This window comes from Balaenoptera musculus, chromosome 6 (genome assembly GCF_009873245.2).
Source record: "Balaenoptera musculus isolate JJ_BM4_2016_0621 chromosome 6, mBalMus1.pri.v3, whole genome shotgun sequence".
Lineage (NCBI taxonomy): Eukaryota > Metazoa > Chordata > Mammalia > Artiodactyla > Balaenopteridae > Balaenoptera > Balaenoptera musculus.
The window spans coordinates 11738421-11860316 of record NC_045790.1 but is presented as its reverse complement, the minus strand read 5'-3'; the positions used below and the strand labels follow the sequence as shown (position 1 = coordinate 11860316).

General features: G+C 40.3%; 1 protein-coding gene across 5 annotated transcripts; it reads right to left on the bottom strand.

Annotated features, from left to right (window-relative positions):
• Nucleotides 1-838: 838 nt before the first annotated feature.
• Nucleotides 839-95752, bottom strand: ADRA1A (adrenoceptor alpha 1A). 5 transcript variants are annotated; one of them, XM_036856806.1, is made up of 4 exons: nt 95284-95752; nt 92461-94002; nt 7770-8155; nt 839-3581 (listed from the first exon to the last, which is right to left on the bottom strand). In XM_036856806.1, the coding sequence occupies exons 2-4, from the start codon at nt 93341-93343 to the stop codon at nt 3573-3575; spliced, it is 1278 nt and encodes a 425-aa protein (XP_036712701.1). In that variant the 5' UTR covers nt 93344-94002; nt 95284-95752; the 3' UTR covers nt 839-3572. The 5 variants fall into 5 exon arrangements, with proteins under 5 accessions (XP_036712701.1, XP_036712696.1, XP_036712698.1 ...); XM_036856801.1 differs by lacking the exon at nt 839-3581 and having other exon boundaries at nt 5064-8155; XM_036856803.1 differs by lacking the exon at nt 839-3581 and having other exon boundaries at nt 5064-8155; nt 95208-95294.
• Between the last annotated feature and the right edge of the window lie 26144 nt (nt 95753-121896).

Here is a 121896-nt window from a genome sequence, read left to right as displayed (position 1 = left end):
GGGAATAATCATTGCTTCATGCTAACATGAAACCAAGTTTACAAGATTAATCAAGGCCTCAGAGGCCCTAAGGCACACATGAGAGGGAAGTGAAAGGAAAAATAACAACAACAAAGGCAAGAGACAAAAGTTGAAGAAGAGAAAGAGAAGGGGACTTTGCAGGATCCGTAAAGACTTCCGAACTGTCTGAGAGTGAGAGGTGGCAGCTGGTAAAAGGAGAAACGCACATCTTGGGGGAAGGAATAGATACCACTCCTGACTCTTCTGAGATGTGACTGCACATGGTGTTTGTAGCCTTCATTTGGAACTAAAAGTATAAGAAGACAAAGACAGCAATCTGGGCAGAGGGTAAGGGTCCTTGGGGAGGCCTCGCTTGTGCTCTCAACCGGCGGGGGGGTGGTGGAGGGGTGTCTCTTGCCCTGGACTCACTGGAAGGCACGGACCTGCCGTGGGAGGGGACAGAGCAGCTAAGGGAAGCCCCAAGTTGTCAGCACTGTACCCCGTGGGAACTGGTCCCCTCTGGAGAAAGGGCACCTACCCCAGCATCACCACAGCTTGTAAGCTTGGGAAGAGAGGGAGGGCGGAAGGATGGAGAGAGAGGAAGGGATGAGAAAGGAGACGGGAAGGAAGGGAAGGAGATGGTGAAGACAGACAGGGCCGGGAGGAGGGAAGGGAAGCTGCCACACAGCGCCTGCCCCAAAGCCTTCCCTTCTGTGCCCACCACGGGCAGTGGTGTTATTACTGACTGGTCTCGATGCTCCCAGGTCCTTCCCGTTCAGGTCTGCCCCTCCACCCGTCCCATGCCCCACCCCAGCTGAGTCTCATCTCTCAGCCCCGTGCACACCGGGTCCTGGGCCAAGGGAACTGGCACACATTGTTCCCAGCTGGGACAGCCTTCCTCGCTTGACTGCCCATCAGATCTGGGAGGGGACGGGAAGGAAGCCCCGCCCACAAAGCGCCCAGCTCAGAGAAATATGGCTCCGTCATCCCAGGGGAGGTCTAAATATGTTCCCCATAGTAACGCCATTTCGAGGCTAGTTAGGTCATTTCAGACCTAAACAAAAAGGAAGAGAAGAACAAGAGAAGGAGGTAGAGGAGAGCGCTGCTGGTAACTAGCACTGGTCTTCCGGCTGCTGTCCTCCCGTCCGGCACCTCCTCTGGACCCCAGGTCCCCACGAGCTCCAGGGCAGACCCTCAGATGCCCGGGTGCCTGCGCTGTGGTGAAGAGGCCTTCCCAAGGAGCCAAGTGTGGCCCCTAAAGCCTCGGGGGACCTCCCTTCAGCAGGCTCCAGGGGGCTAGGAGCGATTTCACATCGACCTTGTCAAATGGCTCTGATCGGCTGTTGCTTCTCTCAGAGTTGGCCAGATGGTGCTGGGGCATTTTGCCAGTGAGGGGAAGGGCTGAAAGACCCCCGTGGATGCCCCTGGGCTTCTGCTGACTTGCTTGTTCTGCAGAATACAGCAGTGGGAGGGGGGATTGAAAATCACAATGACATACTAAAGTTATCTTTTCGGTGGGCAGGTCATATGGGGCAGGAGCCAGCCCTGAATATGAACTTGTCACTTTACCTAACAACTCATACCGTTTGGGAATGTTAATGTAGTCAAGTGTAGATGTGGCAATGGAATATTAAAAAAAAAAAAAAAAAAAAGAAGCTTGTATGTTGAACACCTAAATCCACTGCTTAGCATTATTTGTACTACACTGTAAACTAGTAATAGAAGAGATCAAGGATGGTAAATTGTGGCCCATGGGCTCAATCTGGCCCATGGCCTATTTTCTGGTATAGCCTGTGAACTAAGAATGGTTTCTACATTTTTAGAGGTTGTCCAAAAAAATAAAAAAATTCAAACAAAGAAGAGTGTGTAATAGACCGTATGGCCCACAATGCCTAAAATATCTACTGTCTAGCCATTTGCAGAAAAAGTTTGCCAATCCCTGGTGTACGTTAAATAGATTTTTATTTTTTGGTTCATCTGGGAACATCCTTCCCCGTCCCCGTTTAAAACAATGCCTCTTGGAAAAATGCAACAGATGAGCTTGGAACACACCCAGATCACAAGCTGGGGACTGTCTGTGCCTTTCTGTATTTTTTTGTGCCAAGTGCAGTGCCTGGTGCAAGAGAAGAAGTGAACAGCTTGCTGATGGTGATGATTGGGGTGTATACAGTTCTCACTGGAAAACAAACATTCCCGAAACTCTCTCTCTGGGACCTTTCCTGAAGCCCTTAAGGTGTCAATCACTGCTGGCTTTGCCTTACACGTCACCCCGTTGAGCAACCCAAGAGCCCCCCGCCTTGCTTATTTCCTTAGCTCTTGCTGCCTATGTAAGGAGAAAGAACGGAATTACATCTGCTTGTCTTTTAGCCAGTGAGAGAACCCTAGACAAATATACACTCAGCCCCTAGAACAATCTTGATCGGCCCAGCCGCTGGCAGAGATACAGCAGGAGAGAAGGTACAAATAGAGCTGAAAATACGGTTCAAGAGGTGAGTGAGTGAAATGTAAATGTCAGAGTCTCGAGAAAAGCAGTGGACCTTGGGGATATTGAAAGCATCATGGAAAAAGAAGTCAGAGGCTGGATTTGAAGATATTCAAAGAAATCCTTAAACCTCACGTCACCTTTCCCCTTGTTTTTTCATATGCTAGGTAAATATAATAATTCCTTCCTTCTCTTTCTGCCTCACAGGGATAACTCGAGATAGACAAAAGTACTTTGGACCCGTATGAAATATTATATAAATAGAAGAAAATACTAAACTCATGTTGGGATTTTCTGTAGCTTCTTTTCTATCACATCGGAATGAAACTACTATATTCAGGTTTTTTAATAGGTCAGTGCCTTCATTATTTTCTTCCCTGCCAAATATAGTATTAATTTGCTCTTAGATTTTTTTTTTTTACCTAATTAAGTATGTATTTCTTATAGTTTCGCAATAATCATTTCCAGCTCATAACGTGCAACGTTGACTGTGATACGGAGGGAAAGTACTGTAGTAACTCCTGAGCCACAAGTGTAAGAAAGACAACTATGTTGTCTTTGGAAATGAATAAGCATCAGCTTTAGGGAAGTTCCTTGTTTATCAGTTGCTGCAACGCATTACCGAACAGCTCTGAGCAATGTCCACAGTCTTCTTCCTCCTCAACAGCCCCCTTCCAACATCATGACCTTCCTTTTAGGTGGGAGACTCAGTAGTCCGTGTTGCAGTAGCAAAGAAGTGACATTTTCCTATACAGAACAGACACGGTCCATCCTCAGCCCCCATGACATTTGGGTCTGGGGAAGTATGAAAGAGGTAATGCTGATGGGATCACTGGCCAGGGCTGGTGTCCTCTGCTCAAATCCCAGCTGGCTTTTGCCAGCCCAAACCCACAACAGTCATCTTCACTCACTCATCCTGCAGGGACTTTGGAGGACCAGAGGCCATTGCTGCCATTGCTTTTTGAAGATGGCGGACCCCACAGCAGCCTGGGCTCAGCCCTGCTCCTCAGCACAGTTTGTAGACAAGGAGCATGGGGCCAACAGTGTTCCAAGCGGGCTCGACCGGAGCTGTGTGCAGGTAGTTTCATGGTTAAAAGTCCTAGTAGTGTAAAAAGAAATCAGAGTGACAAGTGAGCATACCTCGGATGTCTCCATATTTACCACCGCTGTCTTCTTTTTAGTCTCCCTGGTTTTGCTTGAAGAATTTACTTTCCTTGTGCTTGGGCTCCCTTCTCCCTTTGCTGACAGGCAGAGCTCTTAATTAAGTCAACAAGTTCTCAGACACAGAGGCAGTGTCTCTTTTGGCAAGAGGATCTGAGCAGAAACAGCCCCAGAAGCAAGTGAGAATGTTTGTCAAGCTGTGATTAAGCAGCTGTGATTAAAGAGAGAATAATCCCCTGCCCAAGCAAATAGTTCCTAACAAGTTATCACTCCCAGGCCATAACCGTGAAACCTATTGGGCCAGAAGGTCTGTGTGATGGTTCACTTTGAGGGATGGGAGTAGCTGAGACACTCAGGACTTAAAGCTTTCATTTGTGAAATCCAGGAACAAGAGGATGTCATCTAAGAAGCAGCCATAGCTGCCAACTGATTCTTCATTTTCAAAGATTGCCAAGGTCTCTGGCTACTTGAAGACCAGCATTCTGAACCATTTCCTCATGGTGACAGATAATGAAATTCACATATTTGACACACTCTCTGGGCTTTGTGTAATTCCTGGTGAAATATCTATAATTCCTTCTCTCTCTCCAACTCAAAAAAACACTTTTTTTGGAGTACAGGTGAATGTAAGTGATACTGTATTTGCTTTTTATTTATTTTAAATAGGGATATACTTCGTGAAAGTGTGCTGATGACCTGTGGCTGCTCGTCAGTAACTTCAACACACTGCACAATGCGTTTTGCATCCACAACTGTGTTTGCTGTTCTAAGCCAAGCCAGCCTCTTCTGCATTCTCTTATATGTCCGTCTTCACCCAGTTTGATATAATTTGTCCTTCATGTAAAGCCTGAAGAACATTCCAGGCCATTCTCCCCTACAAAAGTGGTGCCATCTGATAGTTAGAATTATAGGCGCCAAACCCTTCCCATTACGACCTGCTCTTGGGTTTGGCTGGGATGGAGATTTGGCAGCATGTTTACTGAGATTGACTGGAAGCAAATCCCAAAGAAACAAAACATTAAAAAGTGTGGGTATGGTTTCGTATCCTCAGCATATCCAATCCCAACTGGGGGAGCTTTGCAATCCAAGTAGGTGGCAAGAGCGTTAGAAGCCTTAATATCTTGGGGAGCGTTAGCAGATCCCAAGTGATTACAGGCAGAAGCGGTCTTTAAATGAGACACAAGGGAGGTAAAAGGAAGAAAACTTGACACGTAAAATGCTTTTCTGAAATCCTTGCCAAAGGTCTGGGGAAATTCTTGAGTAAAGAGCTTCAAGTTCTCTCTTAAGGCGTGCAATTTGAATTGCAGGAGAAACTCAAATTTCACCTATCCCATAATGTCAAGTTGATTTTTGGTGATGTTTAGACAATCCCAAAGCAACTGCTTTTTATAATACATTAGAGAAGATATTTTGACCACTGTTACTCTGGGTATGTTCTTCAAACTCCAAATAGAAGCAGTAAACATGTGAGTATAAATATGACGATCATTTATTTAACTGTGACAATTTTAGAGAGCTTTTGGCATGCTCAAAGGTACAGAGATTTTTGTGGATGAGTAAAAAAATAACTCGTACATTGTTTATCCCGCTTTGACTAAGTCTTGGGTGACATTATCAATTTCTTGTAAAATTGGCATGTTTATACCTAATATCATGTCATGGGAAAGGAAAAAAATGTTAAAGTTTGCCTCCCTGGAGGGAGTGGGGATGGAAAAGGGTGTAGCAGACAATTATTTATGGATAGTTTTACATGAATACAATTGTCATGGCTTTTATCTGATGACCGAAAGATTTCCGAGTTGTTTATTTTGATTAGAAGTGGCATTAAGGCTAGCTTTCCGGTGATCCTAAGCTTTCTAGTATCTAAAATTTAAATTTGTCTGTAGAGGTGTTCAAAGTACATCTCAAACATGGAGCCGTGTTCTGCTGAAGAAAAGCTATTACCCTTCTTTTCATGGGGACACACTTCCTGTAAGGGGGAGCCTGGTAAGATTTAAAAATTCAGATCCTAAAAGAAGTTCTTCTCAACAATGAAACTGAAGTGAGGTTTGCACAGTCAAGTCCTTCCCTGATGGCCTACAGGCATAATATAGGACACCTACATCTGGAAGAGCTGTCAGGAGACACACAAACAGACCAGAAGAGTCTAAAAATCCAGCCAACATCTACTGCCAGAATCCAATTACGAGCACAAGACACAGTGTCTATCTGGTCAACAACGAGACACTTTCCAGAAAGGGCTGAGAAAGCAGTAACATTCTAGGTCAAAACACAACCAACAACCAAACTCAAATCCACATGCAAGCATACCTTCCAGCGCAGTATGCGAAGAAATTAGCCTTTTAGAAAGATTTCAGGAAATTATCATTTTGCTGCAAGAAAAGAAGGAAAGGATGCTGGGGACGCTACCTTTGCTGTGAAGGTTAAATAATGGCTACAATCTGCCTTGAAATTCTTAGAGGGAATTACCCCAAATAGGGGGAAGGAGGCCACAGAAATGGTCAGGAGTTTAAGAACAGTGATTCTAGTCAAGAATTATTTCCAAAACATAAATCTTCTTTTAAATTCTTACTGTGGAATGCGAAAATATTTTAATTTTTACATATAGTCACCATCTGTATCTTTGTAATATACGGAATTATTAAGGTTGACCAAAATTTGGTATACAGAAAGCAAAAAATAGTGTGTTCCCCAAGTTCTTGTAAAAAGTGGGGATAGATTAAATAAACGGACTATTGGATCTTTTATCAGCATAAACAGGCTTCTGTCAAAAACCGTTTGCAAACTCCTGTTTCTGATGGGTTTTTGGTGACCAGAAAGCATCCTCCCACGCTAAGCGTGTGTATCTTTCAAAGTTCTGGATCATCAGGCTCATTTCAACATGTCCCATTTGCCCCGGGGACTGTGGACTTCACTCATTATGCAATAGTGAAGCAGCTGAGAAAAAATGGGAGTCGTGCTGTGCCTTTCAAAATATTATAAGCTCTGGTTTTTTCATAATGGAATTCTGGAAAAGGTAAGTGATTTGCCAAGAAAAGCCTTTCTAGGCCATGTTGAAAAGCCTGTGGAGTAATTTTGCCACCTCTATCTTAGCATGAAATTAGCATCCACCCCAACCCAACCTCTTGATCTTTAAATATGTTACACAAGAAGCCTTCTTCCAACTGATCTTTGAGCCACTTAATGGAATTCTGTCCGTAGAAGTTAAGTTGAAAAACTGACCCTCATCTTTACTGTCTTCCATTAGGAAAAGCCATCTTTCCCCGACTGGTTCTTTCAACTCTTTCTAGACCCAAGTGCAGATGATGTGCCTCCATTATATCAGAGACATAATGAGTGTCCCTCCCTCTCATCCTTAGGGAATCAGAAGCAGTCACATTATAGCCAAAGGTAAATCTCACTGTCAAGTTTCCCCCAAGCCGAGAAACTGGATGTGTCAGAAATGGTGGAGTTTAAAACTTGCTCTAAAAATAACGTGTCTGGATACCGGCCACCATCTTAAGGCTCTTCCCCTCCAGGCCTTCTCCCCGTAAAAATCCAAAGTGGTTCTCAGTAAGTTTAGCCTGGAAATAAAATCCCCTCACTCCATCAAGAAATAGCTCCAAACTTAGAGTGCATGCTCAAAATATTCATGATGAAATCATAATCCTATATTTATAGTCTTTTGGATTGTGTATGAAATTCTGTTTCCCATGGTGTTTTTCGTTGAAAGGGCCAGACATGGAAAGCGGGCTCAGAGGATGACCCAGAGAGCATCAGCCTCAAGGAAATGCTGTTTACCATCATTGTGAACGGGACGGTTGTGTGACATCCTCCCTCTTCCCTAAGCCCTACCCACTGCCCAAGAGTCGGGTCTCCTCCCCAGCCCGTTCCCAGATGGTCCCTGGTTTAATGGTCCTGTCTCATCATCCACAAAATGTGAACTGGCCTTCCCAGTAGGAAGTGGAGTGGGTGCCTAAGATCATGCCCCTGCCCTTCTGACCTTCCCTGTCCTCTAGACTTCCTCCCCATTCTCACTGAGGGAGATGGTATGGCTCTTAACGGTTGGAATTTGATGATTCTCTCCATGGCTGGGTGTCGAGGGCCCCGTGCAGCAGCAGACCTGCAAAAAGCTTTTACTTCTCACCCGGGCAGTGGGGCAGGCTGATTGGTCTTTGGGCACTGTAATCCTGGCAGATCCACGGGGCAGGGAAGAGAAAAATTTCCATTCACAGACCCCATCCGTCTTGGAGATCTTATAGAAGGTCTCTCCGGATCCCACTGGAATGCGCACCAGGTCCTTGTGCTGTCCCTCCAGGGCATGGCTGGGTGGGTGCAGAGTATAGCCCAGGGCATGTTTGGAAGAGTGCTTTCGGCTCAGACACCGGATTCTCAAGACATTCTGAAAGGCCTTTTTAAACTCTTGACTGGAGCATGGGTATATAATGGGGTTGATGCAGCTGTTTAGGTATCCGAGCCAAAATGCTATTTTAAAAACTGTTTCTGAGGGCCTGAAATCAGGAAAGAAAGACCCTGGAAGAAAACACACAGATTCATACATGTTATTTGCAAGCCAACGGGCCAACTGGTTAGGAAAATAAAGCAAACCAACCAACAAACACCTTATTATATCTTTAAAAAGTTTCAAGTGATTCCCAATGCATTTGAGTTTTCACATTTGACCGATTGTTCCCTAGGAATGTACCCCTTGGTAATATCCTCAAAGGGCATTCTCACTTGGTCCACATGTGTAATATTATTTAAGGGAAAAGACACAAAGGGTAGGGCTGTGCTGGTTCTTAGTGATAAAACATTACTTGGTGTCCGCTATAAAGCTTTAAAAGATGAAAACATGAAATTTAGGCTGAGTCTACATAGGCAAATTGTTTTCCTGAATTTAAAAATAAGTTGCAATCCCATAAGTTGCAGTCATTCAAATATTCATAATAAAATAGGGTTACCTGAATGTTCCCTTTGTTCTTTGATGCAGTATTATACAGGCACAGCCTAAATAATTATGAATTCTTTCTCTCCTGAATATTGGAGTTGTATATTTTAATGAGAATCCCAATTTATAAAATATTGACTTGGCCAACTTTGGCCAGTGATTTTTGATTATTTTCCTTTGATGATGCCTTTTGACAGTTTTCCTTTGATGATGCCTTTTGACATTACAGTATACTTGTCTGCTCAAAATACTCCAGTAGCAACCAAATGCTTGTCAATAGCTTGACATGCAGGGTCCTCCACAGTGCTAAACCTACTCTAGATTTCTAACATTAATACTTCCACTCTAACCAGACTCACTACAAACTTTTCTCCAGATCATTGCTCATCTTTTTTGTTCTCTTAAGTTGGGTCCAGATGTCTAAAACTCTCTTTCCTGTCCTCTTCACCTATTTAAGACATCCGCTAATTTACACGGCAGGGATCAAGTTTCAGGCGTCTTTACATCTTATGTGGTCACTATCTAATAGCTCTTGGAAGCAGAATGGCAAAAGCATGGAACCCTAAAGCAGGAACTGTCTTAGAGGTTATTTTCTTCAATTATTCAATTTCCAAATTAAAAAAAAATGATATTAAAGTGGCTGCCACAAACTTAATAGCTACAGTACTAACATAGTGATGGATAAAGAGATATAGAACTCCAAGCCCAGTGTTCTTTATTCTCTGCACAACTTTTTTCTTTTGCCTCAGCCGAATAAAGGTCTTGATTTTATGTCTTTCTTTTTGTCTCTGCTCTAGAGACCCATCAGAGTCATGACAAACTGATGGGTAGGCTTAAAAATCTACTCTGGCAAGCAATGCCCTGAAATTTTGCAGAGAATCTCATAAATATAAACAAAGAGTAAAGTTAAATATTGCAGAGCCAGAGAAGGCAAAATGGTACAGTGATTAATGAGAGCATTTATTTTTTTTTATCTCTGAAACACACTCCCTGATAAATTCAGTGTGTCTCAAAGAAATTAAAACACACACACACACACACACACACACACAACCACACACGCAGATGATGATGATGTTAAGTGAGAAAGTATTATTCTTTAGCTCCAAAGCTTTTAACATTTTCCTATAATTATAAGTTACTCATATGGAATGCCTGGTTTGGAACAGGCTGTGAGCTAAATACTTTACATACAATTTAATCATCATTAGTAACATCAAGAGTTACATGATTCCTATTGTAGAGCACAGGGAACTCTACTCAATACTCTGTAATGACCTATATAGGAAAAGAATCTAAAAAAAAGAGTGGATATATGTATATGTATAACTGATGCACTTTGCTGTACAGCAGAAACTAAGACAACATTGTAAATCAACTAGACTCCAATAAAAATTTTTAAAAAGTTATATGATTCGTATCAACATCCCCATTTTACAAATGAAGAAACTGGTTTAATGAGATTGAATAATTCAACTAAAGTCACTCAGCAGATGGTTACTGGTAGAGCTGGGATGTGAAATTGGGAAGTCTGACTTTGGGGCCTATGTTCCTTTATCGAGTCTCAAAATATATTAGAATAATACATCTCTAGGGAATGAGGATGGTGGGTGGAGAATGATGAGGTGTACAGTTGGGGGTGTTAAATTGGAAAGATGGTTTTTCAAACTTAAGCAGAGAGGTGAAGAAAGCAGCCAATAGCAACATGAATGGTGGTTTTGTGTGAATGTAGTCAGTTCCAGAAAAAATTCATCTTAATTATGATGCCTATATGTTGTCCAATATTTCTTCCTGATAGTAACAGTGACAGGATTAAGGGAACCTACTTCACAAGGCAGGCCTTGGCTCAGGCTTAATGAAAATATATGAGCAGGGCATGCCCCAAATTACCTTGTCTTGGAATTTCACTATTCTGTAAATCAGCTAGAGAGGGAAGTGTATTTCCTTTATTTGAAGAGCTTAAATTAAAAGAAAAAGAAAAAAAAAACCCACATGAATTCTGAATGTGAATGCTAGCGAGGTGATTTGGGATCCTTGGAATTTCCCATAATTCCTTCAGGGACACTCTTTGTGCTCACAGACCCCCGTTCTGCATTCAGACATCTCAACAGTTCCTTTTAGTCCCTTTCCTCCCATTCCTCTTCTCTCTTTCGAGGCCCCCTTAATGCCAGGTCTGGCCGACCCGGCGCCAAGTCACTCTGGCCTTCCTGTTGTGTCCACAGCTTCGGAGGTAAATACTGGTCCTTTCCCTCATGTGCCCTGCTCAAAACACCCATTTCCTCACTGCAGCTGAGGTATAGGGTGAGAAAGGAGATGGTTAAAATGAATTTACACTAAGATTTGAAAAGTCAGAGAGTCCAGCTTTAACCCTGCAGGAATACTGTGTTGCTAATCCAAGCAAGTCTCTAGATTTTTGGCTTTTCAGACAGTGAATGGGAGAGTCTTCCGGCCAGAGGCTTTCCCATAAAGGAAACCACTTGCTTTATCCCATCAGGTGTGTGACAGCACCTAGGTGTGTCTAAACCTAGCATGATCTGTCCACTCCCAATCTGATGATCCCACAGGGGCGGATCATGGGACCCATTTCTCCTGCCCGCTGTGTCCATCCTCCCTTGGGGGTGATTCTCTCTCGTCAGCTCCCGGCTGGGGTTAAGAGAGAGACTCACAACTGTGCTTCCTTCAGATGCTTTCCAAAATTTAAGAAAAGACAGCACAAGGCTGTTTCCATCCTTATTAATATTATTCACATCTTTAGATATCTTCCTTCCCTTCATTTTTCCTCTCCTAGGAAGAGAAGGTTGAGCTGGGATCAGGCTTGGAAAAGAGTTGTTGCTTCCTGGGATCGATCAGGGTGTGCTCCTCTCGGTACCCACTTCCCTGCCCAAATCTTTCCACTCAGGTGCCATCTTCTCTGAACTCCCCACGATTTCTATTCCCAACCTCACTTTCTTCTCAGATCCCTCTCTTCCTGATGACGATGGTGTTTTTTAGACTAGGAAGGCAGCTGGACCATGCTTCTCTCTGTCGTCCCCCCATCATGGCGTGGAGCACCAGGGTTGAACCTGCCTGGCTTAGGGATGGGCACCTCAGACCCAGTCACTAGGTTGTAAACTCCCTCTGAGCCGGTACCATGTCAGTTTTGCTTGCTCATGGAGCTCCAGAACCCAGCACACTGCTGGCATGTCAAAGGCATCCTTCTAATTTTTGCTGAATGAATAGCCGATTCCTTGAATGACCTACTGAATGAATGAATGATCATCTCCATGACTCTGCTTCACAGTGCGTCCTCGTTTCTGCTCTTCCTGGGTCATAGCTCTTATTTCTCTTCCTGGCCCTGCCTTCCTTCTGTTGTCTCTTTCTTTTTTCTTCGGCCCAGTTTCTGCTCAAACCTCTGCTTTTCTCTGGGCTGTTTACACTATTTTATTTTTCCGTGCTGCATCACCTGGTGCCTAACACTCTAGTTTTTCTCACCATGCTTCATAGGAAGAGCCAGACTTTTGAATTATACACAGAAGCATAAGGTCTCCTATTTTTCTTGTCACTGTAGGTATGTTGTGCTCTTCAACAACTTCTGTCCAGACTCTGCTTCAAGAGGAGCAAATAGCTTCTGGCTTAATTCCCGGGAACCCCTCGCCCTGCGGGTCATCCTTTGCATATAATTTGCCTCATTTAATTCTTGAGCTTTGGAAAATCCCCAAGGCCCTGGGGACTCTTCCCTTCACTGAGTTTTCCTCCACGATTTGATCCTGCTGCAGAATTTCTGACTCTTCTTTTCAGGACCCTCCAAACTCCCTGATCGACTAAAACTTGGCCAGACTGAGATGGGCAGAGCATGAATTTATCCATGAACACCATCAACATCTTCACCCTTGGAGAGTCAAAATCTTGGTTTCCATTGTCAAGGTCCCTAGATTCCAATGAGAAAGTGAAACTGATGTGTTCGAAGGATGCCATTTAAGTCTCATCACTTGATGTCCCCTCCACTGGAAGCATTTGACTTTTTGTTTCTGATCTGGGGCTTATCTGTAGGCTTATGATGGTGGACACTGGGGACCACCTTAGTGAAGGCTGTGCCACTAAGTTACAGCAAAATTTGCTCTCAATGCCCCCAATACAAAGAAAACCATTTTCCGGCCAATGTTGGTCTCCTAAGTGAGTTTTCTCCACCAGTGTTCCAGTTCACTCTAAAACACAGTGAGGATAAAAATGGAGTCCTCAAATTCCAACCCAGCACTGGTAATAGAAGGTTCCTCTTCAGTTCAGCTCTTGCAGAATCAGGGGACTTGGTATAGAAGCAGAAAATCATGAGTCAGTCTTCTGGGTTCTAACCTCCCAACTTCTAAGCTTCATTTCACCTACCTGAAAACTTGACATCTTAATGATAACCTTGAGAGACATTGGGTTATGACAAACCCTAATTAGCTGAAGTCACAGAATGCTAGGGTGTGAAGAGTGGCAGAAACCTAGCAGGCACTGTCAACCTGTCCTATGCAGATGAAGAGAGTATGGATGAGAAGGGAAAGTGGTTTCCACAAAATCATCTGCTCATCTGTGGTCCAGTCAGAACGAGACCCAGACTCTGCTCTGCTTCCCCCATTTCTGCTCCTGATCTCGTGCACCATGTGGCAACCCCAGAATGGCTGGGAAGTGTTAGTGGCAATATGTCCAGCTGTTGTCATAGGATGACAACAGGTTCTGCAGAGATAATGAGAAAGAAGGGGGAGGAGAGTAGTGTCATCAATAACTACATCATTTTAAAAAGTTGTACTGTTCAAACACTGGAAACAAAAAACAGTGGGTGATGATCTTGGAAGGGCTTATCTGAAGGGTATCACATTCTGAAGACTGGAGTTTAAATGATTCCAATTAAAAAAAAAAAAAGCACTCCAAAGCAGAAGCTAATGCTATGTGACCATAGGAGACAATAACCCTTAATCGTTTCTCTTTGTCCAACCAGTAGTCTCTCCATATGTCTGGTACCAGTCCAATGTGGCCGGTATACATCTAATGAACAGGGGACAGACACAAGCTGTCACACAAATAGGTGGCCAGTTCCCCAGGCCAAGGAGCTCCAGTGCCAAGCAATATTCAGGCCAGATCAGTTGGCATCTGATGGCCAGGAAAAAAGTTCTGTCCCATTGATGTAATCCCAGAGAAAAGCTGTTGGAATCAGAGTGTGAGCACAGACAGACCCAAGTTTATTGTCATCCTGGAGTCTACCAGACGCCTCCATGTTTGGCTGCTGGCTTCCCTGTGTCACGGTGACTTGCCTGAGCCCTCCTGAGGTTTATCCAGGGGCCACCCTTGGGCAGTTCTCAGCCAGACAAGAATATTTAGGTTAGCTACCTGGAATGGTGGTCAGAAATCTCTAAGAATGCTGACCGGATTAACCGCAGACTAGAACCCTAGGCTCTCAACCCAAGATTCATGGATAGACTTCCCACGAAATGAAATACAGTCTGTGTATGAACAGGAGTTCAGCTTTTGTCAGCTGTGCACAGCGGTCTTGGAGACGCGAAAGGTGGCTGAGCCTGCCTCCCAGCTACTGAGCAAAGGCTGAACCTCTGGCTGGTGCACGTCACTTAGCCCATATGTCCTGATAAGAGCATCCAGCTTACAAACATGACACGAGGATGCCAGTTTACACCTCTTTAGAAGGACCTGCTCTTTTCTTCTCCTAGTTAACTGGGACTTGAAATAGCACAGCTCTCATCTTGTGCCTCTGAGGGCAGGCATCTGATTGCTCCCTGGAGAGAGTTAATATGTTGGGTCTTTTCTGAACTTTCTGGAGGGAAACTTGAATAGTCGTCAAGGTGAGGAAGGATGGTGTGGGAGGGTGTAGTGAGCAGGGGGAAGAGAGGCACATTGTTTGCTGGGTATGTAGCGGTGAACAGAACAAATCTGGAGCGCTGTGGGGACCCAGTGGAGGATGGAGGCGCTGCCCCTTTTCTCTTTTTCTGGGGACTGAGGTATATCAGCCTGTGGTTACTGTTGTCAAAAACCACTGCTTCTTCCAACCATGGTGGGGAAAAAGGTCGGTTGGTGACACATTTTCTCATACCTCATACTTCTGCAAGTGGGAGACATTCTTCATGGGATCTTTCTGGCTGGTCAAGTGTAATTCTGCAGAATCAAGGATTTTATCCTGGAGGAGTCCAAGCTGCTCGAAGTAAAGCTCTTCAAAGAGTTCCTCTCTCCAGTTACCGAAGCCCCAAACAGTATTTCTCCTTTTAGCAAAGAGGACTGTGCCTCCCAGAACATGCATGTGAGGCCCCCAAACCCACGATGACTCGGGAGAGAACGACTCTGACCCAGGTGCACTCGACTCACCATGTACATTTCCCTAGAAGAGCTCCTTGCGTTGCCTGTTTCCTTTTGAAATGAATACATAATTCAAACGATTTCAACAGATTGCAAGATTTTTTTCTCCTTTACTTAACAAAATATATTTTGATTCAGGAAAACGATAGTAACTAAGTCACGTGTTCTTTTGTAGGTTGTTTCCTCAAAAGCAATCTCCTTTCATAAACCAACTTATTTTCCAAACTTTGCCTTTTTTCATTAAGGTCACCATTGTTTCATGAGTCTCACATTAGAAGCATCTTCTTTTTTTAAAAAATTTATTTATTTATTTATTTATGGCTGTGTTGGGTCCTCGTTTCTGTGCGAGGGCTTCCTCTAGTTGCGGCAAGCGGGGGCCACTCTTCATCGCGGTGCGCGGGCCTCTCACCATCGCGGCCTCTCACGTTGCGGAGCACAGGCTCCAGATGCACAGGCTCAGTAATTGTGGCTCACGGGCCTAGTTGCTCCGCGGCATGTGGGATCCTCCCAGACCAGGGCTCGAACCCGTGTCCCCTGCATTGGCAGGCAGACTCCCAACCACTGCGCCACCAGAGAAGCCCTAGAAGCATCTTCTTATCATCTCTACAAAAGCTTTCTCCTACCACCCAGTGTAAAGCAGAGGCATCCTCGAGCGTACACCTGTGAGCGTGGTTTATTTCTTTCATGGCGTGTACGATTTCTTTTTTTTTTCTTTCAAAAAGTTTTCTTTTTCCTTTTTCTTGTGATGAGGATGTTTAAGATCTACCCTCTTAGCAAATTGCAAATATGCTACTGTATTATTAACTATAGTTACCATGCTGTACATTATATTCCCAGGACTTATTTGTTTTATAACTGGAAGTTTGTATCTTTTGATCCATTCACCCATTTCATATCCTGTAAGTCGTCTTGTTTACTTGTTTTCTTTGACAGTCTCATTCTCCAGAGTGTCTAATAAGCGCTACAGTGGTTTTCTTTTGGAAAACCAAAACTGTCAAAAATGATACCCGTCTGTGCCAGGAGGGATGATTAAAGAAACTTGTGGGGAGATGGCCAGAAGGGAAGAGGGCAGATTGAAAGGGGGGAACTCGAGGTCCTAGGTTAAGTTTTAGGGAAAACATCCTGATATCCATCCTGGTGATTTGTATCTTCTGGAGGGAAAGAAGGACTGGGAGGAGAAATCCAAGGGCTGTTGTCATGAGACACACCTGTGTAGAGGCATGTGTGACACTCTGAGGCCCAATGACAGTGACTCACACGGAGTGGGAATGGCATTTGCTCTTCTGTGGTCCAGGCTGCTGGCGGCTCCAGGGCACCCGTGCTCCTTGGCAACGTGGGGGCTTCACACACGCACGTCTAGGGCCTAAGGTGCTATGGCAGACGTCATCTGGTCACATCCAAGGGGATGGGACAGAAAGTGGTGGAAGCCATGAGGGAAAATTCCCAGGGACAACCAAAGGAAGGGGAGGTTTTTCAAGGGGATAAGGGAACCTCATAATAGTGAGACCGGCCAAGATATGTGTTGTACATGATCTTTTTGTTGCTGATAAGATCAAGTTCAAGCTCATCACCTTGTCATTCAAGGCCCTTCATCATTTGGTTTCACCAGCCTTACACGACTTTCTCTCCCGTTATTCATTCACTTAGCAAGTAATTTGCTTAGTGCTTTCTACGAGACAGGCACTGTTGTAGACATTGGAGATAGAATGATCAGGAAAATGCACAAGGTTCCTGCCCTTGGAGTTTACATTTTATAAGTATTTCCAATAAATGCCTGTTGAATTGAATTGTGAATTTCCAACAGCAAGGCTATCTTCTTGCCATGGTTGACTTTTCACTGTAACTCTGTTAATCCACCAAGGTGACTATGGCCTCAGCTCACATGGTTGTCACCTTCATTCTCCTGCTCCTCTCTCAGTGACCTGCCCCTCTCCCCTAGTCAAACTTGGATTCATTCAAAATCTGTCTTCAAAATTGTGTTCAAAATCCAGCTCATCCATGAACCCTTCCTTCTTGATAGTGTAACTTGTTTTCTCACCTCCCCTAAGCATTCAACCTTAATTCCTTTTCTCTATATAGCACTCATCACCATCTTCTATGCTTATTTCTTCTTTGTCCCTTTCCTTGCATATGAACTCCTTGAAGGCAGAGGTTTTTGTCTTTTCATTTCACTGCTTCGTCCGCAATGCCAACAACAGTTTATAACATATAGTAGGCTCACAGCAAATACTGTTGGACGAATAACACAATCCTTATTTTTAATGTCTCTCTAAAGACACATACTACTCCTTATCCTTCATTTAAATTTCCTTCAGTGATGAACAAGATTCTCAATAAATGTGTATCAAATCAATGGATGACATTTGCTGATGGAAGAAAATGACATTTTGTATAAAACTCCTGCTTCAACTACTTAAAGTGGGAAATACACTCTTAAATGGAGAAAGAGAGCCTGTCTTAACTCCCATTCCAACACTTTATCTTCCCGATCTTCAAGACACTCATATTTACACAAAAATAAAACCATTCTACAAATAATTTTATACAGCTAAGTTGTAGGCACTTCATAAAATGATTACTTCCAGTACTTATAAAGACATTTTATAGGGTCCTGTAGGAAAGGTCAGAGCCTGTAATTAAGATGCAGCAGCCTTTCATATTTGTGGGATGTGAAGCCAAGGCCAAACACCACAAATCCGAAGCAGTGACAGAAACAACCAAAATCGGTTACCCAGGGAGGAAGCGTGGGAGGTCTTCACGATGCTGTGCCTTCATGTTCAGCTTAAAGGCTACTGCAGGCTCTGTTCCAGAGTCCGGCCACCAGGGACAAGGGTGAGTTGGCTGGTGCTTATGTAGTAAGAGGTGAACGGGGGAGCCAGCAGGGACTGTTGACTCTGGACTGATGGTAAAGATATGGAATCTGAGTTCTCTGGACAAGTCCCTACTTGGAAATGACATCCCAGGTCCTCTCACTGGTCACTGGGTCACCCAGAGGCATGTCCCCTGATGCTGTAGCCATCCTCCAGGAATATCATCTAGTTCAGTTCAAGGTAGAATACGAAAACACTTTGCTCTCCACTGGGAGCTCCTGCACATCCCCTTCCCCTGCCTGGGTTACGCCAGGGATGGAGGTTGTCTTTGGCCCCTGCAACTTCTCCCCAGCCCTAGACTCAAGCTGGACCAGACCAGCAGAATGCCTGACCTCCATCAAATCAGATGGTGTTCAAACTGACATAACATACACGCATAGGCATTTTACTAGCTTATTTTTCAAAATAAAAGGTGCTTTTGGGGAAGCTGTAATCTGACTTCTAAATATAGCTGGGCAAACTAATTTTAAAATGCAGAAAAGGGTTGGGAAAATTTACTTTTTAATTTTAAAAGGCAATAGAGTATGGCCCTGTTTTGATTATAGACACCTTTGAAAAAAAAGAAATGACTATGCCTCCATGTTTCATAATAAATGCAATGCCGAGACATCTCAGTTTTGCTTGCAGGAGACATTCTCATTCTTTTCAAACTTAACCAAGCCTTTTGCAGTCTCAACTGAGAACTGTCTGACACTCTAAAGGGGGAAGATAGAGGTCAGGGAAGCTCATCCATTTCCATGGTTTCGATTTCTTTTTTTGCTTTGATGAATTCTCCGATCTCTATCCTGAGACCATATCTGGCTCCTAAGCTCCAGTTCTGTATACACAACTATTACCAGACATCTTTCCTGATGTTCCCAAACCATCTCATCCTTAACATAACCAAACTGAGTTCACTGTCTCTCACAAAACCTACTCTTTCCTCTCTGGTCCATCCTCAGTAGATGGCACCCCTTCCCCTAAGCTGTCCCAGCCAGAAACCCACTGTCATCCTCAGCCCTTCCCTCTCCCAACTCTTCCACTCTCTCCAGCCACCCAGTGCAGACCACAGAACCTTCATTCTTCTTGTCACCATCCATCCTAGCTCAGGCCACCATCACTTCTAGCTAGGATCCCGCATCAGCTTACTCACTAAGCTTCCTGATTCTCATCTCACTGCTTTCCAACCTACTTTCACATTGTAGCCAGAGAGAGTCTGAGAAAACAAAGCTGATTTTATCTTCCTTGATTAAATCATTTCAGTGACTCCTCACTGAATTCAAGATCTAGCACAAATTCTGTACTAGGACTTATTAGGTTCATGGGTCTGGGAGAGTGAAAATCCACTTTGCTAGATAACTAGTTAGTAGACTATGGTGATCCCAGTGCCCCTTCAAAGACTCTAGTTAGTATTATAGAAAAGTAGAAAATTATAACCAACAAGAGTAATGGTGTGTAACTGTTACCTCAAGTGAGTGATAGAGCATTTTTGTTCGCTAGGATATGGTTTAGGGTTTCAGTGGTTGATGTATCATTAAGGAGTCCTTAATCCTAAGGAACAAATATTTGGCTTCCAGACAGAATCATGCCCACTAAAAAGTCTTCTCAAGGTCAAGGAACTTAAACCACTTATGAATTTCCAGCCGTTCCAGTGGTAGTGATGACAATGGTTCAGAGAGTTTTGCAACATCTGGAAGGTCTGAGTTGGGAATAAAGATGCCTGGAGGATAAACATGGAAAATGGTGAAAAAAAGCAAAGACACAGACAAATGCCTTCGAGGCTTCCTGAAAAGAACGAATCCCTGGTGCATGGTGTGATTTTCTGTTACCAAAAACAGTCATGTTTCTAAGGAAAGGTTGTTCCCCACTGTGGTGGTTCCCCTCTGAAATGCCCACCCGATATCTGCTCGTCAGGTGATTAATTCAGAACACGCTAGATAATCACAAACAATATTTTTTGGATGCACTGTTAGGAAAAGTAGTTTCCCTCAGCAACTCCAGCCCAGCTGGGTTCAGTCCCCAGGCAAGTGTGGAAGCAGCAGAACTTTTACCTGCATTAGTTGTCAATTTGTCTCTCTCATTCACAGAAAAATTTAAATGGGAAGAGAAGAAAGCTACAGTTTGTTAACATGAAAATAATGATACTCATTGTTGTCTCTTATTCCAAGTTGATTCTGGTGAGTTAGAAGTTAGCTCCACTTTACGTCTCGAGATGGATATCAGTGTTAGCAAGTGGCTGGCTTAGGAACATGCTAGAACCTGGGGCTCTGGCAGGTTTCCATTTTCCTAGTATTTTGTTTTTTTTTTTCAGAAAGCTTACATATCTAAGAATAACTAAAGAGGGATGCCATTAGCAGCAGGGAGACCAGCTAGGAGACTAGTACATTCATCTGTCTTAGATTTCTGACCAATGGCTAAAAGCTGTAGGAAATCAGATTTGGGCTGCCCTGAAAATAAGTCTTAGCATCAGTGAAAGTATCCTAAGATAGGATGGATAACCCCTCACTGAAGCATCATACTGGGGACCCAAGCATCATGAAGCATCCTATTAAAATACTCTTAAGGGGGCCTTCTAACCCAGAAGTTTAAGAACTCCCTAGGAAAGCAGACAGTACTGGGGGACAAAACACTGGTGGTTGTGAATGTCTTGCTTCCTTTTTAATACTGCAATAAAGAAATTGTGCATTGGAAGGATTTTAAGAGGCACATACATATAAGAATACGGACATGTTATTGGATCTGACAATTTATTCAGCTGATTTAACTTTTTCTAGGAGTGGGACTAGTCTGCATGTACTTCAATAGTTTGTAAATTTTCTTCGTAGTCTATTTGGGATCCAGCATACATATTTTGATCTAAATTGTTGTTGAAATTATTTATAACCACTTCCTATAAACTCTTGAGGCACCAAGAGCCAAGCAGACATCTGGGCTACAAATAGATAAGGATGTGAACATGCAGAAAGGGTAAGGCACGTGCTCAGGGTTACACAGCTGGTGAGAAGAAGGGCTAGATTAAAAATTCTTGTCTTCAGACTCCCGGTTCATAAACCTTTCTATTAATTAATACACTGAATTTTTCAATTGCAAGAGTGGAAATATCTCTGATTATTTGGGAGTGCTCAGAGAATCTGCTCTAAGAAATATGGATGCCATCAAGATTATTATCTGTAGCTAGCATTTAGATATTAAGTATATAGCTTGAGGCCTTGCTTATTTTTTGAGCTCATGACTCATACATGCATCTCCACTTAGATGTCTCACAGGAACCTCAATATTAATCTGTCCAAAATGACACCCTAATCTGTTTGCCTTCCAGCATTCCCCATCTCTAGAAATGATATTTAACATTCACTCATTTGTTTGTGACAAAAACATGGCAGTCAATCCTGATACCTTTTTGATATCTCCAGTAGACTATACCTCCAAACATTGCCCAGGTCTTTGCACATCCCTCTGTCTCACTGTCATGGCCTAATCCAAGCCACCACCATCTATCATCTGCAAGAGAGTCTTCTCATTGGTCTCCTGCATTCATGCGTCATTCTCCTTTTTCTCTAGGATGATCTTTATGAAATGCAACTAACTCCAATTCCGTGACATCTCTCCCTATATGTCTCAAGTGCTTTCCAGTACTCTTAGATGAAATCCACAATCACTAACACAGCTCATCAGGCCATACAATCTGGTCTTGCCTCTCTCTCCTAATCTGCCTTGCATACCTTCCATGACTCCTCCAATCATCCTCACCTTCTCTCAATTCTCTGCCCCAGGACCTTCACACCTGCTGTTCCCTTTACATGTAATGTTCTCTCCATCTCCATCCCCTTTGTGGTGCTTACTCTTCCTCATCCTTCAGGTCTAAGATTAAATTCCAGCTCTTCAGGAAAACTATCTCTGATCTCTCTCTACCCACCTACACACTCCGGATTCCACCTAGGAATTCTCTTGTTAAATGCAACCAAAACATCCTATACTCTTCATTCCTAACACTTGTCACAATTGTTCTTATATGATTACGTGTATGATGATTTGCTTAATGTCTTTCCCTATATAAATTTCATCAAGATAGGAATTGTGCCTGGAACAGCATAGGCATTTAGTAAATATTCATGAAAAATACTCACATTCACTGAGCACTCATATGCCAGACATCATGCAAGATATTTTGCAAACATTATCCCATTTAACTCCTCCCTGCAGCCCTATGTGGATATATTCTCACCCCCATTTTACAGATGAAGAAACTGAGGCTTGAGGAGTTTAATTCACAACTAAAGAAATAGCTGAGCTCAGATTCAAACCCACTCCTGTTTGGCACCAAAGCTTATGCTTTTAACCTCCAGATTACACTAAGAGTAGGTCTCTGCTTTGGGGGCTTTTTAATGAAAATAGTGTTCACTGTTACAATGCTCAAAGTTCAAAGCAAAAATAATCATCCGAGTGGCCAAGAAAATTAATCACACATCTTATGTACTATTTTTCAGAAAGCAGAGAAATGTATAATTCAAATCATTAAAACAACAATAAATTCCTCCAAGTTAATAATTTTGTTTGTTCAAGTTAGACATGATTGGCCACGTGAAAAACTGTGAACATTATATTCTGTCAAAAAACCTTTGACAAAACTCTATTAATAAAGTAGGCTCAGAAAACAATCAGGTTAGACTAGGTCAGAAGGTATGATTTTTCATTTATTAAAAAAAATTAGAGTTCAGGCCTAAAAGGAGAACTGAAGTCTGTAGTTCTTGAACATGGAGAGTAGGAAAAAGTGAAGGAGAGCAAAATGAAAATAGTTACCATCTATTGTGGTGCATAAAAATACCAATTCCTGCTACAGACTCTTCAGAGCTGCTCCTTGTTCCTGGGAAGGAAATCCTGAATGCTCACTTACTGGTCTACTGTTAAGGGCAGGTTTCCTACCTTCTCTGTGCCTCAGTTTCCTCCTACAGGTAAGCACAGTGCCTGGCTGTAAGCACTCATTACATTTGCGTGACTTCTTCTTGCATATATGTCAGTTCTGCATCTAGTTTCAGGGTATCTCCCTCATTCATTAGTGCTGATCTTGTCTATTTTTAACCTTCAGGGATACTTTCCAAGGTCAGAAACCAGACCTTCTGGTTATCCATGAGTATATCTTCCTATCGAGATGCATCTGGGATTCTTGTTCTGACGGTAGGGCTCTGGTCTCCTGTGAGCCCTCCCTGACAACATTTCTACTTGATTATCTCCTTAAACAATGATCAGCCAGGTACCTCACCTGTCATTTTCTCAAAGCAGCTGCTCTGAGAATTCCCAGGTACTTCGAGAGAACTTTGACTCTTATTCACTGTATTGGGGGGAAAAGAACATTCACACTGACGTGGGTTCCCATTTCTTGAATAGCCTGCTGCCTGATAATACCTAATTTTGGCAACAAAAAGGAAAGGTATAATTTTGTCCATTTGAGAATTTTCTTGGACTGGGTTGAATCTAATTACATAAATAGTAGGTGCTTTTCCAAGTTGTGCTGTGTCCAGACTAGGGCTAGGGCCACACGCTCATTCCATTGCATTTCTCTCTTGAATCCCCTCCTCACGAAGGGGTACCTGGCCTTTCTACCACCTGGCACTTTGTTTCTTATTTTTGTCTGTTTTAGATGAAAAGGCTCTTAGGAATGAGGCATAGTTTTGTTGGTTTTGTCTTTAAAGTTTTTAAAGTTTCACGATCCCATAAAACCTGCAAGAATTCTTCAGAGACCACGGGAGTGACAATGGCGGTTCTCGTAATAATAACAATAAAAATAGATGTTAATTATTGAGCACTTTCAAGTGTCCAGTATTGTGTTAAGTGCTTTTCATGAATCACCTCATTAACTCATCACAACCCTATAAGGTTATACTGTTTATCCCCATTTTGCAGATGAGGAAAATGGGACTTGGGGAGTTTAATAACTTACCAAAGAACAATCAGCTAGTAAGAGTGAAGCTGTGTTCAAATCCACCTCTGTTTGACTCCAGATCCTGCACTGCACCCCCTAATACTGAACTTGCCAAACAAACCAATCAAAAAATGAGAAGACCTAAATAGACATTTCTCCAAAGAAGACATACATATGGCCAACAGGCATATGAAAAGATGCTCAACATCGCTAATTATTAGAGAAATGCAAATCAAAACTACAATGAGGTATCACCTCATGCTGGTCAGAATGGCCAACATCAAAAAGTCTACAAATAATAAATGCTACAGGGGATGTGGAGAAAAGGGAACCCTCTTGCACTGTTGGTGGGAATGTAAACTAGTAGAGCCACTATGGAGAACAGTACGGAGATTCCTTAAGAAACTAAAAATAGAGTTATAATATGATCCTGCAATCTCATTCTTGGGCATAAGTCCCCAAAAGATGAAAACTGTAATTTGAAAAGATACATGCACCCCAATATTCATAGCAGCACTATTTACTAGGGCCTAGACATGGAAACAACCCATGTGCCCATCAACAGATGATTTATTTAAGAAGATGTGGTATAATATATTAAACACACACAATGCAATGTTACTCAGCCATTAAAAAACTAATGAGGGCGTCCCTGGTGGCGCAGTGGTTGAGAATCTGCCTGCCAATGCAGGGGACACGCGTTCGAGCCCTGGTCTGGGAAGATCCCACATGCCGCAGAGCAACTGGGCCCTTGAGCCACAACTACTGAGCCTGCGTGTCTGGAGCCTGTGCTCCGCAACAAGAGAGGCCGCGATAGTGAGAGGCCCGCGCACTGCGACGAAGAGTGGACCCCGCTTGCCGCAACTAGAGAAAGCCCTCGCACAGAAACGAAGACCCAACACAGCCAAAAACAAACAAAAAAAACTAATGAAATATTGCCATTTGCAGCAACATGGATGGACCTAGAGAGTATCATACTAAGTGAAGTAAGTCAGACAGAGAAAGACAAATAATATATGGAATTAACAGATGCAAACTACTTTACATAAAGTAGATAAGCAACAAGGATTTACTGCACAGCACAGGGAACTATATTCAATATCTTGAATAACTATATTCAAAATCTTGTTATATATATATAACTGAATCACTTTGCTGTACACTTGAAACTAACACAATGTTGTAAATCAACTATATTTCAATAATAAAACAAAAACAATGACCATACACCTATTAGGATGGCCAAAATCTAAAACACTGACAACACCAAATGCTAGTGAGGAGGTGGAGCAACAGGAATTCTCATTCATTACTGGTGGGAATGTGAAAATAGTACACCACTTTGGAAAAGAGTTTGGTGGTTATTTCTTTTTACAAAACTAAACATTCTCTTACCATGCAATCCAGTAACTTATGCTTCTTGATATTTACCCAAAGGAGTTGAAAACTTATCTCCACAGAAAAACCTGCACATGGATGTTTAGAGCAGCTTGATTCATAATTGCCAAAACTTGGAAGCAACCAAGGTGTCCTTCAGTAGGTGAATGGATAAATAAACTGTGATACATCCAGACAATGGAATGTTATTCAGTGATAAAAAAGAAATGAGCTAGCAAGTTGTGAAATGACATGGAGGAACCTGAAATGCATATTACTAAGTGAAAGAAGCCAATCTGAAAAGGTAAATACTGTATGATTCCAACTATATATGATATTCTGGAAAAGACAAAACTATGCAGATAGTAAAAAGATCCATGGTTGCCAGAGGTTAGAGGGGAGGGAGGGAGGGATGAATAAGTGGAGCATGGAGAATTTTTAGGGCAGTGAAACACTTATATGTTGCTCTAATGGTGGATACATGTCATTGTACATTTATTCAAACCCATGGAATGTACAACGCTAAGAGTGAACCCTAATGTAAACTATGGACTTTGGGTGATTATGACATGTCAATGTAGGTTCATCAATTGTAATGAATGTAGGACGCTGGTCGGGGATGTTGATAATGAGGGAGGCTGTGTGTATGTGGGGAGTATATGGGGAATCTCTGTACTTTCCTCTCAATTTTGCTGTAAATCAAAAACTGTTTAAAACTTTTATATAAAAAAGACAGAGCCTTTCAGAGTTAAAAAAATTAAATATGTACTGTTTGTGAAAGAACCAAAATAAAAAACAAAATATCATTATATGGCTAAAGGAAAAATGTAGTTTGGAATTACACACACACACACACACACACACACACACACACAAACCAACATGGGGTAGCAATATTAGTATCAAACAAAACAGAATTCAAAGCGCAAGGCATTTCATGGGATAAAGATGCTTATTTTATGTTGATAAAAGGCATACTTCCCAATAGAGCTATATTTGTTAAATTTTATGTACAAATGATATCAAATATACATGTATGTGTGTATATGTATAGATATTAAAGTGCTCTTAGAAAAAAATTGATAAGGCTGTACTCACAGTAGAATGACTAAAATATAAACTCAGCAAAATATCTATTGATAATTTTTCAGTTGAAGAGTAAATCAAAACTGCAATGACAGACAACTTAGAAAATACTGAAATCTGAATTTCATATAATTTTTGTGTTATAAAATATATTCTTCTTTTGATTTTTCTCAATCATTTAAAAAATGTAAAAATCATTCTTAATTCACAGGCCTTCAAAAAAAGGAAGCAGCTTGTATTTGGCCCATGGGCCATAGCTTGCTAATACCTAAAGAAGGATTTATCCCTCACTTTAAGGGGAATTTGTTTGAGATCAGAAATATTTGTTCTGTTCTTTCCTTGATTATTCAAAATGTTTTTTATGAACAAAGGTGTCTAAAAATTATAATTAATGAACAATGTTCTAGAAGGCACAGTCAATGCAATGGCAGAAGAAAAGAAACAGGGGATATAATGGAAAAGACAACTTATTATTATTTGTATACTGCATACTAATGATTTGTTGCCTGGAAAACAAATGGTGTATTTTATCCTAAGAAATCACATTTCCTAGCTTTGACTACCAAAAAGATCTAGAAACAATGAACAATGCAGTGTAATAAGTCTCCTACTAGACTGTGGCCTCAAATACTGTTTCCCACTAAAAAGAACCAAGGATTCTTGGAGAAATCAGGTCTGGGCAGGAAACAGACAAAAACAGACACGAATATGGTAGTCATGAGAAACCATGGGATCATGTCAAAAGGACTCAGGAACTAACCTGAAGAAGTTGCCACTGGCCAAAGTTGGCACAGTTTGAGGCTTGATAAGGATTTTTAAAAAGTATTAATCATCACAGTAAGGATTAATAATGTGTTTCAATCTATAAGTTTGAATCAAGCATTTATCCTGCCTCTCTTGTAAAATCTATACCTCAACTACTCAAATAGTTGATGAGTGGAAGTTGCTCCTTTTAGATGTTTTCCAGCTAGTAATAAATGAAGACAGAATGACAGAGAATAGAATAGAATATAACCATTTTGTGATCCTAATAAATAAAGCAAACTGATGAATCAAGGCAGAGGTCATCATTATCGATAGAGAGGACCAATAAACATTATGTACCTCCTGATGGAAGTACACCATCTAAGCATTGATTTTAAAATGAAATCAAACATCTGATAAAGGCTTTTGGTTCTAATGACCAATTTCCAGGAAATACAAGGAGAAAAGGAACATGACAACACAGGGATGAAGTCAGTGGAATCTAGACTACGGAAAACTGTGCATTCAAATAAAATAAAAATAAAATTTTTAAGGAAAAGGAAAATAAAGAGATGAAGGGGGAACTTGTAGGGTGAAAAAGACTTAAGACACATAAAACCAACCGTAATATATGAACCTTATTTGGATCTCAATTCAAACAAAAAGATTATAAGAGTATTATAAAAAAAACTGGAGAAATGTAAACACTGACTGGATATTTCATAATAAGTAATTATTGTTGACTTTCCTCTTAGAAATGATAATGATATTACGGTTATGCTTTTCAAAAATGAGTATTGTATAGAGGTACATAGTGAAAAATTTGCAGATGAATCAATGTGCTGTCTAGAACTTGCTTTGAAAGCATCTTCATGGAGTAGGGAATTTGAATAAAACAAACGGTCTACATCTCTATTTATAATTGTTAAAATTGGGTGATAGATAGGGCAGCCTCATTACCCTGTTCTCTCTACTTTTGTATTTGATAACTTGATAATAAAAATTTTAAAAATTAAAAAAGAATGAAAGCATATAACTATAAAAACAGTTCACTTATTACCTGAGTAGCTTCTAATATGGTAACATCAACAGATGTAATCCACATAAACAAAAGCTCCTTGAGGGTCTCAATAATTTTTACAATTGTAAAGGAGGCCTGAGACCAAAAAGTCTGAGAACTGCTGTACTCAAGTGTTTATTAAGGATACAGAGAAAAAAAAGGAAAAATGTCAAGGTAAAAGTGGTCAAGACGTAGTAATTACTTCAGTAAATAATCATTAAACACTCACTATGTCCAAAGTACTGAAATGAAGCTGGAGGGATAAAAGTTATCCTCAGGCTGTCAAGCTGGCTGTCTGTTTGATTCAAAGTCAGACACAAATTGTTATCTGCATTGACAAGTAAGTTAGCTTTCAATAATTCCTAGTGATGATCCAAATTATCTGCTCTTTTAGCTGAGAGGATGGGCAAAGCTTTGAACATCTCTCACTAAGAAAAGCATAGCTTTACTAACCCATGGAGAAAGAACGTGTTCTAAAAAGGACTCCTAATATATTCAGCAGATCCAAATACACTTATCCCTTTGCTTATACAAGTCATCAACACTAACAGTTCTCACCTACCTCCTGCTTATTCTCATTTACTTTTGTTCCAAGGACATTTTTCAGAGATAACAGTTCATTTTTCTTGACATATCATTTAATGCATGGGTAGGGAAAGCCAACTTCTTTGACTATCTGGAGTCTAATGAAAAATAGAGCTAGAAAGGTATATGCCTGCAAAAAAGACACAAAGTTGTAAAATATTCTAAACTTTACAAGAAGAGTATATTTAAGGAATTATGTAGGTTACCATTCTTCAAAACCCAAATGGAGGGTTACTTCTTTAAGAAACTTTTCCAAAACACTTCTCACCCACCACCAACCCCATGTCAAAATTAAATACTCCCTTGTGTTCCTATGAGCACTTTGATTTTCATCTTATGTCCTTTATTAATTTCTTGTATATGACAATTTATTACACTACTTTCTCCTTTGCTTCCCTGCCTAGGGAGGTCTTTTAGAGCAGGTACTTTACCTTATTCATATTTGATTCTCAACAATGTGGTACATGGTGCCAATTTTCAGTAATGGATGTTAAATTTAATTAGCTAAAAAATCCTAAGAGTTACCTATGTTGCATTTGTTTATTTAATGTGTGTAGTTCTGAACGTTACCAACCGCCTTGATCTATTGTCATTTATATAAAACATTACTTTCAAGGAGCGTGGGGTACATATTCTTTTTCAATTCATAGTGCACTCACCAAGATAGACCATAAGCTGCTTCATGAAACAAGTCTCATTTCATTTAAAAGTACTGAAATTATACAAAATCTGACCACATAAGAAATTAATAATGATAACATATGTAAGAAAACCCACACTATCTTATAATTATGCAACATATTTCTAAATAATTCATGAATTAAAGATGAAATCAGGAGGGATATTAGAAAATATTTTGAACCAATAGGTAATGAAAATAAAACACACCAAAATGAATGGGATGCAGCTAAGGCCCGCAAAGACACAGCTAAAGCTTAGCGGGAAACTTAGAGCTTTAAATGATTACATTAGAAAAGAAGAAAGATCTAAAATCGGTGACCTAAGCTTACACCGTTAGAAACTAAGGAAAAATAAAACCAGAATAGTAAATTAAAAATAAGTAGCAGGAGAAAATATAAAAAAGAGAAATCAATGGAATAGAAAACACATATGGTAGAGAAAATTAAGTCAAAAGCAGGTTCTTTGAAAAGATCAATAAAGTGGACAAATCTCTAGCTAGACTGATTCCCCTCCTCCCCTGCCAAAAAAAAAAAAAAAGAGAGAGAGAAAATAGGAGTCACCAATACCATGAATAAGAATGATGCTACCACTACATGTTATATAGACATTAAATGGATAATAAGAGAATATTAAGAGCCACTCTGTGTCAACGAATTTGACAACTTAGATGAATTGGACAAATTTCCAACAATATATGAAAAGGATATGGCCTTTCATGTTATGACCTATTATGACCAATTATAGATTATTCCAGTAATACAAGCCTGGTTTAACCTTCAAAAAATCAAATGATAAAATTCACCATATTAACAGAATGAAAGAGAATGATCATTTCAATAGATACAGAAAAATCATCTGACGAAAGTAAATAATCATGATAAAAACTCTCAGCAAACTAGGAATGGTAAAACGTGGAAAAGGTGAAGGAAAACTATCCTTATTTGCAGATGATATGATTATGTATATAGAAAATCTCAAAGGCTGAGTCTACAAAATAACTACAGAAACTAGGAAATGCATTTAGCAAACTCAGAGAATACATGGTTAATATGTAAAAATCAACTGTATTCTTATATGCTAGCGGGAAACGTTTGTAAAATATAAAGTTAATCCCATTTATAGTAGCACCTAAAACATAAAATACTTAGGAATACATTTAAAAATTTGTCAAAGACTTCTATACAGTTTTGTGTGTGATAACTGTACTTGAAATCACTCTCTTAGCAAATTTCCAGTGTTTAACACAGTATTATTAAGTTTAGTAATCATGTCTATACATTAGATCTCTAGACTTATTCATCCTACATAATTGCAGCTTTGTATCCTTTAACCAGCATCTCCTCACCCTCTCCTGCCCCATCCTTGCCCAGCCCCTGGTGACTACTCTTTTACCCTCTGCTTCTATGAGTTGGATTTTTTTTTTTTTTTTTTGTAGATTCCACGTATAAGTGAGATCACGCTGTATTTATCTTTCCCTGTCTGGCTTGTTTTACTTAGCATAATGTTCTCCAGGTTCATCCATGGAGTCACAAAAGGCAGAATTTCCTTCTTTCTCAAGAAAGAATAATATTCCATGGTGTATATATACCACATCTTTATCCACTCATCTGTTAATGGACTTGGGTTTGTTTCTGTAACTTGGCTACTGTGAATCATGCTGCGATGAACATGGGAGTGTAGTTATCTCTTCATGACCTTGCTCTTATTTCCTTTGGTTAGATACCAAGTGAGATTACTGGGTCATACAGTAGTTCTATTTTTAATTTTTTGAGGAATCTCCATACTGTTTTCCATAGTAGCTGTATCAATTTACATTCCAACCCATAGTGCACAAGCGTTCCCTTTTCTCCACATCTTTGCCAACACTTAATCTTTTTTCTTCTTGATAATAGCCCATTCTAACAGGTGATATCTTATTGTGGTTTTGATTGGCATTCCCTCATCATTAATGATATTGAGCACCTTTCCATATATCTGTTGGCCATTTGTATGTCTTCTTTTGAGAAATGACTATTCACATCCTTTACCCATTTTTAAATCAGGTTATTTGTTTTCTTGCTATTGAGTTGAGTTTCTCACATATTTTGGATATTACCTGCTTATCATGAATGGTTTGCAAATATTTTCTCCCATTCTGTAGGTTATCACTTCACTCTCGTGATTGTTTCCTTTGCCATGCAGAAACTTCTTAGCTTGATACAATCCCATTTGTCTATTTTTGCTTTTGTTGCCTGTGCTTTCGGGGTCATATCCAAAAAATCATTGCCTAGATCAATGTCAAGACACTTTTCCTCTGTTTTCTTCTAATAGTTTTATGGTTTCAGGTCTTACATTTAAGTCTTTAATCTATTTTGAGTTGATTTTTCTATATGGAGTGAGATAAGGTACAAGATTCATTCTTCTGCATGAGGAAAACCAGTTTTACCAACACCACTTTCTTTCTTTCTCTCTCTCTTTTCTTTTCTTTCTCTCTCTCTCCCTTCCTTCCTTTCTTCCTTCCTTTCTTTCCCTTTCTTTTCTTTCTTTCTTTCTTTCTTTCTTTCTTTCTTTCTTTCTTTCTTTCTTCCTCTCTTCTTCCTTCCTTCATTTCTTCCTTCCTTCCTTTCTTTTCTGTCTTTCTTCTTTTTTTTTCTTCCTAATTGTTCTGGCTTGGACTTTCAGTACTATATTGAACAGAAGTGGTGAGAATGGGCATCCCTGTTTTGCTCCTGTTCTTAGAATAAAAGCTTTCAGCTTTTCACCACTGACTATGATGTTAGCTGTGCGCTTGTCATAAATAGCCTTTATTATGTTGAGGTACATTCCTTCCATATCTAATTTGTAAAGAGATTTTATCATGAAAGAGTGCTGAATTTTGTCAGATGCTTTCCTACATCTATTGAGGTGATCATATGATTTTTATCCTTCACTCTATTAACGTGGAGCATCACAATTATTGATTTACATATGCTGAATGATTATTGTATCCAAGGATAAATCTCACTTGATCATGGTGTAGGATCCTTTTAACGTGCTTTTGAATTCAGTTTTCTGGTATTCTGTTGAGGATTTTTGCATTTATGTTCACCAAGGATATTGGTCCCTAATTTTTTTTCTTGTAGTATACTTGTGACTATGAGAATAATTTGTTATGAGATTAATTTTGGCCTTGAGATGAATGGATAAGTTCCTAGAAACATGCAACCTACCAAGAGTGAATCATGAAGAAATAGAAAATCTGAACAGACCAATAATGAGTAAGGAGATTGAATCAGGAATCAAAAATCTCCCAACAAATGAAAGCCAGGACCTGATGGCTTCACTGGTGAATTCTACCAAACATTTAAAGAAGTATAAATACCAATCTTTCTTAATTTTTTCAAAATATTTCAGAAGAAGTAACATTTCCAAACTCATGTCAACAGGCTTTTTTGTTTGTTGAAATTAACAAGTGAACCTGTAAAATTTATATGGAAATACAAAACATCTAGAGTAAACAGAGCAATTTTTAAAAGAACGAAGTTTGAAAACTCATATTACCTGATTTCAAGACCGTAGAAAGCTAGAGAACTAAGGCGGTTTGGTATTTGCAAGACATTAGGTATGTAGATCAACTACACATTATAGTCCAAACAAGAGCCTACATAAATATTGTCATTTGATTTTTGACAAGGATGCCAAGGTAACATGTAGTAGGCAGAATAACAGCCCTCTAAAGATTTCCATGTCCTACTCCCAGGAATCTGTGGAATATATTACTTTACATGGCAAAAGAAACTTTCCAGACATGATTAAGTTAAGGATGTTGAGATGGGAAGATTATCCTGAATTATCTAGGTGGATGCAATGTAATCATGAAGATCCTTATAAGTAAAAGTGGAGGCAGGAGGGCTGGGGTTAGAGTGGAAGTAGAGGTCAGAGTGATGTGAGTGCTGACTTTGTAGATGGAGAGGGCCATGAGGCACCTCATGAACCTTAAGGAACACAGTCTTGCTGATTTTGATTTGATTTTCGTGCTGTAAGATCTATTTCTGACCTCAAGAACTGTAAGACCACAAATTTGTATTGTTTCAAGCCACTAAGTTCGCAGTAATTTGTTATAGCAGCAATAGTAAACTAAAACATATCCAATGGTAAAAAAAAAGTGTTTTTCAACAATGTTTCTGAACCATCTAGTTATCCATATGGAAAAAAAATGAACATTAACCCTTATTTCATACCATACATAAAAATTAATTCAAAATGGATCATAGGCCTAAGTGTAAAACCTAAACCTATGAAATTTCTAGAAGAAAACATAGGAAGACAGCTTTGTGACCTTGGAGTAGGCAAAGGTTATTCAGATAGACTACCAGAAGTATGAAATATAATGAAAAATATTGATAAATCAGACTTTATCAAATTTTTGTTTTTGGAAGACACTATTAAAAAAACAAAAAGACAGGAAGAAACTAATCTGCAACATATATATCAGATAAAGGATATGTGTCCAGAATATACAAAGAACTCTTACAACTCAATAATAAGACAATATATGTCACATAATAACAAAAAATGTGTAAAAGATTTGAAGATATCCTTCACCAAAAAAGAAACAAATGGCCAGTAATCACATGAAAAGATAATACACGTTGTTAGTCATCAGGAAAATACAAAGTAAAATCACCATGAGATACCATTGTACACCCATTACAACAGACAAAAACTGACAATAGCACATGCTGGTGAAAAGCAATTGGAAACCTCATACACTGTTGGTGGGAATGTAAAATAGTCGAATTGTTTTGCAAAATATTTTGGGAGTTAAAAAGTTAAAACACACTGAGCACATGACCCAGTCATTTCTCTTCCATTTACCCAGGAGAAATGAAAACATATATCCACACAAAGGCTTAGATAGAAATGTTCAAAGCAGCTTTGTTTGTAATAGCCCCAAACTTCAAAGTTCAGATAGTTGAAAGTATAAACATGTTATAATATACATATTACTTAGCAACAAAAAGGAACTAACTTGATACACACAACACAGACACACCTCAAAATCATGGTGAATTAAAGAGGCAAAAAAAGAGTACATACTACATGATTCCATTCACACAAGAGTCTAGAAATTCCAAGCTAATATATAGTGACAGAAAACAGATCAGTGTTTGCCTGGGGGCACAAGTCCATGACTCCAGAGTTGTGTTCTGAATTACTCAAACATATGTCACTGTTTGTTTAATGAACAAATGCTCATATAAAGTGGAGAATATCTAAACTAAAAGTTTGGGGACTAATTCCAGAATGACCACTGACAGGTCAGGTAACCTCTGTGCAACCCATCAGAAGAATATCTAATGCCTTAGAGGTTGGTTGTATTAGAGATCAGATGAGATGACTTACGAAAAATAATAGCAATTATAAGGTCTGATAGAAATTTAATTTATTCTTACTGTTTTGTTATTAACAGCTAGAGAGAAGCCATGAAATTGGGATTTCATAGCTCATCAATGAGCATCAACCATGGGTGTACATTAAAATCAACTTTGGAGCCATAGACACACACACACACACCCACCACTTTGATTCCACAGATGTTGATTCTGGAGATTTCTCTAAAGTGTCACGGGCTGGACAGCAGATTAACATGAATTGATACTTGCTGGTTAGGATCGACAAGGTGGGTATATCATTTCCACCTTAAAGATGAGGCAAATAATTTGCTGTAATGAAGGGAGCCCAAGACCAGGTCAACCAAGACCCAACGTTTATTGCATATTCACTATGTGCCCAGAACTTTATAAATGTGTTCCATATATTATCTCACTTAATTTTCCAAAAATGCTATGAAGTAAAGTATTATTACAGACGAGGAAACAGGCATGAGAGGCTAAGGAACCTGCCTGACACCACTCAAGAAGGAAATGGAGGAAGAGGACGTGAACTCACGCAACCCAGTGATCTGGAACCTATGCTCTCAGCCTGTACCCCTTGGCCTTACCACATGCAGCCGCATCCTTTTAGTTTGAAGAATGAGCTGGCATGTTGATCCAACAGTTTTCTTCCTCAGAAGGAAGAAAGAAAACCTCTATCTATCAGGCCGCCACTTCTGCCCCACCTCTGCTCTCCCCCCAACCCCAGCATGACCCACTGTGGGGAATTATTACAGTTCTATTTTTAACTGGCTGCAATTCATTCAGCCTCCTAACTGTGTATCAAAATAATTTCCACCACAGCTTTCCTTTGGATATGGTGAAACCAGCCCCAGCATCTGAGTGTTTAGGCATAACAGTTTATTTTTTAAATTGAAACCAGGCTTCTGTTTTGCTCGTCCTTTGTAGTATAATAGTGAAGAGGGTGTAAAAAGCTCTTTATCAGTTAATACAGTGGCCCTAGGTGGAAAAAAAAGCACTATTTAAGTTTTCTGTGGCTTCTGACTCAGTTTTAACGGAATGTAAGTACAATGCCAGAGCCTGATAAAAATAGAAATTCTCTGGTGTCCAGGCTCTTCTCCAGATGGTGCATGGGAATCCAGATAGTAACTCATCACTGAGAGGGTCACTATTAATTAGTGGAAAGATGTCAAGCTTTACACAGGGCAGTAAGTGAAAATGGCTTAGAGTTTAGAGTAGAGCTGTTGCTATTGCCAGAGAATCGGGGTTGCTCCCTAAGTGTCTTTGGGAGCAAGTCTCTGGATTAATTGAGAGCTCAGTCACTATATAAAGCAGCCACATGCCTTGAAGGATGAAACAGGAAGAGACGGCGTGGTTGGCCCTGGTTAGATATGGCCTGAGGGAAAGTCCAGGAAAAGGAGAAAGAACCCACCAGGTATCCACAGAAAGGAAAGTGACATTCTAGACCCCACTTAAAAGAAGTAAAAGGACAACAGGGCAGAGCCCTCCACCTCAGGTCACCAGAGTGGATGGGAGTGGGGGCAGCAGACCTTGTGAGCACAGAGAGAGGATGGATGAGTGGGAGGAGGGCCGGGGCTCGGATACGAATGGACCATCTCCTTCTCTACTGAGGGCCTGCAGAGCTTGACCTTGGCCTTGTTCATAATGTAAAACTTATGTAGGGGAAACACTACAAAAGAAAATGTGTTCAATGAATGAGCTTAAAATTCCCAAAACCCGTGGCTCAACAAGGTCCTATAATCAGGTGCAATCAGTATAAGAAGAGAGAGCCTTATAATAGTTTTCACAACAATAATTATTTTCCTTCATAAAGATTACAAGCTTACCTGCCTCTCATTAAGCATAGCCTCCTAAGAGGCATTAGCTTCCAGCCTTGGGCAAGCCACTTACCTCTCCAAGTCTTCCTTCTTTATCTGCCTAATGAGGATGATCATAGCTATTTTCACAGGATCTCTTTTAGCAATGAAATAACACTGTACGTGCAAGAATCAGGGAGGGTGATTAAGCACATAGGTGAATAAAATATTAATTTAAGTAATGAAAGAAATATAAATGACTGGTACCATTAAGTTAGAATCAGAGCGAAATGACTCTTTCTTTCTGATTTGACTGCAGGGTATCTCTCCCCTAGGCAATTCTTACTAATTTTCACTATTAAGAGTCAGTGTCATTTACAAGCAGCTCATGCAGCTCAATATCAAGAAAACAAACAACCCAATCCAAAAATGGGCAGAAGACCTAAATAGACATTTCTCCAAAGAAGATATACAGATTGCCAACAAACACATGAAAGAATGCTCAACATCACTAATCATTAGAGAAATGCAAATCAAAACTACAATGAGGTATCACCTCACACCAGCCAGAATGGCCATCATCAAAAAATCTACAAACAATAAATGCTGGAGAGGGTGTGGAGGAAAGGGAACCCTCTTGCACTGTTGGTGGGAATGTAAATTGATACAGCCACTATGGAGAACAGTATGGAGGTTCCTCAAAAAACTAAAAATAGAGCTACCATATGACCAAGCAATCCCACTACTGGGCATATACCCTGAGAAAACCATAATTCAAAAAGAGACATGTACCACAATGTTCATTGCAGCTCTATTTACAATAGCCAGGACATGGAAGCAACCTAAGTGTCCATCAACAGATGAATGGATAAAGAAGATGTGGCACATATATACAATGGAATATTACTCAGCCATAAAAAGAAACGAAATTGAGTTATTTGTAGTGAGGTGGATGGACCTAGAGTCTGTCATACAGAGTGAAGTAAGTCAGAAAGAGAAAAACAAGTACCATATGCTAACACATATATATGGAATCTAAAAAAAAAAAAAAAAAAAAAAAGTGGTTCTGAAGAACCTAGGGGCAGGACAGGAATAAAGACCAGAAGTAGAGAATGGACTTGAGGACACGGGGAGGGGGAAGGGTAAGCTGGGACGAAGTGAGACAGTGGCATGGACATATATCCACTACCAAATGTAAAATAGATAGCTAGCGGGAAGCAGCCGCATAGCACAGGGAGATCAGCTCGGTGCTTTGTGACCACCTAGAGGGGTGGGATAGGGAGGGTGGGAGGGAGATGCAAGAGGGAAGAGATATGGGGATATATGTATATGTATAGCTGATTCACTTTCTTATAAAGCAGACACTAACACACCATTGTAAAGCAATTATATTCCAATAAAGATGTTAGAAAAAAGAAAGAGTCAGTGTCACCTATCTGAGAAGCTGTTCTGGAATGCTATGCTACATCATTAATCTCAGTGTCTGTTCTTAATAGGCAGTGAATCCCTTCAAGAGAGGGGCTGTGCCTCATTCAGGTGTGTGGTCTGCCAGCATGTCTAGTGAATGGAGGTGCTTCGATATTCATTGAATAAAGGAATGAATGAAAATGTGTGTTGGTGGGAAACATTGGGAAGAGTACCCCCTTTGGTGGGAATGTGGCATGAACAAAAGAAGGAGCATACTTATAATACTGAGGAAGAGGCAGGGGAGGGTGGCCTGGCTGGAGAACGGGTTGGGGAGTACTGAGAAATAGATCTGCCATAGAGGCCAGGACCCACCTGCCTTTGCTCCTCACCTGTAAATTCTGTTCCCTTCTTCCTTTTCACTGCCTCACAAGATGGCTAATTCTCTCCATCATCACCTCCTTTTCCTCTCTGGACACAGACCCAGTTCCCAAGCACCTTATGCTACGTCCTCTGCAATTCCTTATTTTTTTAAGTTCACACTTGAATGGCTAATACATTTACTTGGTTCAAAAATTAGAACAATATAACAAGGTATGCACAGAGATGTCATACCCCTAGGCAATTCTGATCAGCCTGGTTTGGAAACCATTGCTGGAGAACTTGATAAAGTTGCAGAGATCCAGTCCTTTCGTATGGAAATGATCCTGGCTTTTGGAGGCTCCGTTAGCTCTCCAGCTGATCCTGACACACACCAGACTTCGAAAACCACTGTTCTAAGAGAGATGTGAGGCCAAATATCAGAGCCTTCTGTGGTTGGTTTGTTTTTAATGCCAATTGTTAAAATTTTGCACAATCTTTTGAGACCTTAAAGTTCTCTTCTGTATTAGCCTTTTCAGGTAGAGTTCTTATTACAATGATTCTGAAAATAATGGTAGAGTAACAAGTTCTCTGTAAAAATTGGTTTTTATTCATTGGTTTGAACCCCTGTAAAACCACAAATCCCACAAAAATAGGAAATAAGTTGTAAAAAAAAGAAAAGACTCTATCTACGCTATTCCCCCTCAGCCCTACAGGAAACCGTTTTTATTACTTTCTTGTTTACTATTCCAAAGTTTTATTTTCTGCAAATGTAAGAAAGTGTGTCTATATAGTCTTATTTGCTTACATTTCCTCCACAAAATGTAGCATACTAAATATACTTTTACTCCTTTCTTTTTCTCACTTAATGCATCTTGGTACTCACTTCTTTATCAATGTGTAAAGATCTTTTCATCCTTTGTCCTAGCTGGATAGTACTCCACTGTGTGTATTTAGCATAGCTTATTAAACCAGTCCCCTATTGCTGAATTCTTGGCTTGATCCCTCCCTATTTTTCTCACTATACACACTGTGGAAATGGATGACCTAGTAATTTTGAAGAGTTTTTGAATTTGGTCTTTTACTTGTTATTGCCTTTGTCCCTTGGTGATCTCAGCCATTCTTAGAACTCCACAGATGACTTCCACACTGGTGACAAAGCCCTTTTGCGCATGTGTGCCCTCTCCCCTGTTTGAGCTGCTTCCAGAATATTACAATGTTGTTATCTCAGAAATATCTCAACTGCAACTCTAAAACTGACCTCATTTCTCCTCCTCCCTCCTCTGCTTAGTAGGTTTTCCTACTAAAAAGGTATATACACTGAGATGTCATGCTCGCTCTCCTACCCACTAAGATTTAAAACTTCTGTTGCCTGTGACTTCTTCCCTCCCTTTACCTCTACATCCAGTGGGGCAAAAAAACTCATTTTTTTTTTCCCTTGTACAACATTTTGGACATACGTCCTTTCTTTTGGTTCTGATTGCTGCTATCTCGTTCAGGTTCTTGTTAACTCATACCTGGAGTCATTTTAAAAACCAATATATAATTAGTTTTTCCACTATAACCATACAGAAAGCTTTGTGGGGGGCAGATCACCACAGTTTTGATGGGATTACTTCCTGTCATCACGCATCTCCCACTGCTGGTGAAGAAAGTTTATATCGCTGCTTGTAATCACACTTAGATGCGAGCTCTGTAGGAGTAGGAACCTGTCTGCCTGCTTACCATCCTACCCCTCTCATCTCTCATGAGGCAGGGCATATGGAATATGCTAAGTATACAACTGTTGAATTTGTCTCTACAAAGTAATTTCAGTGGGAGTTTCCAATCTTACCTCCCACTAATCCTCTGACTGAACTTTAAACCAAAGCCACCTTGAACACTGTGAAAGATGCCTTTTGGGCTTCCACATCTTGGGTTATGCCATTCTCTCTGCCTGGAATAGTCTTCGCTCTTCCTCATACGCCACTCTGGCCACATACTGAAAACCCATTATTCCCCAAGGAAGGTCCAGCCTCTCTGAGAAGTACTTTCTGATTACCCTAAAAATATTGAGGCTCCAAAGGAAGCAAGCTACTTAATAGAGAAAACCGAACCATAATTCTGGTGTCTCAGCTTCCATGAGCCAAGAAACAGTAAGAGACTCTGCTGGTGGAAACTACTCATTTCTATTTGAGTGTCATCTGGTCCTAGACTGATAGTTGCCTTACAATTTTTATTGAAAAATAGGGAGAATCCCATGAAATAATAGATAGTAACCATTTGTAAAAACACAAAATCGTCTACTTTAGTGATGCACAATGGACACTTAAACTCAAATAAATAAACAAACATGTATTCAGCTTTTACCTCTACTATATGCTGGGCACTGTGCTATACATGGAATGCAGGGATGGTCTGTTCCCTCCAAGAGCTGAGGGACAGTCATGGCCACTGACTTAGCCTCATAAAATGCAAAGTGATGTCACCTATTCAAAGGAAGATGAAAGAGTGACAATCCTGAACATGGCTTATCTCTGTAAAAGACTTGCTGTATAATTTTGGCAAAGTCTCTCCAGCAATTTGGTCCTCAGATTTCCTAGATGGTTAATAGAATTTCTTCCTTAGATTATTAAACTCTTTCCTGTGTCTCAGCTTGCAAATTTTATAACAGCAGTCGAACTCTCTAAGAAGGAGATCTTCCCCTGGAAACTGGCTGCCCTTCTCTTAACTATGCTCCATCGGCTTGTACACGTCTTTTTTTGTTAACCATTAATGCTTTAAACTCAGAGGTCAAGTCAATAAAAGCCAACATCTTGTAATGTGGCTATCTCAAGTACTAAAGTAACTTTTTTTTTTAAAAACAAAAGAGTAGTCATGTAGTTCTAGCAATTTAGGTAATTTCCGCTGTGGGTTAATTTCACATTGAATTTCTGAATTCCCTCTGCAGTTTCTACTGAATGTAATTGTGATTGCAGATTTTTCTACTTGCTCCATCCTAGGAGTTGGTGACAGGCAACAAGCTTAAAACAGCTGCTCCATTTCAACAGGGAGAGAGGCTGCACATGTACTCTGAATGAAACCATATGTTAGAATCTTCTAGCAGTGTGTTAAGGAAGGAAATGGTGGAGAATATTTCAAGAAGCTCAGTTAAAGGTAACTGAGTGTTTATGGTATGATCTGAAGCATCTTAAATAAGAAAGCAAGCCCTTATTAACATCTCACTCCTAAGTCACACTGGCAAGGCAGACCTGGCATATTCCAGCCTAAAGTACGCACAGTGATTTTTCCTTGCAGAAAACCAACTAGTTCATTAGAGAGATGGCATGGAGACTTTAGCAGAGACCAGAACTTATATTTCATTTCTACCTTCCAAATCCCATATACCCACTCTTGTGAATCATGTATGGACAACACATCTTTGTTCCTTGGATGGCAGGTTTTGCAATTGTTTTTAATATGTGTGTTTCCTACTTGACTGACCCCAAAGAGTTTGAAAGTAAAAAAAACAACAACAAAAAAAGAGAGTTGCCTTAATTTAAACTCTGATTAACCAATTATTTGAAAAGTTATCTGAAAATAAAAAAAATCAAGATTCACCTGGCATGGCATTTTATTCTTTCACAATTTCCTCCAAATGTGCTTCTGTGCTCAGTTAGGTTTTGGAGTTAACTAACATGAATTGAAAGGAAACGCTTTGAATCCGTGCAGGACATTCTGTATCAAACATAAGTCCATTAACAAACATAAACTCACTCTGTGCGCATTTATTTGTTCATTATCGTTTTGTGTGTGGCCCTTGAGAGAGAAATGGAGATAGAGGCTGGATCCTGCCTGAAGGGGGCTCACCTTCTAGCTGTCTAAAGATGAAAGAGAAAAACAAATAACGTATATTAATGCATGTATGTGGAATCTAGAAAAAATGGTACAGATGAATCTAGTTCCAGGGCAGGAATAGAGACATGGATGCAGAGAACGGACATGTAGACACAGCAGGGAATGGAAGGGTGGGAGGAACTGGGAGATTAGGATTGACATATATACACGACCATGTATAAAACAGACAGCTAGTGGGAACCTGTGGCATGGCACAGGGAGCTCAGCTTGGTGCTCTGTGATGACCTAGATGGGGGGAATTGGGGGGTGGGGTAGGAGGGAGGTCCAAGAGGGAGGGGATCTATGTATACATATAGCTGATTCACTTCCTTGTACAGCAGAAACTAACACAACACTGTAAAGCAACTATACTCCAATAAAAAAAAAAAAATTGGTCCTCACACCCATCTCTCTTCAGTCACTGCCACGAAACTCCAGCCCACTCACAAAACTTTTCATCAGCACACGAGAGTATATAAGTGGGGATCTACTTCAAATTTCTTGCATTAGAAAAAAATTGAGATTTAACTTAAAATTTGTAAAGTGCCCAGATCTTCAGCATCCAGCTCAATGGTCTTATATGGATGTGAATACACAGGAAATTGCTACCCAGATCTAAATACAGAACATCTCCATCACCTCAGAAGGCTCCCTCATGCCTGCTCCCAGTCAACACTCCCCCTAAAGGTAGTGGCTCTTCAAACCTCTAACACTACAGCTTATTTTACCTGTTTCTGAACTTCATATAAACAGAGTCATGCAGTTTGTTCTCTTTTATGTCTGACTTTGTTCACTCAACGTTGTCTGTGTGATTCATTCATACTGTTATATATATATCAGTAGTTCGGGTTTTTTATTGCTGTATAGTATTCCACTATATGGGTACAACACAATGCGTTTTCCTATTTAATAGGTGATAGGTATTTGTGTTGTTTCTTGTTGTTGGGCTACTCCAAATAAAACAGCTATGAACATACTTATAAATGTATTTGGGAGACAAAAGCCCTTTAAAAAAAAATGTCTGATTTGATAAATTAGATATATTTAATGTACTTTCTCTTGGAAGAAAAAGGCAACGTGACCTGCTGCAATAGGAAGCTGAGAAAACAGGACTCTGACTAGATGAATCCAGAGGTAACCTCTGCAAAATTGTGTCTTTTCTGCCTTTGATATGCCTACTCCTGTCTCTTCCTCCCCTTCTGCGTCCACTCCTAAGGATGGCAGCTCTTACTCACCCATTCTTGTTCTGGGGCATTTTCCATACCTTCTCCACATGCCTTCAACTTACATCTACTCAGAAGAAAATATAATCAAGTGACTAATGCTAAGGCTTAAATAATAATGACACCACTCTCCTGATGATACATGCATATTAACAGGAAACAAAGGAAACATAGTGTAACTACAATTTTTAAGCACTAATTACAACCATATACTTCTAGAAATTGTAAGCCGAAGGACAGGTAATGAAAGATTATACTCGCTTTAATAGTTAAACATAGTAGAGGAAGGTTTTTCAGTGAAAGCTGTTCCGTTGCTCTGAAAAAGCAAAAACTGATAAATATTGGCTTCCTCCTATTATATCCACGGTAGGCAACCTACTCCAAGCCACCAAAAGATCAGGTAAAATGATTTTCAGTAACATACCTAGTGGGAGGCTTTTAAAGGCAAGATTAGAAAGAAGGTATAATAAATATTCGGCACTCTTTTGTCTTGCCTTTCTCAGCCCTACCCCTCCCAAACTTTCTGCCTCATGGATTAATGAAGACTTAGTGAATTAATGAAGACTCTCCCTGTAAGGGAACCTGTGGCTGAAAGGGATCGTAACTACCCTTGCATCCATCCATCTACCCATCTGATGCTTAGATCCCAGACCAGTACTCCACAGTGTGGACATTCGGTCTGTGTTTCATTCTTTCCAGTGATATAGGACCCACACAAACCAAGCAGCCAGCTTATTCCTGACAAAGTAACAAGGTCAACAGGTAGCTCTGATAAGTTAGCATTCTTGTGTTCTCATTAATTTATTCTCCATTGCTATAACCATTGTTTCGGCCACTGTGCAATAGGACATTAAAAACAAAAGGCAATTTCATATGTAAAGGTCTTTTAAGACTGGATTCTAAAACCTAGACAAAATGAAGGGCAAGTCTTAGAGCTAAAGTTTTTCTATAAGATTTGGAGCAGGAGAATAATTTCTCTACAAGTGACAAGGTCCTGATTCTGTTTTGCAGTGTGGGGCTCACGCATTTGCTTTGTTTGGCCAGAACCATATTTCTAAAATAATGAATACATTGTTAAATTTTAACATTAGACTATTTCACATAAAACTTGAGTCTGGCTTATCCTAACAGAAAGAGGACGCTTAATGATTTTCATGATCCGTTTTCATAACTTTAAAAGAATATCTTTAGTGATTACTATCTGATATAGTGAAGAAACACTCCCTGGAATGAAATGAGTCCTTTAATTTGGCTTTAATGTATTTTCTTTCTGCCAAACAAATTAAATTTAATACCTTAAAATTAAAAAAAGCAAATATGTCACCATTTTATGTTTCTTTCCATCCATCCATCCATCCATCCAACAATTTTTCCATTTTTAGACTGTGTTGGCCAAGTGATAATGGCTGTTTTTTATGGATGGTAGAATTTTAGATGGTCTTTAACTTTCTTTTTGTATTTTTCTGAGTTGCTGTCATTTTTAGTATTCAACACATATTTTTACATAACAATAGTCATTGTCACTTAACAAATTTCTTTAAAATTCAAATATATTTCTTTTCTTTTATCTCTTGAACTGAACTTTTAATGGAGATGATTAGTGAAATCTAAATTAATAATAAACATCATTTTTCAGATTATAAGAAAAACTTAAAAACCAGAGTTTCTCTATTGGATAGCTTTTGCCTCTAATACCAACCCTTATTATTTAACTCATTTTAATAATTTAGAAAAACATGTATTTTATTCCTTTTATTGGTCAATATCATTTAGACATATGGGCCAAAATGTCAAAAATTTTCACTACCAAATTCTCATCAAGACATACTGGATTAACTTCTATGATAAAAGATGGTAAAATAATACTCTTAAAGAGACTTAAAGATCACATGTAGACTTCCATTTCTGGAAATAGGACAGATGAGATATACTGAAAACTTCCTGTAACAGAACACCTAGACATAATGGGTAAAATTTAATAAGACCCCTTGTACGTACATAGCTAAGTTATAAGATAGCAAAAAAGTTCTCCAAGGCCCAACAACAAGAGGTAGTTGAAAACAGAGTATCAACATAACACTGACCTAATGTTGCCTTATGGGCACTTACTGTTCTTGATTATCAAGAGATGTGAGTTTCAGGAACCACATGGGGACAGAACATGAAGGTTTGGGTCTGCATAAGAGTGGGGGGAATATAAACTAAGATCCTTGCATGAGACCTGGAATCCTCAAAGGGCTAGGCCTTCAATGAAAAGGTGGATGACTAGGAACCTTATCAGTCTCAGCCTGGATCCTGACTGTGGGAGAGAAAAGTCTTTGTTGAGAACTGAGCCATAACAAAGATTAAATATATCCAAACTTGGAGGTCGCAGCCAAAGCAGTACTTAGAGGTATATTTACAGCCTTAAGTACTTCTATTAGAAAAGAAGAAAGCTGAAAATTAATGAGCAAAGTATCTGTCTCTGTTCTCTATAAAACAGAGGTTGATGCAAGGAGTAAGTGCTAATGCTTTATTTGGAAGGTCCACCTCCAGGGCAGAAAGAATGAGGAAAAAGGGAAGTGAGGCAGGAAAGGTGGGAAGCAAAGAAAAGTGATGTGTTAGCACACTGGCCATTGATATATCAGAAGCCATGATGGGACTCAGCTGATTCCTTGACAGGTGTATCAATTTGGCCACCCTTTTGTGTCTGTGGATACAGGTGATACAGTGAAATAGTGTCTCAAAACAGAATCCTGAGAAAGTGTACCTTTTGGTGTAGGCCTGGGAGATGGTAATAGCCGCCCTTGCAGGAAAGGCATAAAATACCACCTGGATCCTTCTCTTTTATATTTCCAATGGAAACAAAAACCTTAAGCTGATGTGGGAAGGACATAAAACCCTCTCACCTTTAAAGCATTGGAGAAAATCAAGCAGGGTAAACACAGTAAAACATAACAAAATTTGCTGATAACCAAAGACAAAGAGAGAAATTTTAACACGGATAGAGGGGAAAAAAATGTACATTACATACAGGAGAATACAAATAAGAATTACAGAGTTCTTATCAGAAACAATGCAAGCCAGAAGACAAAGATGTGACATCTTTAAACTGCTGACACAAAAAAATCATTCCAGAATTCTATACCTAGAGAAAATGTCTTTCAAAAGTAAAGGAGGGCTTCCCTGGTGGTGCAGTAGTTAAGAATCCACCTGCCAATGCAGGGGACATGGGTTCGAGCCCTGGTCCAGGAAGATCCCACATGCCGCGGAGCAACTAAGCCCGTGTGCCTGCGCTCTAGAGCCTGCGAGCCACAACTACTGAAGCCCGCGTGCCTAGAGCCTGTGCTCCACAACAAGAGAAGCGACCACAATGAGAAGCCTGCGCACCACAACAAAAGAGTAGCCCCCGCTCACCGCAACTAGAGAAAGCTCGTGCACAGCAACAAAAATCCAGTGCAGCCAAAAATAAATAAATTTATTTTTTAAAAAAGTGAAGCAGAAATGAAGACTTTCTCAGACAAATAAAAATTAAGAGAATTTGTTACCAACAATCTTGCACTATAGGAAATAGGAAAGGAAATTATTCAGATAGAAAACTGAATCTACACAAAGAAAATGAAGAACACTGGAAATAGAATAAATCAAAGTCATATAAATCATTTCCCCTTATTTTTAATTGTTAACAGACACCTCCAGAAGTAATGTTTTACCAGCTGTTTCTTTTATTCTCTAAAGTTGCTTAAATTCCTTTTAAAAAATTCTTTAAATCTCCCCTTGAGGAGTAATTTCTTGATTAAATGACCTTGATCTCCTTCACCTACAGCTTCATATCCATTCTGCTGGACAGTACAAACATTCCTTTCTCTGTGAGACTTTTCACCACCTTACTAAGGCATGTACCAAGCATTCTCTGCTTCTCTGCTACCACCTGCTACCTAACCAAGCCATGCATTTGTGGTTTCATATGCATACATATGCTCACATGTGTCAATATATAAATACTGTTACAAAAGAGAACTGGCTTCATTACACTGAGACTCTGGAATGATATAGTGTCCATAAGTAATGGGTGTATAAAAATTAAAATTTCTTTTGAGATAATTGTGGATTCACATATAGTTGTAAGAATATACAGAGAGGTCTCTTACCAGGTTTTCTCCAATGGTAACATCTTGTAAAACTATAGTACCATATCACAACCAGGATATTGACATTGATACAGCCAAGATACAGAACATTTCCATCACCAGCATACCACCCCTACTTTGTTCCCAACCCCACGTCCTCCTTAACCTCTGGCTACCATTAATCTGTTCTCCATTTCTATAATTTTTTCATTTCAATAATGTTTATAAATGGAGTCATACAGTATGTAATAATTTTGGAATTGGCTTTTTTCACTCAGTATAATTCTCTGGAAATTGATCCAAAGAATGTTGCATTTATCAGTAGTTCTTTCCTTTTTATTGCTGAGTAGGAATGGATCAGTTTGTTTAACCATTCATTCACTAAAGAACATCCAGTTGTGTCTGGTTTGGGGCTACTACGAATAAAGCTGCTATAAATATTCCTGTACATGTTTTTGTGTGAGCACAAATTTTCACTTCTCTGGGATAAATGCCCAGGAATGTAATTACTGGGTTGCATGATAGTTTCATGTTTAGAATTTTAAGAAATTGTCAAACTTTTCCAGTGTCTGTACCATTTTACATTGCCACCGGCAATTTAAGAGTGATCCAATTTATCTGCATCATTGCCAGCATCTGATGTTGGCACTATTTTTTATCTTAGCCATCCTGATAGTTGTGTAATGATATCTAACTATTGTTTTCATTTGCATTTCCCTAATGGCTAATGATGCTTTTCATTATCATTCAAAAGTACATCTTTTCGTGTACTTATTGAGATGTCTGTTCATGTCTTTTGCCCATGTTCTACTTGGATTGGTTTTATTACTGTTGTTTTGAGAGTTCCTCAGATATTCTAGATAGCAGTCTTAGGATTGCTGAATATAGGATTTGAAAATATTTCCTCCCAGTATGTAACTCATCTTTTGATCTGCTCAACAGGGTCTTTTGCACAGCGAAATTTTAAAATTTTTATAAAGTCCAGTGTATTAATTTTCCCTTTTATGAATAATGCTTTTAGTGTCAAGTCTTGTCTAAACCTAGATGTCAACGATTTTCTCCTTTGTTTTTCTAAAAGTTTTATAGCTTTGTGTTTTTTACACTTACATCCATGACACATTTTGAGTTAATTTTTGTTTAGTGTGTAAGGTTTAGGTTGAGGTTCAATTTTTGCCTGTGGGTGTCTGGTTGCTCTAGCGTTATCTGTTGAACAAGCTATCTTTCCTCCATTGAATTGTTTTTGCATCTTTGTCAGAAATCAATTGGGCATATTTGTGTGGGTCTATGTTTGGGTTTTCCATTTTGTTCCATTGATCTGTGTGTCTGTCCCTCTGCTTGGTTACTGTCACTATATAATCAATTTTGAAATCTGATAGAGTGATTCCTCTCACTTTAAATTTGTTTCCAAGTGGTTTTAGCTATTCTAGTTCCTTTGCCTTTCACATAAATTTTAGAAGAGTCTTATGTATAACTATTGATACAAAAAAAATCTTGCTAGAATTTTGATAGTAATTGTGTTAAACCTCTATATTAATTTGGGGAGAATTGATATCTTTGCTATATTGAGTCCATGAACACAATATGTCTCTCCATTTATTTACATCTTCTTTGATTTCTTTCATCAGCATTTTATTGTTTTCAGCATACAGATACTGTAAAATGCACTATTAGATTTAAATCTAAGTCTTTGTATAGTATTGATATATTTAATTTTGATGTCTATGTGCTCATTACCGGTACATAAATATATATATTTTTTGTTTTGTTTAACTTGTATTCTGAGACCTTGCTGAACTCCTTACTAGTTCTAGAAGGTTTTTTAAAAAATAGATTCCTTTGAATTTTCAATGTATATATCATATCATCTACAAATAATGACAGTTTCATGTCTTTTCCTTCCTTTTCTTGCCTTACTGCATAGACTAGAACTTTCAGGAATAAGAGTAGTGAGAGGGAAGATCACTGCCTTGTTCCTGATTTTAGGGGGAAAGCAGTTACTCTTTTACGATTATGTTGAATGTGATCTGTAGGTTTGTTGTAGATAATCTTTATCAAGGTGAGAAAGTTTCACCATCTACTCCTAGTTTTCTGAGGGTTTTCATAATATCTGCATATTAGCTTTTGTCAAATGCTTTTTCTACATCAATTGATATGATCATGTGACTTTAGTGTGTTAATATGATAAATTACACTGATTGATTTTCAAATCTTAAATTAGCTTTGCGTCCTTGGAATAAATTCCACTTGGTAATGATATACAATTATTTTTATATATTGCTAAATTCTATTTGTTATTATTTTGTTAAGAATTTCTGCATATATTCATGAAAGATACTAGACTGTAGTTTTCTTTTTCTCCTTTTCCCCTTCCTTCCTCCCTCCCTCCCTCTCTTTCTCTCTCCCTTTCTTCCTTTCTCCCTTTCTTTCTTTTTCTTTCATTTTTTCCTTCCTTCCTTCCTTCTATCTTTCTTTCTTTCCCTCCCTCCCTCCCTCTTTTCCTTCCTTTCTTCCTTTCTTTCTTCCTTTCTGGTACTAGCTCCAAAATGAGTTGGTAAATATTCCATCCCCTTCTATTTTCTTTGGCTATGACTCTTCATGGAAACCATCTGGATCTGAAGATTTCTTTTCTGACAGTTTTAAGGTAACAAATTCAATTTCCTTAATAGTTATAGGGCTATTTAAATTATCTATTTATATTGTGTGAGTTGTGATAGTTTGCACTTTTCATGAAATTAGTCCATTTCATCTAAGTTGTCATATTGATGTGTGTAGAGTTGTTTGTAGTACTACCTCATCCTTTTGATGTCTGCAGGATCTGCAGTGATATCCTGCTTCACTCCTGATATTGGTAATTTATGTCTTCTCTCTTTTTTTCCTGGTCAGTCTTACTAAATGTCTGTCAATTTAATTGATTTTTTTCAAAGAACTAGCTCCTTGTGTTATTTTCTCTCTTGTTCTTCTGTTTCCAATTTCATTGATTTTTACTCTTATCTTTTTATTTCCTTTCTTCTTGCTTTGGGTTTATTCTGTTTTCCTTTTTCTAGTTTCTTGAAATAGAAGTTTAGATTATTTGAGACTTTTCATTATGATGTGAGTATTTCCATCTAGCACTACATTAGTTGTGTCCCACACATTTTGATATGTTTGCTTTTCATTTTCACTCAGTTCAATGTACTTCTGTTGAGACTTCCTCTTTGGCCCATGGATTATTTAGAAGTATATTTTTTAGTTTCCAAGTGTCTGGGGTTTTCCCTGTTGTCTTTCTGTTATTGACTCCGTGTTTGATTCCACTGTGGTCAGAGACCACCTGTACACGTATGCTTTTAATTTTACATTTGTTGATGTGAGTTTTATGGTTTAGAAAATGATACATAGTCTAGGAGTCCTTGAAAAGTGTGTTTTCTGCTGTTGTTGGGTGACATCTTCTATAAATGTCAATTAGACACTCTTGATTGATAGTGCGTTGAGTTCTAAATGCTTGCTGATTTTCTGTCTGGTTGTTTTATCAATTGTTGAGAGAGGGGTGTTGAAATCTCCAAGTATACTGTGGATTTCTCTGTTCCTTTCAGTTCTATCAGTTGCTCCACATCTTTTGCAGCTATGTTGTTTGGTGCATACACATTTAGGATTGCTAAATGTCCTCTTGGTGGACTGACCTATTTATCAGTAATTTGCATGCTCTGAAGACTACTTTATCTGATATTAATATACACATTCTTGCTTTCTTTTGGTTAATGTTGCATAGTCTGTTTTTTCCATTGTTTCACTTTCAAACTCATATATCACTATATTTGAAGTGAGTTCCTTGTAGACAGCATATAGATGGGTCATGTTTTTAAAATCTACTCTGCCAAGTCTGTGATTTATGAGGCAAAAAAAGACAACACAGGAAATTTATCACTGTGTTGTTCCTCAGGTCTGAAGGTCTCTAGCTGGTCTACCTTTTCTCCATCTTTCAGAATCTTCTTATGTTTACTTTATACATAACGTCCAGGATTTTTAGTTAAAATTAGTGGAAGGGATAGGCAAAAGTACATATACTCCATCTTTCTGGAAGAAGTCACTAGTCACATTTTGTAAGAATTTTTTGTTGCTGTTTATCCGTCAGAAGTAAAATACACTATGGTGGTTTAGAGAGGAGATTTTGGAGTCAGACTAGCCAATATCCACCATGCTTCCACCATATATGACCTTGGCAAGTGAACAAATATCTCCAAGACCTACATTCTTCATCTGTAAGATTGTACTTACCTCATAAATTGTTTTAAGGACTAAAGCAGATTACACATACAAGTTATTAGCATGTGGCTATTGAGAACTTGAAATATGGCTAGTATGATTGAGGAAGTGAAGCTTTTAACTTTAAGTCATTTAAATAGCCACATGTGGCTAGTAGCTACAATATTGGACAACACAGACTTAACTGTTATAAATGAGGATAACAATAATCCTCACAGGATTAAGGTAGAGTAAACAGAAATACAGAAAATAAAACTGCTTTGAAGACATTCTAGTATGTAACCTAAAGTGATATTTGTAGTCAATATAATAAATCAAGGACTTTTTGGGTACAGACTGAGAAAGGTTTTTTCTGCCTTCCAACTGAGAACTGACTTGTTTTATTATAAGCATGAATAGAAAAATAAATACTTGGACCTAGAGACAATCATACTAAGCGAAGTCAGTCAGAAAGAGAAAGACAAATACCATATGATATCACTTATATGTGGAATCTAAAATATGACACAAATGAACATATATACGAAACAGAAACAGACTCATAGACATAGAGAACAGACTTGTGGTTGCCAAGGGGTGGGGAGGGATAGATTGGGATTTGGGATTAGCAGATGCAAACTAGTATATATAGGATGGATAAACAACAAGACCCTACTGTATAGCACAGGGAACTGTATTCAGTAACCTATGATAAACCATAATGGAAAAGAATATGAAAAATAATATATGTATGTATGTATAACTGTCAGTTTGCTGTACAGTAGAAATTAACACAACACTGTAAATCAACTATACTTCCATAAAATTTAAAAAAAATAAAAAAAAATAAAAAAAGAAAAAGAAATACCAGCAAGAAATGGACATAGTGAAGGAGGATGGCAACAGGAAGCAAAATGTGTGGCTAGTCTTTCTCCAAAGTGTGCCCCTCTCTGTGACACACTCAGACACCCTCACAGCATGGCATCTTCCTTCCACAGTGTCACCTGATGAGCTCCACCCTACACGGTGGCTCTCTGCTGGGGGCTGGGCACGGGTAGCAATTTTCTTCTGCTTCCTCACAAAGCATCATCTCACAGAATTCATTATGGAGATAGGTCACCCAAAGGGATGTGCTCTGGCATGAAAAACTTGTCCCTGATTAGCCCCATCTCTGATTCCCCCCTCTCAAAAATTTGTACAAGGAAAGTAGATGAGGTTCATTGACAGATAGTTCATTATTTTCCCATGACAGGTATAAATTCCTGAAGAAAAAGAACTTTTCTTCCATCTTGGAAATGAGGACAAGTGGGCTGGCTCCAGAAGCACTGGGAATGCTATGAGGCTGCCCGGGTTCTCGACATATTTGTGCCACCAACTATGTATGTGGCACCAGGAAATTCAGCTCCTTTTCTTCCTGTGTAAACTAGAGGATCAGAACTCAATGGCTCAAGACCCCCACCAGGACCACAATTCCATTATTTACACCTGACGGGTACCTTTTTGTGACTACAAGGAAAAGGAAACATCACTCCCTGATGTGTATCACAATTACAGCTGTATAGATGAGGAACCAGAGGTACAATAAGACCACGATTTGGTCAAAGCCTCACAAGAAGGTGGCAAAACTGGAAACGAAAACCTCAAACTCCAAGTCCTCGGGTCTTTCCCGTATACCATGGTGCTCTGAGCTCATTTACTGGTTTTTGTTTTTTTTTTGGCCTCACTGTGCTGCACGTGTGATCTTAGGTCCCCAACCAGGGATCGAACCTGTGCCCCGTGCAGTGGAAGCGCAGAGTCTTAACCACTGGACTGCCAGGGAAGTCCTCTGAGCTCAGTTAGAAGATGGTACTGTTCAGGGCTGGAAAACGGAATGCCTAGTGAATATACCTGCTTCTCTCTCCTTCCCCTACCTTCGTTGCTCAACCCCTACTTCTGTTAACGCCAGCCCTGGTTCAGATATGTAGAAAGGAGGATAAAAGCAGAACAAAAGAAATAGGGAGCCAAAAAAAGTACAAAAGATGCTTAATAGTTTCCATTGGTTCAGAAAGAAAGGCACTTAGAGTTTCCAGGAGAGCCAGCATCTTCACAGAATCATGAACAGTTAAAGAAAGGGAAGACAGGAAGGTGGAGTGACTTGTTTCAGGTGACAGAGGTTTATTTAGTAAGTGGACACTAATAATGGACAGCAGAGCCTGGGAATTAAGGCCAATTCGAGTTCCAGTCTCAGCTCTGCCACACTCCAGCTAGGAAACCTTGGTCAGGGCAGCTTCTCTGCAATTTTATTTTTCTCATCTCTGTAAAGGGGGTTGTGATACCGCTTCATAAATTTATTGTGACGATTAAACAAGATAATGTATGTAACACAGCTGTCCAAGATAAAAACATAATAGAAGATTTATTAGTTTGGACTAGAACCCAGATATTGTTTCAATCAAGTGATCTTCCTGTTATAATATGCTGCCCCTCCTCTTCCCTCCCTCCTACCCCAATGCCAGCTCATTCCCTTAAGCCGTCTAATTAGCTAAATAAAGAGTGCAGACAGGGTCTATGTAAAAATGCTCTCGGAGCCAAGTGAAATCCCCAGGGATGCGAAGAAACCTACATGGCCAATTACCATAGCATCATTTCATTTCCTGGGAGTGACTAATACCCAGAGATGGTCACTTAAACACTAATTGCAGGAGAACAGGTAGAAATCACGTTAAATGAGCCCAACACTATTTCTGGGGAAAAAGACAGCAAGCCTCTCTGATCCACGAGTATGCTTGCTTCTTAATCTGCAGAAAGACGGCGGCTTCCATTTCCAACTGGACATAAGATTTCGATTGCATCGGTAATTGTTCTTAAGCTAGTGGGCAGATTTACAGCGTGGAACTGAAATTATCATCGCAAAAACGTGCCAGCTCCATTCTGTGAGCATTTGATTTTTCTGAATTCAAGCAGTGCATGAAACGATGCTTCAGAGAAGCCATCCACACCCACACCTCTCACCTGGAGCTTGCTAGACCTTCCAGGGCCTGGGTGCCCACTTCTGTGCTGAGAGCGGGGGAGGAGACAGCCTCTTCTTTAAGAGGGTTTTAGGGCAACTGTGAATCATCCCTCCCCACCCCCTAGCTGGCTTTCTGCCTTCCAACAGTACCTTTGTTTCCTTTCTTCTCTCTTCCTGCTTTTAACCATACATCCATCCAACACCAAAGACAGAGAGTTGGGCTGCATTACAAAAGGTGTAAGGCAAGCAAGGAGGAGGATGGATTTCCTTCATTTCCTAAGTCAGCCCCACTTCCTTACCTGCAAGGAGATCGAAAGCCTTTCTCACCAGTCAGCCTTGGGTCTCTCATCCTCCAAAGGCTGTGTTTACCCCACCTGCAAGCTGTCAACCATTCTTGTCAAAATGTCCTAATCCCTCCTACTTAAGTCTTATTTATTCTCTAAGTCCAGGTCAAGTACCACCTCCTTAAAAAGTCTTCCTTAGCTGCTTCAGCCCTCATACAACTCCTGTTGCTTCTTTAGAAAAACACAAAGCGTACTTCATAATCATATACAAATTGTATTGTTGTGTAACGTAGACTCCTTGTCCTGATTTAATGATCCTGAAGGAAGGAGAGCAAATCTCCCATCACTCTTGTATCCTCCATGGGTGTCTTGGTTCAATGCTAGGCACAGACCTGGTTGCCTATCTGATACCTGCTTAAAACAGAAAACCCACTTCCAACTTCCACACGCTGGTGTTTGCATGAGGGCACGAACTTGGTGAGCCACAGAGACGGCTTTCCATGGTGCTAGGGTTCAATTCAACACAGAACATATGTTTTTGAATTCCCCCAACGTTCCAGGTACTGAGCTGGCCACTGGTCGTATCAGAAACACACCCTGTGCAATGCAGTCTTCACCTCTTCTTTCTCAGGAGATGGCCAACCCTACAAACTGACCTTACTCTCATCACGAAGATAATGAAAACAAGGTGCCTTACAGCTGAGCCAATACTTCATGTTTGTCAAGGCTCAGCTCAAGTTGGACTTCCTTCTGTGACTTTCCTCAGACTGCGTAACCGTAAGTACCTTCACTTTCCCCAAGGAAATGAAATGAGGAATGTTAGAATAATTGACTAAGATGATTGTCTCACGAGATGATCTTTTGAATCTATTTCCAGTTGGTGGCTGGGTGTTCTGAGTGGCAGGCAAGCTTTTCAGTAGACTCCTTCCACCTGTGCTCTGCCACCCCCGAAGGCCTTGGTGTCACCTGCAATCAGGAGGCGGCAGTAGGGCCACATTACGACTTTCATGGCTCTTCTTCCATACAAAATATTAAAAATTATATTTTATGACTGTTGGTATAAAGATGAATATATTATGTATGAATACATTTTCTTTGACCTAAAAGTTTATTTTTCGATTCTGATTTTAAAGAAATTAAAACCTCCCATGAGGCCTTAAGAGCATCCTGGTTCCCAGGTACTGTTCTTATTTAGTCTGTGGTCATCTCTCCCTGGTCTGAACCTCCACGGCGCTGGTCCACCCATGCCCTCGGCAACCAGCTCGTGGGGACTTGCTCTGCCCACATGATATGTACACATCAGACAGACAGTAGGGTCTTAGGCCTCTTGCTAGCTCTCCAGCACATTGCACAGTGCTTGGTCCAGAGCTAGGGCTCTATGTGTTATTGATGACACAGCTGTGCAAGATTGGACAATTTCCTTGACTCAGTAAACTTCTGTTTCCTCATCTGGAAAATGGAGCTCAAGATTTGAATCTTTCTCATGGTATTGCTGTGAGGATGAAATGAGATGATTCGTGCTTAACACCGAATCTGGCACATGGTAAGCAATGAATAAATGTCAACTTCGTTATCATTATGATTTAATATGACGATAACTCGTAGTTATAGAATGCTAGGGTTTTCAAAGAACTGCCACGGGATGACACTGTGTGGCCACAGTTTTCATGTCTCCCTGCAGCCAAAGCTGGTTTATGGAAAATGTTGAGATTTAACCAAAAGGTTTTAGAATAAGACAGATGTGGATTTGAATTCCACTCTGCCACTCACCAGCTGGGTGACATGTGACACCTACTTAATCTCTCTGAGACTTCATTTTCTCATCTATAAAATCAAATCATAATAGCAGTTGCTTTACAAGTACTAAAAAAACCATCCTAGAGTTTGGGATTGACATGTACACACTGCTGTATTTAAAATGGACAACCAACAAGGACCTACTGTATAGCACAGGGAACTCTGCTCAATATGATGTAACAACCTAAATGGGAAAAGAATTTGAAAAAGAATGATACTGAATCATATATAACTGAATCACTTTGCTGTACACCTGAAACACTGTTAATCAACAACATTGTTAATTAACAATTGTTAATTAACAACATTGTTAATCAACTATAACAACATTGTTAATCAACTATACTCCAGTATAAAATAAAAATTAAAGAAATAAACCCACTTAGTTCATTCTGCTGTTCAGTTTAAAAAACAAAAACAAAAGCAAAACAAAACCATCCAGGGTCTCCCTGCCACCAGGTTGCCTTACTTTTTGGTTGAGGAAGAAGATTAGTCTAACGAAATCCCTCCTACTTGCGTGTGGTTACGAAAGCCTCCAGGTCCTCATGGGAGACCAGGAGATTTGGTACAAAGCTCAAGAATGCTAGGTCCTCTTCCCTGTTCCATCCCTGTTAAAATAAAAACACTGTACTCCTGGAAGGGGTGAATGCCCAAGTCCTTCATCACTCGTTAACACCTTAACATAAACGTGCTTCTCGTCTCCAGAGAGCAGCTCCAGCAGCTGGTGAAGGGAGGGAGGATTTCAGAACGCAGGGCTGGGGGCTAAACTGAGATGCTGAGGACTGACTGTGTTTCTTTCTTTAGGCATCTGTTGTTTCTGTGATACTGGCATGACCACAATATGATGAAATCCTCTTGGTTTTAGAGTGACTACGCTCCCTGTAGACCTCTTCTCTAATAAATGAAGTCGTGGGGTGTACGTTTCAATTCTTTCAAGTCTTTGTGGTCAGTGGCCAACAGTCAGTTGACCTAAACATTGGAAACGCCTGTAGCCTAGTGAGCATTAATATTTGCTAGGGACACGTCATAACCACACGCAGGGCATCCTTGGTTAGAACCCAGGGCCTGATGCCAGTCCTGCCTTTGCCACATACAAGCCACATCACTTAATCATGGGATTCCTCCATTTCTGTTTCTTCCTTTAAATTTGAATCATAACAGTACCTACAGGGCCATACGCATGAGGTAGTTCAGGTCAAGCTTACGGTGTCTGGCACATAATTTTGCCAGAAGCGTTGTATCTCAGTATAGCAGAGCCACGGTACACAAACAATTGCTGGAAGCCAGGAAACACACCAGGAACCATGGTGCCTTCCAGCTTCCACCTGAGCCGGGTATCAAACCATCACCCACCCCGACCTGTAGAGCCACAGGTAACCTGCCTGCCTCACTTGCTGGCAAAGCCAGGGTCTGGATGAACCCTGCTGGATTCAAGACCAGGTGACAAGAGGGGAAATATAGGGCTGACAAGAAAATGACCACAAAACAAGGCAAATTCTAATGGCTACCAGTAGTATCCATTAAAAGGAAGCAACAGGAAGAAAAGGCAGTTCCAGAACATTCCAAAAAAATGAGAAAATGAAGAGATATGCATGTCTCTTAAAGCAAAGATCAATATTGCAAAGATTCCAATTCATCCCATATCTTTAATAAATTTACTTTTAATGGAATTTTCATCGGCACTTAAAATTATGTTATAAATTTCACCCCTAAGAAAAAGTGGCAAGGAAAAGATGACAATTCAATAAATGAAGAAAGAAAACAACAACAAAGGAACACTAGGCAAAAGGATAAAAGGCTCAATCACATAGCAAAGAAATGCAGCTACGTAATCTTTGATCCCACTTCTGAACATACAGAGCCTATATCTGGAGTTTATTGTGAACGTGGGCAAACAGCTAGTGTCGGGGCTCAGACTACCTTACAGAACATGGAAACCTAGAAAAACAGAAGTAATTCCGTAACACGTACTCCTGGTAAGGGACTTCAGAGGAAATACTGAAAACCCTCGTCTAAGATGCAGGCAAGCTGAGTTGAGGCAGATTCACTAGGGAAATAGTGGCTCTACGTTCCTCAGTGCAGACGAAGGCGGACTGGGTATTGCAGAGAGAAGAAATGGCAAAAGCTTGAAGAGAACAAGGTGTGTGGGAACAAATCTCTAATAGACTCAATTCAACCCTTTGTGTCAGAACCGTGAGGACCCAGCCCAGCCCTCATGAGGCAGAATATCTGGGAGTGCGGCTGCGAATTTGCACATTTAAAAAGCTTTCTAGGGCTTCCCTGGTGGCGCAGTGGTTGAGAATCTGCCTGCCAACGCAGGGGACACGGGTTCAAGCCCTGGTCTGGGAAGATCCCACACGCCGCGGAGCAACTAGGCCCGTGAGCCACAACTACTGAGCCTGCGCGTCTGGAGCCTGTGCTCCGCAACAAGGGAGGCCGCGACGGTGAGAGGCCCGCGCACCGCGATTAAGAGAGGCTCCTGCTTGCTGCAACTGGAGAAAGCCCTCGCACAGAAACGAAGACCCAACACAGCCAAAAATAAATAAATTAAAAAAAAAAAAACAAAACAAGCTTTCCAGGTCATGCTTATGCTCACCAAAGCTTGAGAACCACCACTTTAGCACCTGCCACCCACACACCAGCGGCTGCTTTTGGGCAGGGCCCAGTGGTCTCATGGGGTGGGGAGCTGAAGGCTGGGTCAAAGCCCAAGTCCACTGTTAGCAGAAGATGCTTCATGGCCTATTGCATCTGCACCTGCACTTGATCCTTGGAGGCAGCCATGGATACCCTGCTTTTTTAAATTAATTAATTAATTAATTAATTAATTAATATTTATTTTTGGCTGTGTTGGGTCTTCGTTTCTGTGCGAGGGCTTTCTCTAGTTGCGGCAAGCGGGGTCCACTCTTCATCGCGGTGTGCGGGCCTCTCACTGTCACGGCCTCTCTTGTTGCGGAGCACAGGCTCCAGACGCGCAGGCTCAGTAGTAGTTGTGGCTCATGGGCCCAGTTGCTCCGCGGCATGTGGGATCTTCCCAGACCAGGGCTCGAACCCGTGTCCCCTGCATTGGCAGGCAGGTTCTCTACCACTGTGTCACCAGGGAAGCCCGGATACCCTGCTTTTAAAGGAAGGGGAGGGCCTGGAGGAACATGGCTATGAAATGAGGATGCGCCTTACGGTCTCACTCCTGTCGACCCGGTTCCAAGCCCTGCTTTCTTTTGCTGTCTCCAGAACCTCCAACTTAGTCATCGGGACCCACATCTGGACCACAGGGAAGTGGCCATGAAAGGATGAGGCTCTGGACAGTATTCCTTCAACTCAAAAAGGGGAAAAGTTAACAGAAGGTAAAAACCAAGGATGGTTTGGTTGGAGGGACAGCGGAGTCGGACCTTCCTGAGCGTGGCTAACAGCAAGAGTTGGCAGAGACGACGCTTTACTTAAGGAATTAACTGAGAAATAGCTGTTCTGCTCACAGTCATCTCAGCTGCCAAAACCTCAATTATTTTCCTACCCTGAAGTGATCTTAGGAAAAGAATCTCTCAAGCTCTGCCACGGCGTCAGCTACTGCCTCTGGACTTTGTGTTAACCCTTTCAGAAGATTAAAATAGGATTCTGCATAATGAGACTAAAAGGACCTTGATTGCATGGGAAAAGCTCACAAATGTCTAAAATACCACGTCTTGTGTGATTCCATTTATGTGAAGGCCAAAGGCTGGCAAAACGAATCTACAGGTTAGAAGTTGAGAGAGCAGTCACTCGGGCTGAGAGGAAGGGGGCCGCCGGGGCCTCGGGGTTCTGGCGATGTTGACTCTTAAGCTGGGTGCTGGATACCCAGGTGTGCTCACTTTGTAAAGATTTATCAAGCTGGACACTTAGGTGCACTTTTCTATGGGTATACTATGCTTCTATAAAAAGTTTTTTAAGTTAAATATATATATATATACACACACACACACACATATGTATATAAATATATATATATTTGATTCTGCAGCTTGGAAGCTGGTTGCTGCATAGCCTTCCAGATGGAGTTTGTTGGGGTCTTTCCCTCTCTCCCACGCTCTCTCTCTCTCTCTCTCTCTCACACACACACACACACACATTTTTTCCTCTTTACTTATTTTCACAGGATTAAATTATTTGAATGAAGCCCAAGACACTGGTCTTCATAAGGTCTTTGTTCTCACTGATGCATCATTACCTCCCGGACTTCAGGAGACGGAGGTCTTTTATAAAGAAATATGCTGGGAAGATGAATCGTCCGCCAGGAGGCGGGCGGGCAGTGAGGCTCTGGAGCCGGGGTCGCTGGAGCTGTAACCTAATCATGCATCCTTGGCAGCTAAGGCAAGATCCCCTGCTGACTTGTCAAACTCTCACATGGACGTTAAGAAGATTAAGATAACAGCATGCCTAACATAGCTAATAAAAGAGACTTAAAACAATTGGCAAAAATAGATTGAGTTATGAAATGCTTATTAGGGGTAATGATCCCGTGTCACAATAATAGCATATAGGGTCAGCTCAGTTTCATACACCAGAAAGAGGAGAGGAGGCGCCAATGAAGACCAGCCAGGGGATATGCTTTATGCCCAGTGCCCGACCAGGCAGAGACACACCCGCCTGGCAACAAGCCCCCCACCATACCCCATCACTGATCATGGCCAGTTTGCAAAGGGTGTAGAGGTCATGGAGGTGCCAGGTCACATCCAACATCTTAGACATGGGAGGAGGTGCCTCTGCACCCAAATATCCTAAATAGATTTTTCTCAGTTTAAGAATGCTCACCTTGGTCTTCCCCCTGCCCAGCCTGGGTACATCAGCGACATGCCAGTTTTCTTCCTGCTTGTTTTTAGGGACCAGAAGAGCACAATTCCACTCACAGGGGACCAGCTAAGGACCCTTTTGGGCCCACTGTGTCTTCCATCCATTTAGAGGAAGGAGTCACCTGGAGGCCTCGGGACTCTCTCAAGCCCGTCAGCCTTGTCTTTCCCTCACCAAGCTCTCCTTCTTTCCAACAGGGAAGAGACAAGGTTGGGTCTGCAGTGGGAAATGACAAAGGCCTGAACAAAGCCCTGATGGAAGATGAGCCCTTTGATCTTCAGGGGGGAGTATACGCAGCTGGGAAGTCACCTCCGTTGCTGGTGAAACGATGTCCCCGAGTCTTAAGAAGGTTATCCAGCAACGTCTTTTAAAATTTAAAGCACACGTACCCTTTAACCCAGCAATCCTCCCCTTAGGGATCTATCTCCTAGAAGCCAAAGCACCTGTGTACATAAGCACCCGTGCACATAAGGGAGGAGTTGGCAAAAAAAAAATCAAAAGAATGACACTAAAAATTCAAGCAGATTGTACAGGTCAGGGAAATGGATTGAGGTACAGACTCTGGGCGGTAGACTCGACTCCTCGGGAAGTTGACTCTGAGATGGAGGTTTGTGTGCAGGAGGTTTATGGGATGTGCCCTCGGGGTCACACCTGTAGGGCAGTGAAGCCAATCCCAAGGGAGCTGGGAGAGCTCTGGACAGTTGCCCTGAATTAGGACGAAGACTGTCATTGGACGTGGGCTGCTCCCAGAGAGGGGGCAGCTCTCCCACCAGCAGAGGTGAGACTGAATTGTGAACTGTGGGCCATCAGCACTTCCAGCTCCTAGAGAATGACTGCTTTGGTCCCGGAGGCAAGGGACCCGATGGCCCAGCACAGCATCCACTGCACGGGATATGACCACATGTACGTGTATTTGAGAAACCACAGATATAGTGTCTGTGCAGATATATAAAGTAAAAGCGTAAGCAGAAGAAAAGAGCAGCCTCTTTGATTTTCAGATTTACCTTGTACTTCGAACGCTGACAATTCTGAAGCCTAACCAGACTCCATATCGAGGGGAAACAGAGGAGATGCCCAGCCTGGGCAGTTCTGGTGATTTCCCCTGACCTTGTCAGAGTGGAAACCAGGCGCCCAGTCTCCCAGCTGAGCCAACTTCCACTCCTGAGAACTCTGCCTGCCTTCTATTTTTGAATGGGTTGGAAATAGAACCAAGGGATAAATTTTATCTTCCTTTTGCTTGTCAGGGGTGGGTACCTTGAATACGGGTTTGAACTAAAGTCAAGTACGAAATGCAAAGTAAAGACCTCAGAAGGACCCCCACTGTCTCCCTGAAAGGCAGAGCTATATAGGGTGCTATAAAATTGGAGCAATTGCTCTGACCCAGCCCGCACTAGGGAGCCCCGCGGTGACTCAGGTAAGCACCCTCTTGAGACTAATTAAGATGCTATAAAATGTAGGAACCTCATAATTAAACTAGAATCAGTCCTTCAATCCCACCTTCTCCTTCTTGCCCCATATTATTAAGGCAAAGCCAAGAGAAAGCACTCAACTTGCATATTTCTCCCAAGATTGCCTTTCACAGTCATCTGAATGAGATTTTACTTCTATCAGCAAGTGTTTGAGAAACAATGGAGAGGAAGAGGAGGCTGACACAGAGCTTTAAAGTTCCATGTTTCTGCTGGTAAGAAAGAAAGCCTATCGTCCCAACAGGATATCTTCATTTATTTAGCATTGTTCTAGAAATAATAGCTAATGCAATTAGCCAAGAAAAGGGTGAATTATATATACTGGAAAAGAGGACCACAGTAAGTGCAGATGATTTTTGTATACCTGGATAACCCCAAAGAATTAGCTAAAAAATTACTAGAACCGTAATAAGAGAGCAGGAAGGTGACTGGTTAAACCTAAAGTATATTAAAATCTATAGCTTTCTTATCTACCAGCAATCATTAGAATTAGAATGTAATGGGGTCAAGATTCCATTCACAGTAACAAAAAAAATCTAAAATACCTAGGGGTATATTTAACAGGAAATGTATAGAATAAACAAAGGGAAAGCTACAAAAATCAACTGACTTGAATGAAATGATACATGCTTGGATGGGGAGTCTTTATATTGTGAAAATATCACTTTCATTCATTTTAATATACAAGTTAACAGAATTCCAAATTAGAGTTTATTTAGAACTCGGCAATTCTAAATTTCATCTGGAAGAACAAATACGGATGAAAAGCCAAAATCAGATGAGGATTGTCCTATTCGATATTAAAATATATTTCAAAGTTACAGTTGACTGTCAAACAACACGGAGGTTAGGGGTGTCAGTGCCCACGCAGCGGAAAAATCCGTGAATAACTTTGCAGTTGGCTCTCTGCACGCGGTTGGCATGTGCAGATTTAATCAGCTTCTGATCGCGTAGTACGTAGGAGGTACTTATTTTTAAAAATCTGCATATAAGTGGACCTGTGCAGTTCAGAGCCCTGTTGTTGAAGGGTCAACTGTGCATCAATTTATAAATATCAATACCAAAATGGAAAGCAGGCTGTCTGCTGATCGTTTAGCCACTTCTGATGGTCCGGACATGGAAATTAGCATTCTCTCCTTCCTCAGCTGACCGTGGCCTCCTGTGGATGGGATTTCTTCTCCTGGCTCTCTCCACCCACGTCCCATCGGCCCTGTGGTCCTCGACACCACCTTAGGAAAAGCGCTTGCGGCCCTACACTTTGGGCCTTTATTCCTTTTGACGATACTGGGTCAGACTCCGAGGTTGGGACATTAGAGCATGTCCTCTGGTTGTGTTTACAAGACACCAGACATCTTCGAGAGAAGTGACCCATCCAGCTGGAACAAACTCTTACATTTTCCACTTCCCGTCAGCCTCTTAAGGGATAGGTAAAACATGCAACCCTCATTGTAATTTTTCACTTGTCTTCTGGATTTCTGATGCCCCACATACTACGGTTTCTCAAATCTGTGTGAAGGGCCAGTTTTTTCCAAATATAACATGTACCAGTCCTTTTTTTAAATGTAAGAAAAATAAATTACAAAAAAGGAGAAAAATACCTTAAAGACCGAGCAAATACAAGCTCCTATTTTTATTACTATACTCAACAGACATAAAATTTCTGTCATCTTGCTATAAATGTCTTCTAAATACTCTCTTCATAGGCCAGTGACAACCGTCCCTGGCCAGGCACCCGGTCCACAGACTGCACATTCTAAACCTCGTCACCACCAAACTGGCTACCACTTTAGACAAGGATTATTCACGCCCTGCGGTCTGTGTAACAAGACAATCTTACATTTGTATAACACAACTTTTTATAGCACTCAAATCTTCTCCCTCAGATGACTCTCCAAAAATATTATTCTGAGGTAACTGAGGCAGCTTTTAAACAAACCCCATTTGTCAGGCAAGAAATTCAGATCCTGGCAGAGATATTTAGTGACGTGGCCAAAGTGGTTAGTGAGGAAGCTATATTCACTCACCTGAAATGTTCTGATTCATGATCCCGAGATCTTCCCACGCCGTAAAGGAGCCACACACGTGGCAGTGACCTGGTTACTGGTCTACGCAACGAGTCTAATCTCACGGCCCTGGGCCACAGAGCATGTTTAGTACTCACACTACAGAAGTCTCTCTCCACCTTTCTTGACCCCATATCCTCGAAGAGAAAGCCCACCAAATTGTCCAGAGCCCTAGGGCTAATGATACTGTTCTCATACTGCAACACTGTGTTAGGAAACACATTTCAAATGATCCATAGTTCTCAAACACAATAGCAAAATCAAACTGCGGCAATGGCACTAAAAACTAAAAGTTCTCATTAAACTGTTCGAGAAGCACAGCAAATTATTTGGGCTCCGTGGCCAGAGCTAAGGAGGCTATGCTCACCTCCTAGCTGTTTTTCCTACCTGCAGGTACTTTATGTAACAGCAAGTAAGTAGCCTCTTGTATGCCAAATTTGCAAATTAAACTACAAAGGAATCTCGGAAATTGCAAACAAAATCTCTGCTCATTATTCAAAAGGGGATGCTTTTCTCTGTCTTCTGCAGGAGGTGCCAGCAATGGTGTTTGGTGTGGGGGATAGCAAAGGTGAACGCTCAGGTCATCTCAGGCTTTGTGCGGTTAAATGCAGCCCAAAAGAGCTGCAGGGAAGCAAATGACCAGCTCTGGAAGGCAGGGCAGTGCAGGGGCAAGGCCTTGGTTCCAGAGTCAGAGGGTCCTGGTTTGAAACCCAACCCTGCCACTCCTTAATGGGTAATGGGCCTAATAGAACAACAATTATTAAACAAAGGTATATGGAAATGGCTTAGCACATAAGTGCTGGAAAATACTTGTCTTTGTAAATAGAAAGAAAAAAGCCGGTAGAGTTCACTTCCTCTACCAGGCATCTGCCTGCCATCTCTTCCAAAAGACCCTTCTGAAAGATTTTTGATTTATTTTGGTCTCACACAGATTCTATAGTATTAAAATAGCTTCAGGTGGAGTGTGGAATCTACAGGAAACTACACAGTCAAAAGGAGAAGCAGTAAGAGTTGCATCGAAGTCTGCACTAGCCATTGGTGCTCAGATGGATAGCTGGAGGGCTGATCCAAGTCAACAGTGGGGATGCTTTATTTGCAGTGGCTCTTCTGACACCCACCCCAACGATCTAACACACAAGGAGAAGGTGCATCATCTAAGGCTCAGTGTTTCCACCTTTTCTGGCTTTGATTCCTGTCCTAACACCTTATTCTCTCACAAGGCAACTCAGGACAGGGAAATAGAATTGTCTTTAAGTTACTGGAAGCACTACAACATACAATTAGGACAATTCAGATTTTTTTCTTCTTTTTATTTTTTTTTGCTTGAGTTGTTCCAGTTGGCTGTAGACACTGATCACAAGACTCCTGTTTCTCAGGGCTACGTAGTTAAGCCAAGTAACCAAGCACAAACCAGAACAGGCTTTCGATCATACAGATGTTTCACACTGTGTTTACTTTTCTGGCACCAAAAGAAAACTTAGAGACCTTTTTAGTTTACAAGATCACATATAAGTGTTTTGGATAATTGAATTTTTTTCCTTTTAAATTTAAATATTTAACAACACGAGGCTCGGGCCAGTCTTTGCCTGAATCTACATCTGAAGATTAAAGTTGGACCAACTTAAAGAGCCAAGTCACCACCAAGTCTCTGTGACAGGGAGAAAACCCAGACTCTTGGTTCAGCTATTTATATACAATATGGCACAGGATCCCTGAACTCTACATTAAGACCTGTTTTATCATCTCATGTAGAACTGACTTTGAGTCTCTTTTTAACTCAACAAATATTTATTCAGTACTTACTACTGTGCATTGGACATGAGGATTCAAAGCTGATTAGGACAGATTTAGGTGAGACCTGTAGAATATAATACAGAGCTTAAGAGACATCACCTAAACCAGGCCCATCATTCTTTCGGTGAAGAATTGAGGTCTACAGACATAGAAAACAAACTTATGGTTACCAAAGGGGAAAGGGGGGTAAGGAGGGATAAATTAGGAGTTTGGGATTAACAGATACACACTACCATATATAAAATGGATAACCAACAAGGACCTACTGTATAGCACAGGGTAATATACTCAGTATTTTGTAATAACCTATAAGGGAAAAGAATCTGAAAAAAAAAGATATATATGTATGTATAACTGAATCACTTTGCTGTACATCTGAAACTAATGCAACATTGTAAATCAACTATACTTCAATAAAAATAAATTAATTAATTAAAAAAAAAAGATGGACTTCCCTGGTCGTCCAGTGGTTAAGACTCTGTGCTCCCAATGCAGGGGGTACGGGTTCGATCCCTGGTCGGGGAGCTAAGATCCCGCAGGCCACACAGTGCGGCTAAAACATAAAAACAATAAATAAGTATATTAAAAAAAAAAAAGAATTGAGGCCAGGGGAGAAGGAACCTTCCCAGAGCCACATAGTAGCAAGTGTGAACCTTTAAAAGTCATGCTTCTGAACCAAGGTAATCCAAAAGTTCAAAATCATGGTTAAAATGTAGGTGCCGTTACTTTTAAAGAAATGGTAGAAAATAAAAAGAAGTGGTAGAAAATAAGAGTAGTGTATGCATGTCCCGTATTCTGTAGATCTGGGGCTTAGCTGTCAATCCATTTCCCAGCTGGACGCTGCACACGCAGCTGTCTAGCCGGCCACCCCTTCACATAAACTGCCTGCAGATTCTCCAATCTGTCCCCTCAGTTCTGAAGGCAGAGTCAAGGCCACAATGACTTTCACTATGTCCTCAGCTCTATTCTAGGTATGTCAGTTCTTTAACCCACAGTAATAAAAACCGGGTTTTCATGCTGAAGATTTTTGTAATCTAAGGAGATACCGAGACAGACTTGCATGCAGATGTGTGTATTTAAAATCTACATTTTAATGATGAAATGTGCATGCTAATTACATTGAAAAGATCATACTCATCAAGTCACTTCTCTTATGAAGTCTTTTTGACACGCTGCCCCCAAATTGGAAAAGGAACCTCTTCCAATGGTACCTGTGTAATAATCACAGCCCTTTATTGGGCTCAGTTACTCAGGTCTCCACCTTGAAGTCAGGGTCTGCTTGCATCTGCCACCCAGTAGGCTCTCAATATGTTTCTTGCATAAAGTAAATAAAAGATATTTTGAGATTCTAGTCCACTCTGGGGTGGCTTCCCAGAAGAGGAAAGCTGGGATTTATTTTAAGCAATGGAAATGATTTGGTGGAAGGAGGCACATTTCTTCCTTGGTTCCTTCGCTCTGCCTAGAAAATAGGAGCAGGGCGTGGGATGAGGGTGGTGAGAAGGGCGTGGGGAAGAGGAAAGGCATTCGCTGTTCCTATGATTCTCCCATGACTGGAGGGAAGTTCTCAGAGGCAGGCTCTTCTGCCAGGTTCAAGGGTGGGAACAGGAAAGACATTCCTGACTCTCGGTACAATTTCTTTTGCACTGTCATGCCATATGTTCTCCATACAAGACATCTTTGTACCGAGCTTTGTAGTGACCTTGGGAAATCACTTCCCTCTGGAAGCTGGGGTGAATCACAGGAGGGCAGGATGCAATTTCTCCAGTTTGCAATTGGCCTGGACTATCGAATCCACGTTCTAACCGTTATGAAACACGATTGCCCAAGAGAACTGACAGATGCAACATTGGTAAATCAAAGCGTGTGGCTCTAACTCCCATCCAATGAACACAGTTAGATAGAGAGAGAAGTCACAGATGGACGCAGCTGATCGTTTGTCTTTGAGAGGACGGCTGACCCTGGGGAGCTCTGGGCACTTGGTCAGCACAGCAGCAAGGTACAAGGGTGTGGGGAGGCAGTGGTTGGGTGGAGAGGGTGTGCATGCAATATTCTTCTCTCTGGTGTTTGTCCCAGGAGACCTGTCTGATATTGACACCTGAACTTTGTGACAGCTCCGTTCTGCTCCACTGACGTCTATACAGAAAACATGATGCAAACCAGCTGGGGTAAAAGCAGTTCCCATGGAAACCCCCAACTTTACTTTGGAAAGTAAAAGTGATATTTAGGATGACCACAGCTATGGTTTGTATCAGCGCACTTCCTGGGAAGTTTCTTTTTATCCTGAACTTGAGCATTCCTTTTTTTCCCCTTGCCCTGCGGAATTTGGCAACAGAAAAATTTAAAATCATATTTAAAATATTACCTTCCCAGTTAAATGGCTAAAACAGAAGGTCTTGATTTATTCAAACCATACTTGTTAAAACAAATTTAACTCTAAATGGAGAAACTGTGTAAAGGTCAAGTTTTGTCTTGGATACTTTGAAAAGAGTTGCTAAGCATTTTGTCCCCCATGGAGGCTGTGTTGACACCAGGAGGTGTTATTTGTGTTATTTCCCCATAGCCATTTTTCCACCTCTCAGTAACAAGAGGAGAATTACGGCTCTAGAGAGCAGAGACACATCCTTATGTGGGCATGATCACAGTTGTGGTCAACATGGTCATGACAGCAGGAATAGACTGGTCGCTTAAGCACACTAGCCTGAGAACACAGAGGACATTAGGGCACGAGGTTGGGCGCCAGAGAGAATCATGTTCCAATACCTACTCTGCCGCTTGTACTTGTTGCATGAACCTGGGAAAGTTACTTAACCAGTCTCTGCCACAACTTCCTTATCTCTGAAATGAGAACCAGAGTACCTATTACTCCAAACGTTTGCAAGGATTCAATGAAATAATGCACATAAAGCATTCACTATCAGTCCACAATAAACTAAAATCCAAAATTAAATGTCTCTAACAACTGTTTACCCTAATGGCAACGAGGACAAATGATCTTTGTCTGGCCAATGGAGTTGCCAACACATATGCACGCACGCATGCACACGTATTCAACTGTATAGATCTATTTTTAAAAGCAGCTCTTCAAACACGAGTGTAACTACTGATTTTTATAATTAAATAGTATTGAATTAATTGCCCCTATGTTCATAGTAGTATGATAAGCCCTGTGCAGCTCAAGTTAAACTGAGCCCGTCCTTGTCCTTACAATCTAAAACAGATGACACGGGCTTCCCTGGTGGCACAGTGGTTAAGAATCCGCCTGCCAATGCAGGGGACACAGGTTCGAACCCTGATCTAGGAAGATCCCACATGCCGCGAAGCAACTAAGCCCGTGCGCCACAACTACTGAGCCTGTGCTCTAGAGCCCACGAGCCACAACTACTGAGCCCGCGTCTAGAGCCTGTGCTCCGCAACAAGAGAAGCAACCACAATGAGAAGCCTGCGCACCGCAACGAAGAGTAGCCCCTGCTCACCACAGCTAGAGAAAGCCTGCGTGCAGCAACAAAGACCCAACTCAGCCAAAAATAAATAAATAAATACATACATAAAGTTTATAAAACACATGACACTGACATGGACAAATAATAAGTGTACATGTAGAGTTGCAACAGTTTTAGAGAAATCTAGAAAGCTAGGGAGTAATACTATGCATGAATGTTAAGGTCTAATGCATTAGAAAAAAAAGTCAGAATTAAATCGATCTGAAGGAAGAATCCAGTGGAAGGGAAGTGGGGAAGACAGGAGAGCGAGACCAAACTGAGCAATTCCCCGGCTTCATGCAACTCTTCTGATCTCAGAGGACAACGGCCATAAGCCCACCCACAGCTCCCCTGCTCCCCCATCCCCTGGGCCCCCCAAAGTCTAACCCCTCTCCTCATGCCCCCTTTCTCATTCCATCCCAGCAGTAAAGGTGTCTGGTTTTCACAGGTACCTTCTTCTTCTAATCCTCTGAACCAATCCCTGAAGAGTCTCTCTTTTGTATCCATCTTCCTTTTCTTGGGGAAAGAAAGAATACTTGACTGTGACGCCTTTGGTGGTGACAGTTCCATCTTCTTCCTTCCTTTCCCTTCTCCCGGCTGCTGGCTCTGCTCCCCACCTTTATTTTCTTCCTCCACATCCTCCTTACCAAGCCCTGGTCCCACCACTCTCGTGAAACTGTTCCTAGTCCCCGAAATCCTACCCTGGTCTCAGAGACAGCGGGTGACATTCCTATTTAATCACATCTCTCGCTCCCTCCGCCATCGAGTTTGATAGGTCACCAATGACCTCAGATTACTAAACACGATTTCTTTCCTGGTTCTCTCTCTCCGTGATGTCTCTACAGCATTTGACATTGGCACCACTCCCTCCTGACGTTTTCTCCTTGTTTTGTTGCCAGGATGTTATGCTGAGTCTCCCACTTTTCTAAAACCTAGGGCAATTTTTGTTTGTTCTTCTTATGCCTCATTCTCTCAACTTCATGTATGTCCTAAGATTCATCCCTAGGCCCTCCTCCTTGAGAGATGACCCATTGAATTATCATCACCATTTCCCCATTCCCATCCTAGGAGCTACCTCATCACAAAATGCTGACATTTGCTACTGATGTCTAGATCAGTCCAGTGCAACTGAACATCCCGAGATGACAGAAATTGTTCTATACGTGCAACTGTCCAATATGGTAGCCATTAGCCATATGTCACTAATGAGCCCTTGAAATGTGTGAGCCTGAATGAGAAACTAAGTTTTTATTTTTATGGAACTGTGTTTGTGGCTGACATGGCATTTATATCTGGTACGGGGTATTTCCAAAGCACTGAGAAATTTAGGGGAGAGTGGATGTATGAAATGGGATTTAGAGTGGAGCCACATGGGAAAAATGTTACATGTGTTTTTACAAGAACTAAGGTTTTAATGTTATCTAAAGTCAATGAATTTTAATTTAACTTCAATGCACCACATGTGGCTAGAGTTTACTGTATTGAACAGCACAGCTCTTGATAGTTTCACTTAAACACCATGATTTCAGGCTGAACATGGTCAAAACTGAAGGCCTGGCAGAAGATGTTCATCCTCCCAGCGTCACTGTCCTTGGCACTACAACCCCACTCCGCACTCAAAGCACAAATGCTACGTTTTGTTTATCCCACTCTGATTCTTCACATGCAGCCTCTGATTCCCATAGATTCTACCTGGAAATATCCCTATTCTCTGTGCCTCATGGCCTCACCCCTGTTCAGGTTCTCATTCAAACACAGACAGTCAGCCTGGGTCTTGCCCCCACTGCTGATCTCATCTCATTCTAACACTTGTCCACCATGTCACCTCCCTGCTCTCTACCCACAGTGGCTCCCCAGTTTTTCTTAATTCAAGGCCAAAATCCTTGTCTGGTTTTCAGTAAGACACGCAGGAGAATGGCGTCCACCAAACCTGGTCAATGTTGTCTTTGATGGCTGTCCCTTGCATGTGCGTGCTTACACACACACACACGCACACACACACACATGCTCAACCACCCTCCCCAGGGGGATGAGCTCACTAGCGCACAAACATGCCATGTTCACTTCTGCCTTGGAGCTTGCCTTTTCAAATCTTACCTTTCAACACCCAATTGAAGACTCTTTCCCTCCACAGAGATTTCCATGACTATTTAATCTCTGCCTGACCTATCTTGCCTCTGAATCCTACAGCTTGTCCTGATAACTATTGTTTCTTGGGTGTCATCCTTTTCTTCCCAGTTAGACTTGAAGGCAGTGGGTCACCTTCTCCAGTACCCTCCATCAGACTTAGAACTGAGCACACAGCAGATGCTGGGTGCTCCGTAAACACTTCTGATTAATCAGCAAGTTCTGGAGAAGAACTGGACACGAAAACATCTGAGAACTCAGCGAACATTAGACTCACATGGTTAATAATTTACTCCCTGCTCCCTCTCATTTTCTGCTTATCCCTCTACTTGTCCTGGCTTTTTCCAGCTTCAATTTCTTTCATATAACTACTTTCCCCCTTCATCCAGGAAATTATACGAGCTAATCATGACAGGGTCAGGGTAGATAGTGCAGGGTTTTCTGTTTTCTCCTGGAGATGATGGCCAAGGCTAATACCTTGTTTGCCATATGATCGACATGGTTCTATTGAGGAAGTTAACACACCATAGAGGAAAAATCATGACGGACCTTCTGTTACTGGCTTGGTGGCACTGGTTAAACTCTTTAACACCTATGAGTCTCATTTCTTGGGCAGGTAAAACAAGGATAAAAACACCTCCTCACAACTTTATAGGGCAACTGTGGAGTTAAGGAAAATAATACTTGAATAATGGGCTAAGGATATAGGATTGGATGTACCAGAGGAAGAATGAATGCACCTCATGGATGGCCAAGGCATTTTTCATTTTAAAGGATGTTCCAGAAGGGCAATGTTTAAACCAAAAAAACCTCATAAAAGTGGAAAATTCCAGACTCTGTAAACTAGTCCAAAGGAGGAGAATAATCTAGAAATCACAAATAGCCCATGATGAGGTGAGGGGGTATCTGGGCAGGTCTGCTGCCTCTCAGGAGTGATGATACAGAGAAGAACTATAAAAGGGAAAGGAGCAGTCCCCACACAGGAGCCAGACCAGACATCAGGAGAAAACTTCCTTTGGTTTGCCACCCACGGGAGCTAAGCAGGACCTTGAATTCATGGCAGAGCTTTCCTTTTCAGTTTCTCTTGCTGTATAAAAAGAGGCTCAGAAAAACCACTCCAAACTTTTTTGACTACCAAGGGTCACTTTCTTATTTTTCCCAACAGAACCTGTGTTTTGAAAAATTTTAAATGAGATAGAGTAGGTAAATATTGACTAACACAGATCATTGTGCCATAGATGTTAGTTACAGAAAACACATTGTGATTGTTTCTCCTCCTGTTTTTCTGCTCAAAGATAGAAAATCGTCAGAGTTTTGAGCATCATGAGATAACCAGTATTGCCCTAATAGAATGACACAGGTCCACCATTCCTTTTCTTTTGGAGCCAGATATGTTTTGGAACCCAGGATGTTTCAGATTTTATAAAAGTAATACGGATCACATACTATACGTTGAATAATACCATCAGAGAGGCAGGGGTACCCCACAATCAAACACATGCATCTTTTTGCAACTTGATGTGTGAATTAAAAAATCTAGAGGGGCTTCCCTAGTGGCGCAGTGGTTAAGAATCCACCTGCCAATGCAGGGGACACGGGTTCAAGCCCTGGGCTGGGAGGATCCCACATGCCGCGGAGCAACTGAGCCCGTGCGCCACAACTACTGAGGCCCTCGCGCCTAGAGCCTGTGCTCCACAACAAGAGAAGCCACCGCAATGAGAAGCCTGAGCACTGCAATGAAGACCCAATACAGCCAAAAATAAAAACAAATAAATAAATAAATTTATTTAAAAAAAAAAGAGTATTGGTGAATGTCGATCCAGATATAATTCAAAAAAAATCTAGATAAAATATAAATATTATATAAAATTTATTTAAAATATAGATTTTATATTCTATAATCTCTATATTCTGAAATCTATATTCTCATAGATCTCATAGAATCTACAGATTCATGTGAGTTCAGGTTAGGTTCACTGCCAAATGAGTTCTCATTAGCTCCAAATTAGTAATCTAGAACTTTTTAGACCCAAATTAGTAAGCTAGAACTTTCCATCTTTGGAATTTTTGAATTTAGGAATTCCAAAGGAATCATGCACTATTTTATGTAGTATTAATATTTTTTAAAAAAGAGGTAATATTTTTTAAAGCTTCCATCAAGCTTTAGGAAATGTAAAAAATACTGGGTAGCAATCTCAAAACTACTACAAAGCTACAGTAATCAAAACAGTGTGGTACTGGCATAAGATTAATAGACGTATGGAATATGGAAAAGAAAGTCCAGAAATGACCCATATATCTATAGTCAATTGAATTTCTACAAGGATGCCAAGATCACTTAGTGAAGGAAAAGACAGTCTCTTCAACATGTAGTGCTTGAACAACTGGATTTCCACATGCAAAAGAATGAAGTTGTAACCTTACCTCACACCACACATAAAAATTAATTCAAAATGGATCAAAGGCTAATGGTTAGAGCTAAAACTAAAAACTCTTAGAAGGAAGGATAGGGATAAGTCTTTGTGACCTGGATCAGGCAATGATTTCTTAGATATAGCACCAAAAACACAAGCAACAAATGGAAAATTAGGTAAATTGGACTTCATAAAAATTAGACATTTGTGCATCAAAGGACACTATCAAGAAAGTGAAAGGACAATCCACAGAATGAGAGAAAAGTATTTGCAAGTCATATATCTCATAAGGTTCTAGTATCCTAAATATATAAAGAACTCCTACAACTCAACAACAAAGACAAACAACCTAATTTAAAAATGGGCAAAGAACTTGAATAGACATTATGCCAAAGAAGGTACACAAATGGCCAACAACCACATGAAAAGATGTTCAACTTCTGTAGTCATCACTGAAATGCAATTCAAAACCACAACAGATACTACTTTTATGTCCAGTAGGATGGTTATAATTAAAAGACAAAAAGGAAAACAAGTATTGGTGAGGATGTGGAGAAATTGGAACCCTCATACGTTGCTGGTAGGTATGTGAACTGGGGTAGCTGCTGTGAAAAACAGTTTGTTAGTTCCTCAATAAGTTAAACATAGTAGGACAATATGACCCAACAATTCCACTCCTAGGTATAGACTGAAAGAAACTAAAAACGGGTATTCAAACAAAAACTTTTACCTGAATATTTGTAGCAGTGCTATTCACAATAGCTAAAAGGTAGAAACAACTCAAATGTCCATCAACTGATGAAAGGATAAATAAAACATGGTATATCCATATAATGATATTCAGTTATGGAAAAGAATACAGTACTGATACATGCCACACAGGGATGAGGCTTGAAAACATCATGCTAAGTGAGAGAAGCCAGACACAAAAGGCCACACAGTGTATGATTCCATTTATATGTGCTATCGGGAATAGGCAAATCTATACAGACAAAAGCAGATTGATGGTTGCCAGGGGCCTGGGATGGGGGAAATGGAGAGTGACTTTTAAAGGGAACAGAGTTTCATTTTGGGGTAAAGAAAATGTTTTGGAAGTAGATAGTGGTGATGATTGCACAACACTGTTAATGTACTAAGTGCTACTGAATTGTATGCTATAAAATGGTTAAAATGGTAAATTTTACCAAAATAAAAAAAATAGTGAGTAGACAACTATTACTTTTTAAGGGACCTTAAGGCATCTGGAGACTGTTTTTGTTTGCTTTTTTTTTTTTTTTTTGGAATCACTAGCCAAGATATTGGAAACACAGTTAAAAAAAAACAGTCTGAATCATAATCAGAATTGGTTTTCTTTTGCTTTAAACGTGGTGTTTCTAAAGATTTTGACTGATTTTAGGAATTCCTTTAATATAAACTATGGTTTATCAGTCTTGGCAATGTTGTCGTTTGGGGCTGGATAATTCTTTCTGTGGGGCTATCCTGCACATTGCAGCATGTTTAGCAGTATCCCTGGCCTCTATCCAGTAGATGCCAATAGCACCTCTCACCCCAACTGTGACATCGTGACAACCAAAAATGTCTCCACACATTGCCAAATGTCCCCTGGGCGTCAAAATTGCCCCTGGTTGAGAACTCCTGCTGTGAATTCTTTAGGAACGGTTTGTTTTCCTGGGAGTTCACCCTCTCCTAGAGTTTCCTTTAAAAAAAATATCCATTTCTGAGATTGTTCTTTAGTTATCTCTTGATGACAGCAAAATCATTTTACAAAGCATATGATTGCAGATGGCAGGTAACCTTCAAAAACATTTCTCATCATGTGGGATCAAACTACATGACCAATTTGTAAACAGCAAGTTTCTCACTGGCAACTAAATGCCCCAGCGATAAGCTAAATGCGGAGAGTACACAAAAAAATAAAGAAAGTTAGTGTGCAATGTTCCCTTTTCAAACCCTTTTTGGGCAAAGACTACGGCTCTGCCAGCATTCCAGAACAATGACAGCCGATGTGACCTTTGTCAACTTTCCCTCCTTCTCCTTTGAAAATGCAAACCGAACTCCTTCCAGAACTTCTTCTGATACCCTTTACTGAGTCTGGAATCAGATACTATTACAGAGAGCAACCTGTGCTCCAGACCCCCCCAGCGGCCACTGCCAGTGGAAAGGCGAGGACTCAGTGTCCAGGACTCCGGGTTCCCTGGCCGCTTCCGTGGGCGCAGCACCACTTTCATCCATTTCATATCTTCTGAGCCATTTCATGGCTTCTGAGTAGGATATCATTGGAACAAGGAATTGTGAAGCTGAGAAGCTGGAAATCTACTGGTCCCACGCAAGCCCATTTTTCTACAGATGAGGAGCTGGAACCCAGGGCTTTTAACTCATGGCCAGAGCACTTTCCTCTGTTCCAGGGAGGGCAGCCAGGTAGCTCCATCAAGATGTCATTTCCTCCTTGTTGTGCCTTGGTTTCCACTTCTCTACATGAGCCTGGCGACTTCTATCTTACAGGCTTTTTCTAGGAATTAAATTAGATGCAAAAAGTGGCCTGCAAGCACCACTGCTATGGACTGAATGCTTGTGTCTCCCCGCCCCAAATTCATCTGTTGGAGCCTTACCCCTCACTGTGATGGTATTTGGAGGCAGGGCCTCCAATTTGGGAGTTAATTAGGTTTGGATGAGGTCACAAGGGTGGAGTTCCCATGATGGGATCCGTGTTCTTATAAGGAGATAAAGGGACCGGAGCTGGTTCGCCCTCTGCAGTGTGAGGACAGAGCGAGAAACTAGCCGTCTGTAAACCAGGAAGAGGGTCCTCATGAGAACCTGACCATGCTGCACCCTGACCTCGAAACTTCCCAGCTCAGAAACTGTAAGAAATAAATACCCGTTGTTTAAGACAGCCTGTCTGTGGTGTTCTGTTACAGCAGCTTGAACTGACTAGGGCGACCAAACCTCACGTCCCATACGTAAACTCCTTCATTTCTTTATCCTGGAAGAAGACTTGTTAAGCTCTTCACATGATTTCATCTCATCCACTTGTGATCAAGAGAAAGTTCAGCCTGCTTACCTACACAGACTCTGCCCCATCTGACTCCATAGGTATCTCCCTCTGATTGCTTTGTCTTGAACCACAAGCTTCCATGAAACCAAAGGAAATGATCACATGTCAGGCTATTCTCATTTCTGCTTCACATTTTGATATCAACCTGAAAAGATGCCAGGGCTGAGGCAGTGATGTGTGGATAAAGCTGCACTTCCTCATCCCTTTTCTAAATTCTTAATAAATCTAAAAGAATACACATATAGGTGAAATTTTACATCACTACTAAAAAACACTAGGGAAGGGCCATATCCATAAGCTAGAACCTCTGAGAGATTTCTGGAAACTATAATTCCATCACCACCAGCCTGAATGAAGGACTAATGGGTCCTCAGTTTACCTCAAGAAAAGGGGTGAAGGGAAGATGGCTCCCAGTTGCTGCCAGGTGACACCCCCAGGGGCTTGGAATAGCAGATGCTAGAGATACAGGCAGACTCAGGGGTAGCTTTTCAAAGACAAATCGTAACTGCACTCGAGTGTCTGAGGAGAGTACTGATGCTGAGGTCCACACAGGGTGGGAAATCCCTTGCTTTTCCCATCAAGACCAGCAAACAAGTAAAGGGAGGCTCTTCGGGACGTGGATCCCAGGGGGCCGGCCATGCCACCTGGAGGAGAGATCACTGCACCCACTGTGTCAACCAAACAGAACAAGGACTCTTCTGCTGTGCAACAGTGAACCTTTGTCTTTCTACCTCCTCTCTGCTCGCTCTGGATGAACAGATCGGTATACTCTGGCAAATATAAACTACAGCAAAGACAATTCTTTCCTTCTCCCCTTAATATGGGCCTGAAAGATTTGGACCAGGACCCAACCAGTTCCAAACAGAACCCATTTCAAATTTTATCCCTAGGTCACCCTCAGTGAGGTTGAACAAAAAGAGAAGAATTACTGTTCCCGTGAAAAGATTCAGCTGTTCAGGAGATGAGATCGATCTGAGGAATCTGAGATCCTCAGATATAAAACTCCACTTTTGGGACTTCCCTGGTGGCACAGTGGATAAGACTCCATGCTCCCAATGCAGGAGGCCCGGGTTCAATCCCTGGTTAGGGAACTGGATCCCACATGCATGCCGCAACTAAGAGTTTGCATGCCACAACTGAAGAGCTGGTGAGCTGCAACTAAGGAGCCCACCTGCTGCAACTAAGACCCGGCGCAACTAAATAAATAAATAAATATTTTAAATAAATAAATAAAAAATAAAACTCCACTTTTAAAACAGTGATATGGAAGAAAATCTCTATGTTGTATTGAAATGCGATTTAAGGAGCTATTGGGTTTACAAATGCAGCGTAGGAGATAATGAAGATGGAACAATATGCCAATAAAATGGAGTGGACTGGAGCAAAGGTGGTGGAGGTAGCTACTAAGGCTAACTGGGTAAAACAGAACACACACTGGAGAAACGTGAGAAACTTGGAAGTCAGAGGAAAATAGCGAGAAGATGACTAACGTGAGTAAAAGAGCAAGAGGAAAAGGGGACAGGTACAGGAGACACCAAAATAGAGTTAATATGAATTCCAAGAGAAAGAGTGAAGCAGACGAAGTGATCACCAAAGGATGCTATCTTTAACTTCAGGACAAAAAAAAAAAACAATGTGCACGGGGTTCCAGGCAATCACAATGAAAAAGTTACCCCACAACCAGAAATGTCCAGGGGACATTTTTTTAATTTGATTGGGAAAAAATTCTATAAACATCTTGGTTAGAAAATAAACACATAAATAAAGAGAATACATGAGAAAAGGAAAACAATAATCAAGTTGGCCTCAAGTCATTTATAAAGCACTAAATACCAAGAGACAGAGGAGTAACAACAACAGTATTTTGCAATTAAAAAAATATATAACTCAAGTTCTATACTCAGAGAAGTTGTCTTTCATGTATTTAGGCTCAGGCATATACGGGCTTAAAAAATGTGTTTGGCTTATGTTGTTATTGGTCAAATTTTATTTGGCATTATACTCTAATATAATAGCAAATATTTTAAACCTTGTGGGCCATGCAGTCTCTGCAGCAACTACTCAACTCGGCCACTGTAGCATGGAAGCAGCCATGGATGATTTGTAAGCAAATGCATATGGCTGTGTTCCAATAAAACTTTATTTACAAAAACAGGCCATAGTGTGCTGGTCCCTATTTCACATGGTAGATAAAGCAAAATCCAGAGCTCATGAATGAGTAAATCATAGTATATAATAAGAAGGCTATTTGTATTACTAAACTAAATTACAGAAAGATACAAAAGACAGGATAGGAAATATAAACATTTAATAGCAATAACCGACATTTAAAACACAGAATTTTATTAACCAAAAGATGTAGGTTTCTGGAGGAAGGGAAAATAAGAGTGTGATAAACTTCCTCCCTTATGTGGGCAAAGGTGAGAGATAGGGATGGTTGTTTAAGAGAGAAACGAAGGTTTAAAAAATGCTTTTGAAAAGCTCAAAGATAATCTCTAGTAGAATTAAAAATAGGAGACCACCTTTCCAAAATACTGCAGAATTTAAAAAGCAAAGAATAAAATGGTCCAGTTTGCAAGAGACAGAAAACAAAGAAAAGGAAGGAAACATAAAACCAGGAGACAAAAATCAACCCAAATATATCTGTTAGAATCAGTGGAAATTAGTTAAATGTTTACTAAGAGACAAATACCCAGATAAGACACGTAGACACTGAAAAATCCATTTGATGCAAGTTACACAAGCTGATGTATAAAGACAGGCAGGGGCTTCCCTGGTGATGCAGTGGTTGAGAATCCGCCTGCCAATGCAGGGGACACGGGTTCGAGCCTTGGTCTGGGAAGATCCCACATGCCGCAGAGCAGCTAAGCCCATGTGCCACAACTACTGAGCCTGCGCTCTAGAGCCCGTGAGCCACAGCTACTGAGCCCACATGCTGCAACTACTGAAGCCCGCGTGCCTAGAGCCTGTGCTCCACAACAAGAGAAGCCACCACAATGAGAAGCCCGCACACCACAACGAAGAGTAGCCCCCACCCACCACAATTAGAGAAGGCCCATGCGCAGCAACGAAGACCCAACACAGCCAAAAATAAATAAATTAAATAAATAAATTAAAAAAAAAAAGACGGGCAAAGGTATGTTGGCAAATGCAAACAAAAATATATTAGAGATTGCAATATTAATTTTCAAAAATGTACATATCAAGGAAAAATAAATACGACAAAAACTCTATTAATTAAATAAATAAATCTAAATAATACCTTTAAATGAAGGTATTATTGACTTAATCTCTTAAGTATCATGCATCCGCATCAACATATATAAAGTAAAACCTGTTAAAAATATAAGAAATAATTGGAAGAATTATTCCCAGTAGGAAGGTTTACCATACCTCTCTCAATATGTAACAAATAAAGTAGATCATGGATAAAGGTAAAGATAATGAATACTGGATAAAGATGATCTTAATAACACCTCGTTAACGTTTAATTAATATATATCTTTCAAACATTAAATCTATTAAATGTGCTAATTATTGATCATATATCGTCATTAAAAAAGCCTCAATTCATTTCATAAGCTAGAAATTATTGGATGCACATTCTCTGACCACTATAAAGTAAATTCAAAATTAATTTTTAAAAATGGGGGATAAAATCACAAATTATTTTTTAAATTAATGAACAACAATAATACAATGAATCCTCTTCTGTCCACATAGGACTAAGGAGCTACTAAAAGAGGAAAAACAGAAAAACTGGATGAGAGTACTGCCTAGCAAAACATAAAGTAAGGAATTCAAGTCTGCTTGGAGGAAAATGTACAACTTTGGTTGTTTTTAATCTTAGACAGGAATAAATTAAAGTATGTGAACCAAACATTTTCCTCAAGTTAATATAAAAGAACAAAATATAACCAGAAAAATAAATTTCTGGAGATTAAATTAGTGCACTGGAAAACAGAGCAAAGTGATTAATAAATCTAGGACATGGGTTCTTTGAAAAAACTAATGAAATAGACAATCTTTCAAGATATCTCAGTGTAGACAAAAAGCAACAAAACACAAGTATATGATGTGGGAAATGAGAAAGATAGAAAAGAAATGAAAAATAACAGAATTTCATGTAGAATTCTGTGCTAAAATGTTAAACCTCAATGAGAAGGAAAATAGAAAATAAGAAAACAAAGATTATCAAATCTGACAATCAGAATAGACCACTATCCATGGAAGAAATAGAAACCAGTCTCTGAGAGTTGCATCCATAAAAGGAGCTGTGTCCAAATGTTTTATGGGCAAGTTCTTTCAAACCTTCAAGGAACACATAATTCTTATGCTATTTAAATTGTTACAGATGGTAGAAAAAAAAATGGAGAGTGTCACAATTCGTTTTATAAAGTTAACATAAACTCGAAACCAACATGCAACAAAAACAGCACTGTAAAATAAAACGATATACTCATTTCACACAGAAATACAGATGCAAACCAGAAATAAAATACTTAGTATAATGCAGTAACATAAAAAAGAATAATGTCACTGATCAGATAGAATTTAATCCAAGAATATATGGATAGGTTAATATTAGATAATAAAATATATCAAATCAATATCAATGAAAAATATTATATTGATGCATATTTAAAAAGCAGCATTTGATAAAATTAAAAATTCATTTTTGATAAAATTGTTCTATAAACTATAGAAAGATACGTCCTTGACATGATGAAGGTTACTGATCTAAAAACCAACATGCTGTATCTAATGTTGAAATACCAAAGCAGCATTTCCTGACTTCATTGTAACAGTCATTTTTCTAAGACATGTTAGTAAGTGTGATTAAAAGTAAAGTTTAAACAATAGTCCAAAAGTAGTTTGGGAAGTAAATGGAGAAACATGTCATATATTTTTATTGAAGTAGAGTTGATTTACATATGTCATATTTCTTAACAGGAGGTCTCAATGTGATAAAAATGTCTCCTTTCAAATTAATCTATACATACTAAAAATTATGATTAACATGTGACAGGATTTGTGTGTGTGTGTGAGTGTGTGTGCGTGTGTGTGTGTGTGTTGGTGCTGGTGGGGGTAAGAGATGTAACTTGACAAAATGAGTCCAGACTTTTCCCGGAAGAACGTGCAAAGACAGACGAAATCATTTTGAAAAAGAATATTCATCCAGAGCTTCCCCGGTGGCGCAGTGGTTAAGAATCCGCCTGCCAATGCAGGAGACACGGGTTTGAGCCCTGGTCCGGGAGGATACCACATGCCGCAGAGCAACTAAGCCCGTGCGCCACAACTACTGAGCCTGTGCTCTACAGCCCGCGAGCCACAACTACTGAAGCCCGCGCACCTAGAGCCTGTGCTCTGCAACAGGAGAAGACACCGCAGTGAGAAGCCCGCGCACTGCAATGAAGAGTGGCCCCTGCTCGCCGCAACTAGAGAAAGCCCGCAAGCAGCAACAAAGACCCAATGCAGCCAAAAATAAATAAATAAATTTATTTAAAAAAAGAATATTCATCCAGGGGCCTTAACCTAGAAAATATTAAAATGTATTACGAAACAACAGTAGTTAAAATAAGGTAGCACCAATATTAGAGAGACAGATAAATGTAACAGAAGTGGGAGTTCCAAAATAGATTCAGGATTCTAATACAACAAAGGTAGTTTTCCAAAGAAGATGGGAAAGGATACATCATTCAATAAATCTTTTAAGAATATCTGGTTAACCGTTTCTACATAAATACAGTTAGACACCACCTACCAAAATACAAAAGTAAATTCCAGGTAGATGACAAATGATGCTTTAAAAGAACGAGGAGAAAATAGAGGTTATCTGACTTACATGGGGGAAGATCTCTCCAAGCATCCCTGAGAAGGCACAATCCATGAAGAAACAGATTAAAATATGTGACTACATAAACATTTTAAATGTCTATGTATTTGTAAAAGCCACAAAAAGGATAAAATGCAAAAAAAAAACCAATGGGAAAAATAGTTGCTGAATATGTATAAAGATTATAACATTGTTAAATACTCCTGGTCTTTATTCCCTTTTCAGTGAACCTATCTCGCTCTCTCCGCCTGCATCCATTTGCCATTGCTGTTCCATAGAAGATGGATGCCCCCCAGGGAAGGAAGGGGACATGGTGTTGAGGAGGGTCCCATTTAGCCAGAAAAAGGAAGGGAAAGCCTGCCACATCTGTCCTCCACAGGTGGACTGCGGGGAAAAGTGGGGAAGGAGGGAGTGAAAAGAGGCATCCTGGTGTTTGTTCCGAGCTCCCCTCTCAACAAGGACCACAGAGGCATTTAAGAAGATAAAGGTGGTAGTGAAGGTGCTTTTCCCCACTCTCCATTCTGGGCATCTGGGAGAGGACACAGGAGGGCTCTAGCGCCCATTAAAGTGACAGCCAGTGTGGGTGGGCAGAGAGTAAGTCTGGGTTGGCACACCTGTTTGGTGTGGTGTGCTTGGGTGTGGAAGGAACCCACAGGGCTCTCCATACCTTGAGACAGGGATGAAACATTGCTGAGGGTTTAGCTCAGAAGCTTGTGAAAGGTGATCACGGGGGCTGTTATGGATAAAGTGACTCCTTGGCTTATGGCCACAGAGCAATTGTCACCCCAGCCAGGAACCAAATGGAGACACACATAAACTTTGAGTGTCTGTAGTCGCAGTAAGGACTGAGTGGGGCTGAGTCATCAGGTGGGTCAACGGTCCATGGGTGAGCACCGTCAGACTTACTGGGAGACGGCTGCGTGATGGCTGGAGACTAGCGCCTGGGGACCGGTCACTAGACTAAGCCAACATCCCCAGCGCAGGAAACTAAAAATCACCATGGAAGGTCAACCGAGGGCCCGACAATCTCCTCTCTCCCCGACCCCAATAACCACGAGGTTATGTGTGCCCCTGATGAACAATTTAGCAGGCAAACCTGAAAGGCTGAGTTATCCAAGGGAGGCTGAGTATATAAAGACGCTGCTTAAGTGACTGGATTTGACTGAACTTACTGGATTCAACTAAAAGTGTGTATGTGTGTGTGTGTGTGTCTCCACTGGAGTTCATGAAAAAGATCATATCAGTTTTTGAGAAATAAAGAAGGTACATTTTCTCAGCATGTCTGAATATAGCATGAGAAAGCAGGCAACCCAGGATATGCAGTAATAAGTGATTAATGTTCAATGTATACAATAATCTTACAAAAAGAAAATAAATGAAAATCAATGACTTAATAAAATGTGGCCGAAGAGCACAGACGAGCAATTTCACATCACAAAATCGAAATATAAACGACTGATAAAAATATGGGGGGAAATTTTCAATAGTAAAGAAACATGCAGTTTCAAAATGAGAAGCCACTATGTAAGTGTCCAGTTGGAAAACTAACCAAGTGAAAGGGCTAAAAGACAGTGAATCTACCAAACAAAGAAAATGCCTCAGGAAAAAACATCCTAGCATCTGAACCTGAAACTATGAGGTAACAAAACACAGCAATGCCTAAGTCACTAAGTATCGTCTCCTTCAAAGTAATGACTTGCCAGTGTGCAGCTGGTTTGAAAGAGGCGGCAACTGTTCAAAGCTTTGTTAGAACTTATAGTAGACGTTTTCTGAGGCTGCAGCACATTCTTTTGAATATGACGGTAAATCTCTGTTGACACATTCGTCTTGCAGAAAGAGCCACAATTAACTTAAAGCCAAGTCTGGTTAGACTACTTGTGATCAGGGAAAGCATTTCTCGTAAATCTGCTCTGGAGGCAATGACAGAAGAGGCATTCAAAAACTATGTGGCAGCTCACAGAAATAACTATTTTCAATCACGAGTGAGAAGGATCCTGCTTGGCAGGATATCTCTCAACTGTCCTGTGTAAATGTCTCCCAACTGGTCTATCCACAGTCTTCTTTTCATTAAGCCTTTGATAGTTTAAAATATAGACTTGATCATGTCATCTCTGCTCCTGGTCCTCTCCAGGTAAAAACACAAACTCATAATATGACTTTAAAGGCTTATTTGGTCAGATCTCTTTTTGTCCAGCTTCATTTGATACTAGTTTTCTATCAGCCTTTCATCTCTGGCCACATTGGCCTTCTGGAAAACCCTCATAAGCATCAAGCCAGTCCTATCGGAGTTTTTACGCATCCCATTCCTTCCCTCCTCCTTTTAGCCAATGAAGAGCTCCTCATTCTACAGATCTCAGCTCAAAGGTCAAGCTCTCCTTCCTAGCAAGACTTTTCTGCCCTCCTGCCCAGGGTCACCCTTATCCACAGCATAGGTTACCAAGGTACCACCCCATCCTCTTCATTGGATTTTTTATGTGGTTATCTGATTAATGTCTATTTCCCTGTGGAGATTAGAAGCCTGAAGGAAGGCAAGCACCCAGACTGGTGTTTACATGGTGCATTGCGTAAAGCCCAGCATACGGGGAGTTCTCCATAAATAACTGGAAGATGAAAGAGAAATGCTATTTGATGTGCTTGTGAGGAAGAGGTGCCGCAGGATGGCCACAAAAATCCCCTCATCCCTTTATGGATCTGCTCCCCCATCAGGAGATGAGTCTATTTCTCTCCCCCCTTGAACCTATACTGGCCACATGACTTGCTTTTCCTGCAGAATGAGGCAACAGTGACACTGGGCCAGGTCTGGGCCTCTCTCTTCAGAAGCCTGGCAGCTCCTGCCCTCTTGGAGAGAACTGCCACACTGCGGGAGGGCGCGTCTCAACCCCTGGAGGAAGAGTGGCCACCGATTCTGACACCCAGACAGCCCCGTGGACTGGACCTGGACTCATCCCCGCCCCACAGAGTCACAAGCCATAACGTGACTGCTGCTTTAAGTTACTATGTTTTGGGCTTCCCTGGTGGCGCAGTGGTTGAGAATCCGCCTGCCAATGCAGGGGACACGGGTTCGAGCCCTGGTCTGGGAAGATCCCACATGCCGCGGAGCAACTAAGCCCGTGCGCCACAAGTACTGAGTCTGCGCTCTAAAGCCTGTGAGCCACAACTACTGAGCCCGCGCCTAGAGCCCGTGCTCCGCAGCAAGAGAAGCCACCGCAACGAGAAGCCCGCGCACCGCAACGAAGAGTAGCCCCCGCTCGCCGCAACTAGAGAAAGCCTGTGGGCAGCAACGAAGACCCAACGCAGCCAAAAATAAATAAATAAATTTATAAAAAAAAAATATGTCAGTGATGGTCTGTGAATCATATGAATTCAGATAAGATTAACATTTATTGCCATTTGCTCTGTGTTAGGCGCTATGCTAGGCATATTTTATGAAAAAGAAAGCCTGGGTTGAAATCTCAGGTCAACACTTTTTCCACCCAGCACACTGCCTTTGGTACTGCTGGGCTCTAGACAAAAGGATGAAATAAGCAAAGATGGTGCACACACTTCAGGAGCCCAGGCTTCCTTGAGGCACAGTTATACCCTTCCTTCTTTCGTATGTTGAAGGCTAACACCTTCAAATTCTCTTTATTTAGCTTCATGATCAAAACTTGTTTTTTAAAAACATTCACTCTAAGGTATAAATGACTGATAACGACGTGAAGCATGATCCCCCCTCCCCCGAAGGGGTTCTCAATTTCAGCCAAACATTTAGGATGCGGAAAGAAAACAAGACTAGCAAGACTTAGACTGGAAAGCAGACAAGTCAGATTCCTACCTGCAATCACACTATTCAGTCCAGCAACCCACCCAGCCCTGGTTGGGAGGAGCTGGGGAGAGAGTGAAGTGTAGAGTCCAGGAGGAGGCATAACCTTCTCATAACTCCAGAGGGACCTTCAGCAATGAAATGGAAAGCCCTCACTCACCTGATTATCCTGGTCTGGTTCTTACACAGGTGGGGGCTTCACCTCTCAGCTTTGTACACGACACTCACTCACCCCTGCTCTGGTTTTAGTTTCCAGTCCCACTGTTCTCTGGCAGCCTAGCGCAAGCTGATAAGCTATTCTCCCCAAGAGACTACTTGTTATACTTAAGAGCTCCTTTGTGTATAATAACATAATGACATGTTTATTCTTCTATTCACATTTTGCATGAACTATGTACTTCAGATACTTACTAGAAACAAATAACATCTCACTGATGGCCCAGCAGACATAGTGCTGTCTTCAAGTCCCTGCTTAGTCAAACTGCAATACTTCTAGAAGCTTCTGTAGTGATCTCCAGACACAGTTAATTGTCATATTTCTCAGCACTTGTAATACCACTTTGGGGACCAATCTCACAGATTTGTGATAATCTTTTTCAATTTGTCTCCTTAACTAGATTGTGAGGTCCTTGAGGGCAGGGAATGTGCTTTAGTCATCTTTCTGTTCTGTCTAACACAGTGCCTGGAACTTATTATACAGCCATAGCTCCTGGAAGAAATAGTGTCTTACTAGTTTAGTGTCAGGAAGAAACCGTGGACCACAGATGTGGTAGGTTCGGTGATCTTGTGCCCATCTTCACTTCAACATTACCAGGTCTCCAAGACAGCAGATCCGAGAGGGAGGCTATGATTAGACCAGAGTCTCCTTCCCCTGGAGGACCTCAAGACCCAGTCTATCATGCTCATCTCCTTGGATAGCTAAGCCACCACCAGCAGTCCCAAACTCCCAATCACCTATCCTTACCTGAACTTTTTCCACCATCTAACTCTGTATGACCAGTAATCTGATCTAGCCTATGTCCCTTCACACACTCCTCTTCTTTTTTTTTAACATCTTTATTGGAGTATAATATCTTTACAATGTTGTGTTAGTTTCTGCTGTATAACACAGTGAATCAGCTCTAACACACTCCCCTTCTTTACCAGGGTCCCTAGATACAGTCAGTCATCAGCAACATTCCCTATCATCCTCAGCCTCTTAGCTGTGAGAAAGCAGCATCCAGCCTTCTTGATTGGCCTTCCTTTAAATTAATGACCCTACGTCTCAAACACATCCTTAGGACCTCCTAAATTTCCATCATCTATTTACTCCCTCACCTCAAAGATTAATCTTTCACATCTTCTTTTGCTCCTCAAACCTCCATCATTTCCTATTTCTTCCTTACTCTTAGGTGATGATCTTGATTCTTACTTTTTTCTTTTCAACTCAACTCAATTTATTGAAGGCAGCGAATACAGATACCACAGGATAGTTTCATATACATTTAGATATTTGGTTCATTTCTTTTTAAGAATGAGCAGACTGATATAGAAGGGAACCTGAAGAAAGAGGAATTAAGCTGATGTCTAGTTTTATCTGTCTGACTACAATTTGTTCCTGATGTGCAAAGCAACGCGCAAGCAATTACCATTACCCACATCTAAAATTTAACTCTCACAACAACGCTTTTGGCTTGGTAGTGAGGAACACCTGCTTTTTAAAAACTTGCATGTTTTCTATTCTTTTAGTCATTATGAAATTAAAAAATAACTTAGTTTTAAAAATACATAAAATTCATCAAATTTTGAGATGATCTTGATTCTTATTTCATTGAGGATATACATATATTTGGAAAAGATCTTTACCTTTCTCCCTCCATACCTACTGCCTTTGTGCTCATACACCCTGGTTTCCCTGTCACCTCTAAACCCTCTGGTCTCCTTCCTTGCCTACACCATCAGGATCTCTCTATTCCATCATTTCCATCAGAATATAAATATGATATCCTGTCTCCCACCTTTGAAAATTCTCTCTAGATCCTTCTAGCTACACTGCATTTCCCTGCTCCACTGTCTAGCAAAACCTTTCCAAAGAGTTGCCTGTTTTCACTGTCCCCACTTCATCTTTCATTCTCTCAAGAAAGCACACCATCAGGCTTTTGTCTCCATCACTCCACGGAAACTACTATCCTCAAAGCACCTCCTCATATCACCAAGGACCTCCACATGGCCAAAGTCCAATGTTGATTCTCCGTCCTCCTCTGACTTGGTCTAGCAGCTGCACGTGACACAGCTGATGACTCTTGCCTTGGTGAAACATTTCCATTCAGCTGCGGGGACATCAGGCTCTCCTACCTCCCTGGCCACTCCTTCCCATTTTCTTTTGCTGGTTGGTTCTCCTTTTCCCAACCTTTAAATATCAGGATGCCCCAAGCCTCGGTTCTTATCTCTCTTTTCTCTCCAGACTTTCTCTCTTGCAGATCCTTCCATTTCTGTGGCTTTAAATATGGTGATGTGTCCCAAGTTTATATCATAGCCCAGCTTCCCCTCTTAGCTCCAAATTCATGTATCTAACTGCCTACTTGACATCTCTACTTAGACATCTAATAGACACTTCTCAACATGGCTGTTCAAAATAAGCACTTGTACTTCACACTCCCACCAGCCCCTTACGACCTTTAGTTTTCCCAATCTCAGTAAAACGCACTACTATTTACCCGGTTGTTAGGTCCCCAAACCCGGGACTTATCTCTATTCCTCTCCTTTTCTCATATCCCATGTCCAAACTTGTCAGCTCTACCTTTGAAATAAGTGCCGAATGGGATCACTTCACATCACCCCCACCTGTCTCACCTGAGTGCAGGACATCCTCACCTTTCTCTCCTTGACGTCTCCAACAGCTTCCTAACTGGTCTCCCTGTTTCCACTCTCACCCCAAAATAGCCCTCACTCCTCCCAGAAGCCAGAATGATCCTTTAAAAATATAAGACCAGCCACTCACCTGCTAAAGCCCCTTTGATTGGATGGCTTCCCATCACAATTAGAATAATATGCAAATTCTACTTTGGCTTAAAAGATAGGTCAGTTTCCCTCCCATCTCTGCACATGCTGTTCCCTCTGCCCAGAAAGCTCTTCCTCCCAGACTTTGCAAGGCTTGCTCCTCAATTCAGTCAGGTCTCTGCTCAAATATCACCTCTTCAGAGAGGACTTTTCTGACCACTCGCCACATGGATAGATAGAGCACCACTCTATCCTCTTATTCTGTTCATTTTTAAAATAGTGCTCATTAATCCCTGACTTCTTAAGATATATTTATTTGTTTTTGTCTATTTCCCCCCAAAGATTGCAAACATATTACTGCAAGGATTCTTCTGCCTTGTTCATCCTAAGTGTCTAGAGCAAGTGCTTAATAAATACTCAACAAGTGAACAGATAGATGCATGAATAAATGTGCAAACTTCAGGAGGAAGGGATGGGATGCAGACAAGCAGGTAAGCAGCCAGTGGCTCAAGTAAAGAGTTTTACTATTTATTTAAATTTATTTAAATAAATTCAAAACTCTAATATAATTCTAGGAGCAGAGAAAGCAATAATGATGAAAGGCCAGGGAGTGGACTTGGAAGGGCATCTCAAGCAGCCATGTTGGGTAGAAATTTCTGCAGTGATAGAAATGTTCTATATCTCTGCTCTTCAAAACAGTAGCCACTGGCCACATGTGGCTACTGAACACTTGAAATGTGGCTGGTGGGACTGAATATTAATTTTCTTTAATTTTAACTTACATTAAACAGCCACGTGGGGCTGGTGGCTATGGTGTTAGACAGCAAAGCCCTAGAACCCGAAGAATCCCTTCCCCCAACTTGTGATTACAGGATAATAATGCATACCTCACTGAGTTATTGAGAGGACTAATGATATAAAATTGTCAATATCTGAAACATAGTTAGCCCTCAAAAAATAATAGCTGCTATTACTACACAGTTGTTGCAAATTACTTTCAGTACATGCCATGTAAATTGGCTCTAAAGTACAGAAACAGACTATTAATTTTTTAATTGTAATTTTTTGTTTGCCAGAGTTAGTGGATAACCAATGTGTGGGTCTATATTTGAGCTCACAAGCTAAAAATAGCAAACAACCATTTTGCGATCTCAGGAAGGCCTTCCAGAGACAGACGATTCCAAGTGGGTCAGCTTGCTGATATTTATAATGAACTAATTAGTTTGACAACAGCTAATTTAGCATTTGCGAAAATTGGATTTGTAACATTACTGTATTATTTTCAAACAGTGTCATCTGAAGCTTCCTGAATGATTTTGGATAAGAGTAGTGTTTGCTTTAATACTTGGTATTAAAATAAAGCCGAATGTATTTACTTATTGGAAACATTATGTTGAATTCTTTAAAGGTTAAATTGGTTTGGACATAATATCATTTTTTTTTTCTTGTCAGTGGCTCACCATACTTTCTTCCACACTGAATCCAGAAAACAAAATGAACACAGATACAGAACATAAGCAGACTGTTATAACTAACCCTTAATAATCTAATCTAATAATAAAATTACACGTTTGTTCAGAATAAGCATGGTGCTTACTTTTAGGACACAAGAATCTGCAGTCCACAGCAGCAGAGGTGAAAGTGGCATTCCATGGCCCCTGCCTAAGGGCCTGGTGGAGAGTGAGACTTGAAATCTGAGGATGGATGTATTTAAATTAAACACATGCTTTAAAGCATTAAGAAAAGTTGACGTTCTTATTAAGGAGACCAATTATTCTGCTTCGGTAGGATGCCACTTTGCAGTAGTTGAAAAAGTGCCCTAGGACGTTATATAAATGAAACCAGGAGCAGAAAGGGAATGAAAATTTACTTTTCTACATAGGAGCCTTTCCTTAACTGCCCTCCCTAGCTTTGCTGTTTGAAATGCAGATCCTTTCTCTTCCACCCCTGACTGTGAGTCTGGGGTAGCATAATGGGAAGAGGGTGAAGACTCCTAAATGCTAAAACGAGGTGCTGTAAAGACTTACCAATGGGCATCACTAAGAAAAAAGGCAGCCAGCAGAGGACGAAGCAGCCGACCACGATACCCAGTGTTTTGGCCGCTTTCTTCTCCCGGGAAAACTTGAGGAGTCTCACGGAGAAGTGTGTCTTGTTCTTGGCGCTGGGCACCCCGCTGCCTCCTACCGGGGCATTTTTGCGATGGATGCGGAGCGTCACCTGCTCCGAGTCCGACTTGTGGGTCTTGAGGCCGGACTTGAGGCCCCGGCTCTCCCTCTTGGCCACCACGTAGACCCGGCAGTACATGACGAGGATGATGGTCAGCGGCACGTAGAAGGAGCCGAGCGCGGAGAAGAGCACGTAGCCCGGCTCCTCATTGATCTGGCAGATGGTCTCGTCCTCGGGGGCCGGCTGCCTCCAGCCGAACAGAGGCCCGATGGAGATGACTAGGGAGAGCGCCCAGACGCAGAGCAGAGCCATGAGACCCCTCTTCTGCGTGACGATGGTGGGGTAGCGCAGCGGGTAGCTCACGCCGATGTAGCGGTCGATGGAGATGATGCAGAGTCCCATGATGGACGCCGTGCAGCACAGGACGTCCACCGCCGCCCAGATATTGCAGAAGACCCTGCCAAAGGCCCAGTAGCCCAAGATCTCGAAGATTGCGGAGAAGGGCAGCACCGTGGAAGTGAGTAGAAGGTCGGCCACCGCCAGGTTGACGATGTAGTAGTGAGTGACCGAGTGCAGATGCCGGTGGCAGGCCACGGAAAGGATCACAAGGATGTTTCCCAGTACCCCGAAAAGGATGAGGCCCCCCAAGATCACCCCGAGCAGAATGGCCTTGGAAATGTTCACCGGTGGCGGCGGGTGGGTGCAGTTGGAGCTGTCCGAGGCATTTCCAGGGAGAAACACCATGGTCCCAGCCGGGGCCGGGCGAGTTCCGGCTCTTGAGGGCCACGCCGGGCCTGGGCGGAGGTGGGAGCGAGGGAGCGGGGAGTCAAAAGGTCTCCGCTCCGGGGAGCCTTGCCTGCTGGGGTTGTCTGGGGGTAAGAGAGAGCGTACGGGTGGGAAGCAACCCGGGCCAGCCCTGGAAACCCTCAGAAAGCCACGCAAAGGGGCAGGGCATTAAAGGCAACATGGTGAGGGGCGCGCGGGGCTGCCCGCCGACCCTCTCCACCAGCAACGCTGGCCCGGGGCCCCAACTCCCTCCCTACGCGAGACTCAGCACAGAGCTCGAGGAGACGCGATGCAAAATGCAGTCCCAGAATTACGCGAGTCCCCTTTCCTGCAATGTCGGGTCCGTCCGGGTGTGAAGATTAAGCATTCTGCACATAATTTGGAATTCAAAACTCCAGCGCCTGTCTCTCCCACAAACCACAAGCACGGACGGGTCTGCCGTCGACTCTCAAAGGCGGGGACCCTTGGCATCTGGGCACTTCTCCCCACCCGCAGTTACCCTCAGTGTGGCTGGACTCATGGTAGATCCAGCTTCTAGGCGCGCAGGCCGGGGGACGTGGATGTGAAATGTTTGCCAAGACCGAGGCGGCTGCGGAGCGTCGTTTGCCAGCGTCCTCCTGAAAGAGCGCAAAGAGAAATGCGGAGTGTAAGCCAGGCGCCCTGGGGAGTGAGACTGTGCCCTGCCTCGACTGGCGGTCGGACCCGGCGGGGAGTCCTGCCGACTCTGCGATCCCGAAGCGGTTCGCCCGGCAGCAGGCGAGCGCGCGGGAGGGGACCGCGAGCCGTGCCCCGCCGCTGGGAATCTGCCCTGGCGCGCTCCGCCGCGCAGCCTCTCGCGGGGTTCAAGAACCGAAGCACACACCCGCCAAGCTGCAGCGCCCGGCGGCCGGACTGCTAGCAGCCGTGCAGTGAAATTAAAATCCCAGAGCCCGAGAAGCGCGATTGCGGCTGACGGGCATGCAGCGCCGAGCCAAGCCGGTGGAAACCCGGAGGATCTACCCGGTTGCCACTAGAACAGGTTGCTTCGCAGTCACCTGGAGGAGGCGGCCTGGGAGAGGGAGCCGCTGCGACCCGGGGACCGCAGGGCCAGTGCCACGCGCACGCTCACGCCCGAGGAATTCACACTTGAGTGTGCGGAGAGCGTCGGTCTGTCGACCAGCCAAGCCGGCCTGAGAGCCGCGTCCAGAGCAAAGCCCTCGCGACCCAACGAGGGCTGAACGCGACCTAGATCGGTCCAGGATTCCTTTCCTAGCCAGAGGATCAGCGGTCCCGGAGGACTCGAGCCTCAAGCCACACCCAGGCGGGCTCCGGGGGTCCAAGAGGAAGAGTGGGAGCGGGGAGCGTCACTCTGTCTAAAGGGCTGTGCAGGCGGCAGTCACTGCGGATTTTGTACAGTAGGCGTAAAAATCAAGTCCGCGCGCCCGCGGACAGGGGACGCCTCGTATTTTCCGAGCTGGGGACCACGGTCTGCGTAAGAGAGCTAGGTTTCCACAGCTGCGGGCCGACCGCAGGGACTCAGGCAGGAATGCGGGGAGTGGGGACACACCTTGCCTTGTAAGGACTCTGCGGCTGGGCCTTGAGGCGGGATTCCCGGGCAAAGGCTGCTGTGAACATCACAAGTTCTAGAGCTCACAAGCGGTACAAAAAGCAAGCAACTGCAGAAACCCGTTTCCCCCTACCTCGGAGCAGTAAATACGGGGTTAAAAAACACACTTGTTAAGGAGGAGATAACTTCCCAGAATATATAAGGGAAACGAAGTGGGGTAAGGGTAAGGGTGAAAGAAGCGGGAGGAGCTTGGGGAAAGCGGGAGTTGGGTCTCACCCTGAGGCCCAGGGAGGTTTTCTCTCATCCACCCGGCCCTGCTGGACGCCGGCGCCCGGCGCTGCAGCGCACTCACCTGGAGCGCGGATGCAGAAGCACTCTCGCGCGCGTGGCGGGGACTGGACGGGCTTTCGGTCCCAGGAGCAGCCCTGCCGCCTCCTCCCTCGGGGGAGAGGGGACCTTTTCCGACGAACCAATTCCTAGTCCTTTTGCACCCGCTGACTCACCCCTTTCTCTACCACAGACGTCTTTAAGCTCCTGTCTCACAGACGTTTTACCTGGAGATTTTAAAAATAAAGAGAGAAAATAGAAAAAAAAAAAACAAAACCAAATACAGCCAGGCAATAACTCCACCTTCACCCTTTTAATATTCAGCTCCCCGACATCAGCAAAGAATGGCAAGGAACTTTGCAGCTCTCGCTGACGTAACACAGTCAGTAGCCCCAGCTAGTACCGTAATCTCCTGCTGTTACCGTATTACTCTGAGGTAACAGGAAGAGTGCGCGCAGCAGTATTTTTTTTTCTCTTGCCTTGGGTGAACTGGGTTCTCGCTTCACTTTAAGAAAGTGTGTGTGTGTGGTGTGGGGGTGGGGGGAGCGGGTAAAAGGGATTTTTTATTTGTAGTAAATAACTCTTTTAAATGATGTGATTTTAAAAGTAAAGAAAAATAGACACTTGCCAGACACCTATTGCTGTGTGTATGATGTGTTCAAAGAAATGCCCAGTAAAGTTACTTTTGAACAGCTTGATTCAATGAACACTTAGGTTCTGTTAAAATCAAAAAGAAGCATATTGTTATGCCAAATATGCAGGTAAATTATATTATTTGCAGATGTTTTCAGATGAATGTAAAATCAGATAAAATTCAATAAATCTGATTACAGTAAAATTATAATTCTAGGAAAATAAAGTAAGCATATCTAAACCTTCTGAAATACGATCCATCTCTCATTTCTTCAGACAAATGGACTTAGAAAGTATGATGGTTGCACTGCAGTTTCTTACGTGGCTTAGTGTTATTAAAGTGCTATTAATTATTTTCCAGTTTCCGTAAGAAAATGTACCCTTTAAAAGAGTGTTACTTCTCTTTAGTGCATGAATAGTTGGAGTATGAAAAGTTGATATCACCAGTCTTATTTACTTTTTTTTTTTTTCTGGTAAATTCCATGTTCTGTTTAGCTTAAAATTGAAGAAAACCACCTGTGTTTTAGAATATTGGGAAAATACCAGAATTTTCTCCACTCTGATTCCCACCTCCTAAGTCCCCTTCTGTCATCTTTATTGATTCAGACAAAACACACTGTTCATAAAGTAGTTAGTAGGTTCTCTTAAACCTAGTAATAAAGAGATAACTTTCAGTACAGGAAAGTATGTACTTGAATTCCCTCACCCGAACAAAAGTTTATTAACATTGTTACCTTTTCCAAGGGAGATGTTTGGGAGACTTTTTTATAGCAGTATACCTCCAAATGCCTCAGAGGAATGCCCTCAGGAGGATCAGGGAGCCCTGCTTCATCAAAGACCTAAAATTCAGATGACCTCTTTCCTGTAAACAATGCCATCCCACCCGCCACATCTATAGGGGGGGTGAATTTTATGTTGTAGGAAAAGCATATGGGGTGAGGAGACAGGAAATCTGGGTTCCCTCTAATTACTAAGTCACTTGCTCTCTGAGATGCCGTCCCCTCCGTGGAAGAGGCTTTACTACAGTTCCCTGAGACCCCTACATCTTATCATCAAATATGTATACAATGTCTGTTCTTCAGAAATCCCATCCACCAGAGGACGATATTATTGTTTAGTTTCGTATTCATTAACCTGACACCGTGAATGCAAGCTTTCTAGTAAGATCTGTTCCGTGGCAAATAAGGGAAGTAGTGTTATCAAGAAGAGCCACTGAAAATTGCTCAACTCTGCAGGGTCAAAGAGTACAAAGGCTTTTGGAACTCCCAGGCCCCCCCCCCCCAACAAACAAGCATACTCACAATCCCACCCCCTCAACCAATTAGCTAGTGCCCAGATGGAGAAGAGCAGCGCTTTATTTCCACCTTGGCCTCTGTATGCTACCAGGTAGGTCTTTCAAATCCACTTCCAAGCCGGTGAACATCAATCTTGGCTAAACTAGCTCTCAGAACCAATTTTTCCATGGCTAAGCACAGACCTGCAAACAGGGAACTATTCATCTTCATAAAGAATGGTTGATGTGGGTGTCCCAGAAGATGTTGAGATAGACCCATGGGAAGTTGGAGTGAAGAAAGAGTAGGCTGTGGAGTGGTAAAGATCTGTCCCTGCCCTTCTATGAAACCAGGGTGGAACTCAGCTTTTCTGAGCCTTGGTTTCCTAATTTTTAAAAGGAGACAATAACCCCCAACCCCAGGGTTATTTGGACTGAGTGAGATTATATCTCATGAAGCTTATCAACTCTCTTGTTATTAATCTTATTAACCCTTTCCTTTTCTGCTTATTTTGTGTGCTACTTTAAAGTGAAACATACTTCTAACCCAGAGTGGTCCAAATTCCACATTTAACAAGAGCACAAAGTATTCAGCTGCAGAGGTGTTTGAAATGCCCTGTGAACTATGCCCCGGTCCACTGATGTAACCAGAGTGATCCTACACGGCAGAGTGGGAGAGCTGGCTATGACTCCTGTCTACTCCTCCTTTTCTTCCCATCCCTTCTCGTCCCACATCTTGAAGGGCCATGCAGATATGTGTGAACACTTCAGCCTGTACACCCAAACAGCTGCCTCTTGGCCTTGGGCCTCAGGGTGCACACACCTGTGATATGGTCTTCCCTTGAGAGGGTAGACCCAGAAAAAAGGCCTAAAGTCCTTGAAAGTGGTTGTGTGGCCATTTGGGGCAGGAGATGCTAGATCCCAGAGCATGATCTAGAAGGGAGGGCACAGGCTCCAGGCTGGGATATTACCTTACTCCTGTGGACTTTTTGCTCCATGGAAAGGGCCACAGCCAGAGGGAGTCCGAGCTGGGCTTTCTAAAGCACGAAACCCAAGGCACGGGTCCTATTACCTGGACCTAAGGGTGCTACTCTGTAGACTTCTGATGTGCTGGAACTTGAGAAATCTCCTGCAGGGGAGGTTCTGGGAAGCCTCATGGGATGATGTTGCTTGACTTAGTGCTTGCAGGATAAGCAGGATTCGGATTGGTAGACAAAAGTAAGGTAAGCAGAAGAACAGCATCTGTACAGTAGAGTGGTGTGTGTGTGTGTGTGTGTGTGTGTGTGTGTGTGTGTGTGTTCACAGACACTGGGGGAACCAACCTCATTGGAGAAGAAGGGCTTGCAATCGACATACACTGACGCCTTAGACTGGCAGGACTCTGTTAGTGACTAGTGAGAAAGTTAGCTAGTGTGGGAAGCTTTGAAGAAAAAAAAAAGAATCTGTCAATCATTATCTTACAAGACAATACACAATGAAATTAGGAACTGATTTCTGGAATTTATAATTCCACTGACAGGGTAGAGGGCTTAATGTTAGTATCCACCAAAAAGACCTGGCTTTTCAACGAATTCTCCTAAGGCTTAAAAAAAAGTGTGAGGGAAATGAAAAACTTTGCTCAGAATGATACTGATGCGGTATCCAAGTCATGATTCTCCAAACAAACATTGTGTTCTAATCCTTGAATGAACCGAGAAGACTCCCAGTGCACAGACACTGCTGAAGGAAGCCTAGCATGAGATAACGATTCTGTCTTTGGCATCATTCATCCCGATTGTTCTCGTCGTCCTGAGAAAATAACTTGCTTCAAGTTATGGGAGTCACAGCGTCCCATCCGTACAGTGTATGTTATTGTGGGAATGTGGAGTCAAGCCAGCCTGTAGCCAATTATACTTTTAAAAGAATAAAACTCTGCTTTTTGCATAGCAAATATTAGTTGAGGCATATCAATCAAATTCTTTCAATACCTTTGTCCAGTAACAACAGGAAGGGAATTGAAACACCTAAATCAATATCTGTAACAAATTTAGAAATTCTTTATCTCATTTCTCCATCTGCTGACCTGTTCTTACAGGCACATTAAAATTCTTATTGACCTGAATTTCCTTATAAAATATATGCTCATAGTAGCACATTTTAAAAAGTTAGAAATATATAAAAATAAAACTAACCTGTAATTCTGTCATTGGAGAACTAGACACTGTTAAATATTTGGAATATTTTCCCTTTTTCTAAACCCACGTGTATAAATGACATACATAGATATATATATATGAAATATATTATATACATGTATTTACAATATTATGTGTGTAAATATACATTATATACAATACTACGATCATACTGTACCTACAGTTATATATCTTGTTTTTTCATTTAATATTATTAACCCCATATTATTAAATTTCTGCCCAAACATGACTTATAATGGCTGCATAGCAATTTCATTGTGTGTATATGTCATGATAAATTTAAATATTTGGATAATTAATACTTGGATATTTATGTTTTTAACAGATGTCTGATTTATAACTTGTACTGTGATAAATACCCATATATAACATTGTACTCTAATTTTTTCTTAAGAATAACTTCTATAAGTGAAATTAAAGAATTGAAAATTATGAACACTTAAAAGGTTATAATACATATTGCCTTCTAAAAAGGTTTTACAAATGCAAATGGAAAGTGTAAACTCCTAAGAGTAGTGTATGGCAGAACCTCCTTTTTTTTCCTCTTGTTAACCTTGAGTATTTATAATAAAATCGATAAGTACATAAATAAATATAAATGAAATAAACCTTAGCCAATTTAACAAGTAAAAAAATCTCATTAAAATTTTTATTCTGTAATTATAAGTGTATTTTTATACGCTGATTTGACATTTTCATTTATACTTTTCTGATTTGCTTGTCCATGTTTCTATCAATCAGGATTTAGTCAGAAACTGCTGTAGGTGTTTCAAGCAGGGAGTGATTTAATACAAGGAATTAGAGGCTCATAAGACAGTTAAGAAAGATTGGAAAACAGATCAGGGAGAGCTGCTATTTGCTTTCAGGAAATCTGTAAGTACAGGAATATCAGGAAATCACAATGGTGAGTTCAGGTGCCTGAAGCATCAATCACATGCAGGACACCCAGAAAGAATCTTCTGGCAAATCCTCACATGTGCTTTGGGCTGAAGCCTTCATTCCTACATGACAGTGTTACATGGTGCACAATGGCTTCTGCTTCTCTTTTTACAGGAATTCCTCTTATTGGTACATTGTAACCCAAAATCTGGTTGACAGAGATTCTTCCAGCTGTTGCAATGCAGAGAGGAGCATAGGAGGGGAAAATGGTTCTAAGTGGCTGATGAGTAATTTGGTATAATGTCCACTGGCCATTTTTATATTGGTGTTTCCCTCTTTTGTCTTGTTGGTTTGTAAATACTCTTTATATATTATGGCAGCCATGAAAATGTGCCATCAGATCTCCTGCTGCATAATTGACTGACAGTGCCACATTTTGTCCTTCTGGATCCATCCCTGTGTTCACACCACACTTCCTATAGGCTGCTCCCTACTGATGGCTAAGCATGGCAGAGGTTCTAAAGCAGGCCTATTACTACAAGACCTGGGATTTCTTTTTTCTTTTTTTTAAAATTAATTTATTTTATTTTATTTATCTTATTCTTTTTTGGCTGCGTTGGGTCTTAGTTGCTGGGCGCAGGCTTTTCTCTAGTTGTGGCGAGCAGGGGCTACTCTTTCATTACGTTGGGCAGGTTTCTCATTGTGGTGGCTTCTCTTGTTGCGGAGCACAGACTCTAGGCGCACGGGCTTCAGTAGTTGGGGCACACGGGCTCAGTAGTTGTGGCACATGGACTTAGTTGCTCCGCGGCATGTAGGATCTTCCCAGACCAGGGCTTGAACCCATGTCCCCTGCATTGGTAGGCGGATTCTTAACGACTGCGCCACGAGGGAAGTCCAAGACCTGGGATTTCTTGAATGGGGGATTTTGTCTCAAGTGCTCCCCATCAGCTGGCCAAAACTTTCTTCCGACTGTGCAACTGTCTGACACTTTTCTTTCCCAGTATTCCTGTCTTCCTCTCTGCTTCATAGGATTCTGACTTGGATCATGGTCTGAAGGCTCTCCTTCTCCAGCTCTTCCTTTTGCCTTCACAGGAATTTCCCCCTTATATCTTTTGTATGATTAATTATGTCTTGGTGCCTGCTTACTGGAGGACAAAATTAACACATACATTAAGGATGTCAGCCCTTTGTGATATATGTTGTCATTTCTTCCATTCACAGGTATTTAAAGGAAAACATCTCATGAATTTTTAAATAAAACATAAAGAATAGGATTTTTTAGAAAAACTGACAAATTTACATCAATATTCAATACTTTTCAGTATGATAAAAGGGACAAAAGGGCAAGGCTAAATTATAACTTTAATTGGAAGCAAGTATTATAAAATGTATAACACACCAAAATTATTTTCCAGAGTATGTTATGTTCTACTGTCTAACCTTCATTGTTTCTGAGAAGTCAGACAAATTTATGTCATTCTGTCACTGTAGATAATATACAGTTTTTTCTAGCTGATTCACATTGACCAGCTGGTGAAGATGTGACCAGAGACTTGCAGGAACCTAACCTTGTATTTCCCATAGGAGCAATGGTTCCATATTCACTAATTCAGTGTTTGCAGTGACTGTATGGAATATAACTACCACCAGTGTGAATAAACTGTGTGTGTCTGTCTGGCTATGTCTGTATCACACACACAGATGTGTACACAGTGTGCATATGCACACACATACATATAGATAATCCAGGATTTATAATTGTTATGTGCGGGATAACTATGACAAAAATACTCCACCATTTCCAGAAGGTAGAAATGTCATTTGAATTTTAATGAGTTCACTGGTTTTCAACAAAAATCTTATTGGAATTTTAATTGTAATTGCAAGAGTTAGACTGTGGAGAATGAGCATATTTATGATAGTCCCATCAGCTACATTGGTATATTTCTCCTTTTACTCAAAATATATTCTTTAATAATTTTTAAACAATTTTTCATAAGCTTCTGGCCTGATTTTGGTTAGTAATTTTTAGATATCTTATGTTTCTTGTTCCTATTATAAACAGTGTCTTTTCCCTATTAGATTTTGCTGACATATGGGAATGGCATTAATTTTTGTATACTGATCTTATCTGCTGAATTTCTTCTATTTCTTTTTCTTTTCAAAAAATTAATATTGATTTTTAAAATTTCTGGATCATCTTGAATTTCCTACAAAGAGAATTATCAGTATTTAGCAACAATTTTATGCCTTTCTTTCAAATGTTTATACCTATTCTTAGTCCTTTTATATTTAATTATAGCCCCAGTATAATACTGAATTTTAGGGATAATTATAGACATTCTTGCCTTAATCCTTACTTTAATGGGAATGCTTCTAGACTGCAATGTTTAGTATGATGTGTATATATCTTTTGCTAACAATTTGTTAAATTGGTTCCCATATATTTCTTTTTTTTTTTTTTTTAAACATCTTTATTGAAGTATAATTGCCTTACAATGGTGGTTCCCATATATTTCTAATTTGCTAAGAGGCATTTTAAAATTCTTCTCACTCTTAAGATGATCATATGATTTTTCACTTATAATTTACTAGTATGTTGAATTATATGGCTTGATTTTTTTTATATTGAATATTTTTTTTCTGCTCTTGATATAAACACTACTTGGTCTTAATATAGTATTTTCTTTTATATATTTTTTGTTTCATTTTCTGTAATTTATTTATAATTTTTTCTAGTGATATTTACCAGTAAGATTGGACTATGATTTCTTTTTCTTATGTTTTCTTCGTTCTGCTTTGAAATTATAATTGTACTCACCCAGAAAATGATACCTGGTTCTCCCACTTTTTCTGTTCTCTGAGACAGTATAAATAAATTAGAACTTCTGTTATTTGAAGGTTGTGCTAATTCAGGTACAAAACACTTGACTTAATATCTTTTTAGAGAGGAAAGTTTTGTCTATTTCTATATCTTTACTAGTTTATAGTTTACTCTGGTTTTAACTTTTTAAAGTTATATTTTAATTTAACTTTTTATGGTTATTGACATACACATTTTCATGATATTGTCATACAACTTTTAAAATATTTATTCTATTTTATGTCTATTTATGTCTTTTTATTCCTAATATTGTTTAAATACTCTTTCTGTCCTATTTCATAATTAGTCTTTCAGGAGAGCTTTTTTTTATTACATCTTTATTGGAGTATAATTGCTTTACAATGGTGTGTTTGTGCTTTATAACAAAGTGAATCAGCTATACATATACATATATCCCCATATCTCCTCCCTCTTGTGTCTCCCTCCCACCCTCCCTATCCCACCCCCCAGGTGGTCACAAAACACCGAGCTGATCTCCCTGTGCTTTGTGGCTGCTTCCCACTAGCTATCGATTTCACATTTGGTAGTGTATATATGTCCATGCCACTCTCTCACTTCATCCCAGCTTACCCTTCCCCCTCCCCGTGTCCTCAAGTCCACTCTCTATGTCTGCATCTTTATTCCTGTCCTGCCCCTAGGTTCTTCAGAACCATTTTTTTTTTTTAAGATTCCATATATATGTGTTAGTATATGGTATTTGTTTTTCTCTTTCTGACTTGCTTCACTCTGTAGGACACTCTAGGTCCATCCACCTCACTACAAATAACTCAATTTCGTTTATTTTTATGGCTGAGTAATATTCCATTGTATATATATGCCACATCTTCTTTATCCATTCATCTGTCGATGGACACTTCCATGTCCTGGCTATTGTAAATAGAGCTGCAATGAACATTGTGGTACATGACTTTTTTTGAATTAAGGTTTTCTCAGGGTATTTGCCCAGTACTGGGATTGCTGGGTTGTATGGTAGTTCTATTTTTAGTGTTTTTTAGTTTGTTTTTTTTTTCTGAAACACCGGTTTTGATTTTGTTGGTCATCTCTTTTGTTGTTTTGCTTATTTGTAGTCTATTAATTTCTGCCATTATCTTCATTCTTTCCTTCCTTCTTTCTACCACCTTTGGTTTTACACTGCAATTAATATCTTAGTTTTTTGGTGTTGAATAACTAATTTCAATCTTTATATTTTAACACGTATTTAAGAATATAAATTTATTTCTAAATGTCACTTCAGCTATATTCTAGAGGTTTGATGTCCTTATTTTTTATTAAGTTCTAGATATACTTTAATATCATCAGGGTTTTTCTTTAATTAGTTTTTTCAGTTAAACTTTTTACTTTTAGGTAGTTGTAAATCACATGCCATTGTAAGAAATAATACAGAGAGATCTCAAGTAGTCTTTACCCAGTTTCCACGTTGATAAAGTCTTGCAAAGTCATAGCACAATATTACAATCAGGATGTTGACCCTGACAGAGTCAAGATACAGAATAGCCTCACCCCACAAAGATCCCTCATGTTGCCCTTTTATAGCTGCTCAGATTCCCTTTCCCACCTCACCTGTCCCATTCCCCTGACAATAACTAATCTCTAAAACATGTCATTTCAAAATATTATCAAAGGAATCATGCAGTATGTGACCTTTTTGGGTTGATTATTATGTCTCAGCATAATACCCTAAATATTCATCTAAGTGGTTGCATGTAACAATAGTTCATTCCTCTTTATTGCTGAACAGTATTTCAAGGTATTAGATGTACCATAATTTAACTATTCACCTTTTGAAGGACACATGCGTTGTTTTCAGTTTTGGGCTATTACAAATAAAGGTGCTATCAACATTTGTGTACAGGTTTTTATGTGAACACGAGTTTGCACGTTTCCGAGATAAATGTCAAAGAGTGCAATTGCTGGATTGTATGGTAAGTTTATGTTTAGTTTTATAAAAAACCACCAAGCGATTTTTCCAGAGTGGCAGTACCAGTTTACATTACCAACAGCAATGTATGAGTGATCCAGTTTTTCTACCTCCATACTAGTATTGTCACTCTCTTTTTTATTTTAGCCATCCTGGTAGGTGTGTTAGTGATATATCACTGTGGTTTTAATTTGCATTTCCCTGGTAATTAGTGATGTTGAGCATCTTTTCATGCACCTATTGTCCATTTGGATGTTTTCTTTGGAAAAAAAATGCCTGTTTAGTTCTCCTGCCGATTTTACAATCAGATTTTTTTGTTGTTATTGAGTTGTATGGATTCTTTATAAATTTTGATTATTAACCCTTTATTCAATACATGATTTGCAATTTTTTTCTCCCATTTCATAGGATGCCTTTTAATTTTGTTGACTGTTTCTTTTGCAGTACAGAAGCATTTAAATTTGGTGTAATCCCACTTTTTGATTTTTGTGGTTTGTGCTTTTGGTGTCATATCCAAAATATCATTGCCAAGACAAATGTCCAGGAACTTCTTCCTTATGTTTTCTTCTAGGAGTTTTATGGTTTCAGGTCTTATGTCTTTGATCCATTTCGAATTTCCTCAGTCTTTAGCTTTACTTTTTAACAAAAGCAAAAGTTCTTCTTAACAATAAAATCCGATATGTCAGTTTTACCTTTCACAGCTTGTGTTTTTGTCATCAAGTCTGAGAACTCTGCCTAGCCCAGAGATGCTTTCCTATGGTTTTTTTTTCTAAAAGTTTCATAGTTTTAACTCAGTTTTTAAACATCACGCTTTTAGTTTCCATTAGTATTGGTTTTGTCTCTTTAAAGAAACTTATCTTTATATTGTTGATTTCAAATTTAATTGCTTTGGGATCATAACACATGTTACTGTGCTTACTGTTCCAATAATTTCTGCTCTTTCCTTTCCTTTTTCTTTTTCTACTTCATTTGGTTTTATTCTGATGTTATTTTTTCTGTCACATTGGACATACACAAATTGGACATTTTATTAGTTTCTTTTCAAACCAAACACCATTACAGCAAGAAATTTACCTCTCAATTCCACTTAACACTCTCACAAGGTTTGACTTGTTATGTAGTGATTTCATAGTCATCTAGTTTGAAACATTTCACAGGTTCCAATACGTTTTTTTTTTTCTTATCCGTGAATTAATTAGGAGTGTGATTTTTCTTTGTATCAAAATTTTAAGCTATTGTTTTAATGTTGATACATAATTTGATTACATGATGCCTAGGAAAATAAATCTATATGATACTGAATCTTTGAAATTCCTCAGACTTTGTAACAGCATATGATCAGTTTTGAAAGGTTTCATATGTGCTTGAAAAGCATGTATATTCTTTATTTCTTGGGCACAGGAATCCCAAACACATTAATTTTATTATGAAAATTCTACTTACCCTTACTAATTTTAGGTCTACTTGGTCTAAAAGTTTCTGATGTAAGTGACTTCATGTTTTCCACTATGATTATGGATATAACATTGTCTCCTTATAATTCTGACAGTTGTTACACTGTGTATGTTGATATTGTAGCCAGGTTCATCCAATTCATGATTATTCATTCCATAATATTCATAGTATTGAGGGGTAGAGCAAGAAAAATTCCCTGCCACATCATAATGTAATGTTCCTTTATTTTTCCTATTAAGGATCTTTACCTGAAATTTTATTTGGTCTGATATTAATATTATAACACTGGGTTTGTTTTAGGCAGCTTATTTCTGGTTTACGTTTTTCAAGACCTTTATTTTCAGCTTTTTGAGTCATTTTGTTATTGGACTATTCTGTACAGGTACTTCTGTGTAGATGCTATAATTCTTTACTTTTTTTCTAAATATAATTTGACAGTTCTGTATTTCAATAGGTAAGTTTCATCTGTTCTCATGCATTATGATTATAGATTGTTTGGAATATTTTATCTGTTTTCAAAATTGGATTTATTTCCATCATATCATTTTGCTTTCTGACTATCATCACTTCTCTCTGTTTCCTCCCCGATTTTCCCTCTTTCTACTGCGTTAATAAAGTTATTCTTTATTCTTTCCTTCATTTAATTTTTTTTGAATTTTTTTGGTATATTTTTTCCTATTCTGTTAGTAGTTACTATCAAATTTTTGTTATTTGTAATTAAATATATGTTTTTCAAGCAAAAGCTAGAGTTATGCTGTGTTTCTCTTCCTCTCCTAAAACTAACCATTTTCCATGCCTTAATTACCCATTGAACTACACTTCCCAATTCTGCATTCTTGCCAATTAGAATTTAATTCCACTTTTTACAAATAAAAATTAACAATATTATAATTGAACTTACCAGCATATTTCCTATTTTTTCCTCACTTTGTTCATCGTTATCTATTTTTTTTCCTGTTCACTTTTCTTCCTCATTCAGTAAATATTTATTGAGAATTTCCTCTGTACCATGCATTATTTTAGGCAGCTGAAAAATATCAATGATCAAAGGAGACAAAAATCTCTTCTATAGATTTTTAAAAATTTTATTTATTTTATTTATTTATTTTTGGCTGCACTGTGGTCTTCGTTGCGGTGCGTGGGCTTCTTGTTGCGGTGGCTTCTCTTGTTGCAGAGATGGGCTCTAGCCATGCGGGCTTCAGTAGTTGTGGCACATGGGCTCAGTAGTTGTGGCTCACAGGCTTAGTTGCTCCGTGGCATGTGAGATCTTCCCAGACCTGGGCTTGAACCCGTGTCCCCTGCATTGGCAGACAGATTCTTAACCACTGTGCCACCAAAGAAGTCCCTCTTCTATAGATCTCGGGGGCTTCCCTGGTGGCGCAGTGGTTGGGAATCCGCCTGCCAATGCAGGGCACACGGGTTTGTGCCCCGGTCCGGGAGGATCCCACATGCCGCGGAGCGGCTGGGCCCGTGAGCCACAGTGACTGAGCCTGCGCGTCTGGAGCCTGTGCCCCGCAACAAGAGAGCTGCGATGGTGAGGGGCCCGCGCACCGCAATGAAGAGTGGCCCCCACTTGCCACAACTGGAGAAGGCCCTTACACAGAAACGAAGACCCAACACAGCCAAAAATAAAAAAAATAAATTAATTCATTAATTAAAAAAAAAAAAAAAAAGAAGTACGTTTAAAAAAATATATATATATAATCTCTAATAGTTCTTTCACAGAAGTTTTGTAATGATATAAAACTTTCTTCATGTGTGTATATCTGTGTATATAAAACTATATATTTTTATTTCATATTTACTCTTGAAAGATAGTTTCATTGGTGATAAAATTCTAAGTCAACATTTATTTTCTCTTTAGTATTTAGAAGATTAATCCTTTTTATGCTTTTATTCATTTTTGCTGCTGATAATTTTGCTATCAGTCTAATTGGCATTTGTATGTAATCTTTTATCTCTCTAGTAGTTTTTATTTTTACCTTTTATATTCTGCAGTTTCATAAAAATGTGAATTTGTTTCTATTCTGTTGGGTACTATTATGTCTTTTCAAAGTGAAGATTCATGTAATCATTTATGGACAATTCTTATCTATTATTCTTTGTTTAAACTTTTAAAATTGAAATAAAACACATATGCAGAAAAATTCACCAATTGTAAATGTGCAACTTGATGGATTATCACAGTGACCCAGGTTTTAAACAAAAACAGTGCCAATTTCCTACAAGCCTCTTTCATGGGCAATTATCTTCTTCCCTAAAGGTAACCACTATCTTGATGTCTAACTTTATACTTATGTCTATTTTTGAATTTTATGTAGATCATACAGTACATATTCAATCATATCTAGCTTCTTTAGTTCAAGATTACGTTTGTGGGATTCAATCATGCTTTTCGTATAAATCATGTAGATCATTTATTGATGCTGTTTTATAGTATGTCAGTATATAAATAAGCCAATATTTATTTATCCTTTCTTTGTCCACTGTTTAGCTATTATGGATGATGTTGTTATGAACTTTGTGTAAAGATTCTTGGTGCACATGGGCCAGAATTTCCATTGGGTATATTTCCTAGAAATGGAATCACGGGATCATAGGGCAAAGTGTAAATTCTAGAAGTTCTACTTTAGTAGATATTGACACATACTTTTCCATAGAACTTGTACCAGTTACACTCCTAACAGAGGTACAAGAGTCTCTGTTGTCAGTCTTCTTAATTTTAACCATTTTGGTGTGTATGTAGAAATAGCTTATTGTGGCTTTAGTTTGCGTTTTCCTGATTACTAATGAATTTGAGAAACTTTTCATATGTTTATTGGTTGACTATCTTTTTTGTGCAGTGTTTGTTCAGGTCTCTTTCTGAAATTTCTATTGAGTTATCTGATTTACTTTTCTTATGAGGTTTTATTTTTTAAATAAAATTTTTATTGAGGGATAACATGTGAAAAAAACCCAGTAGAATCGTTAGTGTACAGCTAGCTAGATATTCACAAAGTAAACATCCTGATTAAGAAATACATTCTTACTAGAATCCCAGTAGGACCTTTCATGCTCACTCCCAATTAGTATTATCTCCATCCTTCCCAAAGTTAACAACTATACTAACTTCTAAGACCAGAGGTTACTTTCCCTATTTTTTTTATATCTATATGATTGGAGTCCCAAGCATATATATATAATATATGGATATATTATATATATATTTTGCTCTCCAATAAACCTCTGTAATGATAGAAACTTTTTTATATTCTGTGCTGTCCAATTTGGTAGACACTAGCCACACATGGCTACTGAACACTTGAAATGTGGTTAGTGTGACTGAGTAGTCGAATTTTAAAATTTTATTTAATTTTAAATAATTAAATTTAAATAGCCACATGTGGCTAGTGGCTACCATATCTAGCACATCTCTAGAATAATCCCTTGTATGAATATGCTACAAATTATTTATCAGTTCTACTGTTTATGGATGTAAGGATTACTGTAACGAAAAAGTTACTGTCAACATTTTTGCATAAGTCTCTTGGCACACCTATGTACACATTTTGTTGAGTATATACCTAGGAGTGAAATTGCTGAATCTTAGCATACATGTATATTAAGCTTTAGTGGATAAATGCCAAATGATTTTCAAAAGTAGCTCATACTAATTTATTCTCATAGGTCAGAATATGAGAATTCTAGTTCCTTCACCTCCTCAAATATCTTTATCATTTTAGTCGTTCTAGTGGATGTGTATTGTCTCTCACAGCAAGTTTAATTTGCATTTAATTAGTGCATAATGAGATTGAACATCTTTAAAAATGCTTTTTAATTATTTGGAATATCCTAATTTTGGAAGTCTCATCCATTTTTCTAATGGGTTGTATTTTCCTTATTGATTTGTGGGAGTTCTTTATATATTCTGAATACCTGTGTTTCAGCAGTTATATGTATTGCAGATCGCTTCTTCTGAGGTATGGCTTGTCTTTTTACTTTCTTAATGGTGTCATTTGATGGACAGAGGTTTCTTTTTTAATGTAACAGATGTATCCATCTTTTCCTTTATGTTTCATACATTTTATACCCCAAGGCTGTGGAAATATTATCTCATCTTATCTTTTGAAGCTATATTATCTGCCTTTCAAATTTGGATCTTTAATCCACCTGGAATAGGTTTTGTGTTTGGTGATCAAGGTGAATTATTTTTCATGTGACCCAAATTATTTTTTTAATTTTCAATGTCCCAGAATCATTCGTTGAAAAGATCATCCTTTCTCTACTACTCTGTAGTGTCATTTTGGTCTTAAATAAATTGAGTATGTAAGGCTAGCATCTGGTCTTATTCTGTTTTACTGGTCTATTTGTTTATCATTGCACTATATCAAACTGGTTAATTCCTGCATCTTTTCAGTAACTTTGATAGTGAAAGTTCTCTAATCTTGTCTTTCATTATTGTGTTAACTACATTTGGCCCCTTCACACTTCCATATAGACTTTGGAATCCCTTGCAAATTTCTGAAAAAAACCCCATAAAAAACAAACACACACAAACAACAAAACAAAACAAAAAAATCTCAAGTGGTAAACTTGGCTCTGGTGCATTTTGTTCCTTATTCTTTAGAGTAATAAAAGCTTTGCCTTTCTCTGTCTCTAAAATCTGGGTTCAACAAACCTGTTTAAAGCTTACTTACTACTTTGACCATATCTGTTTTTTAGATCCATAAAGATATCTCTCTTAGAGTATGGCTTTATATTTTTAGCCTTTTAAAATGTTTAATGTTTTGTATATTGTTGCTGTTTATACGAGTGGGGAAGAGGAAGGGCAAATAAAAGCTGAAACTCACAGTGCCAGTTTGACTAGAAATCTACAATATGTTTTCCCTGCCCTAATTCTCACTCTTGCCCTTTTCTCACCAGCTGTGTTGAAATACTTGCCAATCACAAAGTTTTGTTCTCAGTGTTCATTCAGCCTTATTTGCTGCCATATCTACATGTGCAAATCAGCTCTGTATTTCAAAACTCAAAAGTTACATCTTCTATGACCCTTGCCCTAATAAACCCAGCCAAAATTAATCTTGCTCTTAAACTTCCAGAATTTTGGTAGTTATCACTTTGTACTTAATTTCAGAGTTACTTGTGTTTATCTCCTGTAATAAGGCTTATATTCTGTGAGGCGGGAACTATTTGTATTGTATACACCTTTGTATTATGTATGATTTCTAGTATAGTTCTTCGTCCATAGCTAAGGTGATCACACACTTCATTTTCTCAGGACAGCCCATGTTTATGCTGTCATCCTGACGGTCCAACTAGTTAGCACTTCTTTCTACTCTCAACATTGTCCTAGTGTATATGTGGCACTATTTGGTCTCCCTACCCATATTAGAAGCTCCCCCCCTTCAAAAGACGGAATTGACAATAACTTGGAAATTAAACTGCTGTTTGATAAAAGGAAATACCTCTAAGTGACTGAGAAAATAGCTGGTGACATTTATGAAGGAAGTCAGGAGGAGAAGATTTATGAGGTGGCTGATAAGTGTGATAAGTGTGGCTTGAATATGATGAGTTTGAGGTTGCTAGTGAGCTATGTGGCAGAATACAGTTCTACAGAGAATGCTGGGTAACAGTGGTGATTAAAACACTGGGTGTTGTTACTGTGAGCCACCTTCCTTTTTTCTTACATGGGGATTTAGCAGGAAGGAACACAAAGTTCCTGTTCTCATGGAGCTTAAAATCTAACGGGAATAGGTGCATTAGACAACTATTTATAAGTATGAGTGATTTTGTTTTCTGGAGGATGGAGCTGAGGAGACAATTGCGTCAATCATAAAATGTTGGCAAATACTCATGTTTTCAGGGTGCAGTAAGGAAGAGGAGCCAGGGGAAAATAAAGAGCTGGGAGAATAAAATATTAAAAATTTCAGGCTTTTTAAAAAAAGCATCATCTGATGTCAAATGCTAAGGGTTAAAAGGAAAGACTGAGGCATTAGAGATAATTTATTATACACATTTTGGAAATGGACACACTATTTGCTATCAACATTTACCACAATTTGTTGGTGTTCTTCAATAACTTTTGAGGAGGGAGAAATACCTTAAGAGGCTCACGGGTGGAATATAATTTCATTTTTTGTTTTGTTTGTTGCCAAGTTTGGTGACATTTAAAAGCTCTTCAATTCCTGAATGTATTAGACAAGGTAGCATTGTGGTCACAATCAGCCAACAGCATTTACTTGAATGTGCTTTTTCTCCTTACCAAATGTATTATATTAACTTGCAGCAAAATTTTGAATTTCTCTTTTTCTAAAGAAATGAGTCTTCACTCATTTTAACTTCAGGAGGATAGAAGCTTTGGCATTTGAAAACAAATCTCTACAAATAGTTTTTGGAAAAATATTTTTTTTTTCTTTTGTGGTTTTTCTACTTTGAGTGTGGAAGGTTAAAAAACCACAATTTCTTTTCCATGCAAGTAATTTCCCACATAAACCAAATAACAGCTTCTAAGAAAAGTTCGATGCTTTCGAATAATTTATGATTCAAACCAAATATTTCTTTGGGATTTTTCCCACACTCTATCATTGGAACTATATATATACAAACTAAACCATAATGTCATCAGAGTGATTCTATTTCCTAAGAGTTCAATAACATTAAGAGCAATAATAGCTAAAATTTAAATAAAGTTTATAGTTTACAAAGAACTTTGACGTACGGTTTGTCACTGGGGTATCTGAACGGCCCTATAAGATACTCATTTATTACTCATATTTTTAAGATGAGGTAACTGAAGCTTAAGAAGTCATATGAGCTGGCCCAATCACACAGTGTCTTAGAGATAGAAACCTAGGTTTTCAGAACCTAAATCCTTAACACATTTAAACAAGAAAAGGTCCAAAATAAAATGAACTTATTGTTGGTTTGGAGGTATCAACAAAGTGAAAGAATAATGCTAACATCCAGCACATCCATTTGGCGTTTTGCAGCGTTGGTGAACTATGACCCATGAGCTACATCTGGCTCCTTAAATTATTTTTTGTAGATGTCCTCCAGCTAAGAATGTTTTTATATTTTTAAGGTTTGTGAAAACAAGCATACAGAGAAGAATATGCAACTGATATGTATGTGACCTGCAAAGCCTAAAATACTTAAAATATGATCCTTTGCAGAGAAATTTTGCTGATCCCTGTTTTATGGCATGGTTGGTATTAGGCCTGCCTGGAGCCACGTGCTTCTCTGGCAGATGCTCCTCTAGCCTGAAGAGTTTGGGAGGAGGATAGTCTTAGGAGTTTTCAGGGCACCTCTGGCCTGTACTTCCCAGAAAGTCTCTAGGAACTGACCTGTGTGACTTCTGAAGATAAGGAACTGGTCCCCAGTGGAAAAGGGCCTGGCTTTCCCCTAGGCTTTTGCCTCAAGGGCAGGCTGGCTGTCCACCTTTGGTGAGGATAGGAGCAAGTTTAGAGTCATTCTATATTTCAAACTATCCAATGATATTTTGGAACGTCTGGCTTAGAACCCTACATGAAGGTGGTAGCCTAAGGAGTATTTTCCAATAATGAGCACAAAAACAGGGTAGTTTTCCCATTCTCATACTAGGGGGGCAATAAAGAGGTTGAAAAGGTTTCCTTCTATTTGAATTTTTTTTTTATTTTAAAATTTTTATTGGGGTATAGTTGATTTACAATGTTGTTTTAGTATCTGCTGTACAGCAAAGTGAATCAGTTATACATATACATATATCCACTCTTTTTTTAGATACTTTTCCCATATAGGTCATTACAGAGTATTGAGTAGAGTTCCCTGTGCTATACAGTACATCCTTATTTGTTATCTATCTTATATGTTTAGTAGTGTGTATATGTCAATCCCAATCTCCCAATTTATCCCTTCCCCTTTTATATATCATTTAAAATATTTAACATGGGGCTCATAATTGAGAAGTGTAGTTCCTAAAGATGGCTTTCCACAGACTTTTATTGAATACCTAGTGTGGAAAGGCACTGTGCCCAAAGCTAGGCATATGAAGATGAATAACAGCTATACCTGCCCTCGGGGCTTCACGGACAGGAGAAGGAGGTAGACATGTAAATAACTGCATTAACACGTTATAATAAGTATTAAAGAGAAATTCAGTGAAACAGATAAATGCATTTTTAATATCAAATATGCCTGGATCTTGACAACACCCATAGCTTTTTACTGCTAAAATGAATTTTAGAGATAGCCTTATATCAATGACTAGGAAGTGGAGGTCCAGGAAATTCTGCAAACATTTACTAGGAACATACTGTATACCAGGAAGGCTTTCTGTCCTTCCACCTAAGAAAGTTCTGCAAATAAAATGGCAAGTAGCACCAACACCAAAAACCACTTAAGCCTCCAGTTAAGTATTGAACCAGGAATCCTACCACTGCCGAATGGCAACTCAGATGGGCGCTGGCAGCAACCAAATCTGTTTGCTGTGTCAACCTGAGAAAGTTATAAGGAAACCAGTGGTAATTCACATCTAGCAATCAAAGCGAGTTTGGGAAAGTGAGAGGGTTTGGCAGAGGGGATGGCTGAGGCATTGACTCATGGATACATTTGTTACATGACAGCTACTTGGGCAGGCTCTGTTCTTAGTGTTTTGAATCACATGCAGATATAAGCTTTATCTGCTGCCATTGCAGACTGGCTCTGCTTTTTCACTTCCCAGTTTTGCTTACTCCCTTTCAGATGTCACAGCTTCTACTTTACACTGGAGCAAAAGAATCACCAAAACGAAACCTACCCATGGCAATTTTTTTCCCCTCTGTACTCAGAGATTCCAAAAGGAACATTTGCTTCAATCTAAACTGGCCTCAAGTCCCTGGATGTTGCTGACCGGTGCTCACAGAATTACTCTCTCACGCTCTGGAGTTTCTTTGGCTATCAAGGCATTTTGAGTTGTCCCAGGCTTCCAGATGAATTATGAGAAATTGGCAGAGGGAGCAGTGGTATCAAAACCAGAGAAGCCGAAAGTGTTGATGCCAGGCCAAGTTCAAATGGAAATAGTCATTCTCCTTTTAGGCCAATGAAAACTTAGGTTTATGTGAAGCATTTAGAGGAGGGTTTCCTTCACTGTATCACCCAACAAATATTTACTGGGTGCAAATCCTGGGTGCAGCATGTACCCACTAAGAATCTCCTCCACTACATGGAACTAAGTGAGCTGGAAAAGTAAGTGGACTCTATTTCAAAGGTACAAGCAAAACTAATCAAAGACATTTTGGAATTTTCATATTTGTAGGAAGAAACGCAAATAGGTTCCAATCCCAGTTTGTGAGAAAGCTTATCCCCATGCTGTGCTGCAAACAGCTTGTACTTGTGGGGAGACACAGTGATGGCTGCTGACAGATGAACCATGACTTCAGGTGTGGGGTTATTGAAGAGGAAAAAATTCAGCGGTACAAGTGAAAAAATCCCCTTTGCTTTTTTCTTATGTCCAACTCAAGTCAATTTATCCCAACTCATTTTTATGGCAGGCTGTCAATGTAAGGCGAGGCTTGTCTATTACATACTTTCAGGATGAATACGGGAAAGGGATGAATCAAAAGCCATTGAGGAAAGTGGGCTGTCTTCTGAGGACTTTCTTTGAGCTAATCTTTGTGGAGTTCAGTCAGAACCATAGATGCCTTTCCTGGGATTTTCAACCTCTCTGCTCCCTGAAACATACCACAGTTACCCAATAGCAGAGGGATTTGCAGCTCAATCCGAAGAAGATAAACACCCCAGAGTCAGCTTGCAAACTAGAGCAAGTCACTTCATAACTCTTTGCCTTTACAGGAACAGATGTAGTCATATTTCTTTATTTTTCAGGTTAACACTTGCTCAAAACCCCACCTGCCATATTGGAAAGAAATCAGATAAATCCGTCTACATTCCCCACTACAAATTTTCCAAAACCCTAAGGACTTACACAGTCTTAAGGGAGGAAGGACACTGGGGTCCACTCAGTGTGCTCATATCGATGTCCACTCAGTGGAATGAATGGATGAAATCATGGGCTCTGTGACCAGACTTCCTGGGTTTGAATGCCAACTCTGCCATTTACTAGCTTTGTGATCTTGGACAAGTTGTTTAGCCTCTCTGTACCTCTTTTTCCTCCATGGTGCAATGTATAGTAATAACACATGGTGCAATGTATAGTAATAACACATTTTCACTGAGTCATTGTGAGGATTAAATGAGTTAATCTATGCATCTCAGTGTGCTTGGGCTTCTATAACAAAATACCCTGGACCGTGTGGCTTAAACAGACATTTATTTCTCACAGTTCTGGAGGCTGGGAAGTCCAAGATCAAGGTGCCAGCAGATTCAGTATCTGGGGAGACCCCTCTTCTGGGTTTGCACACAGCCTCCTAGTTCCTATGTCATCATGTGGTGGAGAGATGGAGAGCTCTGGTCCCTCTTCCTCTTCTTAAAAGGACACTAATCCCATCATGGGGCCTCTGCCCTCATGACTTCATCTAAATCTAATTACCTCTCAAATGCCCTACCTCCTAATTCCATCAGAGATACCAAGAGATAATAAATGTTTGTTGTTTTCAGACACTAATTTTGGGAGTAATTTGTTAACCAGCAATAAGTAATTAATATATAGGTTGTTAAAGTCCTCTGAGGGCAGATGAGTGCCAGGTTCATACTAGGATGTTCCTATTTGGGCTTTTGTCTAGTTGATGCTCAGTTATTTTTCCAAGGTTAGAAGCACTGTGACAGTGTGTTTGGTTTGGAGGCGCTCCCAGGATTGGCCCCACTAAAGAAACCAATCCTTTCATATGGAACCTTCCATTCTTATCCTGAATTCTCCTCTTGAGCTTGCACTCCACTTTTCTCAATGAAATTGTATTTCAGGGACCTCACTGTCCTGCCCTGTAACTGGGACTTGGTTGAGGTCACGTTGGTTTAACACATTAGAACTCCTTAAGTTCAAGTGTTGAAAAACCTGGGTGGTTTTCGTTCTTTCTCTTCCATAATCGCAGATGATGACAACCAAAAATGAGCCATAAAAACTTATACTGATATCCCAGAGTCTAAACGACGCACTCAGGTTGGTAATCCTTCAAAAGATCTTAGTGTGTACTTTCCATTTGCCCTACTGGTTGTATGTTTCTTTTTCTTGATTTTTGGCTTCTTTTGGCTTTACTATATTATTCCATTTATTTCTTCTCTTAGTTTGGAATTTATGCACTTTTAAACTCTTATTTTAGTACTTACTCTAGAAATTCAGTTATGTGCACTTGAACTACCAAAGTCTAATTTTAATCGATCATTTTACCCTTCTCTGAAACAATAAAGGACCTAAGAACACTTGGCTTTCTTTTAATCCTCTCTTGACTTTTATGGTATTGTTCCCATTCAATTCAATCATAGATATAATATCCAAACAAGGTGTTATCACTGTTGTGATAACATCGATGCTCATTTTGGTTTACCTTTATATTTATCAGTTTTGTTGTTCTTCCTTGTTTTCTGCATCTTGAGCCTTCCGTGTGGGATTACTTTTTTTCTGCCTTAAGACCTTTAGGATATCTTTTACTATAATCTTTTGGGGGCAAATTACCTCATTTTTGTTTACCTGAAAATATCTTTAGTTCAACTTGGTCCTTGGAGGAATTGAAGTTGAATTCTAGGTTGGCAGTTATTTTCTTTCAGTATTTTGAAGGTTTTTTTGTTCTACTGTGTTCTGATTCCTGTGAGGTAGACTATATCCTGTCATTCTTTTGAAGGTAGTCTGTTGTTTTAACTCTGACTGCTTTTAAGATTTTCTCTTTATCTTTAGTTTTCTGCAATTTTACTATGATGCATCTAAGTTTCAGTTTCTTTTTTATTTATTCCACTTGGAACTTATTGGGCTTCATTTTTTTAAAAATTTATTTATTTTCTTTATTTATTTTTGGCTGCATTGGGTCTTTGTTGCTGTGCACGGGCTTTCTCTAGTTGCGGCGAGCAGGGGCTACTCTTCGTTGCGGTGCACAGGCTTCTTATTGCAGTGGCTTCTCTTGTTGCGAAGCACGGGCTCTAGGCGGGCGAGCTTCAGTAGTTGTAGCACAGGGGCTCAGTAGTTGTGGCTCGCAGGCTCTAGAACGCAGGCTCAGTAGTTGTGGTGCACGGGCTTAGTTACTCCGCGGCATGTGGGATCTTCCTGGACCAGGGCTCGAACCCATGTCTCCTGCATTGGCAGGTGGATTCTTAACCACTGCACCACCAGGGAAGCCCCTTATTGGGCTTCTTAAATCTGTAGATTGATCTCTATCATTGGTCTGGAAAAATTCTTAGTCATTATTCTTTCAATTTTTCTTTTTCTCCTTCTGGGACTTTAATCAACTGTATATTAGAATTTGTTACTGAATTTCCCACATCACTTATCTGCTCTTTTTTTAATTTCATCATTTTATCACTCTATGCTTTTTTCTTGATATAATTTTTGACCTATATGTTATTTACTAATTCTCTTTTTTCAATTGTGTGTAACTTGTTGTAAAACATATTTAGTTAAATTAGTAAATTTCTAGAGTAACTACTAAAATAATAGCAAAACAGTGCCTAATTCCAAAATAATTAAATTCTTACTTTTGATTATTACACTTTTCTGTTCTAAAATTTTGGGGGTTTGTTTTCAATCACAAGATATTACTGTTATGTTCTAGTACAAGAAGCAATAGGACAGAGTTGTTCAGGAGGGTTTAGGAGCAGGAAAACTTCAGGAGAGATGGGAGGAAGTTTGGACACTTGTGCAAGTTCTGACACTTGAGGAGGGAAGCCCTAAGAGGCCAGTTAAAGCAGGAAAGAGCAGGAAGATGAGGTTCAGAACCACTGTCTTAGAGAGCCATCTAAAGTAGGACTACTGAGCATTGTCAATGGATGCTGAGCCTAGGAGTGATTTACTCTTTCCTATATTATGTGCTGCCTGTTGGGTGTCACAGGCCTGTGGACAGGCACTAAATGAACGAGAAAGTAGGAAAAATCCCATTGCTGAAACTAATCCCTAATTGAGATAAGGAAACTAAACTTCCTTACCAAAAGACTACATAGGCTGATGAAAGTTTTGTGGTAAAGAAAAGTCATAATAAAAGTAATGTTTTAGTATTTCTTTTTCTCTCTGAGTGCAGTATTTTGCATTTTTCAACAGTTTCACCTTTGGTAACTTTCATTATAAAAATGAATGCATTAAAAAAGGAAGGAAGGAAGGACGGATATTCATACTGTGAATCTAGAATGAGAAATGAGAATTGAATTTACAACTTTCAACTCTATAAATATGAACTGTGCAACCAATTTTGTTTTATAAGTTTAGGCATTTTGTAATTTTATAACCTGCCTAAATGCTTGCAGGGCCTTCCTGCTAAAATAAAGAACACACATCTAATTCATGTCATTTCTTCTATTCATTGTTAACATACTTCAGAGATTTATAAATTAAAAGAAAAAGCAGAATTACTACATTAGAGAAATGCCAGTATAGCTCAATTAATGTATCTCTTGGGAGTAAAGCATTTTTGGAGGAAATCTGCTTTGTTAAAAATGACAATGAAGGGCTTCCCTGGTGGCGCAGTGGTTAAGAATCCGCCTGCCAATGCAGGGGACATGGGTTCGAGCCCTGGTCAGGGAAGATCCCACATGCCACAGAGCAGCTAAGCCCGTGCGCCACAGCTACTGAGCCTGAGCTCTAGAGCCCACAAGCCACAACTCCTGAAGCCCAGGCACCTAGAGCCCATGCTCTGCAACAAGAGAAGCCACTGTAGTGAAAAGCCCGCACACCACAAGGAAGAGTAGCCCCGGCTCACTGCAACTAGAGGAAGCCCGCGTGCAGCAATGGAGACCCAACACAACCAAAAATAAATAAATACAATAAATAAAATTAAAAAAAAAATGACAATGAAACTTCACTTCACTCTGGTAGAATCTAAGCAATGAGAAGTAGAAGAAATTTGAGTGCCATTAGGAAGAAGGGGCTGTGCTAATGTCTCATTGCTGAATGGTTGGTGGGGGCAGCATCTGAGCTGGGATGGGCCATAGCGATGGTGTTACTTACTGAAACTACTGTGATTCTATAGCAGCAGCAGCGACAACTGTGGTGATTGTGCCTGAGGCCACAGCAGATGCCCCAGAAGAAGTGGAGTTGGTGGCTCTGGAGTGGCAGCCATGTTGGCTTAGTTACATGTCATGTGTGGGCAGGACAGAACCTAGGAATCAGGATGTACTTGTAGAATGGTACTTGGGAGTGAGAAACCAAAGGTTTCTTCTTTGACTTCTGTCACCAACCAATTATGAAGCCTTGGGTAACTTGCCAACCATTTGAGGCAGCAATTTCCATATCTCTTAGTGAGGGTGTTGGAATAAATGTTCTCTAATATCTTTCATGGTTCTAAAATTCTCTGATATTATCGATGTATTCTCAAGCCTTACATTGATCCTACTGCTGCAAAGCTTAAACTTCTTATAGTAAAAAAAATTTAAGCATAATGAGAAGTAGAAAAAAATGCTATAATAATCCTCTAAAAATTCCTCACTTACATTCAATAATTATTAACATTTTTGCTTTATCTATTTTTGCTTAATTTTTAAAAATTTGGATACCTTGACATTCACCCCTAAACAATAAAGACATTTGCTTACATAGTCACAATACCATCATCACAACTAATAAAATTAATAACAATTCTTTGACATTGCTTAATACTCAGCCTTTAGTCAGTTTTCCCCAAATGTGCCCAAAATACTTTCTACCTTTGGTTTGTTTGAACCAATTAGGGTCCACACATTTCATTGGGTTGTTATGCTTTAAAATTCTCTTTTAATACCAAGCAGTCTCCTCCACCTTTTTTTTGTGACATTAACTTGTTGAAGAAAACAAAATGTTTAAAGGCAAATAAGCTATTAGCCTGCATCCTCTCCAATAGTAGAGGTGCAATATTATGCTGCCTTGGGTTGGATTGTAAGCACCATTTAACTCAAAGTCCCCTCTCCAATAACCCCGTTCTCAGTAAGAAACAAAACAGAACAAAACTGACATCTTTGGCTCAGACAGCTGTGACTCAAAGTAACCAGCTCCTGTCCCCAGGCCCTGGGGTCACAATTCATCAGGGAGTCAGACTGGGGTGCAAGGTCAGTGGCTGATAACTGCAAAAGGAGACAGAAAGAAAATGTTTTCCTTGCTGAATGGGGAGAAATTTAATGGAGGACATTAAATCTGCAATATCATTTAAATTAGTGTCTACTTTATTAGATACAAGCTTAGAGTTTCTTTAGTCCTAGCGGAATTTTTTTTTTTTTTACATTTTATTTTTTATTTTTTTTTTAAACATCTTTATTGAAGTATAATTGCCTTACAATGGTGTGTTAGCTTCTGCTTTATAACAAAGTTAATCAGTTATACATATACAATATGTTCCCATATCTCT

Bases quoted from the DNA above. Each gene is read 5' to 3' on its own strand.
- ADRA1A (XM_036856801.1), bottom strand. From the start codon at position 93,343: ATGGTGTTTCTCCCTGGAAATGCCTCGGACAGCTCCAACTGCACCCAC. The intron at 8,156-92,460 runs GTAAGTCTTTAC...GTTTTCTTCCAG, and splicing joins TTTCTTAGTGATGCCCATTG to GGTCTTTCTTTCCTGATTTC.